The following is a 144,179-nucleotide window of genomic DNA, read 5'->3' on the forward strand; positions in this document are numbered from 1 at the left end:
CCTTATGTCCTGCTTGGTGTGGAGCTCTGGGAGAGGGTGCAAAGACAGAAATGTATTACCCTTGTGTTACTGATAGGGACCATGCACATACAGAAATGTGGCTTTTCCAGGATGAAAACTCCACAGCAAGATTGGGGGAGGAATTATATTTGTTTTATCTTCCATCCTTCCTTCCCCCAAATATGATTTTCTTTTTTATTTCACTTTATTGCTCTTTGTCACATCTGAAGTGGGATAGTGAGAACTATGCATTAAAAAATGAGCCCAGTCAATTTTCTTCACAATATGTTGATGTTGGAAGGAATCTTCTTGTATATATCTGTAAGAAATGGTCCTAGGATCCATGTGAAGACTAGGATCCCTGCATTTTAGATGGCAGAATTCCTATAGCTGTCCTTTATAATGTTCCCTATGTGGATTCTCATTGTTCATGTCATATTATGGAGCTGAGCCCCAAAACTTCCTCTTACAGAGAGACTGTTTAAGGCCTTTGCCTCTATCCAGCCACCATCTGTTGCCTTATGTTGCACAAGGCAACGGCGACCTGGTTCTATGGAGCAGCACGGTGATTCATTCTGCTCAGAATCACTCGGGCCAGAGACATACGCTGCATCAATATGATGGACGGTCAAAGGCGTTTATTGTCTTTTAACATGGGGTTATATAGGTTTGGGGACATGTATTACATCACCTAGGGGTCTCGTTTTACCTTTTATGGTTAGTAAGGAGTGGGACTTTGCCAGAGTTAGTGGAAAGTTACTGGAATGGGGAGGGTCGCATTCTTTGGCTTATCTCTTATCTTAGGGGGTTGGGGGGAGAGAGATTCCTGAGCTTTCCGTGACAATCGCGTGATCTTCCGACCGCCTTGCCCTGACTTGCCACACTTCCCCCCCTTTTTTCACAAATGAATGAGGTAGTTACATACATAGGTGTTGAAATGAGGTATAAGGTTATGATTTGACGAGGGAAGGGAAGGTAGGTTCTAGCATGCAAAGGATTAGGTTCGATTCCGGTCCGGCTGAGCAGTCTCTTCCGCGTGGCCGGTCGGGGTATCGGTGATCTTTGTGGGTAGGGTTTGGTTTTTTTGGGGTAGGTTGTGTTTCTCTCCTCGCACAGAAACACTGTTGATGTTTGGGTCTCGCCCGTGCCGATTTCTCCGATCTCTCGGGCGATGCTTGGCTGCTTGGTGGTCTGTCTCTCTCCTCCGGAACGGGGGTGTACCCGTTATGAGGTCGCCTCACAAGCGTCTCCTGTGAATAGAAACTCGCAATCCTCGTTAGTTTCATTGTGAAAGTCGGGCTCGATCGACCTAAATGGTCCCCTCCCCCCGCAGCTCCAACAGATCTCTCTCTGGGGTGCTTGGAGCGGGGGTGCATCTTGGGAGAACTGTGTTGGCTGAGGACAGCTTGCTGTGGTATGATCTGCTTCTCCACATTTTAAGCAAGCCATGGCACTGACCAGTGTGTGGACGGCTGCTTGAATGGGGGTCAGCTGTTCCTCTCTTACAACATGTTTAATCATGTCAGCTAAGCTGGCTCCGGGGGGTAAGGAGCGTAGGATATCTTTGGCTATCGAATTACAATGTTGCCGTAGGCAGTCAGCTACCACGGGTCCCTTCGCTTCTGTGGGCAGGGTGGAGGAGTCTACTGCTGCTTGCAAACGGTCTACAAATTGTGTAAACCCCTCACTCTCCCCCTGTTTTATGGTAGACCATGGTGACGGCTTGTTTACCGTCCTAGAAGCCGCGCGGATAGCTTCTCTGGCTGCCCGGGTGGTAGCTCGAACTTCCTCAGCTCGTAATTGTGCAGCTTGTTGCTGGGGGGTCGTTACTAAATCGTGTTTCCCCAGCAGCCTGGAAAGGGTCGAGCCGTGCAGCTGCTGCCCTTCCCCCGAAGCTTGGGCTAGAGCCGTTGTACAGTTATCTTTCCATTCCTGTTTAAATACAATCAAACCTGCACCATCAAAAAGCATGCGGCTTATTTGTGTGATATCAAAAGGAAGCAGGTCATCATTACTAAAAAGGCCATCTATAAGAGTAGAAACTATAGCTGAGTTGATCCCCTTTTCAGAAATGGCTTTGACAATTGTCTGTACCTCTTTGGGGTTTATAGGAGTGTATGTTCTCTGCTGGTTCCCCTGTGGTCCCGTAACTCTCACTGGGAATGCATGTATCGTTGCTGCCGGTGCATAATCCGCACATGCTATTTTTATTTTGCTCCAGTCAGTGAGCTTGTATTGCCCTTGTTTACTAACTTTATTTAGATCTTTGTTCGGTTTCGCTTGAAACCGCATAATTTCTGTTTTCTCTATGTCCGAGTCCCAGCCGGGATCGGTTAGCTCTTCGGAGCTATCTGAGCAGCTGTCGCTGTGTTCAGAGCCGGAAGAGGACTGATAGTACATTTCCGGGCTGCTGTGCCGTTTTGTGTGGCTTCGGCCCCGCCCCTCCCCTCGGGGGCGGTCCCGCTCCCGCCCCCTGGGCGTGCCCTGCCTCCCACGGGGAGTGGTTTCCCCCTTGTATGGTAGCAGGGTGTGACGTGGCTCCCGGTCGGGGGAACGCCCCCTGCTGCTCCCCTGAGCATGCGCGTTAGTAACTACTCCCGACTCCTTGCTCCCCCCATCGTGGTCCGGCCGGCCCCGCCCATCCCCCCCGTCTGCGGCGCCATGCTCCGGCATGTATGGCGGCGGGGGAAGGGGGACCGGCTTCTCCATGCCGGCTGCCTGCTCCGCGTCCCGTGCTTCCCGCGCCAGTCCCCCCCAAAAGGATTTCGCGCGCTCGCGCGGGTCCCGCGCCGGGCGACTGAGCGGCGGCGGCGAGACGGACAGGGAAACCGCGGGTTTTTCAGGCGGCCGCGCGGGGGAGGGGGGAGGAGGCGGCGGGCTCCGCGGGACGGGCGGGGGGCTCCCCGGGGGGTCTCCCGGGGGCCCCGGGGGTCCTGGGCCCTGGCTCGGAGAGGGGCAAAGGGCGCCCGGTCCCCGCGCGTCTCCCCCCTCGATCGGGTCGCTCTCCGGGAGGGTCCGCGCCGCGGCCCCCACCCCCAGCTGCGGCGTGGCCAACAAACAATTCCTGGCTGCTTGCCACGTTTCTTGCTCTTGCCTAGCTTTTTGCAGAGCCTGACAGACTCTGCCCCATGCCTTCAGGGCTTTCCCTGAGCCGGTAGACATGGTGTTTTCTGCTAAAACTGCCGTGCATTTAGCCCACATCTCCAAATGGAGTAAGTCCGCCGGGGCCTCTATCGCCCCGAGCTCTATCAACTTCGATAATACAAAGCATAAATCCTTAGGCTTACATTCTACACCCCACTGTGTGTGAATCTCACTTACGATCCTCGCGATAGCATTCATGGCTCTCGCTGATCCCAGGGACGTCTCCCCTCACTGTAGTCGGTCCGGCCGCTACAGCCGCTGGCTCCTTCTCCAGGCGAACACCCGTCACCCGAGCTCCTCTCTTTCTCGTTTTGTTCCCGGGTTTCGGCACCAAATATGTTGCCTTATGTTGCACAAGGCAACGGCGACCTGGTTCTATGGAGCAGCACGGTGATTCATTCTGCTCAGAATCACTCGGGCCAGAGACATACGCTGCATCAATATGATGGACGGTCAAAGGCGTTTATTGTCTTTTAACATGGGGTTATATAGGTTTGGGGACATGTATTACATCACCTAGGGGTCTCGTTTTACCTTTTATGGTTAGTAAGGAGTGGGACTTTGCCAGAGTTAGTGGAAAGTTACTGGAATGGGGAGGGTCGCATTCTTTGGCTTATCTCTTATCTTAGGGGGTTGGGGGGAGAGAGATTCCTGAGCTTTCCGTGACAATCGCGTGATCTTCCGACCGCCTTGCCCTGACTTGCCACAACCATCTTAATTATGAAATCTGTTGCATTTAGAAATATTAACCCTCTTTAATTTTAGTTGAAATTAACCAACTGAAGAAATTATTATAGGCATTATGAATGCATAAATCTTTCTTTGTTGCAAAACTGGGCAGAACCCCCTCATTATATGAATTGTCAGTGAAAGAATTTGGAGTTTGAGTACTAGGGTCTAATTTTATTATACAGGTCCCACAGAAATGAGAATTCTTCCTGAAACTCCCAGAGGTCACCTGCCTTCTACAAAATGTGACATTAACATAAGTGTTTCATGAGAGATAGGTAACTTTAATCCTTCTCTGAGAAAGACCCAAATATTTTGAATTTAATTTTAGTTGTATGGTATGATCTGCTTTCTGTTCTAGGAAATCAGCAACCAAGCTGATAATCACATATTTCTGTCCACATTTTACCCTTTTAAACTGAAAATATTTCATAGGAGGGAAGTACCAGGCTTACAGGTGTGTCCAGAGACAAGGCTGTGCATGGCACATTAGTCCCCAATGGAGATTCCTTTTGCTGTAGTTGTTGCTAACAGGCATTCTACCAGGTGAAGTGGAATAATTAAAATGGCAACTTCAGCCAGGTATTAAAAAGATATGAAAAGGCTGTGGAAGCCCTTTCCTGTAATGGTTTGCTATGGATGTCGCAGCACCTGAACAGCTCTTTGTTCAATAAAAATGTGTTACATCTTATTCTGCCAGCCTTTGCTTTGCAAGTTAAACATAAGACAGCCTCCTGGCAAGTAGGTTTGTGTGTTTTTACTGTGCCTTTCATATCCACAAAAGGTGTTGGTAAACTTTTCAGTGCAGTTTGTCAACACAACCTTTCTTTAGCAGTTAATCTCATCTACTTCAGCTGTGATCTGCTTAGTTACGTTTTTAAATGGCACACGGGAGCAAATTAGATTAGGCTTGTTTTCTTTGTTGAAAAATGGAAAGCACAAAATCCAAGACCTGTAATATCTTGAATTACCTCAGGACCTGTTTCTGTCACGCTTAAACAAATCTGCTACAAGGGCATGGCTGCATCAGTGGTGGCTCTCTAAAGCTGTGCTGGTTTAGAAATCAGAAATTGAAGTGCATTTAAACAGATTTGTTTTTTATTTTATGATCAAAACATTTGGGCTGGGAAACAATTTGTACTTTTTCTGAATACATGAAGAGTGGCATTTGCTAAATTCTACATTCTGGTTATTCTTTCTATCTTGAAGCTTTTTTATTAAGTTGTAACCACATAGGAAGCAGTACTTGTCACAGTATAATTGCATATTGGAGATTCGTGTAAGTTCCATAGCTTGAATCCACAAGTTGAAGTTGAAAGTGATGCTATAGTTCATCTTCCTTTAAAAAACAAAGAAGGGAATTACACAAAACCACCCCCAAAAGTACCCAAACCCAGTGATACCCAATTAGGCTCAAACATCTGATTTATGTTTTAAAGAGGAGAATTTGTCTGTTCTATGCAGTATGTAGTGTCAGTAGGTTTTTCCTGTGTTATTTCTTATCCCTGTCTTTGTGTGGGTTGATAACATGCCTGAATCTTCTTTCTTAGAGAAAGAAGAAGACAAGGAAAACAGATTTTGTGTTAATTGGTAAGTGAACTGCAGTATCTGTATCTAGCATGAAAGCAGCCATTGGAATTGCAGATTTGGCTATCCATTTTGTTTCTAGGAGCTGACGAATGTACAATTTGCAATCCTATGTAATTATGATCTGATTCCAGAGTGCTGTAATTTCTACCAGTATCTAGAAATATATAATTTGAGCATAAATTTTCAGTAGAGAATGTGCAGGGATTAGTGGCACAACCTTAATGAGAATTACACAGCTTAATTCCTTGGATATGATGCTGGTATTGTGTCCTTTATCTATTTTGAGAGGTCATGTTAAACTGAAAATCTGTAGCAGTACATAAAGAGCAAAGGATACTTGTGGCTTTGTGTGTCAGCTGTCCAGCAGTTTATAGAATATGGTAGCCCTTTTGCTTAGCCACTGGCACGTGGTGGAGGAAAAAATGGATGCTTAACTTAAGTAAAAACAGTTTAAAAAATAGTAGATTGAATAAATGCTGAAATCTTTCTGATCTAGTTCTTTTGGATATTTTGTTACAGTCACGAATGACAGCTGCTTGCCAGTTTAAGGAAAACAAATACTTAGAACTGTTGCAGCTTTTTAAATCTAATTATCTTATGTGTGCTTTATTTCAAAGACAAGGTTACTCTTTTTGCATGTAATATATTTGTGCAAATCTTAGGAGTTTTCAAAACAACAATAAAAAGCATCTTAGTGTCTTTTTTTTTTTTTTTTTTTTTTTATTCCTCCTTGGATACTGTTTGATGGCTCTGGTGAATATTTGACAAGCAGTTTAGAAAGCAAAGATAAAAACGAATGGTGGTTTTATCAGCCATTTATTCTGGTGTTTAACATTCTGTGTGCTATAAGCTTTTTTTGTGTGAATACTTAGCCATTTGAGCAGGTCTAGATGGCAATATTTATGTCCAGCATTAATACGTTATGTTAGTCAGTTCAGGATCAGAACCCTAAAAATTAGGTGGTGTGCATATATCAGACCCTATTTTCAGTCTGATTCAAATGAAGTGAAAATGATTTTCCAGAGTCTGAAATGCCTTGCCTGGGGGACTGACTTTGCTCTCAAGCAGTACTGTTCATGTGACAGCCTTTTAAAGCCCAGAACAATAATTTGAAAAAGGTAGTAGTTGCAGTTAGAAATATGAATTAGTTGGGTCATGATCATTAGCTCTTAATTTTTCAGTAATTTGGTAACTGTGTCAGCTATAAGCTGCAAACTGCAGAGGAGATTTTCAGCTGGAGATCCAAAGCTTTCTGGGGACACAGGTTGCATGTTCTCTGAAGCTGTGAGTCTGGGTGCTATCTAGACACCTCTGCCACAGCCTTTCTCATAAGTCTCATTTCTTACTGGCAGCACACATTTTTGTATGTTGTATACATCTCATAGAGCAGAACTGTGTGTCCTTAAAGGAATTGCTATATCAATTAACTGCCCAACACAAAGATTCCAGCATTTGAGTCATACCAGACAATGATGATAATTTTCCAGACTGTGTTAAAAAAAAAGTAGTAGTTTTCCAATTTTTCTTTTATATATATATCCACACATATATCTATGCATATATACTTAAATATGAGGAAATAATGTCTCGTCTGGTTCCTGTTGAGACATCAAGCTGGATAGAGCAGATAATGCATCACTTTTCTAAAGTTATCACACTTCTTAATAATGAAATGCTTTTAAAGTATTTTCCATTTATACATCACTGTAGCAAGGCATTTCACTTAGCTTTTTGTAGCACCACACAATGTACTATGAAGTGTTGAGAGAATAATTCAGAGTAATTATTAGACTAAGTGATAATTTCATTGGAGGCAGTTAAAGAGAACCAGATGAAGATAATTGTCAGATGTAACAAAAATTATCACAGAATAGTCAAAAAGAAGTATAGTTGGGATTTTGATAATTCATAATGAAAATGGAACTAAAAATACTGCAACAACATACACCTGACCTGTTTTAATTTATTTGAAATACTTAAAGCTGATGTGCTAAGCTAGGTGTATAAATTCAAATCAGTGGGCATAGTTAATGTTTATGAGAAACAAAGATGACTGAATTTTGTGCAATGTACATATCTTAGTAAGTACATTGTACTGTAAAAAGAGGTGTGTTGCATAAGAATACTGAGACTGTTACTTGATGTGACACTTCCAAGTACTCGTAAATGTAGTGAGTTCATTTTGCTATTAAAAGGGCTATTTTCTTCAATTTGAAACAGAAAAAGCATGCCAGCATATTTGGGGTTAAATAAAGCATAGCCAGAGTATGTAAATATGAGTTGAATGGGACAAGTTAGGCTTTTTCCCCAAATGTGTCAAAAAGTAAAAAGTTCCTTTTCCTATTACAACCTATGACATGTGATTCTATATAGGATCATTCCATGTTATGTTTCTCCCCTCCTGTTTATTTTCTCTCTGCAGTTATTTTTACTAGAGAAAGCAAGCTCCCTTGGCTGGGAGTTACACACAGATGTGGAGAAAAACATTTAATGTAACAAAAGGAAAAAAAAGCTGAAAAGTGTTCAGTAATGTTGGAAGGGACCTTTATAAAGGACACATTGGAAAACAGAGCTAGAAAATTGGCTTTCACTTACACAAACAAGGTGGGTTCACAGCTGCAGCAAACTCTGACTGTGTTGTAAAGTTTTTCTTGCTGCTTCTTAGGTCTTGAGAATAGATTCCATTTACCACACTTGGTTGCACACAGAAGCAAAGGAAAGGGATTAGCTTAGTTTTGAAATGGAGAACAATGCTCTTCAGATTGTTTACTCACAGGATCATCTTCACTCAAGGAACTGATGAATTGGAAGGTTAAATATATAACTTGTTTTGAAATTATCTTTGAATGACATTACCAGGATTGAATACTTATGTCTCACTAAAGGGGAGGAAAATCACCATCCCAGCCTTATTATTACTATGGTTTTCTAAGATTTATTAAAATCTGAGAAAGAGTCTCTTTCTGTGCAGACACTGTGTATGCACACTGTGAAAATAATCCTTTGTCTTTAGGAGTTTATAATTAAAAATCTCAGCCTGGAGGGATTTATACATATGCATCTTTTATGCAATGTGAAGTTAGCGGCAACATTCTCATGAGATTGAATTCATAGTTTTGGGGATTCAGGGCCCAGGAATGAAGATCAGGCTGTATGGAGTATCTGATCTGCATAGAGCGCTGTTAGAAGTAATGATTTCATTTTCATTGTAGCAAACAAAATAGAGGGCAAATGGTGTTTGCTACTTTTGACAGCCATCAACGTCTTGCCAGTCTTGAAATCCATATCCATGTACTTGGACACCAGGATCTGATAAACTCATTTTCCTCTGAAAATGCTCTCCAGGATTGTCAGTATTTGCTACTAGTGTAGACGGTAATACAGAGAAAGAACTCAAACCAAAATGAAAAATTTGCTTTCCTCAGTTCCAGCAAAAGAGTACTAGGTTGGATTATAAAGATAGTATGTGTGGGGGGGAAAAGTGACAAAATATTTTGTTTCACGGTTAGTATTTATCATGAAATGACATGTCTTCCCTTAGAAACTGTATTCCATAGAAACTGTAAAACCACCTGTAAAAAGGAAAAGGGAGCTTAGCTGTTTCAATTCACTAGCATCTATCAGAGTTACAATTCTTACTGTATTTTTGTTCAGTTTTGATTGTTAGAACAGCAAAGGTAAACTGGGTAATCTCTTTCACCTTCATGTGTTCAATAAATGCATAGCTTAATTTTACTGTTGCTTTAAAAACCCAGTAAATACAACTTCATCTTTTTCCTAAACACAAGCACAGGCAGTGGGATCCGTTAATACTTCGCTGCATTAGTGAATTACCTCAAATATAATCCATTTCAGCAGCACCATGTTTGATCTACATATTCATGCCTGTGTTTGCACGCCTGCTGCAGGGAGAAGTCTCACTGAACACCTGCAACAGTGACCCTATTGTTGGCATCAGTGTTTTGTTTGTTAAACACTTCACCATTAGGCTATTATTTTAAAGGCCAGCATTGTTTCTACTTAATTACTGTACTGTGAGGCTTCATTCTTGCTTCACAAAGGTGTTTCCAAGAGGAGTTAAGACTTCTTTGTTACTCTCATTTTACAGGTGTCTTGGAAGGTTGGACTGTTTGATGTACAATAGGCTCAGTAGCTGCCAACTGGACAGAGCCATGTTTCATAGAACAGGTATAGGACAGGGAGGGAAGGGAGCCAGAAGTTATCTTGTGCAGGTTTTCTCTTCATTACAGTGGCTCACAGTGTTTTCCACATCAAAAAAGCAGAGGTCTGTTCTGGATGACACCTTTTACCTGGTTAGCAGTAATGGAATGGGAGAATGATTGTGGTCCAGGCAGAGAGCTCTTGTTCTGCAATGTATGTATGTGTAACTGCAGTCTCCTTATCCAGACAATACTTTTCCCTAGTTTCTGCTTGTTTAATTTACTGTTTATTGTGGTTGGATGCTTTGTACATGAAGGGGTTTGGTTTATTTGTGCATATATTTTACTGTTTTAACAGCTGAGATTGGCTGGGTTTTGGTACTGAGAGAGAAACCTGGCTGCTCGGGCTGGATCTTTCCAGTGCTGGCAGCGATGTGTTTTCAATAAAGGCACTTCCTGAAAGTCATGTCATTTGTCATCTGGATCCATCTGCATTGCAGGTAGTGTATCTCCAGGTCACAGCGGGTTGGTTTTTTTCCTTCGCAATTTGCTCCTGTTCAGGTACTTCTCGTTGAACTACTTTAAATACAATTTTAGCATAGAACACCCAAAGGCTATTGTGTTTTACTGCTCCATCATTCATGTTTATTAAATTCACCTGTCTCTTTTGGGACATAGATTCCTTCTCTTACGTTTTGTTCGGAGTCTGTGTGTGTTGACGGAGGGTGAGAAATAACCCAGCTCTTCCAGTAGGTGATGTTTTCACTATCTGCATTTCACTGGCATATGCTGTCTTGTTCAGTTCTGTGTAATTGCAGAGAATGAGTCTGTACAAATATTAGTTCAACTGATCTTTCCAGGGCAGTAGTGGCAGCCCTGTAGTTCAGTTATTTAAAACATGCAATGTGCTGTAGGGAATAGTTTTGCTTTTCATCTCACTAGATCTTTTCCTGGCTGCTTATCATCCTCACTGAAAGCTGTCAGCCTAGGCACTTCAGATCCTAAACTGTAGTTTCTTTTTTTTCTGTGACTACAGTTTTGTTCTGATTTTACTCAAAACTGGACCTCATTACTTCAAAGCATATCTGAAGTATCTGCAGAGCTCCTGTTTTTCTCTTCAGACTGAAAGTCTCTCGGGTTATTTGCTCAAGAATGGGCAGTGTTTGTTTTGATATATCCTGTAATACATCTGCATCTAACAATTGTAATGCAATGCATCTAACAATGTATTTTACCTGACTCTGATGGGTTTTTCAAAAACTTAGTCTAAGTAGAACATTTAGAAGATTTGATTTCTACAATTGCTGTTAGTTTCATATACCCCTAAGGTTGTAACAATTGAAGATCTATTTTGATGAACTGTTCTAATTAAAACAGACCAAAATGCTGTTATGGAATTATAAAATGGTTTGGGTCAAAGATCATCTCATTCCAGCTTCCCTGCCATTGGTAGGGATACTTTACACTAGACCACGTTGCTCAAAGCTCCATCCAGCCTGGCCTTGAGCACGGCCAGGGATGAGGCATCCACAGCTTCTCTGGGCAATGTCTGCCAGTGCCCCACCACCCAAACAGTAAAAATGTTTTTCCTAATATCCAATCTATATTGACTCTCTCAGGTTGAAGCCATTCCCCCTTGTCCTGTACTACATGTCCTTGTAAAATGTGCCTCTCCATTGTTCTTATAGCTCCCTTCAGGCACTGGAATGACACAACAAGGTCTCCCCTGAACCTTCTCCAGGCTAAACAACTCCAACTCTCTCAGCCCTTCCTTACAGGAGGAGGGTGCTTCATTTCTCTGATCCTCTTTTTGGCCTTCATCTGGACTTGCTCCCATGGGTCCATATGCTTCTTGTGTTGTGGACCCCAGACCTGGACACAGGTGGGGTCTCAGGAGTGCTGAATAGAGTGGGAGAATCCCTTCCCTCCCCCTGCTGTCCACACTGCTTTTGATGCAGCCCAGGACATGTTTGGCTTTCTGGGATGAGAGCTCACATGGCTGGGTCCTGGCTCCAAATATCTGTTTCATGTTTCTGCCTTCCCATCAACTGTCACCCCCTATTCCTTCCCTCAGGGCTGGTCAATTCCTTCTCCTTCCAGCCTGTGCTTGTGCCCTGACCCAACTGCAGGACCTTGAACTTGGCCTTGTTTAACTTCATGAGGTTCACTTAGCCTCACCTCTCCAGCCTGTCAGGGTCCCTTGAGGTGGCATCCCTTCCCTCCAGTGTGTCACCACACCAAACAGGTTGGTGTTGTTGGCAGATTTACTGAGGGTGTCCTTGATCCCACTGTCCATGTCAGCATCAGCTGCACTGGTCCCAGTACTGACCCTGGGAATGCCACTCCAGGCTGGTCTCCACTTGGACACCAAACCATTGACAGTGACTGAGTGTGACCATCAAGCCAGTTCCTCATCCATGAGGGCTCCATCTGTTAAATCCATGCCACTGCAGTTTAGAGACAAGGATGTTGTGCAAGACCGTATCAAACGCTTTGCAAAAGCTCAGGTAGATGACATCTGCGTCTCTTCCCTCATCCACCAGTGCTGTAGCCCTGTCACAGCAGGCCACCAGATATTTCAGGCATGATCTGCCCTTACTGCTGCCATGTTTGCTGTCACCAACCATCTCCTCATTTTCCATATGCCTGAGTTCAATAGGAACTTCCCTGGACTGCCACATCTCCTTAAGTATGATGGGTGGTGGCTTAGCTACTCCTTCTGACAGTTCCCTCAGGATCTGCAGATGCAGCTCATCAGGTGCCATGGACTCCTGCACCTCCAGGTGCCTGAGATGGTCTCAAACCTGTCTTTCTCCTAGGGAGAGCATTTCTTCATTTTCCTGGTCCCTGCATTTCCCTTCTGCACTCAGGCTGTGTTCCTGGAGCACTTGCTAGTGAAGTCTGAGTCAAAGAAGTCACTGAGTACGCCAGCCCTCTCCATGTCCCTGGTAACCAGGTCACCCTTTTCCTTCTGGAGAGGGCACATGTTTTCCCTTGTCTTCCTTTACTCAGCAATGTACTTACAGAAGCTTGTGTTGCTTTCCTTGACATCTCTGTCCAGATTTAATTCTATCAGGGGTTTAGCTTTCCCAACCTGATCTCTGGCAATTGTGTGGCCATGCTGAGGATTTGGCTGGAGTTAAATCTTAACAATTATCTACATGGAATTAAGAAAAAAAAATGTTGCATTTGCTCTCAGTTTATCTGCAGAACTGTTGCCAGACCTAATGAGTGTCATAAATCTTAATGTACAAAGGACATTTAGATAAACCTTACTGGAGCAAATAGTACCAACAACCTTTCAGGAAGGTCTCATTAATTTGCTGATTTTTAAACTAGTTTGCCATCCAGGATTTGAGAAGAAAATAATGTGTTTGATTCTGTAATTATTTGTGCAACTGCAAATGCAGTCTGCTATCAACCATCTGCCCTGCAGGCATTACTTTCAGTGCCATTTGGATCATCGGCACAGTGTATGATCCTCTGCATCTTCTGTTGTGTGGCTGGCTTGGTGCTGATACTTCTCATATAAATATCTGTTTCATGTTTCTGCCTTTTTTCCTTATCCTTTTCTTTTACTATTTTCAGTCTTTTAAAGAGTCTTCTGCACAGGCAGAAGAGGCGATGCTGTACTCCTGGACTGGCATGATTTTATTTATTATGTGAGAATCACAGTGAAATACTTTATTCCTCTGAAGCTTTGCCTAAAGAAATGCAATTTCCATTTCTGCAGGAGTTCCTAGTGTCTGTACTTTCCTGGTCAGTTCAGTGGTGACTGAGAGGTGGCCTGTAAGGGTAGGTGGTTGCCCTCTCTGCCCTCTGAACATGGTATGGGAGAGATCCAAGTGCTGTTGTTGCTGATCTTTGCAGTAGAAGGGCAAAATAATATTCAATGTCCTTGTGTTGCTCCTCAATATCCAGACTTCTGCTGGCATAGGTGGCCCAGCAAAGCAGTCACTCATTTTACTGTAAAGAGAGGACTGCAGGCTTTACTCTAAATCAGATGACTGAGCTGCTGCTTTAGGGTCAGAAAGCCTTGATGATTTCTAGCATGAGGAGAGCTCTTTCAGAGTGCTTTATCTCATTTATAACTCTTTGATTAGCCTATGTGCCTGATACAATAATGTTCTCCCAAGTGGCTTCTGGTGTGCTCAGTTTATGGGGCAGCAGACCTTGTTTTATGTGGGGACTTGCAGGTGTTGGCATTTCTGCTGACTTCACTGCTTAGGAGTTGGTTGAATTTCACTTGTTTGAAGAACCTAAATGTGTGCCATTCGCCCCAGAGCATGACTTCAGCCTGCAGGTCCCTAACCCTGTTAATGGGCTTTTACAGTAGCATTTCATCAGTGCTGCTGGAAAGCTCATTCTTAAGGACTTAACAGTCACATTATTGAGAGCAGTTGGGCTTTATGGAACTGCAGAGACTTTATAGAGATTAAGAGAAGTGTAATTGGGTGAATATGACAGATGGTATCCAGTCAGCCAAGTGCTATCTCTTTACAGGAATTTTATTTCCTGTGTTTTTGGAGACTGTAATGTTCAAATGGCACATTACACCCATTCTTGTTCTTTTGAGTCTGTTGTGCTCTTAAGGATCCCATAACCTGTTTGTCTTGACACAGCAACGCAGCAGCTTTCTTCACAGCTCAAGTGCATGGAAAAGATCTGAGTGATCTTGAATATTAGTCTGGTCTGGTGGTTTTTGTTTTCTTTCTATCTGGTTTGATCATCCATTGCTTTTGAATTGAAGTTCACAATATGGCAGAAAAAACTCAGGATGAAAATACCCCCTCTAATTTTCCATTTGCTTCTGGTTCAGTGTTCTAAATGGGAGGAACAATTTCTTATCAAATTCTTCATCTTTTAGAATGTGAACTGTTTGTTTCAGGAATTTTCTCTGCCTATGTATATTCGTTTTGCTTGTGTGAAGGTCCCTGATTTCACACAGAGTTTTTGGGTAACGCTGTTAGTAATATATTACAAAGCAACAAAAATGGAAAATACAAGGGTGACGCTTCTTAAACAGTGTGTTAAAGTTTAGTGGTAGTATGAGTCTGCTTGTTTGACCAGCTGTATATTTTGGTGCTGGACTGCAGAGATGTGCTAGGTGAGATTTTGGATTTTTGTCCTGGTAAAAAAAGTTATTTTAATGGAAAATGTTCCTTAATAAAGCAGCGTCAGGAAGGAACAAAAGCATTGCCTTGTTCATGAGGCAGAAGCAATAGAACTGCTTTACTGTGGCAGACATTTTCTTTAAAAAAACCCTTGAATAAAATCAGTGGCTACATGCATCTTGGACATTCTAATTAGAAACATTTCTTCTTAATTGTTTTTTCTTGCAATGGCTGCATGACATACAAGCAGTTTGCATTTTCAAAGAGCAAAGGCGAAGTCCTTGCTGTGAAAAGTGTTATTTGAATTAAGTCTTCTCAGATTTTACTTTAACTGAAGCACCCCATGTGGAATTACAGTAAAAATGTAGCAAGACATTGACTTACAGAATCTTCTGCCTTCATCTCAGCAGTAAAGTGTGGAGCTTTCTGTAATCATGAAGTTTCATCCTTCAAACCCGATTGGTCTTGGGTTTCTCGCTAAATGTTTTTCAAGGAACAGAGATTATTAAAAGCTTAGAATGCTAAAATTCTTTCACATGTTTTCATCTTTGTTATGACATGCAGTACTTTAGTAAGCTTGGCTTACTATAAATTGAATTCAATGTTGAAACTGTTTCTGTAAAAATAGATTTTGTGTCTTAAAAGGGTAGTATGAAAAAACAATACTTTGACTAAAATGTGATTTTACTTTTAATGTTTTTCCCTTTAAAAAACTGGAGTTGAGATGTTTGATTCAAATGCCGTAATTGAAATTTGAAAATAATGCTATCTAAAGATAACACTTAAATCTCTCTGGGCCTTGGTCCAGGTAACTGATAGGAATCTTTACAATAGCTAGCTATAGGCTTGATGTCTTATACCCAGCACTAGTAACTTCTACATGGGTGGACTGTTCAAGTTCTGTATAGAAGGATGTTTTTTTCCTGTATCTGCTAGGAAATATATCCAAGCTCTGACCTGTCAGCTGAATTTGGACTAGACTATTACTGCAGAGCTGAAAGGCTGTTTACAATATTATCTATAGTGTAAAATTGCTTTTTGTTTTAAGTGGGTCAGAGCCATAGCTAAGATGCCAGCCAGATGCATGGTCCTTTATCTAATAGGAGTAAAAATTAATCTTACTGGATCTTCAGGATACTTCACTGTGCTGAGCAAATTGCTAATATGTATGCATGCTCTTCAATAATTCAATTTTCATGAATTATAAAGTTATATTTCTCTATTAAATCTGACTGAGTTTCACGCTGCTCCTGGGATTTTCTAGCATCACATCAAACGTGTAGGCAGAATTGTTCTAACAGCCTCTCTCTCTCTCTCTGAGATTATTTCCTGCCATCTTTCAGTCACAGTTTTTCTGCTGTACTGGGCCTTTAGTTTCTGACCATCCCAGTTATTTGGACCAGAGTGCAGTAAAAAGACTGGGCAGGACAGGCTGGGTCCTCCCCACGTGCACAACCCTTCCAGAGGGATGAGCAATTGATTCCTGCTCTTTTGAAAGACCAGGAAGGGCAAAGGCTGTGCTTCTGCTCACACACTTTTGTGTTTTCCAAAGAAATAAAAGGCAGAAATCCAGAGCTGGATTTCAGCTCTTGTACTGTGGAGCATCCGACAGAATGCCAAGTGCTGTGGCGAGATGATCTGCTAAATCTTTCTGCAAGGACTCACTGAAGTGTGAGAAAAAGGGTCAGTGGCATTTACACACTTCATCTCAGAGTCCTCTGCAGATGTTTTTCAAGGGACCAAGAGCGAGGGCCTGATGGAATCACTATGGAAACAGAGCTTATATTATTTATTTATTTATTTATTTACTTATTTATGCATGCATATATTTAAACCCTGACTTCCCTTAATGGCATATCTTGGAAGTCACCCAGTTTCAGGAGACATTGTTCATTGGAAATTGGGGAATGTGAAATGTTGGCTGCTGGTCAGCAACTCCAAGGTCCAGCAGTTCTGCAGAGAACACTGACAAAGTGCAGTCTGAAACTGGAGTGCTCTGCTGTTGTAGCAGAATATATAGGCTAAACTGAACCCCTTTTTAATTTGGAGTTGCATAAGTGTTATTAGACATCAAGAAAGGACAGGACTGCAGCTTTCCAGTGATACTGGTACTGAGTAACTGTTAAAATAGAGTTGGTGGTAATAATGCCTTTTTTAGCATTATCCTGTGAAGGATTCAGAAGAGTGGTGGGGGCAAGGCATTCTCATACCGGTCTAGCATCCTAGAGGGAGAGCGGGTTGTTGAACAAACCATATTCTACTCAATCTTGGTGTCGGTGACGAAAGCTGGAATTCAGTTTTATTTGTTGAATGTTAAATGCAAGGCTTGTCATTAATTCATGCCTAAAAAAGGTTGTGGAAAACTACTCAGAACTTTATGAAATATGAAGTAGGATAAGGAAGGAGCTGGAAGCTCCAGATGACATTGTCATCTGGTTTTCAAGGTATGCTGCTCTCGGTCTCAGCTTTGATTGCATGTTTTCAGAAGCTTAAAAAAAAAGTCTTGCAGTAAGAAGGGCATTGTGGAGAGGTGTTTTAGCATTGCAACATCCATAGTTTTTGGATGGAGTTTTATATTTTTTTGGCAGTCCTCTGCTGTATCTGATAGCTGCTTTGCATTCCTGGAATGCTGAATGCAAATCACACCATTCTCTGACTGGGGTTTGCAGTTTGGTGTTATTTAAACTACCATGTTTACCATGCTACAGCTGGGCATTAAGAGATGAGCTGTGCCTGAACCTGAATTTGCCTTTTTGTGGCTTCCCATGCAGGCACAGGACATATTCCTGCCCCTTTGTTCCATGCAGTGTGTCGTGCCAGGACATAGATGCTGGGATGGTGTATGCGTTGCTGCCTCTGCAGTTCGTGTAGTCTCTGTTAGCATCATTGCATGGTTTTGGCTTTTTTTCAGGCATTGTCTGAAATGAGGAGGATTTGTTCAGGCCATTGAGCCTGAAACCTTACACTTAGGCATCTTTTACTCAATTGTTTGGCTGAAAATCTCCATTAGGGTAGTTCTACTTTCTGGCAGTGCAGCTGATACTGCTGCAGCTGTAGTGAAACACTCTCCTTCAAACCTGATATTGTATACCATGGAGGAATGTGTGTCTTCCTTTTATAACTTCTGTAATTTATAAAATGAAGTATGCTTGGCGTAAAGCAGAACATTTTTATGACTGTGAGAGGCTTTAATCTTTGTTGTGGAGTTATGGGCAATGCATTACTTCTACAAGAGATGGTAATTTCATACCTGAGGTACTTGAATAGCACAGTTTCAATCTGTGGAACATCAGCCTTTTGTAACATATAACCTAAGAAAAATTGTAAAAGGCTGATTCCACCAGAAATGCTTAATTATAGGTCTTTGATAATGCTGGCATTGGAAAGGGGGCATTCTGCATGCCTTTATTAGCTGGGCTAACTCTAATACAGTGTTACTGTCTCCTAAAGACTGTGAATTAATACATGAAATTCACATTTTTAATGCAATTTCCATTGCAATGCTGTTGGTTTGTATGTAGGTCAGAATCCAGGTTGGTTTGTCCTGGATCTTTTTTTTGCTCTTTTTGATTGTTAAGAGCGATATAAGAGAAGGGGCTAACATTTTATAAAAGTGTATTGTAGGAGAAAATTAATTTTCCTTGTAAGAGGCTATTGTTTTTGTTCTATAACACTATTTTCCCTGTAGATGACCTATTACTGTTTAAAGGATTCAATTATCTATGTTCAATGTTTAACTATAGTGTTCATACAATAGAGGCCTTTGTTCTCCAGAAAAATAAAGCCTAGTCAGTAGTTTGCTAAAGTACTTTGCAAAAATAGCTTTTTGATTTCAATGCCAGTCTTTAATATCTAATTAATGAAAATTATTGAATGCACCGGAGCATTCAATGCTCCCAACAAGCAACAATTAGCAGAGAGAAATATGGCACTGAGCAACGCTGTTAATCTTGCCTACCTTTAAATGTTGAAGTGTGTGGCACTAAGTGTGACTTCTCAAGAATAAATATCCAGGAATATTCAGGAATACATTATGGTTTTCAGTGTGCAAAAGATTAGGTGGTTAATTTTTCTACCATAATTTTAAATACTGCTGAGTTGCTAAGCAGTTCACTTACGCTCCTCCCTTTTTGTAGGCTTTTTATGCAATTTCAGTGCTCTATGCATTGATGCTTTGCATTAGAAGAGAGTGGAAAACAAACCAAGCTGTAGACAGTAGATTTTGCATTTCTTTGTGAACTGCCTTCTTTATTGAAGTTTGTGTGAGCCAGAGTTTTGTAATTTTTTGTGGACTGCATTTAAATCCTCTGAAGCCAAGTTTTTTCAGTTAGGGCAGGCACACTTTTTTGTATGGATAACTCCTGTGAGAGTTTCCTCCACTGGGTGCTGTTAGGTGTTGTTTTGGGTGATAAATTTGTTCCAGTTATGTATCTTTGTCTTTGCAGTGTTCTGGATGATGAGGGGAGCAGCCTGCGTCAGCAGAAGCTTGACAGACAGGTAAGATTTTGGAGGAGGACCTTCTTGGTCCCTAAAGTCTGAATCCTGGAGTAATGAAAACACTGATAATTGATAGAAAATTGCATCCTCTGATTGGGGGATGCAGAAGAGAGATCTGAGGAGGCTGAAGTTAACTCACAAGTCTAATTTCCATTAAAATTTGTCTTCTGACTGTGGTTTGAGTAATTCCCACTGCCTTGGACTTGTTTTAAGCTGTTGCACAATGTATTTGTTACCCCACTGATGGAGCAGTCACACCAGCCAACAGAGGTTAACCACAAAGTTTTTATTCAGTGGACGTAGCTCTTGTGGCTGTAACCTAGTGGCACTGCGTGCTATGTTGTCTATTTTCTGACTGCATTTCTACATGACTTGCACAAGGGAGTCAGAACATGAAATCTGAGGGAATTGTGTCATCAGGCTTCAATGGGAGTTTAGGTTTCTGCTTTTACTTTTTCTGTGGTCCCCCTCTCAAAAAACATTGTCATTTTTATAGTTAAACCTCATGAGTTTAATTTTATCCTTTTCTTTTGCCACTATTTCATCAGCTTGCATGTCTAACAGCATCTCATTTTCAAATTCAAGTACTATTTATGCCATAATCCTGTGCTTAATTCTGATTATGGTGGAGTCATGTTGAGGTGTTAACACAACTTAGGGAGCTGAAAGAGTTCACTCTCCATTTTTATTCCTCAGTTTTATTGCATCTTCTTCCTAGAAGCTAAAATATCACTGTAGAAGCAAGGAAAAGGTAAGGTAATAGATAAGTAAAATTAACAGTTCAGTTCTCTAAGGTTGTGGAAGAGGGCCCAAATAAGGTCCTTATGGTGCCACTAGATGCCAAAGGTTTTGGTTTTCACCAGGTCTAGCTGAGAAATTTAGGTGTTTAATTAAAGTTAATCTATTATAGCTGTTAAATTAGGCTTGTGTCCAGTATTATCACTCGATTCTAGTTTGCAATTACCTGCTTTTAATTTACAGAAACTGAAATTGGCATCTCTGCCTTGTGCCCTTGCTTACCCTCCCATTGCTTCACAGCCAGTATTCTCACACTGTTGTTTTCCCAAGGGTTATTTCCAAGCAAGCTCTGACAGCTGGTGGGCTGCTCAGAAAGATGTATTTTAATTATTTGCTGTTTTCAGCAGAAGGTGTTTCAGCAGTGGGCTGGTTGTGGTTTTTTGGAAAGGTTTCCTGTAACCCGACGTCCCAGTCTCCCGCCTGCCAACTGCCGCTGCTGTAGAGCCGGGGAAGGGGTAAAGCTGACCATCGCTTTCTGTGGTAGGTTGCTGCTGTTTGGAGTGCAGTAACAGATGCTTTTCTGTGTCTTTTCTCCAGAGAGCACTGCTGGAACAGAAGCAGAAAAAGAAGCGCCAGGAGCCACTGATGGTTCAGTCCAACGTGGACAGCCGGGCAAGGACGCGTAGGACGAAGCATTCGGAGGAGCAGGCGCCGCTGGTTGAATCCTATCTCAACAGCAACAGCAGCACCATATATCATGGTACAGAATGCCACCTCCTGCAGCTGTATTTGCTGAGAGCCCTGGTGTGGTGCTCACTTTATGCTCAGGAGAACAAAAGCTCTTGTTTTGCGTGTTTTAGTAAATCATTGATATCCTTCACTTGGGATAAAACCATCAGAATTTGCAACTGTAGCCTAATGGAAGGGAGCAAGGTACCTAGCTGCCATTTCAGTGCTGAACTGGGAAAGAGACAGCTTGTCCCTTCTGCCATGGCTATTTAAGTGTCTTCAGCCTTGGTTCCTGCTAAGTAAAGCTGAAGGGTTCCACTCTGAATGTTCCTCTGCGTGTAATTTTGCTTAAACCTGACAGAGGTAATGATAAATGTGAAACCTATTAACTAAGTTCAGCTAGGACTGAATATAGTATTTTCAAAGATTCTGTATTTCTCCAAAGTCCTTTAAAACAGGTAGAGAAGAACATTTCAAACTTGTACAATTTCTACTTTTCTCATTAAAGATTACAGGATCCAGTAGGGATAGAGTCACTTAAGGCATCACACCCACAGGGGAAAAAATTATAATGCCATTTCTTTTCAAAGAACTTAATAATCAGAAATAAATCCTAAGGAAACCAGGCATTATTTAGTTCTGTCCTCATATTTCTCATGCTTTTTGGCCCCCTAAAGATGGTATGGCATACTTTTCCTCAGGATTTCCTAAGGGGTAGCTTGGGTAATCCTTGTCCAAAATTTGACTCTTGTAGATATCATTCCAGGTTGGTAACACCTCCAAGATCAATAAAGAGCAGTAATTTTCCAGTTTTCTTGTTTTGCAGATCATTAAGTTGAATGTCATTCATAAGGGGTTCATAAGCTTCAATAGCAAAAGGCTTCCTTCCCTGACTATTGATGAGTTTGTGGGACAGGAGCTGAATCAATACCTACTGATAGTGATTGGGAATGCAACTGGCAGCTTTCTGGTTGGGAATGGTGTTAGGTGGCAGAGTACTTAGGTTTTGGGGTTTACACATTAAATCTTAAGATGCCTTTGTGAATCTCACTCTGTTAAAAAAAACAAAAACAACCAGTATCCTACTCTTTTACAAACAAAAACTTAACACATCATTCAGTTCAAATTTCTGTCAGTTTTACTCCACATGCTGGACTTTTTGTCTTCCTGTTTTGTTTTCACTTGGTTGTCTTATTTTTCCAAAAGAACAAGGTAGGTATTTAGTATACAATAACAAACTCTGCTCTGAGAAGTGCAGGTTTCAGAGTTTTTCCTCCTGGTTAGCAATTGGTGGAAATTTTTTATCTGATTACAGCTATAGAATTTACTGTTGGAATCTGGAAATTGCATTGTTTAAATGTTGAGGTTTTGGTAATAATGGGCCTTTTTAATCTTGTTTCTGTAAGCAAATAGGATCCCATAAGTGGTCTCAGATGGAGAATTATTTTTTCAACTTAGCATTATTTTAATTTTTTTCTAAGAAATATATAAAAAAATTAGTGATATTTCTCTTTACTGCCTGTTTCTCAGGGTCTGGGATGTAATTTTCAAAGAATATACTGAATTGCTTTCCAGTCTAAACCAAAATATTTGATTTAGCTCAAGCATTTAATGTGTTTATTTTTTAATCAGACAAAATAGAAATTTTCTCTTTTTCCTCTTACACTCAAGAGTTTATCAAAGGTACAGAGCTATTCTGAGAAATAATATCTTAAAGCGGAGAGATAGTGCTGTTTACTAAACCCCTTATATTGCCAGTTGATCAAGGTTTTAATTTTCACAAATATGAGAAAAAGACATTATCATCACATAATTGGTAACAAATTTCATATATGTACTAACTGAGCTAAATTGTATGCCAATTTGCACCAGAGTGGATTTTCTCAGTGTAAGTGAGATTAACTGTGCTCTTGAGGTAAAAGTGACCCTTCCTGTCATATTATACCACACCATTCATTGGAATACTTGGGCTTTATTCTCCCTAAATCAGTTTGCTCTAAATTTGTCTCTCAAAACCTTTTAATGTTTCACAAGGTTTCAGAGAAGCAAAGAAATATAATGTTTCTCATATTCAACATGACATTTGTTAATCCCCTGGGACAGCTCTACTTGCAATAAACCATGCAGTTTGCAACAGCCAGCTTAGAAGAATTTAATTACCTAGCAGGGTGTTTTATTGCCTTGTAAAATCCTTTGTTAGGCACGTTGCTTTTGAAAATATTACAAGAACTCTCAAAGTGTCCTTTTTTGGTGTGGCCTTCTCTGGGAATGTGCTTAATGTCTTCAGTTCCCCAGTTTGCAGGGAACATTTTGGGGTTTTATGACCATTTTTAACTGTGGCATTGAGCTTCAGGGCTGGCAGTTTTTTTCCCCTTCAATGAAAACATTTGTATGTCACAGTGTCGGATGCATGAGACAGCTGGGCTGTTTCTAAAGAACTATTCTGCTCTTTTCCGTTCATTTGTGGCTGTTATGGGCATGCTGATTCCAAATTGAGAATGGCTCTTTGATGGGACTTGATGCTCTGCTGAATGAACTACACTGCTTGGATGAGCATGTTTGTGAAATCAATTCCTGTGCTAGCAAATGCTACAGAAAGAACACTTCTTTCCACCTATCATCCTGCTCTACTCTCTCTTTTAGCTTGTACTGGTTCTGTGTAGCACAAAAGTACTTGTTGATTTCAACAAATAATTGGATGCCTGTGTGGAGATATCTCTATGGTACTTTGAGCGAAGTAGGTCAGAGATAGCATCTCAGCAATTCTCAGATGCTGGGCTTTCTGTGCTCCTTCATACACTGCCACTGCTTATTCTGATGCCATTAACTGTGCTGGGAAATTCTCCTTCATGCACTGCCATTGCTTATTCTGATGCCATTAACTGTGCTGGGAAATTCTCCTTCATGCACTGCCATTGCTTATTCTGATGCCATTATCGGTGCTGCAATGGTTCCCTCATGGGCAACTCTACTCTGCAGTAAAAACTCATTTAATTCCAGAATAATTATCAGAGATTGGAGTAGAAAGTCAGTCATTCTTGTTCTGGAATAGAGCATCACCCTGGTGAGCTACTTGTGGGTAGACAGCGTAGAACACCGTATTTTGCTAGGTAAGCTAATTGTGTATTGCCAGAAATGCCATTTTTTTCTTAGATGACCTCAAGGCAGAGAAATGGCACATTGGTAGGAAAAAATGGTATTAATGTCCTCTGCCAAGGGTTGCTAGCAATTTCTCTGGGTACCATGAGACTTTTAAGGAGATGTGTGCTCTTCCAGTGAGGAAGTGGCTTGGCAGAATCCACCATACACAAGTCTCCACACAGAATATTTCTTCTCATTTGTCCCATATTTCACCTACAGATAAAATCTTCAGCTACTGTTCCTTGTAAATGATTTGCATATAGTGTATCTTTTTTAAACCCTTTTGTTGTTGACATAATGCCTAATTAACTAATAACAACAAAAGTTACCTGCAGGAATGGAGATGAATTAGGCTGAAAAGACCAAAATGAGATAAAAACTCCTTGGCACTCAGGTCTATAAGGGGTTAGTTTGAGCTGGAGTCCCAGTCAGTGGTAACACAGTCATCAGCATCTGCAGATCAGGTAGGTAGAGTTAGGCCCCACATTTATCTGCCTGCCATTTCAAGGAATAGGTATCCTTCCACTGACTTCCATGATGTTGTTCCATGGCTCTGTTTACAATAAAGCCTCTCTCTCTCTCTCTCAGTACCAAATGCATCTCAATTGTTGTTTTGTCATTATAAACAGCCACATAAGAATCAATAACAAATTTTTGAATTGCTATTAAATTTAAATTCTAAATAAAAGACAACATTCATATACCAGAAGAAATTTAATCCTTCTTTGTAGGAGAGATCACTTACATTGTCTTCTCCTCATGTGTTCCGGTTTATTTTCAATTCAGTGTCCTTCATAAGGACATATTGCTACATGTTTGTTTAAAGTTTTTTTAAAATTTTACTTGCTGTTCTGTAATATGTCACAGTTACATCTGCTTGCTTGTTCTCATGTATTTCTACTCAACTTCTTTTGTGAAGTTTGTTGAAAACCTGGACAAACATTTTAGCCTGATTTGACATTGCAAAATTCTGCTACAAATACAGTTCTTTTCAATCTGGATTGCAAATACTGAGCGTTCCTGGAGCCAAATAGCATGCAGAGATACACTAATTACTGCAACAATTTAATTACATTATTTAATTACATTTAATGCAAATGCTGAAAGCCCATTTTTACAGAGATTTTACTTCTGTGAAAATGGTGAATTTTCACTGGGGAGTGATTTTTCTTTTCACAGCTCTGAGGAAGGCAGAGATTTGAGTGAGTGCCAGATATGCTTTCATTAATATTGCCATACTTTGTTGCAGCTGTGGTGTTTTTATATAAGACTTGAAATTAAAAATGTTTTCAATTAGATACTCTCAGAGTAATTTCCATTGCAACTTCCAATTTAGTGATTTAGATTAACCATGTGTAAAAAGGCAGAATGACTTTTTTACTTTTCTCCTCTGACATTTGCCAGCAACTCTAGGTGTAATGGCTGTGTAGTGTGTTAAACAGGCCTCTGATGACAATTCATAGCTTTGGATTGTTAAATTTGACATGTCATTCTGCTATTTACCATGAATGATGAGAGAGAGTTTTCTGATGAGTATCCTTAGCTGTCAGCTTTAAAAGATGACATCAGTTAACTATTAATTCAAAAGTCATATATTTGCCTGTTCATTGGAAGAGTGGCTCCCCATCCCTGTTTTCCACTGACCTTGGAATGAGTAGGTATTAGTTTATTTTTTGAAGATAGCAAGGAATGTTCTTTGCAAAGGGCTGTTAATATTGAGAGATCAGGCAGCGCTCCAAACATCATGTGGGCAAAATACTTAAGTTCCAATAAGCAGATATTCTGAAATCTTTATTTCAGCTGCAGTCTCTTCACCTGAATCCTTAAAGCATCTGTTTGGTTTGTTAGCAGTCCTTACTGCACCAGTGCACTTCCAAAATAAACAAACTAACCCAGCAGCAAGGAGCAGAGGGCAGTGGGTAGCAAGTGTTCCACAGGTCTTTTTGTGGTTTTTGGTGTTGAACTACTTGAGAGGAAAGTTGAGAGGAAATGGCCTGAGAAACTCTCTTCTCTTTCCTTTAATGTTCCACTTGTAGTGTGTTTACTTTCAGTTACTACTTGATATTTAGCTGTTTTCTGTCCTGGGCAGTATCTCAGGAGCCAGGAGGGAGGATGCCCCCAGCACAGGAAATGCCCTGGCAGGCAGAATCCCATCCCAAAGGCTGCAGACAGGGCAGGCAGAGCTGCCAACAGCATTCCCTGCAGTCCCAGACATGGCAAGGGATAAGCCAGAGCCAGGGCCCTGCAGGGCACCAGTCAGGGTGGAAAAGAGATGCTGCAGTGCACATATCTCCGTTGGGCAGATGAGCTGCCTGCAGTGCCAGGATGCTCCCAGGAGACAGGCTGGGAAGCAGCACCTCCAGCACAGCCCGGGGCTCAGCTGGAGCAAAGCCCATGGGCAGGGTGTGGGTGGAACCCCCCAGGGAGGCTCTCAGGGCAATTGAAGCCTAGTCGTGCTCTCAAGGCTCCAGTATCACCAAGTAATTATGTAATTTATCACTGTCTTTCATCTTCCTGGCATAGGTTTTTCATCTTTCCTTATTAATTGTCTGCTTTCCCAAGGTGTAGTTCATTGCTATCAACTCTCCACATGCTGCCTTTGCCTTCCCCCTCCCCAGGATTAGGCAGCAGGTATGTGGGCGTTTAGAAGAATCTTTTATTTAATTCCTTCCCTTGTTCTCTCTGAGGAACTCTTAGACCAATGAGCTTTTAATAATGTCCTTAAGCAGCACCAAGTTCCCAACTACATTGGTTCCTTTTTTTGGAGCACTAAAAAACCCATCCCATTTCACTTCTGAGTATTTTCAGGTTTGCAACATTAGCCTGGTCGCTGTTGGAGGCATAAACTACAAGGAGCCTTACTGTCAGTAAGGTTTTGGGAATCTGGACTCTGACTGTAAGTTACTAGCTGAAGGAGTAATGCCTTTGATTTTGAGGCAGGATTCAAATCTTTGCATGTGATTAACCAGTAACTAACACACCAAAGTCCTTGTCCTTATTCGGATCTTTGTATTTAACTATTTGTGTGGTCTGTGTAAAACTAATAGAAATATTGACTTGCACTGTAAAATATTGTGGGTTTGCCCATCTTCAGACTATTTCTGATAGACTCCAGTGTCTTTTAAATGACTGTAGAAATACTAGACCAGTTCAGAATCTAAGTTGATTAAATAAACTAAGAATGAGCAACAGCCCAAATAAGCAGCTAGACTGACTAAGGCTGGAACTTCACAAAGAAAAGCAACAAGCCATTCTTACAGTGAAACACAAAAGCTTCTCAGGTAACAGCGAGAAAAGGACATCCAATTCACATTGAGTTGTTAAGGTACACCCTGACTGAACTGTAGTTGATCTCTCTTTGCATGGTACTCTTTCTGGGTTTCCCTTTTATTGTTGAGAGGATGTTGGTAAATAGAATGAATATTTGCCTTATACTTACCTCACATACCTCATTGTCTGGTTCAGCCTCTTTCTACTTAAAGTGTTTTCCAGACAGACTGCACAATTTTAGAATTGTTTTTTCTTTTTGTGATTTTTCATTTACTTCATTCTTTGCATAATGTACTGATCAAAAGCATCCTTTTTTTAGCACATGGCATTTTTATGTGATAGAGATTGGTAGGTTATGATTCATAGATTTTTTTTTCCTACTCCAAGATCATAAGAGTGTACAAGCACTCACATCAAGAAATATGGTCATACAAATGGCAAAAAGAAATCTGCGTTTTCATTCATGCTACTTTGAAACTTACTTCCTGTGTGAACTTCTCATCATGAAGGCCAGATGGAAAGACATGTTTTACATTTTCATCCACTCATATAAATGTATCTGTGTAATTTACAGAGTTGAAAAAGAACTTGGGTTGTCTGCATCATAGTTTACTCACATGTTTACAAACTGCATACTTTTATCTGGCTGTGCATTGTAGCTTTACCCCTGTAACCTGGAGTGCTGTCCATCACAGAACTGGTTCATGGAGAGGTTTCTTTTTTCCCCTTTTCTGAATTAGGCCATTGGAGGTGCAAGGCAAAGCTGGGACACTGCCCTTGTCCGCCTTGACAAAGCCCTTCCGTACTCACCTGCATTATGTTAACAGACTGTTTGCTGTTTGTTCCTCTTTCTTTCCATCTCAGATCCTGAATTAATATTGCAATCTGTGCTCCCTTCTGTCTCCCAAAAAATACTTTTTTTAATACTCTGTTGAGGTTAGTTGTCAGTACTTGATTTAATGAAAATGGATGAATAATACTGAAATTAAAGTCACACAGTTGTTTTATTTGTAAGCATGGCATTTATCTCAAAACCATTTCTTTACAATTTATTAAGTTCAAACTAGAGTGAAATACCAGGTCTGAGAGTCCAGTGGCTTTTTCTGTTTGGAATGCTGACTCACTACAGTACTTGCTCCTCCATTTTTTCCTTGTCTGAATGCAAGTTCTATTACAAACAATAATTCTTATGGAAAAGGAAAATCTCTGTGTTTTTTAAGTGAAGATCTCAATAATCTGGGGTGGGCATATGAAGTATCAGGATAGATTTTCAAATCTAGTCTCCTACTGTTTAAGATAACGTCAGTAGGGATTTTAAAGCTGCCTAAATGGGTAGCTGTACTGAAATTAATGCATTTTTGAGTGACAGTTTCTGAAATTTCATCCCCATATAGATGCATTTAAGGTTCTTAATTTGTTTATCCTCTGGTGCTGCCTATCACTGTTTTTAACTTTTTGATGTCCAGCAAAGGATGTAATCATATTGTTGTATCAATGAATATTATTTAGGGAGCCAGTTTATCTCATTTTCCTTAATCAGACTTTCTTGCAAGGAACTGTAAATTGTTTTATGAGCTATCTAGAATCTGTGGAGAACATAGGCTAGAGTTAACCTCAAGGTTTCCATCCTGCTGAGAAGGGAAATTCTTGTCAGTCTGTTAAATAATGATCCAAAGATGCAGCAAAGGGCAGAGGGGAAGACATTTGACCCCCTGACAACAAACACTGCCTCTCTGAATTGCTTCATCTCCACAAAGGCAGCCTGGGAGGAATGCTGGTTGGAGAAGTTCAAAGCTGCACATGCTAATGACCAGCTGCAGAGTGACTACACAGGCCTTAGAAATGGTCCTTCTTCCAACTCTCCAGGGCAGGAGAGAGCACTGGAAACAGAAAACAGGATTTTTCACTTTGCTCCACATCCAAGCCTGCTGGACCAAGTGAGCAGGGGAGGCTCACAGACCTGTCCCTTTGGGTTTGCAGGCTGCAAGGATCCAAATCCTGGCTGGCCTGTTGACAGGAGCTTGCCTAAATGCAAGGATATGCCCTGAACTGAATTTGTACAGAAAGCAAACTTTGGTATCTGCAGATAACACCAGGGAAAACATGAGTGAATGGGTGAGCCTTAGCTGAGGTCTGCTATTTGCCAAATAGCTAAAAGCTAGGAATGAGATGGTTTTGTGGTGGAGATGGCATGTTGGGATTAAATTTGGATTTATTATAGAGGTGGTACTTTAAATGTAATGGTAATGCTCAGAAATGTATCCTTTGGAAACAGGACATTCTGTGCCAATTCCTTTCATGAACCCAGGCACAGTATCATTACCTTTCTGATTTGAATCTTATTTTGCAGCCTCCATCACTTGTGTCTAAAAGGCACATTTACCACAGAGAGCAGCCAAGGTCTCAGAATGGCTACTGGGCTGAAATCCTGCTCTCTGCCTCACTGAGTAAAGCAATGGAAATATTCTCTTCTCTGTCCTTTGGAGCTCCCTCACTGAATTTACAATCAGATACCTCTTGCTTGAAGTTTTGAGGCAAAAGTAACTCAAAAAATATCAGGGCTTTACTGGTAAAATGAAAGAATGGCTGGCAAGATAGAAAAGATAAGTCTTGAACTTTGCAATTAATCATGTCAGAAAATTTCATCCTTTGCTGATTGATAATTGCTTTGGACCAAGTAAATGGTGCTTCTTTTGAGTGAACAAATACAGCCAGATTTAAAATGATTTAGAGAACTGCCTGGCCATTTAATATAGGTCATTTGTAAAGTACTGAATTTAATTATACCATGGATTACCATCTTCAAAACAATGAAAAGAACACAGCGTAGTTTTTAGAGAGACACTGAGGTACAATATAGCATAAATGCTGGGTTGGCAAATCACCCCTATTTAAAGATTGTGGAGAGTTGATTCTGGTTCCCTGCATAGTCTGAGCCTGCCATGCCTGTGGAGGTAGGACCCGGTGTACTGTCTTTTATGTGCCATTTTCCCTGTGCACTCACTCCTTTGATTTTGTCCTACTCATTTCCAGTGCTCCTTTCCACTCAGCAAAGGGATTGCAGTCCTGTGATTAGTGTTTGACAAAGGCAGACATGAAAAATTGGGTGGTGACAAGCTGTTTCTTTGGACTTCAAGTCTCTCCTCTAATATAATTTAATGTGTATTCTCTGTGGAAGGGAACCCTTCCTCTGCACAATGAGAAAAGGAGCGTGTGTTTGAGTGCTTCAGGTGCCTGCTGTGTTGTGAATGCAATGCTACTCATAACAGATTGCTGTGCTGGGGAGGGTAGCAGCGGGTTTGGGAGCTGCAGTCTACACAGACATGACTAAATCTGTTTCATCTTTCTCCTCTGAGAATCTCCCTGGCGTTTCTATTTCTATTCGTGCGCTTGAAGGATTTGCTGAAGAGGAAAGTTGCTTCACAGACCAGAAGCTTAGGGAGAATTTTCCCCTTCAGAGAGAGAAAAGTGTCAGTCCACACGTCATTGAGAATCATTTAGTCTTTTGGGAGTTTAAGAAGTTTGTCTGGATATTTTAAAAGTAATTTTAGGGGAACCAGTTCTTTCCCATAATGGCCTTAGTGGACTTTTTTTATCCTTTAAAAGAAAGTCCTTTAGTTTTGGGAAAAGGAAAGGGTGGGACGCCAGTGTGCCAGGGAGAGAAACCATGGCCACCACATAAAGCCAATGGGGCTTAGCACTTACCAGTGACCAGCAGCTAACCCCAAATTTCTTGGTGCCCACCTATAGTTTGGGGTGTGAAGTTTGACGGTTTCTTTATGCATTTCAGGAAGGCAATTGTGATATTTATCTTAACATGATATTGATCCAAACTTGATATTTATCTAACTTCGAGGTTTGGTCTAGCCAGAGAAAAGAGTTATGGTGTACGTTGCTTTCAGAGACTCAGATATTACCCTCAAAGTGTGTCGTGCTTTTAGGAAAATGATAAAGCCTCTTTTTACTTTGAAAACAAGGAACACTGTGTGAATTATGGTGACATTCACAATTTATGCCATGCATATTTTGTAGAGAGTCCTTCCAAGGAATTAATTCATCTGTGTATGCCACAAAGTAGGAAGAGTTTTTAAATTCAGCTTGGGTATAGTTTTGCCCTAAAATGCATGGCCAGTCTACTCATCACGCTGTGTTACACGACTGTGCAAGATGTGCTTTGAAAGTAACCTTAAGATGATTCCCTGTTTAGAGAGCTAGGATGTAGCTTTAAGCATGGATGCTACAAAGTCAAAATAAAATTTCTCTGCCTTCATGCTGCCACTGTTGATGATCATTCTGGCAGAGCTTTACTGTGAGGAAAAATGCTTCCTACAATAGCTCAGTAACACAACAATATTCGGATGTCACTTTTGGACTGGAAGTTAGGAGTTGATGTATTATTGTGAGGAAGAAAAATGTAAGGGAATATATCTCAGCTAACCTAACACTTTCAGATTTTTGCTGTAGCTTTGCAAATTCTGGTTTACTTGGCTCTCCTCACTGCATGAATTGTCTGAAATACCAAACTTTGCTATGTTTGCTTTCTCTTTTATGCCTTTGCAAAGTTCTCAATTCATTCTCTCCTCTCTCTCTCTCTCTGTTTCTCTCTTCTCTCTCTGTTTATTTTCTTTTTTGGTGGGGTACCCTGAATCTCTGAAGCAGTGCAGGAGGCTGAACAGGAAGATGTAAAGGTGGTAGTGGACGCCCAAGCTCCGAAACCAACTAAAAAAACCAAGGCAGCAGCTGCGAGCTGTCAGAGTAGCAGCACCAGAAAGGAGAAAAAAGGGAAGCACAAAGGTTAGCTGCATGCAGCTGCATGTCAGATGTTAAATTCATTATTTTGCTGTCAATTCTCTCTCTTGTTTTTTGTATAATTTATTTGAAAATCTGAAAATTGTCTAAAAGTAATTTCCTGAAATTTTTCTGAGGTTGGGAAGTGTATGTGACTTGGTCGTGTCTGGGCATGTACAGCCTTGGAGTCAAAAAGTTTGTAAATGGAGTCTTTTCCAGAGGAGAGTATTCAAATTGCAGAGGAAGAAGAAAGTTCTGAAGGAAAGACGGTGGTGTTTTCCTGCAGTGGTAAAAAAAGAGAAACACCTTACAAGAGTGCGCTTTTTTAGATTATCTGAAACGAATCTTGTTTGGAGAAGCATCCTTGAATTACAGCTGCTTCTGTCCAGACTCTGAGTGAGGTTTAAACTATACAAATTAGAGGTTGAGGGGACGTTTTGAAAATCAATTCAACAAAACTGAGATAACATCCTCAAAGGGGTTTTTCAAGTCATTACTTCAGCGTTACTTTGTCACACCTGGCTGACAAATGGGAGGTGTTTGTATAAAATTTTTTCTGCAATGACTTTGTGTATGATGAGGTAGACGAAAGAAATACACTATTGGTAATGACAAAAGGGTAGGTAGAAATGACTTTGCCATTCTTAGATTTACAATTTGAGCTAGGTGCAAGAAGTAATGAGCTACTTTATTGATATTTAAATATATCTATATGTATGTGTGTTTACACACACAGAAAAAGAGGCTGTTGTACCATATACAGTTACTTTTTAGGTGGTGCTGAATGACTAATGAAATTAAATAATTTTCCAATAAATTGCAGTTCTTGAATAAGGCCACTGTAACACTGTCCTGCCTGGGCTGTACTGTATTCCTGTCTTGTGCATGTCCAACAGTTTCTCCACTGTTGCTTCAGTGAGAAAGCAGTGTATATCCTTGACAAGTCTCTTTAAAGATAGCAATGACTAATAAGGTTAATTATTGAGGTCAATGTATTGGGGCTTATCTGTAGGGATTTTGCAGGACTTGAGCCTACCTCAGTCAAATCCTTTGCATATTGCAGCTTAATTCTTGAGATCTGAATCTACAACATTTCTCTGTAGTTCTTCTGGCTGCAAGGGAACCTCTAGGTTATACAGGCTTTGGAGCCTGGCCCTGAGCTGAAGGCTGTTCATATATTTGAGAAAAGATGGTGTGTGTCAAAGGTAAAATTAACTCAATGTAAAAATTGTTGGCAAAATAAATGAACAGAAAGTGAATGTTTCCCACTTTATTGTAAAAAGTAATGACATTCCAGCGTGGTAATACAAATGCCAAGTTTTATTTTGAGGTATGTCTTGCTGAAGAGTAAAAATTCTTTTGCTAGTTTAAAAGAAAACCTGAAAGGTAGCATTATGTGAGCTAATACTTAAATCATGGTTATGGCATAGCCTTGAGGCTCTGTTTTATCTCATATAATACCTCTTTTGAAATGCCTGTGTCTGTACTGTGTTCAGAATTGAAGATATTGTGCTGCACAGTTTTTTATTATCCTACAGCAGGTAACACCTAGTATTTTTCTCACATGCCAGTTATAATTTTACTCATCTTCTGAAAAGTTCCCCAAGCAGGCAAACGTTAGCCTATGTTAGTAAAAGCAAGTTGTGTCAGTGAAAGTGAAGTCACTTTGTGTAGACTGAGAACTTTGGCATGCTGACACTGCTCCATGTGTTGGGAACTAATATTTTTAGCCCAAGAAACCTCAGGCCCTGCTGCAATTTTTACTGCTCATCCTGTTCTGCTGTAGGAGCTTTTCCTTGGCCTTCAACATTTGCCCATCAGTTCCAAGTTTTCAGAGAGTGCAGGTGTTATTCATCAATTATATGTCAATTATAGCAGAGAAAATGCTGAGTATTTTCTCTCCTGAAGTTCACGTTGATGATTAGAAGCAAATAAAAGCCAGTCAAAGTACATTCAGAGCATCCACATAGCCTCTCATCCAGCTCAGCTCCTTTTTCTGTACACTGGGATTTAGCTGTTCATTCATGTATAGTTTTACCCTTGGAATAATATCTGGTTTACCTTTGACAGTGTTTTAAACTTGGGAGGATTATGACTGGATTTCCAGTCTTCCATCCTTATCAAAGGTGCAAAATTTTTTTTTTATTGGATGTAAAAGTAAAACCAAATGCATCCTTAAAATTCCAGAGGGATTTTGCTGATAAATCCACTAGACATAGCTAATTTTGAATTTAGGAATGAAGAAAATGCAAGTGGTAACAGAACCCTGTAGTGGAACTTGTAGTAATTTTCAGTTACTTTTAAAAATAGATATGAGTATTAAGGAAATATTTTTTATAATAGTATTGAATGGATTTGCTAATAACTTCATATCTAACTATAAAAATGGATGAAGGGGAAGTGGTTTTATGCCATGTTGTAGCACAGGAGATTTTGCTAGAAGGAGTTCATTGGTAATTAGAGCAAATCTTGGGAAATTTTAGGTTCTGCTTTTAGCTTTGCAATCACTTCAGGTTTGTCTCCACTCTGAGTGTAACCTTTGTATGTCCTGCAAATGAGCAGGATGAATGCTGGAGGGTAAGTGCACTTAACATGCTAAAATAGCATTTTAAAGGTTTTTGTTAGTATTTAGCTATAGTGGACCTTCCCTTTCTAAGCATAGCCCAGCTCTTTGTGTTTTAAGAAAAAAGAACACTTATGCCAGATCCTATGAATAAGAAGCTAATTCAGAGCAAAAATTGTTGAATTATACATGAGTAGCTGTTGAAGCTGTAGTGTAATGACTGCACTCTGGTTTTAGATGTGTAATGCTTTTTTAAGTGGCTTGAAGAGTGATGAAGCTGTGATCAGAACAATGTGCTGAAGACAAACGTGAGAGAAATATCAGGTTTAATGAGGTTACACTGGCAGAGGAAAAGAAATGTAGCTAACTGCTCATGTCAGTGCACTTTGTAATTCTCTGATGGGTAACATGGTATTCAGCAATTTTTTCTAAATCTGTGATTATTACTGGTATTTCTTAATGGCAGTATGCAGTGTGCACTGTGCCTATTTTTAAAAAGAGCCATAATTTTTGTGGGACAGAGCCTGGAACTGCAGTAAATTGATGACATTTTGTAGTAGCTTAGCTCATTAAACTGGTATTTCTTCAGTCTCACAGTTTATTGCTTAGCAAAATATTCAGTATTGGGAAAAAAAAAACCCAGATGTAACAAATGCATATGTAAAATGGTTGTTTTTCCAATGGAGATGGTGAATTAAATTCTGATTTGGTTTGTGGCAGATTGGGGTGATTCAGGATAACAGTGAACCCAGTGTACTGGGTGGTTCAACAGAAAAATCATAATATTACAAATATTATTACAAATAATTATTACAATTGTAATATTATTACAAATAATATTGCAAAACCAGAGCATGTTTAGCTATCAAAGGTCTTGATGAGTCTTTAAAAAAGGAGATTCATGAAAGTATTACAGGTACATAGTGGTGTGGTTACTTTGTTTGGAAAGGTTTACGAAGAAGATAATAAATATACAGGATAAAGTGAATTTTTTGGCTGTGTACAGTGAATGGGGCAAATCAGGAAGAAAAAAAAATGGAACTTTAAAAAACCCCAGAAAAGCATGAGAAGCCAGGAGTTAATACAAAGTGTAATCTGATATGCAAATTCAGAAATCATTCTGTGAAAAGTTATTAGTGGTTGGTTGGGCTTGGTTTTTCTTTCCAAAACTCTTGCACTTAGACTATGTAAGTACATTCTAGGAAAATTCTAGGAAATTCTGCTCTGAACTTCCATGGACAACATAAATGAAGATTTCTTTCTCATCAGAAATCAGGAACCTGGATGTGTTTAAAATATCAAAGTAAACAATAATATCACAGAAATTTTGCCTTAAATGTAAGTGGTACATTGTGTATTTCATGCTGACTTTCTGGGAGCCAGGAAGCCGAGGAGCAGCTCTGACATGCAGAGCTTTTCCTGCCAGGGTGGCTATTCCATGTTTTGATTTGGTTGGCTTCTTCCGTGTTTCTTCTCTCTCTTTCACGCCTGTCTGAGTGTTTTGATTTGTGCATCCTGTCCCCTTTTCGTATGTAACATTAACACTGGCTGGCTCAGAAAGCAGCAGCAGTTGTTGGGTAAGGAGCATCATTTCTCACTGTAGCACTTCCTTGTAAAGCAGATTTATCTTGGCTTCCCTGGGCACTAAATAAAAAGGGTAGGAGGAACAACAAGTGAATTTCCACCAAGAAAATTCCTGTAATTTCTAGATCTGACAAACCTTTCAGGCTGTGCTTTGGCAACACATGAACTTGATTGTGAAGAAGTAATTTTGACCTCCTAAGGGTAAAGATTTATGAATGTATAATTCCTATTTACTGTGTTAGATTTCATGAAAGTATAGAGCTTAGTGCTCAAGTACTTGCTTTTATTGTCCTGATTTGGTGCTAGTAATAGCCCAATGGAGGTTTGGAATAAATCACTTCCAGACATCTTTTCAAAGAAAATTCTCTATTTGCTCCCTTTCCCTCTGAACAAATCCCTTTGTAATTTTGCAGTTGCTTGAACCCCTATCAGTGGATGCACAGCCCCTATGAGAACAGGAACATAATGGGAAGTGGCTTAGAAAATATTGACAGCAGGGTTTGCTTTAAGCCAAGTTTTCTAAAGGATGGAAGCTACTGATTCTGGCGTCAGATCTCCCTGGGATTCCCTGGCCTTGACCTCAAAGCAGGGCATCCTTTGAAGGGCTGTGCTGCCATCCCCCAGTTGGAGGGAGAGCTGCCCTGCAGAAGTCTTGAATAGCCTTTGCACCCACATCATTGGGTGTTATCCACGTGGATATGACTCCTTTGTCAGAGCAGTAACTGAGCTCAGGAAATGTGTGTTCTCTTCCAGAGGCTTCCTGCCTGACCTTGGTCATCTCTCCAGGTCTGATCTGCAAAGGGCAGATCATATTATTAATCATATTCTTAATCTGTGAGCAGTGTGCCCAGCTTCATACATCAAATTTGTGCCTTAAACGCTCTATGAAATGAGAGCAAGAGCTTCCCTGTCCTGCAGCTCTGCATTTGTAAAGCAGGGACAGAATTACTTGTTTTCTCTGCTATGTTCCTTTCCAGATACATAATCTTGTTTGCCATTCAGTAGTTTAGATTACCAGCTTTTAACAGATTGGTGCTGCCTATTTATAAATATTGTCCAGAAGATTTAGGTCTAAGAGAATACAGGCATTGATGAATATTAGTTTGCAGGCTATAAATGCCAGCAATGCTCATTTAGTGATGCTTTTCTTTTTTCTCCAGTATTGCTTTGTTTTCATTTCTGGTACCTCTGGTTTTCATCTGAGACATGATTGTGCCAAAGTGTACCAAAAGGCTTTTTCTGAAGGGACTGGTATTCTGAGGGTTGTTCCAATCTTCTTCTTTCCTGTCTGCCCTCCTTCACATTTGCCTCTTAAAAATTCCCCTTTTTTCTTAGCAGGTATTCAAGTCTGTCTCTGTCAGACTTTCTCCACTTGATTTTTAGGAAGCACTGTAAAAAAATGCTGACCATAGCAATAAAAGCTCTTTTGGCACAACCCACTCTGCTTCTTTGCCTCTTTTGGCTATGTCCTTAAGCACAGAAACTATAGATGAGTGGTTTGTTTTATTACTCAGAGAACCAATCTTCTAGGGAGTGGATGAAAAGGAGTCAGTGAGGCAAAGAGGGGGAGAGATCCACCTTGAATTTCAGGGTTACACAAGCTTGGAAGTGTTTTCAGATGTTTTCAGACATTTGGTAAGTGGTGGCAAAGCTGCCTTTTGAGCTATGGCTTACAAAAATGCACTTATACCTCATGATATAGAAAAATGTGTATGTATGCCTGCATTTAATCCCATTTTACACATGCATGTGTAGCTACAAAGATTATGCATACACACAAGTATTGAGTAGCTAACGCTGCATTTGCACCTGCAGTGTTCTAATGCAGCAGAGGTTCTTTTCTTTCCTCTTTTTTTTTTTTAATCCTCTCTGTCTTGCTACATATTTCATTCCCTTAAATGTGCTCACCAGTGGAACCATTCCTAATGCTTAATAACACACTCTACCAGTGATGCGCTCTTCAGAACACTGAAATTGATTTTTCTTCTCTAAAACTGTGCCCTGCCAGTGTAGCCTTTGTCCTGACTCCTAATAATACACGATGTTCCTGACAGCATGGGATGTGAGTGCAGATGTTCTGCAGGCATTGGGAAAAAGCAGCCTCAGTGCAATCTCCAGTGCTGTTGAAGGCATTTCATTTGCTGCAGATCAATGTCTGCTTTGAAGAGGAATAATTAAGGTATTTTGTTCCTTCTCAAAAGCGCTCTCAAAATTAGGTTTGTGTCATCCAGTGCTTAATAAGAGACTAGGTATGATATGCATGAGGCATCTTGTTAAACTCATGGATGCTTAACACTTTTGAAATTCAGGGTACTGAGGTAAGAACCTATCTTTAGGCAGCAACTGTAATGATGATGGTTAATATTGTATAGCTGTTAAAAATACCTCAGAGGATCTGAGCAGCTACCTGTCTGTTCTAGAGCACCTTTTCAGTGGTACTTCTCCTTGGATAAATTTTAAGAAAAATGCAGTTCTTTCTCTGCCATATTATACCTGCAGCACACAAGATTATTCTGTATCATGCAGAGCTGCTTTTGAAATTGTCATCCTAGCAAGGTCACAGAGACATTTCCATGGACTTTATGTATCCCTTCAAGGCTGGATGGACAGATTATTTATTTGCTGTTAGTCGTTGTTGTTAGCTTTGCTGCAAGTAAATCAGAATTTGCAGGCTTGGTGCAGAAATTGCCAGGGTTCGTGTAATGCAGATGAAGCAATAACTCCTCGTGGTCTTGAACTCTGTGGGTTTAACACCTCTGCAGTGTCAGACTGCATCTCGTAGGGTGGTTGCACAACCAGTGCTGTTCCTGGGGATGTGAACCACTCTTCTTTCCACTTATGCTTCATATTGCAGTGGCAGTGACAGCAGATATTGCAAAGTACAGTTAAGCGTGCTAAGTGTATAATCCAGCTGTCTTTTAATGCAAGTTGACAGCTGCTGGCAAAGCAGGATGAAATGGTATTCTTGGAGACTTCTGCTACAGATCACAGTCCAAAAAATATCCCAGTCCCTGCAGCTCATTCTCATGGGGTTTATTCAGCTCTGTTTGGTGTGAGAAGCACCATATTCCTTTACTGAATTAGCTTTTTGTAGTGCTTACTAACTCTCCACAATGTTGCTTGCTTATTAACAAAAATTTCACAACAGCAGCAGTATACAGCTCATGTTATATATTATATCTATGAGATGAAAATATCTGTATCATGAAAATATTACCATTTTTATAGATACAGAAGAGTGCATTTTTATATAGCTGATTTAGTAACATATTCCAGCTCTGTGTCTTGACTAAGAGCTGAAGTACTTTTGCAGTCTGATGTTTTATCTCACTGTCCTGAAGAAACAAAATGAAGTTGGCTTGTGGCAAGAACACACAGCCCCCCCCCCCCCCCCCCCCCCCACCCCTCCAATTCCTTTTTCTCTCTTTGGAGGTGATTTACAGCCATAAGGAGGTAAATAATTTCTTTCTGGCTGTGGTCAGGAGTCACAGGATCACAGCATGGCTGAGGCCCCTGCTCTTAGCAGGTTGCTCAGGACCTGGTGCCTGGTTGGGATTTAAGCATCTCAAGAGGATGGAGGTTCCAGGGAATATGTAATATCTTCCTTATAGTTTTGCTCTGATGCATTAACTGTATGGCAATTTTGCTAACTCAAAAGGTGTATTTAGGCTTGTTAACGTGCTGCCCCTCTGTTGGATACACTGCCAGATCTACTTGTGAATTTTCCAGGTTTTTGAAGCTTTAAAGTATTTCATGACAGCAGTGGTGGTTATATGGGGATATGGCATAACCTGGGACTCAGGTTCATCTGTTTCTGGATCATTTGTGTGCTCTTATTAAAATTTTATCTCTTTGTCAGTTCTCTCCAGTGCGTTTCTTTTCTGCTTAGTTTTCAGTTTTTCTGGTGCATGGGGCATGTGCTTTGGGGTGAGGAGGGCACCAGTGAAATCCTGATCCTCTCCTGGAGATTCTCCAGTGCAGTATATGGGAAGTAAAGTGTTTGCCTTGGAGGCTAGCTTAGTCTTGTTTAAGTCTAGAAATATTATTGAATGTGAACATCCAACCTGTGACTCCTAGAAAAGCTGCTGGTTTTATGAGTGAGCAATTCTCTTTGCAGAAACTTCTTGACACAAAGACAACTAAGGCTTTTGCTGCTGTCTCACAGGGATTGATGGCCCAGCTGCTTTTCAAGATGATGTTCAGAAGATAGGAAGTCAAGTGCAGATTCTCACTGTTGGACAGTCTAGCCATGATGAAGATGATGGTGAGAAAGTGGCTACTGGCCAACAACAGCAAAGCAAGCAAGATCTTAGAACAGCAATGCAGAAGAAGGGTAAGTAGCTAAAGCTTCCTTCATGTTCTCACTGCTTGCTTGATGGACATTGACTTAATTTCCTATTCTCACTGTCAGCCCTAGCCTAAGCACAGTTTGTTAGTTTTGGGTGTGTTCTCCTCATAGCCTGTTAGGCTCTGTTCTATTTCCAAAAAAAACCAAAACCCCAAACCTAAAAAAATGTAAAGCAATGAAGTTCTCTCTTGTCCCAAGGAACAAGCGCTCTGCAGGCTCTCAGGGATAACTTCCCCATCTGCAGTGCAGTGCCATTGTTAAGGTACCAGGCAGATGCCAATGCTCACATCCATCTGTTCACATTTTTATAATGTACAACTCTGGAAATCACTTACTTGATGGTTGAAAACCAGCATGAAATAGCCACATTCAAACTAGAATATTAATTTTAGTGATGCAGTCAGTTTCACATTGTTCATGTTTTTGTAGTGTCTGTTCAGGGTTGCAGAGGTGAAAAGTACACCACATTCTGCAGCATTTCCCACGCAGAGTCCTCAAATGTTCTGGAATTTATTTTTCTTTTTCCAGAGGCATGCATGCTTTGGGAGATAGACTGTGTATGTACACATTCATGCATCTGCCTCTTCCTTCCTGCACTGTTATCTCCCCTTAGACACGAACCGTAGGAAGGAAAAAATAAAAATCCCCAAACCCTCACAAAGCCTTTTCTGAAGACATTTGCTGTGGGGTTGTTCTTCTTCAGTGTACAGCTTTTGAAGCAAAGATGGCTCAAGCCAAGAGTGCTCTGATGCTTTAAGAATAACCTCTTTGTGTATAAAGAGCAAAATGTAAGTGCAAACTTGACTCGTGTAGAATGGACTATTCATACCTAAATGCTGCCTCTTGTCTGCAGAGCAGTTCTCACTAGGATTCATTTTTTCTGGGACGTTACCCTGCAGATGTGAGCAGCTCCAACTGAAATGGGCAGATTTTCTCCAAGTGCACTATTTCCTGGGCATTTGAGTTGCAGGGATGTTGGGCATGACTAACAAGTTCTGATCTGTGTGGTGATTGTGTTGCCCTAGACCATGGCTCAGAATATTTAATCATCAGGCGCACTACTAAACTAAAGCTGATTGACTTAAAAAGTACTCACAGACTTTGCAAATTAGGTCACAGCACTCAGATTTTTACTCTGGGGGGCACTTCTGGTTTTGATGGTTTTTTTGCCAGGTTATCATAAATTTTTATTCTCCCCAAATTTGTGTTTATTTTTAATAGAAGCAGAGAGTGGATTTTTTTTTGTTTGCATTGCTTCTATATATTCTCAAATATATGATGCAATTTTTTTTACCAGGTCTGAGTATACTCCTGCTCAGAACAGACACTGCTAAGAGTGAACTACTAGTGTGTTTCAAGTTGAGGCGAGGGGGAAACTTCTATTTAAATGTGAATACTGGGGTTTAATCATTTATATTAACAGCAGAGCTATGCTGGGTGAGACACAAAGACAGGTATTAAAATAATGCCAGCAGCATCTCTGTAAATTATTTTTATTATGTGTGTACTGTTTTGCTGCTTGATACCAGCAGAGGATGCTTGTTTTGAGAAAGTTTTGAGTATCCCACCATTAATGTGGTACTTTATGCAGAGATAAAGCTCTTCATGCAGATTGCCACTGCCACTTCACTGCTTGTGGCATGTCCTTACTGGTATGTCACCTGAAAAGTGTTTAGAGTTGCTGTCTCCCATCAGGGCTTCTCTTGCTTGGAATAGGATCAGAAGGAGAAGTGCACAAAGATAAGGCACTGAAAAAAGGGACCTGGGGGCCCTTGTCCATGACAAGTTGAACAGGAGGGACAGCAGGCAGGAGGGACAGCTGTGTCCTGGGGGCATCAGGCACAGCATCACAGCTGGGCAAGGGAGGGGATTGTCCTGTTCTGCTCTGAACTAGGGCAGCCTCACCTCAAGTGCTGGGGACAGTTTTGGGTGCCACAGTATAGAAAAAACATTGAACTGTTAGAGAATGTCCAAAGGATGTTAGAGAGTGTCCATGAGGATGGTGAATGTCTGGAGGGGAAACCCTATGAGGAGTGGCTGAGGGCACGTGGTCTGTTCAGCCAGGAGAAGAGGACTCTGAGGAAAGACCTCATTGTGGGCTTCAACATCCTCATGAGAGGAAGAGGAGAGGCAGGCACTGATCTCTTATCTGTGGTGGCAGGGCCAGGACCCAAGGGAATGGCCTGAAGTTGTGTCAGAGGAGGTTTGGGTTGGATATTAGGAAAAGGTTCTTCATCCAGAGAGTGCTTGGGTACTGGAACAGCTCCCCAGGGCAGTGCTCACAGCACCAGCCTGACAGAGCTCCAGAAACGTTTGGACAGTTCTCTGGGACACATGGTGTGACTCTTGGGGTATCCTGTGCAGGGCCAGGAGTTGGACTCCATGATCCTGAAGATTCTTTTCCAACTCAGCTTATTCTATGAGTCTATGAAATGCTAACTGGTCTCTTGGCAAAAGCTGAATCCCATTGGATTTGCATAGCCCTAGTTCGTGCCTGTTCTGCTCTTTGGCACTAACCTGCTGGAGAGAAACTTCTCTAAGCACGTGTCTCTCCTTCCCCATGAGTCAAGATCTGTAACAAGACAAGAGGTTATAGGCTACCGAGTGTGAAAAGAATATGCCACTTGCAAGAAAATGCCAAATGTTTTATTTGATTTCTCCATCTGTTGGAAATTGCCATCCTAGAATAATTTTCCTCCTGTAGGAAATATTCATCTTTTTAATTTCCAAAGTGTTAATCTGTAGAGTTCCTCCCTGGCAAATGAGTCACTAGGACAGAGTCAGACTTCCATAAGTTTTAACACTGAATAACTAACTTGTATTCCTCACACTTATCAGTTTCCAATATGTCTCTGTAAAGGGCATGGAATGAGCAATTGGGTCTTAGTTCTTCTTTGCCACCTGAAGTTTTGAGATTTAGGGAGGGGATCAATTTCATTTCTGGATTCCAGAACAGGAGCTCCCTGAAGCATTTTCCCCGCATGTTGTGAGCGCAGATGTTTCTAAGGGCTGGCACAGAATTTTTACCACTAAAGTATTGGTGGTGAAATAGTGAGCACAGGTGTGGAAATAAACCAGTTCTGTCTGTGGATATGAATTATGGCTTTATTGTGCAGCTGCCAGCTGAGGAGATGGACTGTGTCCATTACCCATGCACAGAGCCTAGAACATGATTATCCTTATTAAGAAATAATGCTTGTGATTAATGAGTGTGTGATTAATAATGAATGAATTCTACAGGCTTTGAAAATAGCTGTTGACCTGTGAACTCAGGCCTCCCTTGCATAACCAGGTCCTATTGAAAGGTTTTGCTGTCGTGCTCTATGGTGTATGTCAGCACTGGGGGAGCTGAAGAAGTGGATAATGAGACCTTCACAGAGCAGCTGAATGCAATGCAAGCATTGCTTATCCTCCTGGGTTACTTTTATACCCTCACTCTCACTGTGGTGGTGTTTCACTCTCCAGTGTGTATCTGGATATTCTTAAAGGATAAGTTACTGGAAGCAGCAATAAGAGCAAAAAGCATTTTAATGCCTTTTTTGCTGTCTTTTTCTTCATCTGTTACAAAATTTGAACTGAAGAAAACCATTACTGATTCTATATCTGCTGTTTATATTTCTGTACATCAGTTTTGTTTCCTGTCTGCTTGTTACAGACCAAGTCCATATTCCAGAAGACTAAACTACAAAAAAATCTTTATGCATATCCCTGGAGCTCCCAGAAAAACAGTTTAGAGAGCCTGATTTCATCCTTTGATGATGAGGTTGCAGTAGGCACAGGGACTGAAGTAGAATTTAGGCCATCTGAATCTGAATACTTCTTTCAGTATTACTGACTCAATATTGTGTAGAATTTGTGTGTATCACTTATGTCAGTCAGGTTTGAGGGTTTTTATTTTGTTAGAGTTCCAAAGTAGTTCCAAACCCCACCATGCAGCGCACATCGTGCACAGAAGCGTTGGTGGCACAACTGCTCAGCGTGAATGATGTTTGCTGAAGCCTCAGCTCTGTGATCCAGGGCCTTTTCACTTTATTCAAGGTACTGAAAGTGAAGATCACAGCAGGTATAAGCAGGTAGAAGGTGAATTTGATGGTGCAGTGCAGAAATTGTGAATTCAAGCAGCAGCATTGTGGCCCCATCCCAGAAGCCTTTAGCCCTGTGTGGGGTCTTCTTGCCAGGTTACGCTTGTTCACTCAATGAAGGGTTTGCAGAATCAAACCCTTGGATTTTTTCCTTTCCCAGATCCCCATGCAAATACATCCTGGTCCTCTTCCACCTCCCAATCCAGTCTTGTCGCCCTGGATCATGTTCCCGGTGAGTACAGAAGGAAAAAGTTAATTATGTCCATGCTGCTTGGCTCTGGAAATCTGCATTTCATTTATCCTTCTACACTGGACTTACCCATAATGGGACTTCTGGACCAAGTGATGTTTTTTGGTTTTTATTAAAGGATAGAATATAGCTTGTAATATATGGAATTTAGAGAGCTTGAACTTGAATATGGGGTGGTTTCATCTGCATGATACTCTTTGAAAAACTGGGCCTGGCAAGTGTCCCACCACTGATGCTTTTTGCTGCTAAGATCTATTTGATGTTCAAAGTTGTGTTTCCCTTTGAAATGTCTGAGGTTTTGAATTCCCATAAAGTCAAATTTTCAAGTGCTGTAAGCAGTTCCTTTGCCTGGGCTGATACCATTCTTTACATGAAATAAGATGCAGGAGAACATTTCCTTGATGTGAATGCTTCTTCTCGGTCTAGGATGTGCTCTTCAGCAGATCACACAGCTAAAAGTGTGCTGTACAAGGGCTTGTATTTTAATTGTGAGGGTTTCCAAGTGGCTGTGCTAGGTTGTCCTCTCAGCTCCAATTTCAGCTTTATGATTTTGTGTTGTGTTTGAAGTACTAGATTGGATGAAGATGATCTGAATTTAGTTCTTGACCTGATATTTGCTCCTGTATCACTGGGTAACTTGATCCTCTGTGTGGAATGGAAACCATGATGTTTCCTGTCTCTTTTACTTGAATGTTTAGGCTTCTCAGGAGAGCTGCTGTCTGACCCATGTGCTCATGCTCTGCCTCACACAATGAACCACTCTCACACCCCTGACTCACCTATGAGCCTCAGGGTGCAGCAGTCTGATAAGTGGTGTTTTACAGCAGGTATGGGCAGCTTTAATCTGTCACCATTTCATGTGTGCTGTTTTCTCCTCAGGCATTTCAAGTAGCATGAACTTTGATGAGGAAGAAGATGAGGAGGATGAAGACAGCTCCAGCTCTTCACAGTTAAACAGTAACACCCGGCCTGGTTCTGCCACGAGCAAGAAATCCAATAAGGTAAGGGGAGAGTGCTGAGGAAGGGGTGTGCAAGCTGCTATGAACTGCACGATTTCAGGGTGCACTCAGGACAGTCCTGGCTTACTTGTTCTGTGTTTAATATGCACTAGGGTCTCTCCAAGGTGATTTACTGTGATACCTCTCAGGCTTCCCAAGAGCAAGCAGTGAAAATAATGCCTTGGAGAATGGCAAAGAATGGCAAATATTGCCTGAACTTGAATGAAGAGAAAGGGAAACAGTAAATATTTACCTTTCTACCTCCTGCAGGTGCTCAGAAGGATCTTGTGTTTCCATTGGCTTTTTCTGGGCATTTTCTCACCCTGTTCTCTCTGCTACTATCTGAAAATAAAATAAGACTTCAGCTGGTTCAAATATTCTAAATCACAAGCTCTTGCTAAACCAGTTGATGATGCCCTGCTCTTTTATATACTGCACTGACTTCCCATCTTTCTTAGATCTCTCTGGAGCTTAAACTCTTGCTCCCTTTCCCATTCCTTCCTTCATTCCATCAAAGGTCACCCCTATCCTTGAGCATGGCCTTTCTGACAGAAGGAGTGTGTTGGGATGGGAGGGTGTGAGCCAGTGTTTGCTTTGTAAGCCCTGTACAGCACTCTGTCTGTGCAGCCACCCTGTTCTGCTCTAGTAGGTGGGTCTGCACACAGAGCACCAGCAAGACAATATGGCCCTTGGTTTCATTTTTTTAAAGTGCAACTTCTATCAAATGTCATTCCTTTGTGCTTATAACCTTGTTGTAAATGGAAATTAAAAAGCCCTGAATTTTGCTTGTTGTTTTAGGAAGCGGCCTCAGCCCCCAGTCCTTCCACAAATGAGCCTCTCATAGATGTGGATGACTTGGAGGAGTTTGCTGTCAGACCTGCCCCACAGGGGGTCACCGTCAAGTGCAGGATCACGAGAGACAAGAAGGGAATGGACCGAGGGATGTACCCTACTTATTACCTCCACTTGGAAAGGGAGCATGGTAAAAAGGTCATAACATAACTTGAATGGCATACCAGTTGCATCTGAATATTAAACACCAAAATTAATAAAAATCTGAAGGAGTCTTACAAAGAAAATGTAATCTTATATTTTGAATACATTTTTGCTTACGCTAGATTGATCCTACGGGTTTCCCAAAGCCAAACAACACTACCACTTTCTTCCACTGCCTTTCTTCATATGTCTAATTATTGGCCTTAAATAATCCATGTGTGGCACCTTTATGTGACTGCCAGCAGTTGGGGCTCTCTGCATTCTGTGGCCTGAAAAGCATCTACTTTCAATTCAGCTGAAAGAGCCAGAGAAGGCTAGAATGAAACATTTAATAAAATAGATCAGATTTAATTATTTAAACCATAAATAATGGAATGAGTGGTTGAGAAGTCATTTTCCCTTACCAGAATTTTTTTCCTGGTTTTGCTAAATCCCAGGAGATGATCTGCTACTTTGCTTGTGATGCTTGAAGACACAAAAATTGCTTCTATCAAAGCAGGATGTGGTGTGTGCTAACCCCTTTAGCATTCTAGAATGTGTTTTTTTGCATCACTTAGGTGTTTCTGTTGGCTGGAAGGAAACGAAAGAAGAGTAAAACCTCTAATTACCTCATCTCTATAGACCCAACTGACCTGTCTCGGGGTGGAGAGAGTTTTATTGGAAAACTGAGGTAAACAGTGATACGTCTAGGATATAAAAATAAAGAGAATTTCTTTATCTAATGCAAAGTTCATTCGATATTAAGAAGCCTGCAACTCACTATGTCTTCTTAGTTAGAGGCTTGACTAGATCATGTGATCATGGTCTTAAAGATCACCAGCATCCAAGGCATGTTTTCAAAAATGTCTCAAGTACTTACAGGATCACATTTTATTAAAAGTCAGCAGCACTGGAGCTCTTAAGTGCTCAAAGGCCAAATTCTCAAGGGTGTACCGGTACAACTTATCTTAATGGGATTTTCAGAAGTGCATGAGTACATTGTGTCTAGCCTCTATTGATATAAATACTTTGGAATGCACTGTTACACAGTCTGAAAATCCCTTTGGTTTTGCCTGTCCCTCAAGATCCAAATTAGTTATTTACAGGTAGTGGAATTATTTCAGAACCACGTGTTCCTTTTCTGTCTGTCCCCACGTTGTACAGCCAGTGTGCTGTTGATCCCTTTGTGGAGCCTCTGGGTGTGTGTTTAGATCATCTGTGCCTGCACTGTATTTTGCACTCCATTCCATTGCAATAGGAAAGATTTGATCTCACTAATGGCTTTATAAAAGTCACTCCCTATATTCTAACACAGTTTAGTAGTCAGGTAAGAAAGCAGATGGTTTTGGAGCAAGTAAGTGTATTTTAAAACCAAGCAGACACACAAAATAACCCCACCCAAGTGTTTCCTTACAGCTTTCTTGTATTTCCTAGTTTGCAAGATGTTATCAGAAATCTCCAGCATGATAATAAGGCACCTTTAGTATACACTTCTGTACTGTATCTTTACATTTTTGTCATTTTGGCCATTAATCCAGGAATTGCCATGTAGTTGGGATTAGAAATGACAACTCTGTACCCAATATTTGCCTTTCCTTTGAGGCCACAGTGCAGTAAAGGATATATGTCTCGGGCAGCATTGCTGAAAAATGGTGATTGGATTTTCCTTTTTTTTTTTTGGTAGATCAAATCTTATGGGAACTAAGTTTACAGTTTATGACAATGGAGTAAATCCAATGAAAACAACATCCAGCCTGGAGGCGAGTACCCTGCGTCAGGAGCTAGCTGCTATTTGTTATGTAAGTACTGCTCACAGGCACAGCGTGCAGGAGGGGCAGCTCACTTTTTGAAACAGCACACTGAATTTCCTTCTCACTTATGATTATGTAAATAAGCATTCAGACTTTGATGTAGCCAGGCAGCTGATCTCCACCAGAGAAACCAGGAGGCTCAGTGCAAAGTAGAGGTGAAAAACGTTGTGCACTGAACAGGGTTGCCCAGTTCTCACCTTTGGAGAGAAGGGGGTGTTGGAGCTCTTACATAACCCTCTGGAAAGGGTAGGATCACAGCCTGCAGGCACCACCTGAGGGAACCTCCTGAACTGGGAAGAGTTGTGCACATGGCATTACTGCTCTAAAGATTGTTTGTTATGGTGTTTTGGAGGAGGCCTCTCTGATCCAAACCATTGGTAGCTGACAGCTAGGTCTGCATCAGCTGAGATTGAGGTAAAAACTTAAAAACTCCTTTTTACCAGGAAAAAAAACCCAAGTAAATTCCAAAATTTGATTAAATGAGAGAAACCAGGCTCTTACAGGAGAATAAGTAGCATTTGTCAGGAGCAATGCAGACAATCAAGACTTGAAACACTGTTGCTGTTGTTTCATGATTGCTGGATAAATAACCTTTTTGGTGAGGGTGTTCTTCCTGTCCAGAAATATTTGGGCCCAATAAACCCTTCCAGTGAAAACTGGCATGTACACTGCTACAGAAAGTTGTCTGGTTTCACAAATCAACAGCTTTGATAAATATATCCAAGAATGACTTTCTGAAGAGTTCCTGCCCAGATTTAATCAAGGTTGCCTGGAAATCTGTCAGGCTCAGGTCCACCACATACCCCATTTACGCACAGAATGTGTTCCCAGAGGGTGAGCTTTGGGCTGTGGGGAGCAATGCATCTGGAAGATTTGCATGAACAAGGAAGCTGAGAGCCATCCCTTCCTTGCAAAGTGCTGGAAGTTCTGAAGGAGGGCAGTATTAGCTGCCAGCATGTTCTCTTCCTGCTGCTTAGGATGCAGTTTTAATGTGGCAGATGAGCAGATGTATATCCCTCCCTTCCTGTTGGATTTGAAATTCTGAGAATTTCCAAAAACTCAGCTTGCAGGATTTAAAACAAGACTCCAGGTTTTGAGGTCACTTTTACTGAAGTCTCAGCAGAAGCCTAGCAGAACATACATGTTTATTAAAGGTAGTTTTACTGGTTTATATAGGATGGCATTCCCTGGAGCCAGGCAACTAATCTGGTGGGAACTGGAAATGCAAAAAGAAAACCAAAGCAAATTAAAAAAAAGTTAAATATTGAGAAATTTAGGCATTGCTTAACTCAACAACAAACAATACTTGAATGATGAACAATACCAAATAAAAGGCTGTTGTGGTCAGCAGAGGTAATTAGAAGTATAGGTGTTGGAAAGAGCCAAACCATAGCCACTGTTTGGAAAATGGGGCTGAGATAAGCTGCTTTTATATGTCTGTAATCAGCAGTTTGAAATGGGTACATTTGTATAAGAAAATTACTTGTTCCATTGATATTTTGGTACTAATGGAGAAAGGCAGCAGGCTTGCAGGTGTCCTGTGGCCAGAGGACAAAAGGAAATTGGAATTGTATTTCATTTCAAACTAGCCAGGTTTGCTAAAGTGAGATTATTGTTCCTGGCTACAGCAGAACCAGAGCAGAGAGTGCCAGGAAGAGCAGAGCTGAAACACCCTTGTCCTAAGGCAGTCTTTTAATTCCTGCCCTGAGATTTCCCCTGCAGCAAAAGCTATAAAAACAATACTTTGAAAGCACCACTATGCCTCTCACTGTCCCTCAGCTCATCTGAGCAAGTACCCATGTGGAGATCAAGCTGTACCCAACTTACTGAGCATGACCTGCTTAATCATCTCAGCAGGTGTAATTTATAAAGGCAGAAACTGGTGCTGCATCTGTGGCTGACTGTGGGATAAATGTGGTGAGGGCTCTCTTTGGGAGCTCACCTTGAGATGTGTTTCAAGCAACAGGATCAGAGCTAGGCAAGGTCAGAGTTTCCTCAGGTGCTGTTGACCACTTTTACTGTCCTTGTGTTGGTGGCCCAGCATATTAATAAACCTGCAGCAGCACCTAATGGCTGATTGCAGAATCGTTGGCAAAATTTATCCAGCAGCAGTGAGGAGCAACTGTGCCACTGGCAGCAGGGTTTTCTGTGAGGATTTTCAGGATTTTCTGATCCATAGGATCTCTCAGTTCAATTTGTGTCCGATTCCAGGCAGTGAGCTCAGCTGATAGATGCTCTGAGGTGTTGCTCAGGTTTCAGTACAGTACAGTAGACTCTGTGTTCCTACTCAGGCCGCAATCACTTGGATTGTGCTCCTCCAGTGTTATGGGTTCTGTGAGCTGGGCCTTCCTTGGAATGGTAATTTCTACGGTAAATATTAAGGACAAGGCACAGCTGTGTGAAACAATCCCAGGAGGGGAAGTGGCTGCAAGAAAATGGGGGTGATAAAATCATAAAATGGTGAATCTCCTGGGAGCTGCTGGGATATTCACCTTGCTGCTTTCATCATAGCAGCTATTGCCACTAAAACAACGTGCTTACATAATTATTTGAAAGTATGCAATATTCTAAAGGCAGGCCTGGGGAGAGGCTCTTGCAGCCCAGTTTATTGTGAGGCTGACTGGATGGGCTAAGGCAGAGATTGCAGCAATCCTGGGCTAAGTCCTGAGCTGATAAAAATCATTGGTGTCCTGGTTGAGTCAGTAGGGCTCTGCCAGTGAACAATATTTGTGTTCCTTTGTAAACCAAGACTGTCAGTGGCATTAAAATGATGTGAAATCAGAATTTGGTTTATGTTCCCCTAATAATACCCTTTGTAGTCTTAAATTTCCACACACAAAAGAGTGGAGGAGGGAAATAAAAGAGAAGCAGGGAATGAAGCAGGAGGTGAGGCAATTTTAATCATTTTCCTCACATATTCCATGTTTATATAATTTCAGTTTGGCACTGTAAGTTTAGCAAAAGGGTAGCATTTGCCCGCTCAGTGTGTGCTAATTGGTAATGATGGTAATGTGCAACTAGTTACCATTCTCTTATCATGTGCCAGAGGTACCAATTTCAGTGTTTCTGAGTAAACCCAAAGAATATAGTCCTGTTTTTTTCCTCTGCTTGTTGGGAGGGAAGTGATTCAGCACTATTATTTAATTTTACCTTCAACAATGTCTTCAACCAGTCAGCATCTAAATTAATTATGTATAGCAGAACTGCAGCTTGAGGAGAAGAAAAGCTTGTAAGGCATAGCAGAGAAGCCCAAAATTGTCAGTACTTACTGGAAAATAAGCACAAGCATGAATCTTTTCTTAGAACTTGTCCTCTGCTGAGCTGAGTCTCTCCTACTTATAAAATCTGCTGGCAGTCATATCAGTTTTCATCTTGCCATGATGCAGAACCAACTGAACTGATAACACGTTTTACTCTGCCAAAGGAGGGGACATAAATGATTCAGAAAAGAGGCAGAATCTTCCCATTAATGTGTAGAGTTAGGAAGATATATGAATATGCCTGGATTGCTTCAGGAGCATGCAGTAAAATAATCCAGTAGAATTTCTCTTGTATGCATGCAAATCTTTAATGAGTTGTGGAAAATCTCCAGATGATTTGCTGGAACAGGCAAAGTTATTTCAGAGGTCGTATGATGGCAAAGCTGCAGGTATTTTGGGTGGGTATTTTCAGATGTCTCCAGTGGGTTGAGATGCATGGACTTTTGCTTGCAAAAGTAGAGGTGTTTTAATAAGTTTAGTGTTCCATGAAATCAGGACATTTCAATTAAAAATGTAAAAGCAGAGACTGCTGAATTTGTCACTTTTAAGTATCCCTGTGGTAAAACCACAGCAGCTGGAGCCTAGGGGTATCTGGTTCTTGGCATCTTGTGGTATGTTGCTGGGAACAATGGGAATGTTCTTCCTGAGATTCCTTAGTGCATCTCCAAAGCCCTTCATTTAAGTTTGGCAGATAGGGAAAAAAATACATGTGACTGAAAAAAGCGATCACAAAACATGAGAAGTTGGACTTCAAGGTGTCACTGCTTCATCCACTGGGTTAATGCTAAAATTGGGTTTTACTGGAAAATATTGCTCTTTACTTTTTCTGGTTTTCTTGTGAAAAGCTGGTCAGGAAAGCATCAGATCACTTTTAATGGAAGAATTTTTATTTTCCATTGATTTATTTTTGCTGCCCATGTGGTTTCTTTACTTTCCCCATCTTCACAGCTAGAAAATTTGCCATTATGCTAATGTGTTTGGTTTTTTTTTACCGTGGTCATCTCTAAGCAAACTTTAAAAACCACAGCACAGCTATCAGATGTTCTGACTAGCATTTTGTTTGCTTTTGTGCTGGCCCTGGAATAAATGGAGCTGATCCCATATATTTAGTTTTGTCTCGCATCAAAATGTGTGACTGCATTTTATGATTTTTAAATTGCAACTACTTTATTTTGGGATATAGCAGTAGCCAAGCAATCTGGTTAATTCATATCCTTTCTTAACAAAAGGATTTTAAAAAAATTATATTAAGGTTGCTGGCAGCCAGTGTTAGGAGTGTTTTTGGAAACTTCTCTATTTCCATTTTTCCTGTTGTCGGAGCTTCTAAGACAAAGCTAGAATGTTTGGCAGTGCCAATGAAGGTGGGAGTTTCAAGATGTTTTTTGAGTTGACTAACAAACAAATTCTGCGCTGCCACAGTGTCTCACTGCTGAAAAAATTAACTTTAAAAATAAAGAGCATGATGAAATCTTTTCTAAACATTTTTAGGAAACAAATGTCCTGGGATTTAAAGGACCTCGTAAAATGAGCGTGATCATACCAGGAATGAATATGGATCATGAAAGAGTTTCCATCAGACCACGAAATGTAAGTCTTACCAGCAGCCAGCACTAAAAATTACTTGAATTCTTTTTCAGGTAGAGTTGGGGTTTTTTATTTGCATTTCTGAAGGTCTAGAAGTTAATAAAATGGTATTCAAACAATTGCAGAATAATGGGATGTGAGTCTACTTCTGTGACTCACAAAAGCTCTACAAATAAAGTATTTTGATAACAAAAAGTACAACTAATATTTATCAAACTGTGGAAATGACTCAGATGCAGATTTCAGTTTCATTCATTGAAGTTGTTTTGAGGGTTTATTCTTTGGGCCAGGATTGATGAATTTTTTCTTCCCTGTTAATGTATTTTTTGTCACGTGAGCGTGTTAACCTGAAGCGTGTATCTGTGGTGTGTGCAGGAACACGAGACACTTCTTGCAAGGTGGCAGAACAAAAACACAGAGAGTGTCATTGAGCTGCACAATAAAACCCCAGTCTGGAATGATGACACCCAGTCCTATGTTCTGAACTTCCACGGTCGAGTCACCCAGGCCTCGGTGAAGAACTTCCAAATTATCCATGATAATGATCGTAAGTAGAGCTCTCTGCCTGTAAGTGTAGGAACAGCACTGTGTGCACAGGCTGGGAGGGATTCTGCCCTCACAGTTGTCATCTGAGCAGCTTTAATTGAGATCTGTATAAGAGGCTTCAACAGTCTATACAGAAGCCATCGTCTCCCTGTTCTTGCAAAAAGCACTTTTTATATGTGTCTTTTTTTTTGACACTAACAAGTCTTGCAACCCTTTATCACTCAAGCTGTCCCTGCTTCTCGCTCTGCTATCAGCACACCCACTTGCATGAATAAGTGCTGTGAAGTTTGATGAGTGAGCATGTTTGGGTGGTATTTCCTTGCTCTGGGACAGAGGGTAGGGTAGGATGCCTACTAATTTAGTGAGGGCTGCAAACAACAGTAAAGCTTTTTGCCTTTCCTGACCTTTCTGGCAGCTGACTACATCGTGATGCAGTTTGGCCGCGTGGCTGAGGACGTGTTCACCATGGACTACAACTACCCAATGTGTGCACTACAAGCCTTTTCCATTGCCCTTTCCAGTTTTGACAGCAAGCTGGCTTGTGAGTAAAGGGGCGTGGGTGAGCATCCTCTCAAAGGAAGCAGTTTGCCATATGATTCCCAATTCCTGCTGGTGTCGCTTATGGTCCATACTAAAAAGGTCAGGGAAAAATACAGTTGTGAAGGACCACTCTTGTTGCTGAAGAGAAAGTAAAAGGAATCTTCTAAAAATTCAGGACATTCAGGAAATTATATTTTCCTTTTTTTTTCTGTCATATCTTTCTGGAAGTGACATCAAGTTTTTGTAAATAGGAGTTGTCTCTCATGTCCCTGGTTATGTTATGGATGTGTGCCATGATGTACTGTACCGTGGCTCCAGTAGCACCATGACAGTGGTGTCTTTTTTAAAAATCCAGAAAGGGCGTGAGCGCTCCAAAAGTTTCTTTTTACATTTAAGAATCATTCCGAGGCTGCAATCGTACTTCAAGGTTGCATTCCTGCATCAACTAATCAGAGCTTCACATCATTCAACATAAGAGAAAGATGAGGAAAAAAAGATGCACTTTTTTTTTTTTTTTTTTTTTTGGATTGTGCAAGGATCTCATGTAGTATAAAGCCAAGTCTGAAGGTTGAAAACCTCTACTGGACTGAACTTGATGCATTGCTATTGTACATGTAGTAGGGCGTGATGAATTTTAATTGCAGTAGGAGGAAATGGAGAAGTGGAAAGCACAAAATAATGTTGCACAAGTCACTTGAATTCTAAGCTGTCATTATGTTTTAACATCTACATGCTTTTTAATTTGTTTCAAATGGAAATGTATTTGCAGTACAGAAAGGGAAAAGGAAAACATCTCGATGCCAAGAAAGCATAACTTATGTTGGATTTGGCATTTCATGGGCTGGGAATTTATATCCTTGTATTGCTGTGGTAATTCTAACACATATTTTGTATGAAGTGATATAAACAATTGGATAAAGGCACTCTGCAGAGAGTCTTATTATTTTGAACAGGCTGTGTAAAGCTGAGGAAGGTAAATGGAAATATTTTATTAAATTTGTCTGGCCTTTTGAGCTTTTACAATTTGTTGATCACATTTTTTGAACTTTGAGCAACAACCACTTTTCATATTTATTTCCCCTTGTAAGAATGCTTGAAATCGATTGAAACTGTGTATGTTGTTCTCTGATGTAAACGTGCCAGCTACTGAGCTAAATCCTTCTAGGCAAATCTAGTGTATGCTGCATACAAATGAGACACTGGCAGGACACAGAATAGCTTAAAATAGTGCAGATTTAGCGTCTCCATTTTTCTGATCTATCTGGAATATACAAACAAATACCATTTCAAAACAAAACACAAGCAAAGAACAAGCCATGGTTATCTTCTCTCCTGAACATTTCAAAAGCCAGGAGCTGCAACTCTCGAAAGCACATTGTAAAAATAATGGTCACACATCTTTAAAGATAATGGTCTTGCTGCCATTTTCTGTGCAATGTTGTCCAGAATGGCACACAGAGTAATAGAATTTATATGTTCACCAGAAGGGTGTGGAAATGTGAGTGAAATAGTAGCTGTGTTTTATACTACATGTATTCAGGCCCTCCTTTTTGTTCCTTGTAAACTCTTGCACTGCACAACCAGAGATTATGTAATGTAAAAATGAGATAAAATCTGACTGTCTCATAGTTGACAGGCCCTTTCTGACTGTAGGGGACAGGCCATAAAGCTCACCTTAAGGTTGTGCCATTTGGACTGAATTATTTCAACTAATAAAAGAAATACGCTCTCTTCACCTTTGCCTTCAGCTCTCCTTCCCAGTATACAGACAAAGGAAGTTCAGATAAGAGATGAAAATAAATAATTACCAGGATTTTTTCTAAACTTTTAAACAATTTATGGGAAGAAAGTCTGCTGGCTTTAAAAAGTATTTTGTTGATAGACTCAGCACGTCAAATATTCTCTTTAATTAACAGGAAGCTCTGTCTTTTTTTCCCCCCCTCATCTTTTTGCAAGGAGCTTTTCCATGCAGTGGAATAAAATGGAAAGCCACCTTTTGTTTGAGAGAAACGAGCATCAGTTCCCTCCATGAATGATTGAAGTGCTGAGTCATGAGCTGCAGGGTGATACTTTGCCTTTGCTCATGGGCGCTTTGTTTTTCTCTGTAGCTAGTGGTTTCCCACAATTTCACATCCCCATCTGTGATCTCACTTTGGATTTAACAGAGAAGGCCCTTAGGCCTTTGCTTACCTCATCTCAGCCTTTGAAAACTAGCTCCAGTGATCACCAGAATTTTGTGTTTGGACTACTGCAAAACCAGTCAGGAATTCCCAGTGCTGTTATTTAGGTGTGATGTGGATTTGAAGAGCTCTGCAGCATGGGAATGGCTGAATCTGCATGGCTTGAATTCTGTGCCTTGCCAGTTACACTCTAGAGCCTGAGAAAGTGGCACCTGACACAGTTTTCTGCCTCTGTCCCTGCACAAGACTGTGTCAAAGGAACTCAGTGTCTCGTGGTGCAAATACACAATCTGCTGGCTTCAGTGGTGGAGCAGCTTTAGGAAGGGTTATTTTTAACCCAGATCATAACAATGGTCCGACTCACATCATGACCCCCCAGGGAACTGGCACAAAAGGAAACTCATGTGCAGTGAACTCCTGCTCAAGGGTGAGAATGAGGAGCTGGGGAAAGGCTGCAAGTTCAGCTTCTTGGGACAATTCTTCTGCCAGCACATTGTGTAACTTCACTCTCACTGCATGTTCTTCCCAGCCAGGTATTTTTTTTTAACCTGTAACCATGCCAGGAGGAAAGTGGTGACTCAAATTCCCATCATCTTAACAGAGTCTGACAGGGCCATCAGCCAACGAGCTGCTGAGGGAAAAACTCCCCACAATAAATGGAGGTCACTAGAGGGGGATGTTAACCTGGGACTAGGAACAAGGAACTCTCATTAAATCTGGTTCTGTTAGAACAGGATTTGCTCCCTTTGCCAAAACCCTAATTCCTCACTATTGCTGAGCATGGTACTGCGTTTGATTCACTCAGCCTTCACCGTCTGCTCCGGAAGCAGTTTCAACCATTCATTTTGCATATAGAGAATTTCTGATGGATAATTTTTGCTGGATATTTTCTGGTAAAGGTCACATGCAAAGTGATGCCACAAGCTTTCCAGCACATCTCTAAATTTTGTCCTCCTAACTTGGAAAAGTCAAACCAAGTTCTGTCATACCTGAAATTACATTTTCCTCACGAAGTCACTAATAAAATTTTGGTCCTAGTAAGTATTTTCAGAGACACATGCACACTGAAGTAACCAAGGAGTAATTAGTGGTACACTCCTTTTAGTAACTTCTGCTGGGCCTGCATTCAGTGTGCAGCAGGGCATAACCTTGTTATTCAGTGTGATAAAGAATAGAATGGCCCCAAGCTGTGTATTTCCTTCACACAGTCTTAGTGGATGTTTGGATATGGTAGATTTAATGTTATTTAAAATCCCAATATTGATGATTTTTTGCATCTGCTGTTGATTTTGGCAGAGTTGTAAACAAACTCCTTGCCTGAATTGCTTATGGGCAAATGCTGCATGCTTTAATGAGAGTTCTTAATCTAACTTGTCACTCTGTTTACATCAAACAGTTTCTTCCTGGCCCTTTATCTAATTTTCTTCATCTCTGATGTTCTGTTCCTTCTCATTCTCTTTACAATTCCTTTATCTGCTCTTCAAGGATGTGCAGCTCAAAAGTGTTTGACAATATTGCTGAGTGATCTCTCCACATATGAATAATGCCTTTGGTGCACATTCAGTGATGCTCCTACAATAGAAGCCTTATCAGAGGGGCGAATTTGGCCCTTTGGCTTTTCAGTAGAGTAAATTAACACATTAAAAGGTAGCAGATAAAAAAGCTTGCCTAAAATATAATCAGAATTTTTCTCAGTAAACATTCAGTTTCCAAAGCATAGGTTGCAAATCAATGAGCAGAGCTATCCACAAGCCTAGAGGCAGGCTGTTAGATTCCCTTTGTAGTGCTGCTTTATTTTTCCTTTTTTTTTTCCAAAACGTTGGAAGTGATTTTGTGAGCTGAATTGTGTTGGTGCCCTAAAATAGTTTATTTTTTAGAAGCTAGGCATCACTCTGTTCCTTTTGTAGGATAATATATGGCACATAAATCAGTAATGTCATAGGCTCTTGTTATAAATTCTGCAGTTAAGAAATCAGTGAGAATGGTTTTGTAATAATTACTGGGCAAATCTCTTGCTATTCAAGTTGCCTTACAATAGTGCTGGAGTTCCCAGCTGGCTGTCCTCATGAGGTCCTAGCACTGAAGGAGCTGGAGTGAAAAGGGCTCTGTAATGAAATCTGGTGGCTGCACAATTGAAAAATATTATTGTGGAGTCAAATGACACCACAGAGTTTTATCAGTCATGGGGAACCAATGCCATCAATTCAAACTTTCTGAGGTTTTGCTCCCTTGTGGTGAACAAAGGAGGGGCTTTAAACAAGCAGAGACACCAGTGAGCTCTCTAAAAGTATTGGGCATTAGACCTACTTTTCTGCTGTTAAAATCTTACCCCTACCTGGGTGATGCCCTTTAAAAAAATCAGAAAATCAATCCAGCCCTTACTATGGAAAATCACTCTCAGTTCTTGTGTCATAGCTTTTTACAAATTTTTATTATTAATTAATTTTTGATTTCACATAAGGTTAAAACAAGGATGGGGAAAGAAGATTTTTTGCCCTGAAGGGATGGTGAATCTAGACCAATATCAGATTATTTTGTCTTTGTTTATTGTACTAGGACAAGAGAGGGGGTTGCCTGGTGTTCTGGGCAGAGAAGGTTTCTCCTAATGTATTGCAGGTGTCTGAGGGAAGATTTTGGGTTTGATCCTGTGACATTCTAACTACTTGCCCCATACTATCCCATTGCTCTCCTAAAACATAATTTGTGAGATTTTTTTCCTGCTTTTACAGAAGCCTGTGCTCACCAATCAGGTATCTTTGCTCGGCAATTAAGGACAGCACAGCGGTCACCTTTATTAGAATTATGGGCTGATGACTCAGATTTCTCAAAAGGCCTCATTTTGATTACTAGAATGAAGTAGTTTTAAACATATAAATCTTGCAGTAGAGTTAATCTAACTGTAGGTGCAGGCTTCTCTTGTATGTGCTACTTAATGAAATCAGGTTCCTGTTGTTCCTCATGTACAAAACGTACCTTCCAGGGTTCTGCTCTGTAAGTGTTTGAAATTAATTATGTAGTTATTCTTCAGTTCTTTTTGTTGTTCGCCAAGGAACTAAGAAAAGAATTTGCACAACTATTTCAATGCTTTGGTGTTTTGCTATGAACTATAGCTCAGTAGCTGATACTCACAAATGCCTGTATATTGGATGAAAATGCATTAAAACTTATTTTGTATGTTGTATTTTATTTAACTGCCTATACATTTTCGATTCCCCTTTTTCAGTAAGGGTATGTTTATCTATTCCTTTTCTGAGAGATTTGAATTGAGTGGCTTTCCCAAAACTCTTTAATGGAACCAGTACTCTGGTTTGAGGACACTGTTCAGAAAAATTATGTGTACATTTTTGAGAGAAAACCTTCCCCATTCACATCATAATTGGATTATACAATAACACTGGAAGCTTATCATGGTTTTATTGAAGTCTGCAGTGGCAGTTTGAAAATAACTCTGACAAAAGCTTGTTAAGCACATGGACTGTAACAAAATCCTGCTTGAGAGTCAGAACCTCACAAGTACCTGGAATACTTATGATCTATTCTGTGCTTGGGTACAGGCAAAAAAAAAGTCCTGAAGAGTCAAAATCTGTGTTAAAGTCAACACAGTCTTCTGTGCTGACTCAACACAGGCCTGGGGATGGGGTCACCTGGGATTTAACCCCAACAGAGTGTCTGACTTTGTGCAAATCTTGGAACCTCTTTGTGCCTCAGTTCCAATGAGTTGAATGGAACTCCTGGGTTTTGGCCTGGCTGTGTCCATCTCTGTTCCGCTGAGAGGATTTCCAGGAGTGCTTTCAGGCTGGTGGATGACAGGTGGTCTTGCTGTGCTCAGAACTCAATTTAATGCTCCCTGAACCAAAATATGAAGTTTTCTGCTGCCTATATAGAAACCACATAACTAATCAATCTCTTAGGATCAAATCTTGATGCTGTTGAATTCTTGTCAATAATTTAAGTGAGGCTTCAAATTTTTACCTTGTGTTATTTTTGGTTACTAAAAGTGCAGAAAAAAACAGTAAGGACAAACCATCTGTTACACTATTCCTTCTGACAGTGTGTGTTGTTGGTTGTGTTTTACTTCCCAGCATCTGTTGTTTTAAAACTATAATTCCTGAACACATTACAGAGGTTCACCTAATGCAATCACCGATTTATGCTTTTATGTAGCAAACTGGGACACTTGGCAGTTGTGCTGCAAATTGCCTTTTTGTATTTTTGTTTGCTTTTTTCCTTTCACTTGGATGTGACTCTGTTGTTCAGAACTATTGTTACTGCCCACTTTGACTCTGTCATGCACATCTGATTTAAAAACAATGAGCCTCATGAGTTCTGACTACCTTTATACTCAGCTGGGATGTTTACAGTGTTTCTCACATTTTACCCTGCATCTGTGGCTTCTTACCGAGGCTGTCCCAGTTGGTACAATGCCATTAGAAGTGTCAGTAATTTATGAAGTGTAAGAGCAATTCTCAAAGTAACAGAATGTAATTTATAAACATTTTTATAAATTTTAACATTAAAATTTAGCTAGGTTTAATGCCTACCGTTTGGATGAAATTGCAAGGAGATTATTTGTTCAAAATTTTCTTTCCTTAAGCTTGGTTTGAACCTTGAGCTTGCATTTAGGAGATATAGGAAGCTTTAGTAAACTTCTGATCCTGCAGCTCCATGCAGATTGCCAGACTGTGACTGCAGCAAGCTGTCAGTGTGATGAGGACACACTAGGTGATGAGAATTCCAAAGTCCTGGCAAGAGTGCACTTCTTAATTCTCTTAAGCACACTTGGACATCGCGTAGAAAATCATGTACCTTTCCTATATTGACTTACCAAATAACAGCAGGAATATTTTCACTCCCTCTGAATTTCAAATTCTTTTTTTTTTTTTTTTTTTAAGGCCTACTATCTAGGTAAGTGTAATCTTAACATTTAGTCTTGATGTGCTGGAAAATTACATCATGTGATCACTTATTTTTATTTTGCCAGTGCAGAAAATCTCATCAGCACATGAAATCAGAGTGTGTTGGGTGGGCTTTGGACACTGCTCATAGAATCAGAAAGGTTGGAAAAGATCTCCAAGATCATCCAGTCCAGCCTTTGATGTTCAGTGTTCAAAAAAGTTTATGAGCCCTGGCACCTCACAGCAAGAGGTCTTCATTCCAGTCTGGGTCAGCAGAAGATAACCCAGTTATTACCATCCTGTTCTCTTCCCTAGGGAGAATATCCCAGCCTTCTAGAAGTAGAACTTTGTTGATCCTGATGTGTCTTTAAATATTACAGCATTTTTTAGCTATTTTAAAAACGTTTTCCAAGATGTGGTTTAAGCTCAAATAAAATAGTCTTTCAAGTAGTTAGAGGTGTACCAAGTAGGCTTGGTTGAGAGGCAGCTGTTTTTTCCAGCAATTTCCTCAGCTGTTGTATGAGCAGAGCATGATAGTCCTGCTGGAAAAAACATAACATAGCTATTATATTATATCTATCTATCTGTCTATCTCAGCATATTATATAATAATATGCTTTCCTTGGGTTTTGCCTAATGATGCTGCTGGTTTGTGCACCACAACTTTTCTTTCTGAAGGGTAGAATCTCCAGTACTAAAAACAAATAGAGCCCTGTTTTCTAGTAAAGGCTCTGCCTCATTTCCTGCTGCCTTACATGTGGTTTGGTATTTGTTACTAAAAATATAAACTTTCATCCAAGAAAAAACCAGGATTTCTAGACAAAATCACTGATACTTAGTGCTGTATGCCTGGATTGGCAGAAGGCTTTTTTTGCCAACCAGAATTGTTATTATCCCTTACTGTTCCAGCTGTTGCCATGGGTGAGCACAAGGAGTCAGAGGGTCTCAATTTTGAACTTCATCCTGAAGAGTAAACTGTTTCACATTAGAATACTGGAAAACCAAACCATGTAACTAGAGAGTTTTCATCAGGCAATTAAGTTGCACTGAAATTGAATTTTATGCTAATTAATTTATGAGAATGACCACAAACAAACATGGGAACGCTGAGAAAATGTCAGGAACTGAAAAGTTGCAAAATATTTAAATCAAGCCCACTGAGTTTTCCTAAGTAAAAAAGAAAAACAAAAACAAAAAACCCAACAAAAACTAATGAGGCTGTATTTCATTCCTAATTGTATTTAGTTAGGGATTCAGTGTTTTATAATGTAGGCTGAAAAGAAATTCTGTGTACTGTTAATTCTAACTTCTGTTTTAAAGTAGGGCTGCAGCAGTGATGTGTACTCTTACAAGATTTCTAACAGTGTCACCTCAAAAAGCTGATTGTGGAATATAGCTCTAACTGAGCAATTCTCAAGAGTTACTGAGTCCAGTGATACTATGACAAGGTTTTTACTGGTTTTCTTTTCCTTCCAAAAAAAACCCCTAACCTGTTTTCAAAAGCACCATTTATTCTGTTTTTTTGGACTACATTGCACAAGTCCATGAGGTTGAATTCCTGTTTGGTTTCACTTTAAACACTTTCTTGCAGGTGGTAGATGCTTTTCAGCTTCTTGGTAATCTGTGTTACTGGAATTCCTTCTTTTTCTTTAAGTTCCCTGATTTATTTTTTTTCCACCCCATCTATAACCTTCTCTTCTTTCAAACATGTGCAGGTTTTTCCATATGGGGACACTCCAGAGCACTAAGTCAGTGAAAGCTCTATAAAGTCAATATCTGTGAATTAAAGTGTGTTAAATCCCTGTGTATATGTTCTCATTTTGAAGTAGGGTGGCCTTCAGTTCTGGTTACATAATCTTCCACCTGGGTATTCATCAAGTTGGGCAGTTCAAGGTCGTTGGGGAATTTTAAAGTGCTGACCAGGTTTCAGACCAAGCCGTGGTGAACATGGAAAGGGATTCACCCCTCTGCACTCTCAAGGTGGCACTTAGGACTTACTGTATCACATATTTGGGCCTCTTGAACTGTACCTCAAAGCTCAGCACCTGCACAGTAGAGGCCACATTTCCCAACTCCTGTTTTCCTAGTGCAGTAGTTTTTAGCACTCTCTGATTTATTGCCACCTGGATGATGAATTTAAGCTTCCTGACAACAGTGTGCTTTCAGCTTGGGATGTTGTGGCTGCCAGGATGCTTTACTAGTGTAGCAGAGCTTGACTCTGGGAGTGTGATGTAAATGATGCCCGTAGAACTAGGTTTATTTACAGTGCCCATCAGAGGGTATGCTTGTTTCTCAGAAAATAATCTTCCTTTCTCTTTTTCTTCTTCATTTCTGTCTGCCTGGATCTGGAGGATGAGAGCCCCTCTTAGCATTCATGCAAGCCATGTCAGAAAGCACACAGAGCGGGTTTCTCGCGGAGCCATGCAGCTCTCACACGCTCGCTGTCACCCTGCTCTGTCACAGTGCATGTTTGTCCCCGTGTGCTGTCCCCTACCCCGTGTGTCTGTCACCAGTCAGAGGACACGGCTGCAGAGACCTGCATGGAGGCTTAGCAGAGAAAAAGCTGAACCGAAGCCATTAAATCACAGCTCTCCCAATCCTGAAGAAAGAGCTCCTCCTGAAGGCAAAAACCGGACCTGAGGCTCTTTCAGTAACCTGAACTTCCCTTGTGCTCACACTGCATTTCAGAAGAGAACACCTTTTTGTTACACTTGCACTATTTTGAGCCCTAAGCCCAGAAAAAGGCAGCACAGAATCCAAGGAGTGCAGTTGCAGAGAAGCAAACCACAGTGCAAACAAGCTCCATTTGCAGATGTGGAGGGAGTCCAGCATGCAGGCTGGGCTGTGGGATGTGCTGGGAATGGCAGGGGGCGATTTCCTGCCAGAGGATGAATGGGCACGCTGCTTGGCACTGCTTGGAGGGAGTCATGGGTTTCAGTGTTCAGTGACAGACTGATGGTCACTGCTTATGTTGTGTTATATTGGTAAGAACTCTGTCCATGCTATTTGTTTCTCATCTAAACTGCTTGATTTCTGTACAGATTTCTTCATGATGTCATTTTCACCCATTTATTTCCATGTCAGGCCTAATCCCAAGCCTGCTGGTGTAACTTGTTTCTTTCTGACTTCTGTTGTGTCTCCATAATGCCCCACTTGTGTGTCTCTGCCAGACTCCTCATGTCTTCTTGTCTTTGTTTAAATGTGTGCTTAACTGGATCACAAAAATTGGGCATTACTGGCATGAACACTTCAGGAAATTGGATTTGGAAAGGAGGCTAAAGTTTGCTCTTACATACATCCCATGAAGACTTGTTGACACTCAGAGGGGGGATCTAGAACATCTGATGGTGAAAATGTTCACCTTTTCCATTAAATGCGCTGCCAAATTCAGTGATGTCAAATGCTGGACAGAGCATTTAGAAAAACAAAACCTTGCCCATGGTTTAAGGGATAAAATAGTGTGGAACTGAACCTGCACAAGAACTAGCAAATCACAGGGAGTTTACCTAAGAAACAAGGTCTGCAAGGAACAAACCTCTTACAGTGGCTTACTGAAAAACATGTATGAAAAAGACAAGTATTGGAGCTTTAATAATTTTTTACTATCTTAAGAGTGTGAACATATTTTCTGATGATTGAAACTAACTTTATTTCAAATTAAAATCCTGTGCTCAGTGACAGGAGAATCAGGTCCTCTGACAGTTGTATGCAAAGTATAAAGGGAATGTACATACATGCCCAGCAGGATTGTCAGTTTCAATTGTGGGATGGGTTTAGTTTATGACATTCCCAACATTTTCTAGGTTTAGATGTGCAAACCCTTGTGCATACACACATAAATATGGATACAGTCTTAAGAAAACTCCTTTGGTGGTATCTTCTTTGCCCTCTGTTCACAGTGACAGCACAAACCATGTTATTAATTTGCCTTGGGGTTAATAATTGCAAAATATCTCTAAAAGAGTCAGTTACTTGAAACCTCTTTTAAAATAATTTTGAACAAGTGATTTTTTTTTCTGCTGAAAAGATTACAAAAAGTTGTTCTCTCTCCTGCTTTCCGTGTGAGTATTTATTACAGAGAGCCATCTGCTTTTCCTTTGAGCAGACTTTTCAGCAGGATTCATCCACACAATGAGCCAATCTCTACCCCGTAATCACAAGACTGGGGCTTTTGTTTCTCCTTTTTGAACAAATTCTAACACTCAAGAGTAGGGAAACAAAACAAAAAATGTCTGTGGAGGATTTTTTGTAATTTGTTGCACCTCTAGAAGTATCTCAGAAAGTACTCTAGAGGTGGTTAATTCTGAGAGTTCCTAGTAGCCACTGAGCTGGTTTGGTATTTTCCAACTCCAACTAATGACAGTCTGAAAGATCCAGTGTTTGGGAGCAGCTGTAGAAATACTCATTTTAGAATATGTTGAGACTGTATCTGCCTGTAAAGAAAAATAACCTTTGTTTCTGACTTGTTTACTTAAACTTCAAGAAGTAGAAAATGTGCTACATGAATGTTTCTGTCCCTAGAAAATGAAGAAGCAGATTAATTATTTTTATTTTAATTTTTTTTTTAATTCCCACAGTAAACATTTTCTGATTCATCTCTTTGCCTTTCTTAAATAAACCGATATTATACAGTAGAATTTGAATATGTTATGGTCTATATTTTCTTTATATTATATGGGGTTTTAAAGAATGGCATATATCAAATTTGACAAAAAATGACCTAATCATGACAACTAATATTTAACCAGACATGTTTTTTCACCATAGCTGTAACCTGTCAGGCTTGTTTGCACACAAGACTGTCTTGGCCTGTTTTGAGTAGCCAGGCATCTCCCTATTTTTCAGACTTTAGAGCATTTTAGATAAACCTGCAAGAATGTGCTTTTGCAAGTTAAATTTTTTTTAAAGAAACTCTTTGGTATTCAGTAGTAAATGTATTTATTTACCACTATGTAAATGAATGATTTTAGTGTTTGTGAATACAGAACACTGTGCAGAAATATTAAACTTACTTTCTTTGAAACAACAATGTCTTTCCCTACCCAATGTCGGAAGCACCTCAATAAATTACTTCCACTGGATATGGAGTTATTTAACATAAGGAGTTTCCAGTGCCATTTAAACTGTAATTTTGCAATTTCCTCTGTCAGGAACAATATGGTTTGGGAAATCTTGCACTTGGGCTGGTGTTTGATCCCAGCAGAGAGGAGGAGTGGTCTGTGAGCACTATCTAAGCCATCCCAGGAAGATCACTGAGAAAAAGGAGAGGTGTCTATTTGCTCTTTAGGAATCTGTGCCCCCCCAAAAAATGATGAAGTTCCAAAGCTGAGAAGAATCACTTGACCAGACCAACCTTTCCAGTTTTGTTTGGGATGCTCAGTCTGTCTGATCTGGTGTTAACATTCATTTGCTTTGAAATACATGGTCATTATAAAACCATTAATATATAGATGATTTTCTAACTCTTACCTGGTTTTTCTTCCCCAGTGTTTGTGATACATGAGGTTAGAAACATAGGATTTTATTTCTTTTTTATTAGAATTTTCAAGTAAATATTATTTAAATAGAAGATTAGTGCACTAGATTGTTCTGTGTTCTCAAAGGCAAATTTAGTTTTCTTATTCTTAGCTGGAAAATTAAAAATCCAAGATATGGACATTAATTGCTAATGAAAAGAGTTAGGTCATAAACTTCTAAGATATTTATCTGTTTTCCAAATACTATTTGATAACTAATCCTCTTTAGAGTATTTTTGGAGCCATCAGGGATCTTACTTTTTGCTTTATCCTGATCCCATGGATTGCCTGAAACAGTACGTAACGATTCTCAGATATGCAGGGAGAACTAAGCCCATTTGTGGGTTTTAAAATCTAGTTTTATCATAATATTTCCTTTTAACAACACATGTGCTATTTCTTTTAGCTTAAACAAAAAGTACAGCCATTTCGTTTGCCAGGTGGGAAACATCACAAGTAAAGGAACATGTGCTTTTAAACTGCTTCCAGTGGGCATCCACCTGAGCCTCTGTGACTTTTTCTCAAATTCCCAGCTTTGCTGATGTTCTGACCTATGATTTTGATTTACTTACTTCATCAAAGTTCTCTGAGAATCTTGATTTTGATCAGCTAAGCTCTCCTTCAAATTATGAGAGTTCTCTAGTAGAAGTGAGCAATTAATAGTTTAGAAAGCTGGAGACACACATTTGATGGTCCTTTTCTAAAATGCTCCTCTAAACAGACATTTCTGTTTCAGAGGGGGGAAAGCTGAGGCAAAGGGTGAAAAGGAAATATTATTCAAACAGCAGGAATCCCAGTTTGAAGGCTGCTGGTGAGCTGCTACAGGAGGCAAGGCTGGCTACGTTCAGAGAGCACTTACTGGTCCCTGGCTGCCAAGGCCATTGACACCTCAGGGATGAGCTCTCTGACACCACACCTTGCTGCAAAGGAACAGGAAGCCTTTAGCACTTCACAGGTGTTAAAGTAGCCCTAACAGCTCCTGAACTGTAAGGGATTAGAGCCCTTCAAGGCACATGTAAAAGGGGAGTTCTACTCCTTTTTTATTTTTTTTCCCATGTAAAATGGGGGTTCACATCCTTCTTAGTGCTTGAAATGATGGGAAATAGACCTGGCATTGAAAAGGGGACCCCTTCGCTGAGGTTCTGCAAACCTGGGAGAAAATGTCTGGTACAGCATAATTATTCTAGGAGCACACAATAACGCTGTGCCAAGAGGTTGGGCAAGTCCCATCTGGAGAATGATGGCCATCACGAGGAGCTCCTGACCTACACAAATCCACTTTCCCATGGTGATGGGATTCCCTGGTGGATTCCCAGATGATATGGATTACAGGTACGTTTGGAACAATTGCACCTGGCAGCTGTGGTGGTGAGGGCAGTTGGTGGGCCAGACCCATAATTCAGGGATACAGACACTCTGGGGGCTGGGCTGGTGGGGTTGACATGGAACAGGGCTGGGTGGTGGCTCTGTGGGGCACAGGCCCTTGCCATGGGTTGCCCCAGCTGTGGTGGGTGGCATGGCATGGGCACTCCCCCCACATCCCATCCCAGCACTGATGTGAGCAGTTCTCTGGGGGTAGCCCCAGTCTGGCACCCCACCTGGACTGGCGCCCAGCATCTGGCTTGGAGCTGGTGCACACCAGGGGAATCTAATTTATTTTATTAGGCAGAGTGTCCCAGGGGCCCATGGTGGGTGTGTAGATGCAGTGGGAGGCCTGCTCTTTGCTCCTGTCTGCCTCAGAATGTCACAGTTCTGGTGACACCCAGGGAGCACTCGCCAGTCTGACAATCCCGGGAAAGGGTGTCAGCCTCAGGCTGGGCTGTGCCTGTATCCACAGCAGAGCTCCAGCACATCCCCTACAGTTTCCTTGGAAGTACTGGGGGATGATGTAAGGGCTTGGCTGAACACTGAGGTGAGGCTGACACTAGACCAGATTGGTGGAAGCCCCAGCCAACCTGACCTAGAACTGTTGACAAGGATGGGGCACCCACACTTTCACTGGGCACCTGCTCCACCACCGCCCCACCGGCCTCGTGACTAGAGGCAGCTCCTTCAGCCTGCCCTTGTGTGCATGGGCCCAGCTCCTCACCATCTCCTCACCATCTGGGCTGGGTTATACCCCACACATCAGCACCTTTCCAGGGCTGTGGAGACCAAGAGGGGACAGATTAATCCACAGGCACTCACCAAATCTCAAAAAAAGAGAGGAAGAAAGAAATTTTGCGGTTATGTTTTTGGTTTATTGGTTTGGTTTTTTAAAATTTATTTCCCAACATTGAAAAGAACTTCCTATGAAGCAGCTAGAAGGGACCTCCATGTAAAGGCCAGCACTTCTTCCTGCCATCTGTTGCTTCTCCAAAGAAACAGCTGTCTACGTTCTTGGCTTGGTCTGCTAATATTCTTTATGCAAGGCTGACCTCACTCATCCATCAGGGATTGTTGTTGCCCTCGGACTGAAGCAATCCCATCTCCAGACCCCAGGAACCTCGGTGGCCCTCTCGGGGATAACTCCTGTCACCTCAGCACAGTAGCCTGGTGAAAGCCAAGTCAATTCATGTCTTTCCCTGAGGAGCTCCAGGAAGGGAAGGGTAGGGGATGAGAAGGAAGGGCTCATATAATGTATAGCAATCAACAAATGATTGTTGATGCCAGGAAATGGAATAGGTGAGCTGTAGGACAGGCCCTGTGTGGAGGCTGGGACTCTGCAATATTCCCTCCCGCGTTTGCAAAGAAGAAATTCCTAGGGCTCCATGCTTTCATTATGATAACTTTACTCAGTTTAAAAAAACTAGTCTCAAACTGTTGATGTCATAGCCTAAAAAACACCAGGATGTAAGGTGGCACCAGCAAAGCAGGATGTGGAAAGTTTCTAAAGTTTCTGAAAAACACCTCCGGTTTAAGGGGTTGTGGGAACATAGGTGCTGTCACCAAAGCACCAAATAAGGAGGATGGACAGGATTTTCATCCTTGTCTTGTTGCTTATTTTTCAGTCAGACAGGTGCGGATTTTGAGCCGCCAGAATTCCTGGAGGCAGGCGCTGCATGTTGGTCTTCGCATGTTGGCAATGGCTCTCATGGCGCAAGGGCTGATGCTCCTCCTTCTTCTCCTTCCCCTCCTCCTCCTACACCGTCGATTGTTGCCATTTTTCAGGTCCAGGCAAAGTGACTCCCCCTTTGGCCGCTGCCAGGCATGTCTCTGTGCTGTCCCACGCAGAGGTGTGTGGACACCCAGCTCACTGCTCCGGCGGTTTCCCGGCAGGCTGGTGTCCCGGGGCTGCACACCGTCCCCTCCTGGGCACAGAGCCAAGCTCTGCATGGCCACGACCAGGGAACTGAGGGCGGGGGCACTCATGGCAGAGGGGGGATTTTGTTCCTCCTCTTCCTCCTCTTCCACAGCCTCCTCCTGGGACATGCCTTCCTCTTCGGTCATCATTGGAAGGGGCCCTGCTGCCATCCCTTACAAAGGTGGTCTGCCACCCACCTCACTGCTCTGGCTTTTCATTCTTCCAGATGTTCAGCAAGGGCCCCTCAGAGCTGGGTGGATGGGGGGTAGCTGCAGAGGGCCCGGCTTCTGTGGTGCCAGAGCGCTCGGGGGACTGGTGACATCACAAAGAGCCATTGTGACTGGGCCATGAGTGTGGCCCAATACGTCGGGTTATGGTGGGCCTGAAACGTGCCCAGGTATGGGAGAAGCAGGAGGGTCACGAGGGCTGAGGGAACTTTCCTGGAGCCCATCCCACCTGCCATGCTGCTTGTACAAAAAAAGCTGTCCCTTGGGCACAGGGGCCACCTGCCCCCTCTACTCAGGAGCCCTTGGCTCCAGCACCCTCCTCATCGCATTCTTGGAGCAGCCTCAACTTGACCCTGGCAACAGCATTCCAAGAGCATAAAAAACCCACAGGTTTCTAGGAAGAAGGAAAAGCCTACCTGCTACCTTCAGTGTGAGGGTCCCCCTCGTGCTGTTCTCTCCTTTACAAACCAACCTTAACACTGCTTTTTTGGTTTTAATCTCTAGGGATAATTCTAGTGCTCTCACACATTGTGGTCCACTTCCTGCAATCATCTGGGAATTTCATCACAGCTAAGGCAAAGTTAAAGCACAACTGAGCTTCAGTCTTGCTCACACAAGTAACACAAGAAGGATTAGGCTACTGTTCCAACAACATGGAATAAAAGAGAAAGGTGCTGTGGAGTAGCAGAGGAGCTTTGTGGACAGCAGTTTCTCAAGAGTAGAGAGCAATGACAGAGTTGAGAGAGTGATGGGTGTGACTAGGATCTGCTCTGCTGACCAGTTAACACTGAGCTAAGAGAAAGAAGACATATTTTGTCCTTCAGCATCCCAGTAAACTCATGTATATATATATAAGGATTTGATTAACTCTCCTAACTAGCAGCACACAGATGTTTTTGAAAAAGTCAGAAGAGATATTTGGTTAACTCTGGGATGACAAAGGGCAAAACCAAGGACGGCTCCTTCAGAATTGAAAAAGAACGAGTCACAAATATCTGCTCCAAAATACAAGGCTTCAAAAATCAAGGACAAAGCACTGTTGGCAGCATCATGGTAACCCATGACGAGTGCATGAGAGAGGGCATTGGCATCCAGTCCAGGCAGATGATGTGACTGGTACCATGAGAATGCAAAAGGAGATGAACACAGACAAGACCTCAGTGGGAACAAAACCCACATGGATGACAGTTTATATTCTCTACCTTTACCATCCAGATGGCTGTCCCTATCAATCAAGTACTTTGGTGTTGCGCTTTCTCAGTGTGCCTGTCTGCTCTGAATCACTGGTCTTTTGCTTTTCCAGTGCAGCATTTTCATTTTCTGACTCCACGGACAGGTCCTCTTGGCTTGTCTCTTCTACTTCACTGCAGCTCTCAGAGTGGAATCCAGCATTCTCTGCTATGACAGCAGGATCATCATCACAGCAACAGCAGCACTCCCCAGTGCTCTGGCTGGGAGGAAGGTCACTCTTCTCTTCCTCATCGAGAGTTACATCATCCTTTTTCTGCATTAAATCCTGACCACCCATTCCTGTGGTGAGATCACTTAGCAGGGTTTCATCATAAGGATACTCCTCATCTTCCATGCCCTCCATTCTTTCTGCCAGCTCTTCTGGAGAGGGCTGGCTCAGGTCAGGGTAATCTACAAGGATTGTGTCCTGCTTGCGCTTGAAGCAATCGGAATTATCGTAGACAGGATAGGTCTCTTCTGGATAACCTTAGGAATAAAGGGATATGAAGCTTGGAGTATTACCAGCATTTAAAAGGAGTCCTGACCTCAGTGGTGGATGCAAAGTTGGCCAGGACAGTTGTTTTTCCTACTGCCAGTGCACGTGTCAGCTCTTTATTGCCATGTGCACATCACAGTATGAAATCCATGGCAAGAGTGTGCAAGGCGTGTTTTCTTGGAAGATGATGAAAAAAAATTCACTTACTTTCAGGGAGCCGGGATATCAACCCTGACTTTCAGGAGTGAAACCTCAGCTTTGCTGGAAGCTGTGGGGGCTAACAGGCAAAAATGGTGTGTCTTAGATCTTTAAATGAATTCTTCTTTTTTTTCTGCCTACAGATTGACTGATCCATGGTTTGAACACTTGCTATAAACAGCATTATTGAGAAAGTTGATAAAACAGATATATCAATGACTTTGTGCATTTCACTTTAGGAATAATATCATAAACTTGACTTTGTGAGCAGAGCTCAAGGCCACTGTTTATGCTTTATGTTTTGGATAATTTTTGAAGCTTTTTAAAAAGCAAGAATTTAGGTCTGTATTTAAAATTATAATACAGGGCAGCTCAACAAGATTTCTTGAAAAGACATTTATGTAGCAGGTAAACACCAAGGAATAGAAAGGACATTAAAATAAATAGTTCTTAAAAGACTTTCTGGAGTGGACTTTTACAACATCGGAGCTAACAAAGAGCGATTAATCAAAAGTAAAAACTGAAAGTGATCTAAAACATACAGATCTGATTTCCAAGGGTTTTATGATTGTCATGAAATCCAGCCCAGCACAGAAAGGGAAAGATATAAACACAGAGAAGCCAAGCCCCAGCAGCAGATGGAACATATATGCATATTCACATGCCGCTTTGGGCAGCAGATAGTGCAGTGTTTACACTAAAAGAAATGTTGGATACCTCAAAATCTATTTTTTTCTGTTATGGTTGGGGACAGAAAAGCCAACCAAACTCTTGCAAAGTTTTGAACACTGGCTTCTGGAAAAGGAAGGATAAAGTTAACCAAAACTTGTAAAGGGTCTGGAACTGTGAGTAATCTTTATCCAATTTTTTTTTTTGTAAGGGTAATGGCAAGAAAGACTCTTGCTCACCTTCCCAATCCGCCATGTAAGGAGCTTCTTCAGCTTCCTTCTCAGGAGAGATGTCATCTATGAATTTTCCTTCTTTCATAACTCTAGTAATTTCTCTGAGTTGTTGAAGTAACATTTTTTCCTGGTCTGTTGTAACATTTTGAGTCCTGCTAGAAAACATTAGACACCAGAATTTAGACCACTGTTATTGCAAGTTATGAGAAGAGGTTGAACCCAACTGTTTGGTCCATGCCAGCAGCACAGTCTGGAGAGACCTACTGAGGAGTGTGATCCTTCCTCAACATCTGCGTGTGCTCTGCACTTCAGCTGGGTACAGTTTATCCCTTTATCCAAAAAGACTGCAATTTAAACAGATAAAGGAAGGCAGGTAAAGCCAATGTGAGAGCAAGATGAAAGTGACACACAAGAAAGAGTTATGGCACAAAAGACATTACAGAAATTTCTTGCCTTTAAAAGTGTGTTAGGTAAGAATTAGGGTGCAGTGGCTTGTATGAAGTATTGTTAGGAAATGAAATTCTGAATCTGTGCTACATGTGTAGCTTGTGAGGCAGATCAAAATTTCTCACAGTTGTTAGTCTCAAGACTCTCAAATCTTTCATAATGATCATTTAATATGCAAGTTGGACAGATCATCATGTCATTATAGACAGTCAACAATGCAGCCTGATGGGGAAGTGGGGGGCAGAAACAGGAAGGAAGGTTTAAGAATGGAAAGAAGGTGCTACATTTAACTGTCACTTGCCCTTTAGAATTACAGGAAGAGGACTAAGGATTTTTATCAGATGGAAAACAAACTTTTGACTGGTTCTACACTGCTGGATCTAGTAATTATTACTGCTTAGGTAGTACAACTACTGCTGTAAGAAAATACTTCCAACAGAGAAGATCATGTAGTCATTACATGTTATTTTCTCTGCAAAGAAACAAGGCTTTTAAAAATCTTATGGACAAAAAGGTGGTATTTGGAGGAGGGTGCTCTGCAGTCTGCCAAGTCAGTAGGCCAGAATGAGAAAGGCACTGGCTGCTACCAGGGGTGAAAATGGTTCTGACCATTGGTGCTTATTTCATCTTGAGTTTAAAATTATGATATCTTGAGGTTTAAGTCATTGTTGAGCAGTAATGCCATTTCAAGCCACTCCTCTGGAGCTCTTTTGGATCTGTGTGTGAATCAGGAGCTGTTGCCTCCAGTTACTTGAAAGGGTGGCCCTTGGCATGCACAGAATGCTGAACTGTAGGTGGTATGTGAGGTCAGACAGATGATCTCTGGTGATCCCTGGTCTGGAGAGCAGACAGACAGATAATCACCAAGAGCAGATTCACCAAGTAGGTTGCTTAGGGAAGCATAGGGAAGAAATGGGAAGAGAGGAGCTGGAGGCATATTTTGGCTTTAGGTCATGTAAACCTCATTTTAATTATCAAAATTCTAATAAACTTGCAATGTCCTTCTTCAGGTTTTCATCTTACCAGCTGCTGGGAGTGGAGCAGCACTCCAAGAGGTACTTTGTGCTACTCTGCCTAAATGGGAATGATGGTGACACGATGGCTACTCCACTAAGGCAGCAAAGTCACACTGGTTTAAAGTAAGATTAGCATCCTACTGCTGGTTGTGTGATGGTGGAGGAAGTGCTGATCCTGGGCTGGATTTTGTGCACAGCTGCAGGCACAGGTGTCTGTAACTGAACCTAGCTCAGGAGCTGGTTTGATTAGCACCTACCTAGATTAAACTGCTTCCCTGAGATCACAAGGCAAAACATCACTTTTCTGCATGGCCACCAAGGAGCACTTTGCCCCACAGTTTGAAAAGTTGGTACCCCAACACTATACGGAGGTTGCACTGATTTCCCCCAGGCTGTGGTGTCAATCTGTTCCACAAACAACTGAGTGTGTGAGACAGCATCTTCCAAAAGCCTGGCTTATGCAGATGTGGAATCTGAGATGTGAATTAAGAGGCCCACAAAAAGGAATGGTTTCATCAGCCTTTGACCAAAGCTGTGACAGAATTGCTGAACTAATCCTCCTTTAACAGACAAAACTGTACCCAATTTGAATATATATCACTTGGCTGAAGACAGGGAGGCCTATCTCTTTAGCACATTGGGCAGATAAGCTGGCTCAGATAACAGGATCAGTCAATGCAGCTGCATCACTGAGGCATTTCATACAGGGAAATTCCCAATATGTGGGATAGCCTCATTAGAAAACACTACTGTCTTATTGCAACACAAGGGCTCTATTTCAGAGTATTCCTCCTCCAAATACCTTGCTTAAAAGGCAGATTTCCCTGAAGAGAGGAAGAAACTAAAGCCCATGTGTTATTTTGACTTCATTTAAGGCCTCTGGGAAGACTAACTGTAGGTTGCTGGCAGTGTGTAAGACATCTAGCTGCCTGCACATGGGAGATTTACCAGCCTATAATGCACTTAGGAATACTCTGAGGATAACAGATGCAGAAGGTTTACAGTGCAAGAAAAGGTCATTCTTTTTGCTGTCTGTATTTGTAGCTCCAACACAAGTATTATTTTTCATAATGGCAATACTTACACTTTGTAGAGTCCCAAAGAGCTCACTAACAGGTAAAGTAAAGGTTTCTTATTCTTACTGTGAGATTAAAACATTTCCTATAGAGCTATAATGATTGCAGGGAAAATAATCTAAAGAATCTAAAATGGCATCTCAGACATGTTAACTGGTATTTTTTTTAGATTCATGATCTTAAAGTAATCACTATCAAAATGCAGCTACGTCCCCAAAAATGGCACCCCACAGAGCTTCTCACTCTTTCATACCACCTTTTCTCAGTTTATCATAACAAAGGAAGTTTTTCCAGTAGACAGCCTGGTAAACAAGACTTTAAAAACAGGTAGGTTATCTGCATTATTTGTTACCTAACTATCAGAAATAGAAATTTTTGGTTACATTGTTGAGGACACAGCCAGGCAGTTCTTCTTTCCTCTTGCTTTCTTTACCTTGCTTCTCATTTTTCTTACAACATGCTAGGCCTCATTAAAAATACCTGTACTCGTACTTTTTGATAGTTTTGCATTTCTGGAAAGTTGTTTCTCTGCTTAACAGCGTAGCAATTCCAGCTGGTATTCTGGTTTGGAAGGAAGTCCCCTCAGTTGGTTTGAGGATGGCCTTCAACTCATTTAAAAATAAAAGCAAATCCAAGTTTCTGGTTGCTGCTTTCTACAATACAGGCTGGTTGCTGCTTTGCCATACCTGGTGTAAAGGGCCATGGCCTCCCCTGGGGTCTTTCAGCATTAGTTGAAACTTTATACCAGTTATTTCTGTCTCTGACTTTTCTGTGTAAGGGTTTCTGTTTAACTGCAGATGAATAGATAAAGCTAAAGTCATTTTTACTCTCTTATTTGTTCCTTTTTATTTAAATCCATCAATATCCAGATTGAAAAGCCTAGCTCAGTACTCTAACTATACTTTCTAACCATAGGTTTTATTTTAATAGATTTATCCAGTATTAGTGTCATTAATGAGTAGATTAAGAGAGCTTCAGTGTTTGAAAACAGCTATTTGCTCCATCAAGAGGTGCCTTTCCCCTCCTCTTCAAAGAGGCAACATACACAATTCTTCATTAGATTCAGATTCTCATTTCCCCTGAGACCTTTAGACCTATCTATATAAATAGTCTGGTTGAACAAAGAAGGGAAGTTCTGCTAAATAGAGGCTTTGGGCCAATAACACAGAGTAGAACAAATACTGGATCAGACCCTAAACCGATTTTCTCAGTAAAAAAAATATTCCATCCTGAGAATCAGCACAATATCTGGGCAGTTCCTAAGCCTATTTCTGTCAGCTTAGAGGAACGTGTAGAGCATTGTGTCAGCTCTCCAGCACAGGGATGAGCAGCAGTCAAAGCAGGATCCTTGTTCCACAGGGCAGTTTAGGGGCTCTCCCACTGGGACCTGGCTGAACATGGGCAGGTTGGGCACCTTGTCTGCCCGAGACTCTACAGGGCACAGCCCAAAGTGGGCAAAACTGCGCTCAAAGAGAAGTGGTTTGAGCCATAAATGAACAGAAGGTTCATGTTCAGCACAGAATTCCTACAGGATGGGTTAAAACATCTTGGCTGATCCAGACAAAGTTAACATGATTTACAACCAGAACAGCTCTCATTTTTTGCAAACCTCACCTTCATATTTATGGTATTTCAGTTTTCACACTGCAGTTAAGCAGTGTCCTATTGATCTATTCTTTTTACTCCTCATGAAAAACATAAACTTGTTTCCAGTGTTTCTTTGTAACATAGACTGGTGATATCAGATTTGTAGGAAACATTATTAAACATAATAAAATTTGGAATGCTGATTTTACAACCCTTTGTCTTTTATATTTAGAAGCAAATGCATGAATTTAGAGTAGAACTAAGTTATGCAATCAGATTATTATACAATTCTGCCTTAAAGAAAAATGTTATGGTTATTCTAACAGGAATTTACGTAGATTATAACAGCATTTCAATTTAGGAGAATAATCCATAGAACTGGAAAAGAATAATTCAGGATATTATTTTGGTCACATAAAACAGGCTGTTTTATGTACTTTAAATGTAGATGCCTTATCTTCTTTTTACATATTTTCTGTAATTTTCTTCCAAATAACACACTGTACAAGAGGGGGAGATAGGGATAATTGCTATTCTAGTTAAGGAAATGAAGTCAGAAAAAATTATTTTTTTTAAAATATAGATACTGAAAAGAGAAAAACTGCAGAACAAGAATTGGGATGTGTAAAATCAAACTTCTATAATTTGAAGTAGCAATAAAAATACTGTTTTAATATAGATAATGCAAGAAAGCTGAATTTCCATTCAGAGTGGAACCTTTCCTTAAAATACTCTAATTTGAAACACACCTGTCATACATAGGTCCTACTCTGTTAATTAATTTTTCCATTGCTTCTTCTGTCTCTCTCAGTCTTTCCTGGAGTTGAGTGAGCTCATAGTCAGCTGTAAAACAAAACAAAAAAAAATCCCAAGATCTGTCAGTAGGAGCCTTGAAAATGTATCCCTATCCCATTTTCACAGGTAGCAAATGCTGTATCAAACCAAACTGCCTTTGAGGAAACTAAAACATTCAGCTTACAGAGTTCTACCTGCTTCTTCCTGGCCTGAGAAAGTGAAGAATATTACCAATATTACACCCATTTGAGCAGCACAAAGGCAGAATGGAACTTCAACATAGCAGGAATGGAGAAATCCGTCAACAAACATCCTGCTTTTACAAAGACCTCTGTCCTGCACAGATTGCCATGACTTAATGCAACACTGATGTAATTATTTTGCATGTCTGAGACATTAAAAGAAGAGGAAGGGGAATTGGCAAAGAGAAAGGAAGTTACTTCCTCCAAGTCACTATGTAAGTGGTGACTCAGTCTTCAGGTTCCTAATCCAGTGACCTGTCCCCTGCTCTGCTACAGCTTGCCATGAACGCTTTAGGAATATAAATTAAGAGCTCTAGAAAAAAGGCAGAATAATTTTCACTGTTAGTTCTTTGGGATATAATGATGGCAAAGTTAACTTACTGCAAAGTTACTTCCTCTCACCAAGCACCAGAGAAAAAAATATAATTTCCATTTGCTAATATATTGCCCAAAATTGCCAGGCACAACACAGCACGAGTGCACTGGAGACACAACCTACAGCATTGAGCACATTAGGTATTCCTAATATGTGCATTAAATGCATAATGTCAAGAAAATTACAGCTATGTTAAGAGAATTACCTTCCTGCTACCACTTTCCATAATGCCCTAAGTACTTTTCTTTCCTATTACAGTTTAGCCAGCTAAACACAACACGTTTAAATGTTGTAATGATAACTACTCTTCCAATCCTCAGTAGTAAACTTATTAATTTATCTAATAAGTGCCTACAAATATGTGAATCTATCTCACCAATGTTTAGGTAAAATCAAATTAACATTTCATCATACTATTTGCTCTCTTTATTGCATGCATGAATAAAAAGGGACAAATTGCAAAAAAGGGACCAATTAGGGAAGTGCCTGATGATGGCTAAGAATTCACCAATTCAAAAAAATCAAACTAGCTTTCATGGTATCTTTCTATGCTCTTACTAGACTGTTAGGGATTATGCAATAATTATAGCTGGACATCCTATTATCCATTTTTAATCATTAGTGACACAGCTATTCAGCAAATCCATGCAGTTAATTCAGCAACCTGATGAAAAGCCATTTCTTCCAGAGGGGCTTGGGATCAGGCTGCTATCACAGCCCCATGGGCTGAATGAGATTAGAAAGTGACAGTGCAGTCATTCTTTTGAACTCTTACTCATTCCAACATAGAATATCCTGGCTTGGTTTTTGGTTTGTTTTTTTTTTTTTTTTTTTTTTTTGTTTTTTTTTTTTTTGGGGTGGGAGAGAACATCAGCTTTACAGTGCACCCAGAACTCAAAGAACCCTGCTGGACCATTACAGAGGAAAAGCTACACAGCTACAACTCAGAGACATACTCACTGATTTTCCTCTTCATGTTCCCAGGTGTAGCAGGGGGACATTTCCGCTCTGCAGGAGTAGTTCTTCCCTTGGAAGCCAGCTGATGAGGACAAGAACATGGCCCTTCTATGAGTTACAACAATAGTAATAGATAAGCCCCAGAGGCAATGGAAAAAAATACAGAAAGCTGAAATAGGCCAGAAGGCAGCCATGGAAAAGCACACCCACCAGCAAAACCATGAAATATGCCTGGAAGATTTTGCTAGCTGAAAATTCCTATCAGACTCTTGGAACAAATGACAACATGTGACATAAAAAGAACATATAACATGTAGCCACATACAACAGGGAAAATACTACGTGTATATTCAAAATTAATCTAACATTACTCTAGATGTGCACATTTTCCAGGAGGAAAAAAAAATCCTTACGAAATTTTAAGAGGTGAGAAGCCTATGCAGGATCAGAGAAATCCTTCCCTGCATTCTTAGCTAGTCTTTGCAATAGCAAAACCAACAGGATACTCCAATCTTTTCACCACCAGGCAAAGGTGGTCCAGCATAAGCATTTTTTTGAGAACAGCTGAAATGGAACAAGGTACTGAAATGAGAGTTTACATTTTTTTTGCCAAGTTTTTTATTTCCCCAACTTTTCAATTTATGTTGGTCTTACCTTAAATAAAATGTACAGAATATATAAGAAGATGCCAAATCCATATATAGGGATAATCTGTCCCACAAGGCCTCTTCCACTTCCACCAGTGCTTCCACTACCACCTCCACCTGCCTTGGCCTTGGCAACTGCTTCAGTAAGGTGAGACCTTGGAAAATGAGGGACAGCTCGGCCGTCGGGAGTGGCATGGGAATGCATCCTCGGTGGAAAGCGACTGAGCTTCCCTGCAAAAAACCACACAATGATCATTTCCCTCCTCTTGCTTTCCACCCTTTTACACGTAGCATGTAACCTGCATGTAAACCTGCAGCAGGTGCAAGTGACCTGTTTTCTCTGCTTGTAAATTCACCAGCACAGATGAATAAGTAACTTGATGGACTAAGTCTGTAAACTCCACCCTCAGTCTCTTGTCATGTGCAGTGCTGGGAGTTCGGTTTTACTTAAAGCCATTTACTCCTAGCAACTTTACTCCTACACAATTAGGAGTAGAATCACACAATTAAAATCTGATTTTAAGCAGAGAAAGAGATGGCAGGGCAATTAACAAAATAGGGATTTTAATAGGTATATTCTTGTCCAAGTACCCAACAGATCAGCATCTCCAGCAGGATAAAATGCCGGATTCCTGCTTCTTTGTCTCTTCAAGACCCCCCAACAACATACCAGTTTTCCACTGTGAGCCTGATCTTTCAATACTGCCCAAAGGCATTTAATGTATAAATGTATTAATGTCCAAACCATTATCCACCTAACACCATGACACATGACTGCAGTGTTTGCCCAGCATAGATTTTTGGTTATTGCCATAAGAAATAGTATTTTACCTGATTTTACCAAGCGAGTAATGAAAGATTAAGAAAAGTGGTTTTACCTCAAGCTGTTCTCCTTAAAAAGGTCTGAGGTAAAGCAGTGTGCGAAAGGAGATTGAATATAGCCTGGGACGTATTATCTTTGGCATTTTAGAGGTTTCTAACCTTTCTAGGCAGAGCTAATTTAACACAAGACAGGAGAGCAAGCATAAATGGATATACAGATGCCAGAGTATGACTGCAGAGAGCCTGAAATGGTGCTGCAAATGATTTCACACAACTGAAGGGCGCAAGAACCTCAATAAATTTAAGCTAATGCATTATTCTATTTTCTTGCTGCCATCAATTCAACAGTTTTGCTGTGAAATTGACTGGTTTACTCCTCTGTGTAGTTGATATCCTGCTTTCCAGCTTTCCAATGCAGAATGTGCACCTGCACTCCCTTCCACCGACTGGTGTTGAGCTGAGTTACTCAGCTACTCTGCCATGGAAACTGGTGGTGGGAGGTACTGGATGGGGATTGCCAGGCTGGGCAGCTCACTCCCTGATCCCAGCTGGAAAACTCCCCCTCCCTAGCACACACGGCCTGGACACTGCTGCCTGGTGTGGGGACAGGCTGCCTGTGCTTGCAGAAAGAAAATGAAAGGCAGGTTTGAAGTGGTGCTGCTAATAACTGACTTCACTTCTGTGAGTATGCAGCTGCAAGTGCTTTTATGAGACACAAGAGAAAAATTTAATTAACATTTGGTCTTGCTAGGAAACACCATCATAGGCAGCTAAATTCCTGAGCACAGAAAATTGCAATAAACACTTACTAGGAAGTGATATCAATAATTCATTAAGTTCCACTATTAAAAACACATTTTTCTTGGAGATGATAGCACACATTCCATGAGTTCTCTAGTGTAACTGCCAGGGTACACTACCACTGACCAAAGCCACTCTCAAATTAGCTTGAAGAAGCTGTTATCATGCACTTAAATTTTAGTGAATTATTCAAAGTGTGTGATGGAAAGCATAGCATCTTATTTACAAGAAAATCCCCTTGCTCCAGCAACAATGCCCTGCAGCAGTAGGTCACCGTGGAAACGAGTGCGATGTCGTGCAGAGAACAGCATCACTAAGGTGGGCATGAAGCAGCAGGGTAGGTAAACACTTACAAAACATCTTACACTTATGCAAATATTATTTATTTTTAAAAAAGAGAGATATTAAGAAAGCAGAAAATAATTGACAAAGGTGAAACTGTATTTAAAGCGACTAAGTTTTCTAATTTATCCACAAGGCCTCATTTGTGCTTTAAAAGATACAATTCAATTAAATATAATCAGGCCAAGAGGACAAACACTAGACATTTCATTATCAAGATAATTTTAAAAGGGAATTTCATGACTCCAATTTCTAAACCTACCCTATTGATTTTACACTTCTAGAATTATTTCCTTAATAAACAAATACTATATTCCATAGTTTTTTACTGTGAAGAACCCATGCAAATTACACAGGAAATTGAGGGAACAAGCAACTTGAAAGCTGCATCTGCACAAGGTTCTTGAATGCACAGTATATAAATGGAAAAGGTAACAATTTGGGTGCCACTGTGACCTGAACAGGATTCCACACTTCCAGGGCTGAAACAAACCACTTTCAAATGGAGACAATAGCATACAGGGACAATAACATCAAGAAAATTAAGTGACACCTGATGAGCACAGAAGGGCATGTTTTGGGTCCTTGTTTGCTGCCCTACACAGCTGCTAGTGGGGATGGTGTGTAGTTCAACAGGACATTTTTCCTGTTCTGGGAATGCTGTGGGAAGAGCACTAACTCTGGTTAGCTTTGAAGGGTGCCAAAATGCTGCTCTGCTTTTGAAACATTTCTCAACTCCTCTGTGACAGCCCGAGCACTGTGTGTGGTAACTCCCACCAACCACACCCTACCTGGCTTTGCAATCTTTTTACCTAGGATTTATCCTACACAATTAATAATGTCAGTTTTAATGCTTCAAATCAACTTTGCAAACCAGCTACAGGGCAAGCAGAGCAGGTTTCGTTTAACCCAGTCCCTTCAAGAGCTGGAAGTCCAAAAATGAAATTATGCCCCAGAAACATTTGTGTTGTTTAAAAGGCTGTAGTTTCTGAATGTAGATGAAGTCCTTAATGGCATTTTCACATGAGAATGACTGTGGGGTTTTTAATCTTGTAACAATATTAACAGCTGAAAAGAAACAACTGTCTTAAAAACTGTATTTACAGCACAATGAATACAGCAACAAACCAGATGATGATAGTCAGATCACTCAAGCATCTTTTTTCCTTGAAATCACTTATGTGTTTTACTTAAAGGGTTTTAAGAATTGCTACTGAGCCCAACTCAACTATTTATAAATTTCTTTAGACTTATGTTACTGTACTATTGAGCAACTTTTAGTCTAGGTAATATTTCTGTCTGCCACATCATTTTCTTCAGGCAGGCAACTGATGTGTGCATTGCACAAATTCAAGTTGAGCAGAGGGGTTACCTGAACTGTCATACATTGTTTTTGTAAAGCTGATGCCACTTGGTTGTTTGTAAGAAAGCAGAGTCTGCTGCTGTCATGGAGTTGTAAGGTTTATTTGAAACTACCAACTTAGAGAATGGCTTTACAAAATGTGTAGTATTTATTTATGAACACTAGACTTAAAATGTCTTCTAAAACTGCTAGTAGGTCCACCTTTTGCTCCTCTTTAACAAAAGATAAACATTCTAATGCCTGCCTATGAAGTCAGCTAGGAATGTGATTCAAACACAGTAAGTCCTTTAAGTAAGCTTTGTCATATAAGTGAAATTACTACTGTGAAAAAGAACAACATTCCTGTCTGGAAGATGATATTAACTTTTATAGTCCAATGCTCACCATTTTCCTAAAAAAGACCTCTGAAAATGACTTTATTAGAGAAAGTTCCAGTCCCATGCCTAAAGCCTGTTTTGATAAAAAGCCTTCTGGTAACATTGAGTTCTAACAAACGGTACTAAGTTTTAAGCATGTTTTATTCAGAGACATTTTGCCCCCAGGACTACCATAAGCACTTTATTAACTTCAAGAATGACATGATTACCTCAAGCCCCTGAAACTCCTGCCAGGTAACTGCAGTTATCAGTGCACTGAGGAGGACAGCTAATGACAGAGATATGAATTAAGTGGTTCAATCAAGATTTATTCTTCCAATAAAAAAATAACTTCAGGTGAAATACAATTTGGTCTACAGAGCAGGTGTAATGAAATCCTTGCTATCAAGTTGAAAACATGGGCTATAAACTCTCATCTGAAACCGACCAGCTGAGGTGAGTTATTACATCCTCAGCCAAAGGCAGGTGCTGGGGTACAACAGGGGAGCAACGCTGGGCACCTGTGCTGCATCAGGCACACACAAACCTGTCCTGTCCTGTGATCTCTGCAGGAATGAAGGGAGGTTTTTACAATATTGAGGATGTAGAGAGTATTTAGGTTACCTGATTTAAGCATTTAACTGCAGCTGCAGGTGATTAAGCCACCCCATCACATCACTGCTCAGGAACAGCTGGGCTAGAATGGGTAGGAACATCATTCATTCAACACATGGCACTGAAAATCATTGGGGGGGCACTGAAAATCATTGGAGGACGTTTGTTGTTGGGATTTTGAAAGCTATTTTCTGTCAGATCAGTCTGCAGCCAAAGGAAGGAGCACCACAACATTAACTGACAATTGCTTAAGACTGCATTGCTGCAGGAAAATGGTGTGTCCAATTCCATCATCTGATACCACTGTGGGATCAGTCGGGAGCTGTGCAGGGGCAGAAGTTAATGGGGAGCCAGGTACCACCTCCCAGAGCATCTGCTCCCATCCCTGCTTCGGGCAGGTGACTCCACAGTCCTCACCTGCGCTGGCTGCTGGGCCTACATGGGTTTTTCCATCCTGCAACGGAGCCACACACCTGCAGATCTACAGTGCTGACCAACACTGTCAAGTTCTCAAAAATCAAAAATACACATGCTAACCATGAAAGGGCTGTTGTGGCATGGAAATCCTGTATTTGGCTTCAAGGTGACACTGTTTTAGCAGTAACTTCAGCCCCAAGGTCCTCAGAAAACCTTGAAATGGAATACTAAATGAAATCCATGTTACTGAAAAATGCATGGAAGACATGGAAGAACCAGGCTGTTGGAAGGATGCAGAAGACAGTCAGTGAACAAGAGTCCCTGTGGGACAGCACCCTGAAGAACTGTAAATTCTCTGTGCTCCCACCAGCCTCACCTCTGGCTTGCAGGCAGCCCTGGGCAAAACTCCTTCTCTGCCAAGACTAGAAGTTATGGTACCAGCTTCTCTTGTGAAGTGCCTTGGGCACTCTACAGTACAAGGCAATGGGCATAAAAAGGAAGGGAGATGCTTGTATGAACCCTTTCCTTGAGAACTTAAAGAGAGGACATGCAGAGTGGGAGGGCAGGCACGGAGGACACAGCCTGGGGGGCCACATGGACAGGACATGAGCCTAAAATAATGCATCACACGGCCACAGCATTATGAGAATCTGGTGCACAAAAACAAAAGTTTAAAACGCTGGCGTAGGAAATTGAACAATGAAGAGGATTCAAATGATTTTTTATTTCATATGCAACAACACAAGCATTCCATACACAAAATAACAAAGGGATGTATTGCAACGAAAAAAAAAAAACAAACAAACTAAAAAGGTGGAATGAGTATGTCACTCTTCGGGAAGCTTTAATACCCCGCACATAAATAAAACGATATTTAGAAGTTTCCAAACTACTAAAAAAAAGAAGAAAGTAGATCACAGCGGCAACCACGAATGAATCCTCCGGCACTGCGCGCGTCGCTAAGGGATGAGCACGGGGAGAGACGCGCCAAGAGGGAACTACGCCACGTTTCCATACCGGGCGGCGGAGCTCTCTGCGGGCAGCCCCGGCCCCTCACGGAGCCCCCACAGCCCGCCCGCCCCGGGCTCACCCCGAGCGGCACCGCGGCGTCCCGGGCGGGGGGGACAAGGAGGGGCGGCGGCGAGGAGCGGCCTCTTACCCTCGGGCGGCGCGGCGCCGGGCTCCTGCCTGCCGCCGGCCCGGGGCAGGAAGGTGCGCGGCAGGAGCAGGGAGACGCAGAGCACCAGGCAGGACACGGCGGCCACCCGGCAGCACGTCCAGGCCGCCATGGCGGGGCGCGGCGCAGGCGCGCGCAGGCGCCGCGCGGGACCCGGGGGGAGCGCGGGGGGGCCGCAGGAGAGGGCCCGGGAAACGTGTGGGGATGGCTGGGAATGGGCCGGGCTGCGGCCCTGGAAACGTGTGGGGATGGCAGGGAATGGGCTGGGCTGGAAACGTGTGGGGATGGCTGGGAATGGGCCGGGCTGGAAACGTGTGGGGATGGCAGGGAATGGGCCGGGCTGGAAACGTGTGGGGATGGCAGGGAATGGGCTGCGGCCCTGGAAACGCGTGGGGATGGCAGGGAATGGGCTGGGCTGCGGCCCTGGAAACGCGTGGGGATGGCAGGGAATGGGCCGGGCTGCGGCCCTGGAAACGTGTGAGGATGGCAGGGAATGGGCCGGGCTGCGGCCCTGGAAACGCGTGAGGATGGCAGGGAATGGGCCGGGCTGCGGCCCTGGAAACGCGTGGGGATGGCAGGGAATGGGCTGGGCTGCGGCCTCGAGGGACAACCCTGGACACGGGGCTGCCTTCTCCTTGCGGTGCCTGAAGGGAGCCTGCAGGAAGGATGGAGAGGGGTCTTTTACGTGTAGTGACAGGATCCAGCGGGAATGGCTTCAAACTGAAAGAGAGTAGGCGTAGATTAGATATGAAAAACATCTGCCGGTGTCTTTAAAAACAATTTGATGGGTGAAGGTGTGGGTGTTAATGTCTTTGAAACTGGTGTTAATGTCTCTACTGACTTTGGCAGTGGGTTTGTTGCAGGGTGCAGACCCGACGTACGCAAGGGAAGGCACAAGCCTCAGCTTCAAAACTTTGGGGTAAAACAGTACGGCCCCGGTGGGATATGTGATAGACGGTTCGGGAAGGCTGTGCCTTCCTAGTATCTCAGCCAGTGGGAAAAGTAACAGGGGAACATGCAGCCAGGAATTAGAATAAAAGGAGGATCCTTCCAAAATGGAGAGGAACAAAACTCTACGGGTGTGCCCCAGTGGATTGTCTCCCTTTGTTAGAATAAAGCTGAAGGACTCCTCAGTCTCTGTGAAGAATGCGTATTTTATGATTGGTTTTTCGCAAATATTAAAATGAATATTCTATGTGTTGTGTTAGAAAGTAATGCTGTATTAATTCTCTTAAGTAGTGTGTTAAATACAGTTTTGGGTTATAACAAAATGTTAAAATAGAAACTATGCTATGTAGGATACTTTTTTTAAAGAAAGGACTTGCAGTGAGCTAGCAGCCACAGGACACCTAAATCTTTCAGAGAAAAAGAATTTATTGCCCTCTTATCAGAAGAAACGAACTTCCTGCCTCAAAGGCACTGTTAGGATTAGAAGGAAGAAGGTGATGATGACCAGACCAAATCCTTTATTTGAATGGAATTTATGCATCATGTATGAAGTGTATTAATATGCAACAGGCTGTTGTTTTTAAGGGTTAATCCTTTGTTAACGGGTGTCCTTTTTTGGGCTTGTGCTGCCCAGAAAAAGGTACCCGGACGTCCATAACTCTTTGTTTTTGTTGTCTCATATTGTCCTAATTCAAATTGTCCACATTATTATTACTCTAACTGTATTGCTATTTTTTATTACCATTTTATTACTATTAAACCTTTAAAAAATTAAAAACAAGTGATTGGTGTTTTTCAGTCTCCTATTTTAGGACAAAAACCTCTGGTGTTTGTGCATTTTCCTGAAAACAAATGCTCTCAAGTAACCCCAGCAGGGACGCAAATGACCTCAAGAAACCCCAACTGACCTCAAGAAACCCCGGATTCCGGCCAGGGTCCGGACTGGAGTTGGCAAATTGGAAAACGTGGACCGGATTCCAGCCGGGGTCCAAATTGGAGTCAGCATGTTTGAAAACCCGGACTGGATTATAGCCAGATTCTGGAATGAAGTTAGCAAATTGGAAAACGTGGACTGGATTCTGGCCAGGGTCCAGAACGCGGTCAGCAAATTGGAAAATGCAGACCGGAACCCGGCCGGATTCCAGAACTAAGACGGCAAACTGGAAAATGCAGACCAGATTCCAGCCGGGGTCCAAAATGGAGTTGGCAAATTGGAAAACTTGGACCGGATTCTGGCTGGATTCCGGAATGAAGTTGGTAAATCTGAAAACCCGGACCGGATTCTGGCCGGATTCTGGAACAGAGTTGGCAAACTGGAAAACGCAGACCAGATTCCGGCTGGGGTCCAGAACAGAGTCAGCAAATTGGAAAACCCGGACCAGATTCTGGCTGGATTCTGGAATGGAGTCGGCAAATTGGAAAACCCATTCCGGACTCTGGCTGGGGTCCAGAATGGAGTCAGCGACAGTTTTGTTGTGTTGTGGGCTTTTTTTTTTTCCCCAGGGTGTTTATAGCATCATGGTCTTCAAGATCTCTTCCAATGGAGACCACTCTGTGATTGTTCCTTACCCCCATAACCATTTCCCAGGCTCTGGTCCTTGCTTGGTTGTAGCACTTGGAATTTCTGGGGGGAAAAAAATCTCCCCTAAGCCCTGTTTTTCACTGCTCTGCAGTGTCTCAGCTGGTCTCTGCTGGAGGCAATGATGGGGTAGGTGGGCACAGGAGCATCCAGGGAGTGTGGTTGGGGCTTGGAGCATCCATGGGAGTGTGGTTCCCATTCTCCCTGGTCTGAGAAGGGGCCAGGACCTTTCCTGTGGCAGGACTGCTGGAGTTAGGGCAGCCAGGCTGCAAGGGCAAGAAGGCAGTTTGGGTAAAAGCACTGCTTGAGGCCATGGCTAACCTGGATTCTCCTTGTTCATTTGTTTCCTTTCTTTGTGCATATGGGATGGATGTAGAAAAGTTCAGACCATATTTAAGCTTAAATCAATTTACTTCAACTGTCTTAAACAACAAAAATTAAAAATGTGCATATATGTTCAAAAGAGGGTGTGAAGTATACCTCTTGTCAGTGCATTTGTTTAGGGTGCTGCTGTGCAAAGTCATCCTGAAACCAACTCTCTATTGCACTAACAATAAAAGATCAAAGAGGGAAGTTCAGTGTTTGTACTTGTTCATTTTCACCGACTTAAGCAAAAAACTGTCAGTCATGTCAAATTAAATTATATGGTTTTGTATTTCCATTATATTTATATTACACTGTATTACTGCAGTTGAATTAGACTATTTTCCATGGGGTCTGGGCTGTGACTACTGAATTTAACTCACTTTACGCAAGAGCTACCCTTAATTAGACTTGAGCTGAGAGCAGAATTGCTTTGACTAACACTGCAGACCACTATGGCAGCAGAATACCACAGGCTCCTAAATTACTTCAAAAGAGATATTCACTGTCTGAACAGCTGGAACAGGATGGACAATTCCAGAAATCCTTCTTAGTGAGCACCATCACCCTGGGAAGACAGCAGTCCTTGGTCAGACTCCGCCAGCCCTTACAAACCAGCCTGGCTGGACTGTCTCCTTCCACAGCTCCTTCACCCATCCCTCATTCACCAGGTTTCAGGCTTCTCACAGTAGGAGTTCTGGGAGTCCCTGCACTGTTCCTGGAAATGAGAATTGTGGGAGCTGTTGTTTTGGTGTCTGTGACTTTCCTAAACTTGCCAGCAACTCTTGATGCCTCCAGAGGCCAAATTAACAATTGAGGGCATCAAAAGGAGTGTTGCCTTGATCAGAAATGTGTCATCAGTTCACTAACAACAAACAATTCCCTCATTCCATCATGAAAAATATATTGCTGTTCTCTAGCAGTTTATAATATTCAGAAACAATTTTATGAAGCAAAATACCCTTCAGCTAGTAATAGATATTTAGCAGGTATCAATAGAAATTTCCAAAAAAATATTTTGAACTTCTGGACAGGAATGTTAGAAAGTAATTTAATTTTATCCCTATTTATTTAACCCTCCTGTTTTCTCACCTACCTGTCTCTCTGCTATGACATGCTTACTGACTTTTCCAGTTTCTCCTTATTATGGGACAAAGCTTTAGAGGCAATTTAGCCAGTATGAATCAGAGGTGAGGTTTTTTCCCTTGTTTTTATGCTTTTTCCTTAAGGATGTTCTTGGGCTATTTTATTTTGCAAGACAGCAGAAAACCCAGCAAATGAGAGTGGGAGTTGTGGAAATTGTAAACGTTCATGCTGCTATCCTCGCTGGCAAAACCAGCAATACAGCAACCATCCCTTTGCACAAGTATTTGTAACTTATTTTAAATTTTACCTTTTGTAGAGGAAGGGTCATCTTCAGAAGGCAGAACATTTTCCACATGTGTAGGTAAGGATCTACATGAGCCACAGGAATACCAAGCTTCAGATTATGTAAAGCAATATTCAACTGTTCTGAAAAACAGGAAAGGCATGAATGCTTGAGAATGATTGCTGATAATTCAGTGAAGCGAAAATTAATGTGAAAGAACTTGAATGAATCATTTAAAACCTGTCTTTTTATCTTTTTTTTTGTCTGCTCATTCTTGACTGGCCACGTATAAATTGCTATAAAAATGAACAATCTCTGCTATAAATGTAAATCAGGAAGAAATTTCTTAACTTAATCAAACTAACAAATGACACAATGTCTTCCTCATTTGTCTAGGTTTTGTCAAAAGCTGTGCTACCACAGCTCCTCACCTAAATTAGGGAGGTGCCTGTGTGTATGCTGCAAGCATTTTCACTGCAGACTATCTTAGTAGTCAAGAGTCAAACGCTGCAGTGGTAGGCAAGTGCTAACACCAGTTAGAAGCTCGAGAGCTTGTTTTGTGAGGAAGAATGTAATTCCTTGGCAATTCCCAAAGCTGTTGATTAGCTGCAGAGCAGGCAAGAACCGCTGGCTGGGCTGTAGAGGCAGAGCTCTCTGGGAAGGTCTCAGTGGTCTGCAGCAGGAACTTTGTGCGCAGCAGAAGAGCTGGCACAGCAGCAAAAATGGGTCACATCCTCCGTGCCTTCTGGGGGCAGCCTGCAACAAGGATGTGGTTTCTTGTCTTCTGTGCGTGAGCAAACCTATTTGGCGCCTCTTCAAGTCCTCCTCTTGCTGAGAGAGCTGGAGGATTTGCCCCTAAATGAGCAGTGTTGACTGGCGGCTCCGTGGTGAGTTGTTCAGGTAGCTTCCCGCAGCAGATGGGATTGCTGGCACAGCCTGGTCAGGAGCACAGAAAAGGGCACGGTTTAGCCCAGGGACAAGGGGATGCCTTGCAGAGGGGAACATCCTTTCCTGGCACCTTTCTCGGTGTTATTGATCAGCAGAAAGAAAGCTCTGATGAATTCTGTGGCCGTTCTGTCACCAAAAAAAAAAAAAAAAAAAGGGGGGGGGGAGTAGTATTCTGCTGCAATTAATTAAACAAACTGATATGAATTCCGCGCTTAAATTGCACTTTGCATATCCATAATCTCTGCACTACATTTTATGTATACTTTACCCTTGGGTAAAAATTTGTGAGCATATAAATGCTTTCTCATATAATCTTGCTAAAGCACGCTCTTCCCTATAAATATTCATACCACTGCCAAAACATTTGCAAGCTTTCCCCAAAGGTGAAATATGTGTAATGTACTTTGCCTTCTGGGTATAAATATTATCCAATACATTTTGGTTAATATGAATACACTAATTATTCTTGTAACCCTTTTTAAAAGGGTCATCCTCATGATGTGAATTTTTTAAAAATGTAATTACAGTAATTGGATACTTAATCTAATTAAAATTGGCTTTATCTTTAATGGGAATTTTTCTAAAGAGGCAGAATGACAATTGACTTTCTGATAATCACTGTTTTCTTTCAGCTAGAAGATGCATTTAGTTCAGTAGGAACCAGAGAACATGGCCTTTTTACCACATGCCAGCCACCTTTAGGGCCAGTTAAAGTACAATTTTATCCATTACCAGGCAAAACTTCCACTTTACTTAGAAATAAAAGTTGCTGAATTGATTTCATTGTGGCTCAGGTGGAGATAATTTAGGGAGTGTTTATGGTGCTGATTATGATGCGAGGCGTGCCTTAGAGATGATGTTGCACAGGGGAAGGTGCCAGCTTCCCAAAGCCTGGCTTTGTCCAAGTATGTGGGCACAGTCATGTACAATGAGCTCCTCTGTCTTTGGGAGGTACACCTGGATGGACCCCAGCATGCTTGGGGTGCATGTAAATTCTCACTGACATCAGCAGAACTCCAGACAATTTGGATTATCTCCTGGGTTTATAATGCAGATCAACATTCCTAATGTGCTCTCTCTTGCACTTTCCTTGCAGAGTGACAGGCAGGACTGCCACTGTTCAAAGGGGGAAAATTATTTTGAGTCCACACTGCATCTTTTACTGTGGGAAGCCAAGGAGAACAAGTTAGGAGTTGTATAGGAAAGAGTGGAGAAGTGGGTTCATGTTGCTGCCTTCAGATACCTGTGACATAAACATTTATGTCTGCTGTAAAGCTGCTGCACCTTTCAGGGCCTCTGCTTTACTGGAAGCCAGGCAAGAGAGAAAGGCCTTCAAGGAAAATCTATCAACTGTTTTGTAGGCTCAGCTTGCCAATGGTGTGTTCATATAACTAAAGAAAAACATACATTTCACAGAGGAATAAATCATTGTTTTCTAAGAAGGATAATCATCCACATCTACAAAGTATTTTCTAAAGAAAGATTAGGAAAAAAAAGATTACATAGAATGGGCCAAATCATGACCTAGTGCAAGGAGACACCACTGATTCTGATCTACCTGTATTTGACTGTCCTCAGTGTCAGCTGGGGTAACGATCTGATTGCCAGAAGAGCCTTTTGGGTTTTGTCCCTGCAGCCTGGTCTGTGCCAAAGTGAGCCCAGACGCCCTGCAGGATGGCTGTGGCAGTTCTGATAGGAAATCTGTGCCAGTGTCTCTGTAAATGCTCTCTGTGCCTCTCCCCTGGGCCCGGCTGCTGTGCCTGGGGAGTCCCCTGGAGCTGACAGACCAGGAGCACCAGCGCCACATTTCCACAGGCAGCGGTTCTGTGTGTCCAGAGAGCTCCTGCTGAGCTCTTGCAGCCCCCTCGGGCAGGCAATCAGCTAATGAGTGAAGAGTACTTTGTGATACTCTGCTACTTTTTGGGTCAGGGTGAATAAATATGTGTCTACTTCTGCTGAGCATGTGAGGTAGCAGTGACTGCAGAGCTGGGGAAGGAAAAGAGTGTGGAGGTGATGCTATGATTGAAACACTGTGTTTCAGCAACAACCTGTACATGGAACACATGATAGCAAGGAGACTTCTAAGAGAACCACTTATGTGATGTGAAAGAATTATAATTTTGGAGTGAAATTAGTGCTTATTAAAAGAAGCATTTCAATTAAAAAACAGGTACCAGGAAAAGTTGATCATAAAATGAGTGCATAAGTTCAAAACAGCATCAGAAGTACCAAGAAAGCCTCAAGTTTTATTGAAGAACTGCAGGTGCGCTCAAACTTTAGATTTCAGCTTATGAGAAATATTTGCCATATGAAAATATGTTGATGCTGAAAATATTAAAAAGCATGTCATTTCCCATCAGTTTGTTTTATCAGTGATGTCTTTGTGCAAGCTGGACATTGGATAAAGAAATAAGGATATTATCTGCTAGCTTTCACTAAGCTTGAAGATTCCAGGTTGAGATGGAACATGGAGGCAGTATTGAACTTTCCAGTGCACCTTTAGGACAAAATCCCAGTGCCCGGGCAGGTAAGTGGTCCTGTTCCTAGACACACAGGCATGGCAGTGCAGGGAGGTTCTGCTGCTATTACAGAAAGAGCATTTTTAGGCCTGGCAGTACTGCAGAAATGATGTGGGAGCAGAGGAAAGGGAGCATTGTGGCGGCCAGCAGTGTGAATTGCCATTTTTCCAGACCTGAAGAACCTTCCGGTTGGTGTTTTTGTTTTGAGGCCATTATTAGCTGCTGAATACAAAAGAGGTGAGAGCACAACAACTCACTAGAAAAATCTGAGTTCTTCAGAAATAAATTTTTGGAGTGCCATAGGAATTCCTGTCCCTATTTACAAGGCCAGTTCAAGCTACACTTGCAGTAGCTTGTGACTGAGGAATGTTGGCAGATGCCCATCTGAATACTTGGAAAAACAGAAGTGATGTGGATTCACAGTCCATCTTGGGTAAAATCTCTGCACTGCTGATGTGGTCTCCAGATAGGCTTATTGTGAAACTAATATCAAACATTGCTCTAAGCATGAGAGAAAATTATTGCTGGCTGAAAGGAGTAGATGTGTCCAGGGAAGGAAAAGACTCTGTTGCCTCTCTTCTCTTTGCAGACATGCAAATGTACCTCATCTCTCAGTGGTGTAATTGCAGGAAGGGACTGCCAAGTAACTGACTTGACATCCATTTATCCTACAAAACCACAGGAAAAGTTTTCTTGCTTAAAAGAAAACTGCTCTTGTCTAAGCAAAAGGTCTATGACAAAGTGTGATGCAAAAATCTTGCAGAGGAGATCAGCTGTTTCCAATAAAAGGAAGGCCAGACATGACTTTTGCTTTGACCATAGTCAAAAAAGTGGTTGCCACTTTCCGAAATCCTGCTATCCACAGGATTATTTCAGAGAGCAATTCAACACTGTGCTCAGTGGGAAATGGGCAGGCTTGGCAATTGAGTGCTAGTGACTTCCTTTGCAGCAGCTTTGATATCCTACGTGCATCACAGGCAGAAAAAAACGTATCAGAACCCACAGGATTAGTGAAAGGCTGTTCAATTTTTGGATGTCTCTGAGGTCAGCATCCCTGCAGCATATGGAGTGTGGTGGGAGCAGGAGTTGTGCAGCTGGAGCTGTGTGTGGCTGGCTGACAGAGCAGCCTGTGTTCCTGTGTTCCAGCAGTGTGGAGATGGGAATGGGCCCAGCTGGGTGTGGGTAATAAAACATGATTAGTTCACACATAGCTTCTGCCCAGCAATTGGAAGTGAAATTTGAGTAAAAATACCACTTGGTTTTGATTGAAAATATGAAATTATCCTGAAAACAAGGCATGGAAAACCATAAAATTTGAATAAGAAAACTCACCCAGCACCCAGAAACACGGGAAGCATGCTTGGAGGTGGAAGAAATCTTCCAGCACAGCAGAACCCTGCTTAATAAGTTGGTAGGATGTTCAATGGTAATTATCACAGGGTGGCTCAGAAAAGGCCAAGAAAGCAGACAAAAATCTACAATGCCATATCCTTTCAGATGAAAGCTGCAATAGAAACCTCTTTACTGCGAAAATCCTGTGGTCAGAAAGCAGCTGTTCCTGGGTAACTGAATGCTGAGGGCATTAGGTAAAGGATCCTGCAAATTCCTTGGTGGGCAACCCATTTTGTGTTTAAGGTTATGCTTTATAAAGAAACACCAAACTGCTGGAACACTTGGTCATTCCCACCATCTCCTTTTGACAGGAGTAGCCCAAAACACTCCACACACCACATCTATTCTTGTTCCTCAGCAAAGTTCTCTGGTAACAAAGCCATGCACCAAAACCAGGCATCCCAGCAACACCTAAAGCCTCAAATTTAAGAGCTTGTTGGCTTTTGTACTTAACCTCTCTCTTGCTCTTGAAAAGTTTCTTTCAAGGTGAAAAATTTGGGAGAACAGTTTCAGTTTTTCCAGGAGATGGCAGTGCCACTACAGAAAATAGCTGAGTGGTTGAGCTGCTAAGGTGACTGTTCTGTAATTTGCCAGTTTAAAACTCATATATAACAAGTTTTGATTTTTTTTTTTAAATAGATGATCAGATAATTATACCTCAATGACTGTCAAAAGCAATAATGATAGCACTCATTACAAGTTTAAAGTGTGTCTGAATTCCCAAGGGCTCACAACAAGCATTAATTCATCTGAATGGAAACAGGAGACATAATTGGGCAGTAACTCATTTCTATCACATATAGTATATGCTATAATTAATTTTCACCTCACGTTTTCACACTGGATGTTGAACTGGCCTCCTTACACCCATCTCCTCTGGCTGGGGCAAGTGCAGGTGTTGCAGGAGTTGCAGCATCAGGCACGTAGGCAGCAAACTCTTGATTCAATCTGAGGAAATGCGATAGCACATCTGGCAGCACCCGGCGAATCTGAAGTATAAAGCAGGTGAATAAATGTATTGAAAATTAATAAGGAACAGAGCACTGCACCAGATGCAGTGGTATGCTAAGTACATTGCTAAATAGATTGCAATATGCTAAGGAAACTGTCTAAAATATATTCTTGTTTTCATGAACTCTGTGAGCTGATGCCTTTAATTTTCAGGTTGAGCTTGATTTCTGATTATTTTTGTCACATAATATTTCAAGGATTTTGTATTATGATTACCTGTGATTTACTAAAAATAACAGATCAATGAAAAGATGCAGAACTTACTGTGCTTCTCTTTCCATTCACTTATTATATTTTTCCTAAGTCTTTCATTACAAAAAAAAAGGCCTCTATTCACACTAGAAAGGCTACCTACCAGTTCAGTGAGAAGAAGGCAAGCAAAGAGTTATTCTACACCCTGCTAACATATTCATATAAAACTCATCCAATTTTGTTAAGACCTTTTGTGGAGAATCAAAAGTTAGCTAAGATTGTATTGTAATTCCTCTTTCCTGACCTGAAAGTCACACAGCTGGATTCAAGTAGGCCAGAAATATGTGCTTTATAGAAGCACCTTGTGGTTGGGGCCTTTTTTGAAGCTCTGAAAGTTTATGCTGCTGACCCTGCCCCCCGTACCAACGACCGAGTCTCCAGTAGGACCTCACGGCAGAAGACAATTTGTCACAACTGTCAGATAGCTGGCAGAAGGAAAGATCCTCCTTGTTTCATCCATGTCAGCCCCTACGTTTCCCTTGTAGCAGGGCAAGAGTTGCACACCGCTCATTAGACCCGAGAGATTCCGGTTCTGTGGGACACATCAAAATTTAAATACCCTGAAGGAAAATAATTTGCTGCTTGATCCAACAGCACCTTTTGAAGTCAGTGTAAAAATGTTCATTAGCATCAATGAGATTCAGATTAGATCCCTGTTTCATAGTCAGCAGTAATATAACATAATTGGCTGCTCAACATCATATTTTGCAAATCACAGGAATTCGTGGAAAGCCATGTCAACAGCGGTCTCATTTGTTAGAGCAGCAGCAGCAGCAGCACGTCCAAGCTTTTTGCAGCCTGACAGGCACAAATGTTCTATCATTTGCATCCCTCCTGGGTGGTGCTGAACTAGGTCCCGACCTGTGTGGGAGCACCACTTCACTGGTGGGTGCTGGTAGGAAGGACTGGTAATTTGTGATAATGGACATAACTAAGATACAAGAAAGAAATTAAGGCATGGCATAGTAACATTGTGTACATTTTAGATCTCATTGTTAATGATGATGGTGAAGTAATGATGGCAGTGGTACTTTGCATTACATACATGACAAAAACATCAGGAAATTAATGTACATGGCAGCTAATCTCTCCATTATTTATCCCTTTTAATTTACTCCTTAGTCTTAAAAAAAAAAACCCACATAAATAAGGGATTTAAATGATGATTTTTCAACTATAACATTCCACTTATTAAACTCTGCATCGGATGAGTAGGACAGGGTGACACTAAGAGCTAATCAAACAGGAGCTCAGGTCCTATGGCTGGTAACTCTCATGTTAGGGAAAAGGAAATTATCACTCATCCTGATTTCTGACTAACCAGCTTCATGAAGATCATGGCATGACTCTGCACTGGTGGGCAAAAGGATGGCTGGGCAGGGCTCGAAAACTGCATTTCAGTAGAGCCACCTTGATTTATATCCGCTCAGGATTTAATTCAGCTCTTTCAATTCAGCATTTAGCACAAGCAATGCCAACACAGGTGTCACAGACCGTGTTATTCAGAGGTGTTACTCTGTACATGTGAACAACAAGGAGCAACAAACAGGCCAGGTCATTGTGGAGTGTGGGGCACCAAAACCAGCAGAAGGAGCACAGCAGGTTGCTGTCATGTATGAGAAACAGCCAAGTGTGTCAGGGGTAGAACATTTCTCATGCACACCCCTGATAGCATGCAAATGTCTGTAAAACTCCAACCAGACCCTGGAATAACACACCAACCCAAAAAGCCTGATGGAGCTGGAAGCAAACTAGATGAATAAGACTGAGAGCATGTTCATGGTCATCTGTTGTCACCAAGGTAATTTTCAGAAGTAAAACCCTGTGCCTTTGAAGGCATGTGCACCTCCCGCACAAACTTAAGTGCAACTTATTCTGGGGTGTGATTCAATGCCATCCTTCTCATGCAAGAAATACATGTGCAGCCCAAGTCCAAGCAGCACACCCATCCCTCTGCAGCCCCAAGTAGGGTTAGTCACCAAAGGACAGGCAGATCAAAGAGCAGAACATTTACCAGGGTCTCAGGGGACTTCTTTCTGGGATGGTTATTCTCCATGTGTCTTTACTGAAGTCATTCAACCTCTCTTGTCTTTAATTTCTGCTTGGTTGGAATCTTTGGTTGGAATTGCTACCAGGACTTCAGCTGCAGTCCCCATTTATATGTTTAAAGCTCAGTTGAAGCCTCTGGGCACACCACTATTGCTACAGCTGACAGATGGTTCCCACAAGTGGGGAAAAGAAGAATGCCACGAGTGTGTCTTGTTTTAGAAAGTCCATTCTCAGAAACTGAAGAAACACCCTCAAAGAGAGACACTGGGGCTACAAACACACCGGGATGAAGGAAGGTTTAAGGGCTTGGCAAAGAGGGTAGAAGTGATAGGTTGTGATTTTTCAGGATTGGCTGAGAAAACATTCAAGTTTAAATAATCTCTGGATGCGCAGCTGTAGGGACAGCTAATACAGAGTTCCCATTAAAAATCTCTCAAGAGATCTTACAAGATTAAATAAAATTAGCCCAAAGGCCCAAATTCTGTCTGCAAATCAGGCATCATCCACTGAAATGAAAGAGCCCCTGAAGTACACAAGGCCAGCCCAGCCACGTGGGCTGGCACTCACCCCAGGTGTGTCTCCCTGCCTGGCTCCCCACCAGCACCTCTTGCCTGTCCTCCCTGCTCCCTCCAGCTCTGCTCCCAGCCACTCTCACAGCCCACTCTGAAGCCCATGGCTCTGCTGACACACACAGTTACACATTGAAAAGTGCCTGGAGAAAGGGCAGTTGGTTGATCCCACAAGGACCAAGGCTGGATGTGCCTGATACTACTGCCACTGAAAACCTGGAGGGCTGGGCACCCTCCTCTGGGGTAGGGATGGCTGTGAGGGGCTGTTTGGCTGGTACTGCTGGCTCACACAGCAGTGACAAATGATGACAGCATGAAAAAATATAGGGAAAATAAATCAAAGAAAGTGAAAAAACCCCAGAGTTATTAATGGGTATGAGCTGATGGTGCAGGTTTGCCTTACTTTTCCCCATTACGTCCTTAGGCTGTGCAGCAGACTATCACATTGTGCCACAGCCTGTGATACAACTCTGGCAACAAGGCTCTTCTCCTGATGGCAGACAGATCTCTGGTGGAACTGCTACTGAGCTGGGGGCAGAACTGCGAGCCACAGCTTTGAAGTATGCCCAGCTCATCTAACACACTGGCCAAAATTTTTATGCCAGTCATTACTGCTTGCATTTGGCAAACCCCAGCATTTGCCAAGTACCTGCACCTGCAAATAATTCCCTGGGAATCGCTGGCTGCTGGTACAGCTTGGAGCTCAGCAGCCTCTCTGCTGGTCCATTAACTCCAGGAAATGTTTATTATGAAGCAAGAACTTATTCAACCAAATCTCACAACAAATAGAAAGCATAAGAAAAATATTAGGTCAGCACTTGCTGTTTACCAGGGTAGGTCTCAGTGCTGTTTAAGAGGTTGCAGGAGGAGACTGACTGCACAGCTACAAAGCACTGCTTTAAGCAGAGTTTTCCTCTCTGATCCTCAAGAATATTTCTGTGGGAGTTGCTCACCTGTGCTTCAGTCACTGGAAATGCAAAGCTAGGTCTCTTAAACCTTACCAAAACCCAGAGGGATTCAGGCTAAGGAGTCCTGCGTGTTTGAGGACATTCAGGCGCCTCAGTCTGTCTGTCTGTCTGGGGCGTGGGATGCAGTGCCAGGCACAGATCCATCCTGCTGCACTGGCACACAGTCCAAGATGTGGTGCAGCTTCTCCAGGAGTGCATCCATACACATCCATCTTCAGTAAGGGACAGTTTATAGATCGAAACGGAGGATAATGGGAGGACGGTAATTTAAGTCAGAGTAGTTAATTGCACGTAAGGATTCCCACCATCCTCTTAGTTCCCTAATTGCTAATATACTTAACACTGATTTTATCAATAGTCCATGATATATAAAATTGCTTCATATCAGCTCATTAGTTAATTAATTATAGGAAGGACACACACATCAAAGCCAAATGTAGACTGAGGACCCAAACTTCTCCTTGAGCACAAGGAACAGCTCTAGTGCAGTGGTGCCAATTCCCTCTGGTTTGCATGTGTTCTCCAGATACTTATTCACAGCAATGCAATTTTGCAAAGGACAGGTAAGGAGAAGATATGGCCATCACACCAGGACCAGCTTGTCATTTCAGCTTTTTGAGACTTTACCTTTAGGAACAAAGAAGTTCCAAGGTAAACCAGAGCTCAGAGCTGCAGCCAGCAGATCAATGGCTACGAGAAAGCACAGAAGTAAAATATATAAATATATATATATGTGTATGAATATGTGTGTACTATTTTTTGAACCTCCTCCAAATAGCTGAATGAGTATGCTAAGAAATGGGCTATAAAGTTAATTTTTCTATTAGAGTATCTCACTAAACTAACTGAGAAAAATATTAGTTATAATTAGACAAACACTCTAAACTGTGTCCAATGACTGCCTTCTCTGTGGCTGGTTTTGGTGAGACTGAAATACCGTACATTTTTCCTACATTGCACAAGAATTGGGTGAACTGAAAGTTTCTGATTACCCAACCCAACAAACAAAGCCATTTCAAGCTACCACATTCTGCTTCTAAAATAAGTCTAGAAAGGGACAGGCAGCCATTAAACTGATGTGCAACAATGCTGTAAGTGATGGTCTGTCCACAACCTGGAAGTCATCCCACTCATGTATGAGTAAGCATAGATAGGATTGTTCAGTAATTTGGGGGGTTTTGCCTTTTCTTTCCTGGTCAAAGTGGAGCAGGAAATGGAGGAAGGCTCCTGCTCCAATAAAGAGTTTTTATCACACAGCAATCTTCTCTTTTATTGTCCAGTAAGTAAAAATTTGATTAATTCTCTATATTAAACATCAGAGCAAAATGATCATACTTTCTTCCCAACACTGGCAAATGACTGGTTTCTATTTCCTCATCTAGGATCTCTCCCTTTTATGGGGCTGGAGACCCCTCTGCCCAACCTACTCTCACTCTTCTTCCCTTCAGCTTCTGCATGTTATATATATATGTACATAAAGAAAGTATGAACAGCCAACTGAAGTGAACAATATGAATTTTAGATTTGCAGCCTTTCAATTTATTATTTACAGAGAAACCAGCTCCAGTCTTAGCTTCATGCTGATTATCCTTCTGGGGATTAAAAAAAAAAAAAAGTTGATTTTTCTTTTACCCTAATTTCCACATTGCTTCTGTGCACACAGTCTGTATACCCCCTTACATGATTTTTTTCCTCCTGTTGAAGACCAAATTGAGGACTTTTTGCTTTTTGCAGCCATGGGCTCTTTACGAGTGCCTCGTTTGTCCCATTTCTCACCCCAGCCTGCAGTTACCCCTCTGGTTTCATGTGCCGATTTATTGCTAAAGACTGTATTTTCCATTAGGGGAGAAGAAGGGAGGGAGTACCAAACAAACTCCAGTGGCTGCATTCAAAGTGTAATGCTTCTTATCACAAATAATTTAAAAAATGCAAGAACCCCAATTTGCAGCTAGGAGGCCCACTTGAGGGATCAGTTAAAATTTACTCCTTTATACGCATGCCAACTTTGACTTCAAAAAGACTTTATTCCCAAGGATAAACAACCCAATATTTGTGTAATATAATTAAGTGAAGGCATCTTTAAATGTCATACCAGCTTGTGCCATGCTTTAAATTGTTATGCATCAACAGAATTTAACGAGATGGCCAAGGATCCTGCTTCCTGCGTGAATGCGATAAGCCACAAATACTGTATAGCTCTTTAATAGATTGCCAAAATAAAGCATTTTGTATGCAAATTATTCATGGAGTGGCAAAGCTAATATAGTGCCAAAATTACGCCCACTGGTCCCCTGCAATTAGTAGTTAAGTTGAAGTATCTTCAAACTGCAGAATTTCTTTCAGTGTCTCCCAATACTTGAAACATCTTTTCATTTATGAAAATAGGAAATAACAGCTTTTATTTTCTCTTTAAGGTTTAGGGTATGTGTGCTATAGCAGAGAAGTGGCAAGAGGGATCTAATCAGAATAACTGCACATAGGCTACCCAGGAAATAAATATGAAAGTCCAGTGACTTGCAAGAAAGTTGAAGGAGAAAGGAAAAAATTGATTTCCCCCTCCCCAGCCCATGCCCCTGAAAAAAAGTCTGTGAGCATTGTGAAGTGGGTCTCAAAAAGCTAAATGGAAAAACCAGAGCAGGACTGAAGAGAAATTACAAGCATTTACCAATAGCTGGGAGTGGATTTTGGTGTGCCCCCAGGTACAGCACCTTCCTATCTCCTCCCAGAATCTCCCTGTTCAAAAAACACCTGCATTCTCCTGGAAGAGAAAACTTCCTTGGGGTGCACCAGGCATAAGAGCTGCCACCATGAGGCCCATATCTGTAAAGCATTTAAGCTATAGCTTCACGGGGAAGAAATCACCTGAAATGTTCTTTTCCGGTAGGTTCAGGGATAAGCCATCCACAACCAGGAGTTTCTATTTTCTGGTTAAGTACACAAATAACCAACTGCCACATCACCTGGGAAATACTTGCAACACTCTCATTTTTTTCTGTGAAGTAATAATGTTCTGCCTTGAATATTGGTTACAGGAATCCTTTGTCAGAAACTGAAAGAAAGGAAGAAACAGGATTTCCCAGTCTCCACATTTCCAGTGAAAAATCTCTTTCCCTCTTTTTCTGCTCTCTAAGACAAATGTAGGGCTGGTGGGGGACCCATGGCAAGGGGAGAAAGCAGCATTGCTGCTTGATGGACAAGTTTTTTGAGAAACCTTAAACTGCAAAGTGTCCAGGCTACATTTACCCTCTTTGGTCACTTGCGTGGAAATGCAGCTTGGTGAAGAAGTGGAGGGGCAGGTAGGTCCTGTAGATCAAGCCCCCATTCTGCAGAGGGAACTCCAGCTGTATTTTCCATTTACAACCTAATCATCAGAGTAGTGTGGTACATGCCAGGGGGCTGAGATGGTGATTTAAGGACCCTGTGTCAAACTGCTTGGACCTAGATGGCCTTTCCATGCTAACCTGGAGGATTTACTGCCAGCTAAACAACAAATGTAATTTCACTCGCAAACTGTTCCATGAAATGTTGTGGAATACCATAAACAACCTTATTCAGTCCAGTGAACTCCAAAAGCTGTAATCTACAGCACTCTCATAACCTGGGGGGCAGTGGGGACACCCAAAGCCGCCGGACCCACTTCCATATTTTGATATTAAGAGAGGGAAAGGACAGCAGGCCTTAGAGCAGAAAACTGCAGTCCCTTGGAAAAATAAATAAAAGCAGCCACCACCACCACTCCTAACATACATCTTGCGTTTTGTCGTTTTTTATAGCCAGGCAGGTTTAAATGTGTCCTTTTTTATGGCGATGCGGTTTTGATGTCCACCCCGCCGAGGGGAGCGCTCCCACGGCGTCTCTGCCGGACAGGATTTGGCAGAAGGCACGGGGAGCACACTGCCCCAGCACTCCCACATGTGCCTGGCCAGCAGCACCCCCCGTGCCATGGGGAGCACTTGCCAGATGCTATTGGTCAGGGTCCCACACTGACAACTTGTCATCGATTCCGCTGGAAAAAAAAAAAATTAAAAAATGGCAACCAATGAAAATCAATCTTCTGATGCTCCGCTGCCTTAAATACCACTAGAGCAAACAAACAGCCCTAAACAATACAGCAGAACCCATATATCAATTACCCTAAATGCTCAAGCATTTTTACTTCACAGCCTGCAACATCCGACTGTGGTACCCGCGCCCGCTGCGCCGGGATGATAATGGTGCCGCATTGTTCCCGGGCGTCTGGCGGCCTGATAAGGGCTGCCTGTGCTTAGATGATAATGAAAGTGGGCAGGCTTAACATTGTGATTGGAAAATTTCTTGGGTCTCAGAAAAAGGTTCTATTAAGCCCACTGACCCCAATTGAATATTAATTAGCTAATTAACAGATTTATTGTTCCACGCAATTTCTGGAGAGGCGATTTTTTTTCAAGTGCCATTATTTTTTTAAATTATTTTTTGCATTGTGTATAATTGAATCTTTGCAGCTGCCAGCATCTTCTGCATGATTTGGCAAAAAAAAGAAAGAAAAAGCACTTATAGCTTTCCCTTTTTTTTGAGACCCAAATGTTTCCAATCGCTTTAGCGAGTGTTTGGGGGTGGGGGAGGGAGGGAGGGGGAAAGACACAGCTGATTTATGTTACATTCTACAGATTTATTTATTCTTAAAAGCTTAACTTAAAAATGTCCACACTTTTTTTTTTTTTAATTATTATTATTATGATTCACTGGTCTGTCTTTAGCCTTAGGTTACCACACAGTGCACTGTTATTCCCAAGGAAGACACTGAGGTCTATACCCTGCCTCTCATACACATCCTTTGAGGCATCAAGCATCTTTCCTCTGCTCTTACCTGTTTGCTCCTGCTCTTTTCTGCCATGCAGATACTTTCTGCCCAGCTGGGGAGGGCAGAGGACTAGAGCCAGCCTGGCTCTGCCCTTTCTACAGGAGGGCCCCTTCCATGGACCACATGGTTCCACTTTTTCTGCACAGTATTTTCCTAAATACTAAATTATTGGTGAAGAGAGGAAAGGTGATATTTTACCATGTGGATGATTTCTGACCGATTACAAAGAAGTTTATTTGGCACAGACTGCTCCAAGAGCTTCACGTGGAAGTGAGCAGGGGCCCAGAATTATCTGTCACATGAAGCTGTTTGTTGGGGTGGGGGGGGTGTTGCAAATTTCTTACACATCATTTACTGCATCAAAGCTTTTTCTAAAGGAAAAAGATGTCTTTAAAATAAAACCATGGTATTTTTGCTGTTCAAAGACACTAACATAAGCACTTTTTAAAGTTTTAGCATTAAAAATCCAGATATTCTTATAATGTTACAAGCTGTAGTAGAAAATGTCAACAGAGAATAGCATTATCCTGTTAAAAGTAGAAAAGACAGGAATAATCTTGCATTACAGAACAGAGAACTCAATTTATATGGTGCATGAGGGTGTACAGATCTCTGCAGTCCACACGCCTGGACTTTGGGCTACTTCTGATGTCCAAACACAGCATTTGCATAATCTGCTGTAGCAAATGTGGTTCAAAACCTGGACCTGGATCTTCTGACAGTGTCTTCTTTAGGGCCTCCTATGACCATTGTGTAAGACCACCAGGACAACTATATGTTGTGGTTAAAAACTGTGAGAAGTGACACCCTGATGGGACATGTAAAAGACTCAGGCACTTACAAAATTAAACTACATTTGCCTCATGTGCCACAGAGAGAAGACAATAGAAGAGAGACAAGTTGTACCTGCCACAGCTACAGGGGGATGCAAGGATGGTGAAAGCTCACAGATAGAAACCAAAGAGGAACTTTCTCAGACTGATGATTTTTTTTCTTTTAAATAAAACTGCCAGTGTTCAATGAAATAATTGATTCGTAGCTTTTAAGCAGTTCATGTTTCTACAGTTCACAGTCATGTTTGGAAACCTGTGAAACAAGTCCTTGATAACTCAAGGCACTTTTTGTATCCACAGAAATGCTGCCAGATTAGGTGAGTTAAAATACACCCAGTATATTCACTGCTGCAGGTGACACCAGTGCAGATTATGGACTGTATTTGCACAGCAGCATAAAACCCAGCTTGTTGTTTCTGAGGGGGGTACTGACACTTTCACTCAATGTCCAGAACTAAGCTGTATAACCCAGAAGACAACAAGCCAGCAGAGGCAGCTCTGGGCCCTGCCTGAATTTGGATCCAGCCAGTTCACCGAGTCACGGGGAGAAGGGCAGGTGTTGGGATGCTCTTGTCCATTGCTGAGATAACTGAACTGAAATATCAAATCACAGAATTGTTAGGGTTGGAAGGGACCCTCGGAGATTGTCCAGTCCAAACCCCCTGCCAAGGCAGGGTGGCAGGAGCAGTGGCACAGGAACACATTCAGGTGGGTTTGAATGTCTACAGAGAGGAAGACTCTGTAATCTCCCTGGGCAGCCCTTCCAGGGCTCTGGCACCCTCAGTGTAAAGAAGTTGTTCCTCATGTTGAGGTGGAGCTTCCTGTGTTTCAGTTTACGGCCATTGCTCCTCATCCTGTCCCTGGGCTATGGAAAGTGTCTGGCACCATGCTCTTAGCCCCACTCTGAGATATTTTATGCACTTGGGAGATCCCCTCTCAGCCTTCTCTCCTCCAAACTAAACAGTCTGACACCCTCCTCGCTCAACAGATGCTCCAGACCCCTCACCATCTTTGTGGCCTCTGCTGGACCCTCTCCAGCTCCTTGTCTCTCTCGTGCAGAAGAGCTCCCAACAGGACATAGCACTCCAGTGGTCTCCGTGGGGCTGACCCTGTTGAACCTCATCAAGCTTCCCTCTGGCCTAGGTGAATGATGACATTTTCATGAAGTGCACTTGACATAAACTTCTTTTTATTCAGATTTCTCCGCCTTTTTTACAGCTATACCCAGTCCTGAAGCATGCTAGTGAGGGAGGTGGTGTTTAAAGCACACAATCATTGACTTAAAAATGTTAGACGAAATACTACTGGGGCTCCAAATAAAAATGCCACAAAATGGGATTTCTAGTTAAGCATAAGAACACAAGGAATAGAGAAAGAGAAACATAAAGCTTCCACAAGGCTTATGGAGATGTGTGAACTGTGCCAGCAAAGAGCCTGGACAAGACTCATCAAAAGGTTGGTTGATACTATTTCATATTGACTTTGACCTTCTACTCTAATGTAATTACTAGGAACAATTTAAATAACTTTCCTTTTTTTTTGTTCCCAGAGGAAAAAAAAAAAATTTCCATTGCTTAAAACTGGAAAACAAAATGTTTGATTGAGGTCATCTTGACATCCATTAGTGTGATAAATGAAGTGGAATTCAAGGCTGCTCCATTATCAAGGTTCATTTTCGTTGTTCAGATCTGGTTTCCCCCTCCCCTCTCCCTTCTTTTTTTTTTTTTTTTTTAAACAACATGGCCTCAGACTCAAGGCTGATTACAATAATTACATTTTCTCCCCATAATAGTACAAATGATTCAAGGAGTTATTCAGAATGTTTCAATGTCAGCACTTAGATAAATGCTCCTTCTTTCCCAGGGATTGCATTTTTTATGCAGAATGTTAGTTAGCAGCAGCAGTAACGGTGCAGTTGTCAGAAAACCGTGAATTTACGTGCCCAGTAACTATATTCACAATTGTTTGGTACTCGGCCTGGCAACGAGGCTGAATGGGACACCAGATAATTTATAACTGCTCCCCAACACAAGAAGAACAATTATATTGTGTGCAGTATAAAATGGCCATTATTTAGCTCAATTTTTAAAAATTATTTGAACAAAATGCCTATCCTTTGCAGGGCTATTTTCTTCTTGGATCTAATTAGATACCCGAGGAATACAGGATATATAAATTTTAGCCAGCAAATATATTTATGGAATTTTAATTCGCTTCTTGTATACCTCTGCCATAAACTTTGTAAGCCTTCCTTGGGAGGTTTTTAATCTTAAAAAAAAAAGGCAGAAAAACCCAAGAGCTGTACAAAAGGTAGCTGCTGTTTTTCTGATGAGCAGTGAGACGCTGGCTGTACATTTCTCCTCTCGCGCCATAAAATTACTGCTGTTTTATGAGAACAAGTTTGTTTCTACAGGCTTGACAGATTGCCACTCCTGGTAGGGAGGAGCTGGGCAGAGATTTGGAGGAGCCTCAAGCAGGTTGGGATCCATGGGATTTCCTAGCACTTGAGCTGAAGTTTCCATCCGCAGCCTTCATCCCCTGCCCGGAGCCTCCCCTTGGCTCTCGTAATGAGCGGGTCAGACTGCCGTGGAAGGAACCTCTCAGGCAAAACTCTCCACATAGCTGTTCTGACATCTCACACAAGAGGAAACAACCTCTAAAACAGTTCATAAGCTCCTGACTGCAAAGATCAAAGCTCCCTTTTTCACATGGAAAAGACGTGGTAATGGCTACAAGTTACTCCTGGGGATATTCCAGATAGACACAAGAGGAAATTTTTTCCCAATGAGCACAATCAGCCTTTGGAATAATCTCCACAGGGAAATGATAGACTCTCAGACACTTCTAAGATTCAGCTGGGCTTTTTTTTCCCAGGTCATGCTTTTGCCAAGAAAGATTGGACCAGATGATCCTTGAGGTCCCCTATTCTGTGATCCTATGAGTGTGTGACTGCCCACCTTCCCTGAAGGTGGCAGGGGCAGGGAGGCTCCACAGCACTCAAAACACCTGGCTCTGCTACCTGCTGTGCTCTTTCTTTGCAAAACATGGAAATGTTGGTCTTTATGGTAAAATTGATTTCCATTCACAAGGATGGCGCTTTTCCTTACTTTGCTCCAAAGTATTTCGGGGATGAACAAAATGCATGACGAGTAGGGACTGGTGGAAAGTCAAGTTTAGCCAGTGCCTGTATAATTTGTACCTAAACAGGAATTCAGGTAGAGAAGGGACAGACAGATGTCAGAAAGCTCAGGTTTATTAATAACTGGGCCCAGTTTAAGACATCATCGAAACTTAAATTTTACCAGTTTTGAAAGGAAGTTATCCATGCTATTACCATGACAGTCATTCAATCAAAGTCTAAAATTAGGCTTTCTCCTGAATGAAACCTTAAAATATCTGACTGATATTAATCTAATCCAGCTGTCTGGGAGTTGATGTCACCCTTCGCTGTAGAGCCAGGTCACAAAACATTGCATTAACCCCTGCCTTGGGAAGGAGATCTTTCATGGAATTGCATCTGCATCCATCTAACTAAAGCAAATCCAGTCATATGTCTGGATTGGAAAAAAATAGTCAAGGGAAACCAGGAAGGCAGCAGGCAGAGGAAGGGCTGCAGTGGTGCCCTGCCATATTTCAGCTGCACAGCTCCCACCTGCCCTTCCCTTCACGGAGTCCAAGGGTACGGATGCAGGAGAGGGCTGGGATGAGAGGCTGTGCTGAGTGCAATTAATTTATATCTCCATTTAAATAAAACCCTCTCACAGACACAGCTTGGGAGGAGGCAGCGCCACTTGGCAAACAAAATTGTATGAAGTGCACTCCACTAGAAATGTTTATACTTTGTCCCTGAGAAATGTTTATGCTGGAGTACAGTATTTAACTTATCAATTTGAAAGTGAATGACGAGGAGAGGAGCACAGAGGTTTTCTTCTTTCAGAAGCATTTGTTAAGTGCCTTTCATTCGTGGCAGCTCCAAAGTCAGGGTAAATCATCCTTGCCTGGAGGAGTCTGCAGTGACCAGAGCCATGCTGAGTGTGCCTGTGGGGGCACTCCAGCAAATGCACACACAAAAAAATGAATGAAGGTTTGGGGAAACCTTCCTTTCTGATCAGAAAAGAATCTTCCTTTCTGATTAAATTCCTTTCATCTCACCCCCTCCTGGTGCTGACTTGCCTCAAGAGCCCAAAATTATGTTGGAGCAACTGGACCAGGGGTTCAAAGAGAAGACTGTACCCATAAGTATGAATTTCTCCCCACTGAGCAAACCAGTGTCTCCAAGTTTTGATCAGGGGCCAGCAGGCAGCTGATTCCATCACCAGAGAGGCTGCAATACTCTGCCTTTTTCTAGAAAACCTGCCTCTTAACACCTGGGTGCATGAGTAGTGTGCACACAAGGAAGTGCTTGAGTCCACACTCCTCTTTGCTGCTGCCTTAGGTTCCTCACTGGAGAGCCTGTAGGCTTCCTGACGTGAATGTTTTTCAGAGTCCTAAAGGCATTCTGAAAAGGCAATGCAGTGCTGCAGAAGATACAGTTTTCTCTAGGAAAAAATTCCCAATTAAACGTTGTGTTCTGCAGAGGGACAGTGCAGAAGTTTTGAGTGTTGGGCATCCTCAGGAGTCTCAAAACCAGGATTATCTTGTCTTCCCCCAGAAGCAGCTGGCAGCTGCCTCTCCCACCACACCCCAAAAACACTACAAAAGACTGCTGCTGGCCCCAGTTGCTTTTGCTTGGTGCAATGTGGGAAAGATCAACTAGAGTGAGGGGGAAAAAATGGAAAAAAAAAAAAGGAGCAGGAGGGGAAGGAAGATTGCTGACTCTACCCATCATCCATAACGCCGTATTTGATCTTTCCATGAGGCTCCCAGGGAGGCAAAGAGGCGGTGGAGGTCTGAATCCAGGAATAACAATGTGCACTTAACAGTTCTCACGGCATGATGGAGTGTATGATGCTGACATGTTACCAATGCATCCTCAGAGGTTAACGAGGGAAAACCTGCCCAGAGCCCACAGCCCAGGACCTGCCAAATGGGAACAGGTTCCTTCTGTGAGGAGACCCAAAAGAAGGAAACCAGAGGCCCAGAACAAACCCCCTTGTGCAACTACATGATGTTTCAGTGGCCAACAATAAAGAGCAAAGGGAGGGGAACCTGGTGCCACAGGAGAGGGAGTGAGGGGCGTTCAGCAGCTCATGGAGAAGGAGTAGGAAGAGAAGAAGAGCCACAAGTCCTCATGGCAGTCTCAGCATTGAGCATAGCATCAAATAGGCTCTTCATTGTGTCCCTAATATATCTGTCCCTGACATTTTTTCCCTCCTCCAAAGATTTGCTCTGGGTGCCTGAATCAGCTCAGAATCAGCAGCATTGTGATTCTAATAACACTAATTTCAAAAAAAGCATTCATGCAGAGTGGGAGAAGTAAGCATGACCTCTGAGAAACCCAGAGAACTGCATCTCTTGGGTATGAGCATTAAATGAGTTTTAAAAGCTTGCTGTCCTCTCCAGCCCGTGTGTCAAGACCAGATGTGGTGGAAGATTGAAGGAGAATAATTTTCAAGGGAGGGGTATAGTTTATTAAATTCTGGGAAACTCATCACTTTGCTTTGGATGGGAACTAGTGGCAAAAATAGTGATAAACAGGTTTTAAGAAGCACCTGCTCCAAAAGTGCTTTGTATTATGCAGAAACAGAAAATAATTATAATTTTAAACTTATTTTGCCTTCCCCATGGTTCATTTGGTTTCCTCTCACCAAATGACTGAGATAAACAAAAAAGAAAAGCTCTCTGAGAAAAGCAACATGTGTCCCTACTGAGGAGGACAGAGCTGCTGCCTTTGGGACATCTTGGTCCAAAGGTTGCACTTTTTTCCCCTCTGCTTATTTTAGGAAAGCTACACTTCATTGCAAAGAATAGCATTCTTCATCAACAGTTAGAAGCAGACATGGGTAGCCTTGAACTACAGGAAAAGTCATCTCCTGCTAAAGGCACATGTTCTCAGGGATGAGAAATCAGGATCAAGAGATCATGTGCTGAATCCTGCTACTATCTCTGACTGTGGCACGCAGTGAGCCATGGATGTGGCATAAAATCTCATGTCAGTGCATTGGAGGAGCTTTGCTGGCAGCCCTCAGGGCATTCCAGGGCAGTGAATCCCCCACACACCTCAAGATCCATCCTGTTCCCAGCCATGGCTGCTTGTGGCATGATCTGACCCAGCCTGGTCCAGCCTCATTGCTTGTTTGGGGCTTTGTCCAACACAAGACCAGGACACCAAGTGCCCAAAGCAGGTGGCATGTGGCCGGGGTCAGGGTGCCTGGGGCCCTCCTCTAGGTGGTTCCCAGCCATTTGTGGCTTCTCCCCAATGGTTCCCACGTGGCAACTGGCTTCATATCAGCCACCCCGTGGCTGAACAAAGCCAGCACCCTACACACAAAAAGCCCCAGACCCCAAGCACAGGGCTCTCTCTCAGGGACCAGCACATCTCCTAAATATGGGGTGGGACGTGCGGCTGGGCAACAGGCACTGCTCTGTGTCCTCAGCATTCCTGGGAAGCATCAGTGCCACTGCTCCCCCAGAGCAGCAGAGAAGTCAGGAGAACATGGAGCACTGCCCAGCCTGCCCCAAGGAGAGGAAGCTGCTCCTTTGCAAACCCTGCCTGCTCTGGAGCTGGGTCCTCCCTGTTACCCAGAGCCGAGATTTATATGGCAGGAGCGGGGGGAGCGCAAGCACATGGGCTGGAGCAACTGGATACCCTCAGATTTATACTCCATTTGGGATGATAATGAGGTGGTTAATACAGAAATACAAGACAGCAATAAACCACTGACTTTTATAGATCTCAGTGTGAATCTGAATCATCATTTGGTGGGCAGGAGATGGGTGATATACAGCAGCCTGTCCCGCCTCGCTCCTCGCAGCTCCCTGGGAAAGCAGCAGCACAAGGGAGCACCGAGGCTGATAAATCCTGCCTGCCTGTGCAGGAACGCTGTCCATGGGATGGGATTTGCTAATGGAATATGGACCTACTAATCTCAATTAAAAGCATGTTCTTGTTGCACAGAGATCCCTTTTCCTCTACTCAAGTTGTGCTCATTTTTAAACCCTTACATTTCATTGGAAGCGCACACTGGCAGCTGAAGGCAGATTGTGTTGCTTCCTTTAATCAAGGGACTAAAAATTACTTGGTTTCTGATGGGCAAGGAACATTAACTACCACTAAATGATCTACTTTCAGTCCACATAAAGTCATCTAAACTTGCATCAGCCTGTTTATAACTTTGAAAAGAAAATCACAAAACTCTGGAACATGTGTTGTAAATGCCTCAAAGTTCACAGGAGCTAAAAAATTTCCATAATATAAACAGCAACTTGACAAACTAATGGCTTGAAAGGCCCCTTTACCTTACAATATGACACCTCCTTACAGCTGCCCCCAAAGCACAGACACTGGAGGCTGGACAAATGTTGTGGGCAATGCACAGCCCTGGGTGTTCAGAGGTGCTGCTGCAGGGCTCCTCTTGCAACTGCGCCCTTGGCTGCTCCTGCTGACCCTGCTTTTTGGTTGGGTTTCTCTTGTGTCTCGGACCAGGAAAGACAAAGAAACCTTATAGAAATATCTCCCAAAGTAAAACAGGGACTTTAGGGTATCTGGCTTTAACAGCCTGCCTGCTGAGAGCAGACACTGTCAGCAGCTCCCAGCAGCAGGGCCATAAAAACACGAGCAGCTTCCCAAAGTATTTCTCTTGGTGCATGCGTGCACTTTTCTGTGAGAGAGACTTAGAAGCTGAAGTGATATTTCATTAAGGGAGCTGGAGCTAATCCTTCCCATCCCTATTCTTCTCAGAGACAGCACAGGCAGGGCTGGGCAGCAAGGTTTCTGCTACCTCCACACCCCACACCCATCAGGAATGGAATATGGGAGGATTTTATTTATAGATATGGTAGGAAAAAAAAAAGATAAAATGTTAGAGGAAATGGTCCAGAAATGCTGCAATATAAATGAAGGACTGAAGTAATCTATCCCTACTTTATGTAGTGGCATAGATACAAAAAAACACTGGGCTTTATTATTATTATTATTTTTATTGAGAATCCTTTTTCTTCCCGAGAAAATTGTTTATGTAGAGTGTCCCAAGAAGCTTCAATTTTTGTTTATATATCCATATATATGAGTGGTGGTAATTTGAAGCCCTCCAAACAATCACTTGTAAATTACAGCCTTTCTAAGCAGCAATATATATCCACAAATCAGTCCCAGGACACTGAAGCTATATATGAAAAGGTCAATTTATGTTACTCCAGGCAGAGAAAAAAAAAAAAAAGGCTTGGTTTCATATAAAAAGAAAATTTCTTATTAACATGTACAGTTAATTGGATAATAAAAAAAAGAAGACCTGGGCAGACGAGAAAGTTGATCTAGTGAACTCCTGAGCAGTGTAATTTACCAGGGCAGTGATCCCACTGCAGGTACAGCTTTACCTGCTGCACAGCCCCAGGGGTGGCTCCTGTGCCCCACACACACACTGGGAATGCTCCTGTGGCACTGGAGGTGGTCTGCACCACAGCAGTGGTGTGCTCTGCAAGAAATCCCTGAACAACTCAGGGCAGAGCCAACAATGTGAGAAGAGCTGGAGCAGAACACTGTAGGACCAGATCCCAATCCCAGCTCCCTCCTCTCACATCTGCAGCAGGCAGGCAGCCCTGGAGCCTCCTCCTGTGTCAGACCATCTCCAGCCACAGGGAAGGGGTACTGGTGTGAGCCTTTGCTACTGGAGATAAAACCTGAGCTCAGTTTATTTCTGTGGGGTAGCCAGCCATAGCCAAGCACGTGCTGCCCATCACACCTTGCTGCTGAGAAAGCCCCTGCCAAGTCACCCCCTTGGGACCCTGATCTGGGACATGGATGGGCAGGGTTAACTTCGGCCAGATGAGCCCTGCCAGTGGTCTGTGTGCAAGGAAAGACCACAGAGGTTCAAAGCATGGTGTGTTTGTACCTGAAACCTTCTCACAGCTTTATCTCCTGCTGTAAATGCAATGTCTGGGGGCAGCTGAAGGAGGAAGGTTTCACAGTGCTGCTTGATCCTGTTATCAGCCACAAGTTGAGTTTCCAGGACCCAGAGCCTCACCACTTGTAACAGCAGAGTCCAGATCATACACCTTCATTTTAAAATAAGCTTTTCCTCAAAGCAAGGCTTTAGGAGAAGCTGCTCACAAAGCCAGCAAATGACATCAACCAAAGGTTCCATTCATCAAGTGGCTCCTTAAGTGGCAGGACTACTTTATAGAGGCCAAAGCATCTATTTGCTGCACCTTTTCCTTCCATAAATTATACTCTTGGCTTCCTCAGCAGACCACCACTGGAAACATGAAAGAAAACTAACAGTTGTATTGGGTCAAACATAAGAAATAAAAATTTACTAGAAGAAAAATGCATCCAGGGCATTTTCTCAAACACTCAGGTGAGTTTAAACATGAGCAGCCCTGCTTAGAGGGCTTTTGTCTTCACCTTCCATCAGTGCACAAGCTTTGCCTACAGAGCCTTTTTTGTTAGGTGAATATTAATCCTGTCCACACCAGGATTAATATGGCTTTTGCCATAATTTCAGGGAATTAGGACATTTCTAGGGAATTTGTCCTGGCTGTTCAGAGGGAGAGTGCTGGGCTACTCTGGCAGTACCAGAGAGGCCATTGGTGTGAGCCACTGCAGCTGGCCAGCACAGCCTGAGCACGGACAGAACGCACTCACACACCCCAAACCAAAAGGGAAAAACCCCTAAAGCCCATGAATTCTGAGTACCATCAGTTTCAGGAAGAACACAGCCCCTTTGCAGATATTAAAAACAGGAGTTGTGCAAGTTATTTGCTCTACTGATAAACTGCTTTCCCTCCAGGTGCTTGTAGGAGTGAGAGCCTCCTTGCTCTGCAAAGTCACCAGAATCACCCCAAATTCCCAGCAGCACTGGGACAGGAAGGCATCATCCACACAGAGGGAAAAAAGCAACTGGATCTTTGTGGGAGAGAGGCCCCTCTGCCAGAGCCAGGGCTTGGCACCAGGGGCTGTCACAGCCCAGGGACGCTGTCCTGGAGCAGCGCCGGAGCCACCTGGTGCCGCAGTCTGTCTGCAGCAGAGCAGGGAACCGGCGGGAGCCTGTGCTGGGACACACGGACACGGGAGCGGGGCAGCAGCCCTTGGAGCAGGTGGGGATGCACAGAAATAACCACAATTCCATTGCCTGCGGCACCCCCAGGCCAGGATGGGCTACAGGGCACCTGTCCCTGCAAGGGACACTGTCCCAGGAGGCCTGTGAGAGGCGGCACACAGACAGGTCACGCACTCCCTGTGCTGTTCTCCCCAAAGTTGTCCAGTGGCGACCTGCACAAGCTTCAGGCTTGAGTCTGCAACCCCTCTCCTGCACTGCTGGCCAAAATCAGAGCAGAGCTGAAGTGTTCTGGTCTTGGGGAATCCACACACCCCCATAAAAGGGGCTCTCCCTGCTGTAGAATCGGGACATAAAATGCCATCAGGGTTGAAAGGCTTCAATAATTCAAAGGTTTTTGATCCTGGAATTAGCCCTTTGCCTAGTGCCACTTGGAGCAGGCTTTGATTAAAGGATATTTTGTTAATTGATGTTTAAAAGAAGGGAGGGTTTTTTGCGTAGTTTTTGCATTTTTAAGAGGGGTTTAGTGCTTGTGCTACTCTCAAGCTGCCAGAGCACTGTGAGGCTGCTGGGCATCACCGCAGCCTGGCAAGAGCCGAGCTCCTGGCCATTAATTGCTGCATGGCTCCATGTCCTCCAGCTCCTTTCCCCATTCCAGCTCCAGACATTGATGAATTTTAAGCTAAAAGACCAACTGAATTTATTATCTTCCATTAGTCTAATACAATACAATTTATTTTTAAACAGCTTCGCTCATGCGAAAGCATCCCAAAATGATTCACAGCAGATGACAGGCTCTGCATGCAAATCCAGGCAGTTTATACCCTCCTGCATGAGTTGTCCCACTGGCTGGACCACGACCAGGAGGATTTAATTACCCACAAAATGGCAGCATTGTGCTTTGTCCCGCAGAATGTGCGATCAAAACAAGGTAAATATGGGAAACAACACATATAGGCAGGGCCAGGGGAGAGACAAAAGTAGATTAAAATATGAAAGAAAGGCTGAGAAAAATCACACTGTGAAAAAGATGCTGAAGAAGTTGGGAGGAGAGGGAGAAGCAGAGGGAGCAGACAAGGGGACTGTTTGGAAACTTGAGGCACAGAAAGTGGAAGCTACTACAGAAGAGCAGGGAGCTGACCCAGGACTCAGAGGATGAGAGAAATACAGTAACTTGACAGGCAGCTAATTTATTTGCATCAGTTCAGGATCTAGCCCAGTGATATTTCTACAAACAAAGAAAGAAACAAACAAACAGCAGCTTCCAAAAAACACCTATCAAACTTTTTTTGACCAAGCCTCTCCTCTAAGTTATGGTCAGGACAGATTTACTTAAATGACAGAGGGGGAAAAACTCTCACCACAACAGCCTGACTCAGTCTCCCTCCCAAAACCCAGCAGGAGGGGGTGGGAGCTTTGTGACCAAGCAGGGGAATCATTCCCTCCCACACCAGACCTGTCCTCCAGCCAGGGGGACGTGACCTAACCAGGGATTTGGCATTCCTTTCCTTACATACGATTGCAGCTCTTAGCAAGATGCCAGTACAACACAGCACCAGCACATACCACACATCCACTACTCTCGAGGGTCACATCCTGCACTTTCTCCAGCCCAAACAAAAGCTCAGGAAAAGCCCACTGAGCTGTTCCAAGCAGAGACTCAGAGCATCTCACCCCAAAGCAGCCTCCACCACTGCCTGCAGAAGGTGTAGCCCAGATCACCTTGCTGCAAACCACCTGCAGCTGTTCCAGCATAACCCCCGGGGAAAATTAAAGAGACGGAGGAAGGACACAGTAGCGTGCCAGAAACCTGCAGGATGTGCCTCAGCCTTCCTGGCTGAGCCGGGAGAAGCAGGGTGTTCCAGATTGCAAGGCAAGATGTATTCTATTGCCATCTGTATGGCAGTTGTCTGATGTCAAGTGGGCAATGCTCCTTATCTCTCTTCCTGAGTGATCATAATCAACAGGGGACATCTGCTGATAAGGGGCTATTGAATGTCACCCCATGACTGATAAGAACTATAGCATCCCATTGTGAGATGCTCCGCCCAGAGGGAGGAGCCAAACATTCCTAGCCAGATATAACCTGGAGATTCTGACACACACACGGCTCTTCTTCACTGCACTCCCCAGAGGAACAGCAGCTGCTGCTACTTCCACGGATCCGTGGAGGAAGAAGACACCCCTTTCCTACAGGACTCCCTTGCTACAACAGAACCACGCCTGACACTCCAGGAGGACTGCAGCCCCTTTTCCAACTGGACTGCTACCAACACCCTGACCCACAGGGTGTCAGGTTGTGTTCTGACTTTGACAGTGTTGTTCTAGTGTATTGCATTGTTGTATTTTATCATTTTATATTTTTCCCCTTCCCTATTAAAGAACTGTTATTTCCTGCTCCCATGTTTTTGCCTGAGAGCCCCTTATTCATAGCAATTCGGAGGGGTGGGGAGGGTTTGCATTCTCCATTTCAGGGGAGGCTCCTGTCTGCTTTAGCAGGCACCTGTCTTTCCAAACCAAGACACAGGGCCTGCAGGATGCACGTGTGCAAGTCAGCCACAGAGGAGGCAGGAATCACTGCCTGTGCTCAGTGTGTAACAACTGCAGCAGCAGCACAGCCCTCGGGGGGCCTGGACAGCCCCGCAGGTCGGGGTGAAGTGACACACACACGCTAAAGTGACACAGCCACAGCCAAAACAACGCCCTGCCCACGGCAGGTCCCCTTCCCTGAGCCACCACCCGTGCCACCAGCCCCAGTCCACAGCCCATCACTAAACTGGGACTAGCTCTGGGGACATCACCTGGCACGCACTCACAGATTCTATGTTTGCTCTGGAAAACAGCTCTCTGGGGATGATTTCAAGTCAGACGCCCCAAAAATCAAAACAGATTAATCCCACATGATTAATTGCATCCCACATGATTAATAGCATAAAAGCTGTCTCAAATGCCTCGATTCTTTTTTTTTTCTGCCCATGAAGAAACAGACACTAATGCCATGTGCGAAATAAATTTTTCCTTCTGATTTTCTCCTTGTCTGTAGAACATTTATAAAGTGGAAAAGCCAGCGGCAAAGCATGTCAGAATTGTCTTTTAAGGGGTTAACATTTGTAAGATGAATGCTGCGAGAACTCTTTTTTTTTTTTAATTAAAAAATATATTTCTGGAGCAAAAACACAAGCAATAAAGAGTGTTTGCCTGTTGGGAGACTTGTTTTGTAATGCGGTATGAATAACCAGCTGACAATCCATTTTTTTGTTTTCTGTTCGTATGGCCAATGGCCACGAGCCAGCCAACTTTATTGTCCTTGAAATGTCACGATTTTGAGTATGCACAGAATTCTTAACTGCCCAATTTACTGCATAACATCCCTTTTTATTATATGGCAACAATGTGATCCTGGGCTCAAAGACTTACTAGTTAAGAAGATTATGTGTTTTCCTTTTTCTGTTTTGTTAAAGTGCCAAGTCTTGCATTTTTGGCATCTTCTAAAGAATAAAATGTCTTCTGAAATATTCTTTCCAAGCACAGAAGTTACCTCAGAGGAGCTCGGCATGGCAGGGCTTTTCAGTACTTTCTCGGTCTCTCAGAAGTTCAGAGGCATTTCTTTTCCTCAAAAGCTTCCAATTTTTGTCTCTTTGTGTGTATTGACAGCAAAAAAAATTGTCCTTCATAAGTTTGTGTTTCTTTACTTTACTGATAATTCATTTCTCTCTCTTTTTATTTTTTTCCCCCTTTCCCAAATGTGGAACGTTCGTGCTAGTGAGCGGGAGTGGGCAGGAGACAGGCAGGAGGAGGGGGGACTGCCTGCCTGCCCCTTTGGCCACATCCCTGCATCCACAGCATCCTTGTCCTCCAAAGTTTTGGCCACCCCATCACCCCTGCTGGGAGTGCACACCCCAAACTGGCAGAGTTTTAGCCAAATTCAGCTCTGGCACCAAGGTGAAACCCTCCCTTTGTGGGAGATGGATGTGCTAAGAGTGTGACAGCGCTGGCTCCCCCAGGTCTGGCGCCCAGGGAGCAGGAATATGTTGCAGCTGGAGAGTGTAGGGGTCCATCACTGCTGCCCTGGGTTTCAGTGTGGCAAAAGCCAGAGTGAGTTTGCATCCAATCTCCTCCAGCTGCCTGTGCTTCCCCTGGAATGGAGCCTTTTAGATATGTTTTCATCAGCTGACATTTAAGTATGAATAAACAACTATTATGCATGCACTAAATATTCATGTTTTACAACATTGCCATTGCACTGAGGAATTATTTATGAGGCTGCTGCTCCCTGGTGGGGTGAGGGGACCTGGTTCAGGGCAGCCAGGAGCAGCCCCTGGGCTGTCACTGTGGCCACAACCGATCCCCAGTGTTGATGTTTGTACCTTGCCAAAGGATGGCATTTCCTAGAGCTTCCTCTGAGGTGCAAAGGCAAGGCATCCTGCTCTGGAAGATGTTGTGTCCTGAACCTCTGCATTCCAGCTGAGACTTTGGGGCACCTTTCCTCCTCCTCCTCCTCCTCCTCCTCCTCCTCCTCCTCCTCCTCCTCCTCGTCTGGCAGAGGTCATTGCCTCAGCCCCCCAGGGCTGCTGTGACTACACTGTGTGTACTGCCAAGGCAAGATGCTTCACTGCATCTCTGGGCTCTGTTCAGCAAGAATTTTAAGAAATAATAACTAAAAAACCCTAAATTATGACAAAGATACTCTCTTCTCAGAAAGCCAAACTGCAAACAGAAGTTCCTCCTTCTGAACGCAAGCACTGGCCATTAAAGGGGTTACTCAGGTTAAATAACAAACTTTCTGAAAAGACATTCTTGAGGACTGGGGCCCTTCCTAAAGCTGCTGCTGGAGGATGGGGACAGGGACACCTTGGGCAGTGTTCTGAACGTCCACTGCCCTTGAGGCACCAACTGGAGGGCACGGCAGAGGAGTCACCACTGTGATGGGACCAGAAGCCAAGGGAAGAAGAGCAATCCAGCATCTTCCAGGGTGGCTGTCACCAGGGTTTGTCCTTGGAGGGTGGCAACTCATTTCTGAGCAGCACTGATGGCCACTCTATTACCACTAAAAGACTTACATGTAACTCCACTGGGATAGACACGGATGGCAAGGTGCATAGGGAAGCATTTGGGGGTGAAAAATCCCCATGTGAGCTGCAGAGGGAGAGGCAGACCAGAGGAAATCGATGCTTTTCCACTGCTGGGAGGCACATGGGCCTGAAGGGTAAGCTCCATCGTGAAATAGGTTTTGAACAACAATATTTTCATTAAATAAAATCACAATTTTCTAGTTTCTGCAGGGATGTTAAGACCTTTAAGAAAATGCCTGATTCTATTCAATAACAATAAAGCTATTCTCAAGGTAATTTTCTAAGTAAGATCACCCATAAAAGCCCAGGTTGCATTAGCAACATTTCTTTCCAGCAGTGTTATTATCAAGGACTAAAACAGGCAGCTGGCCCCTCTGCTCCCCTTCAGGCAGACAGCAGGCAGCACCTTCTTCCTCTCCTCGAATAATTTAAGTTAGCAGTGAAACATTCCTTCCAGGAAGCTCCTGCGGCTTCAGGCTCATGTGGCCAGTCAGCAGGAGAGGCTGGATGTGCATTTGTATTTACACTTCCACTGTTTACATCACTTATGAGGGGCTTGATAGAGCTTCTGTGGCAAAACTGCTCTCTGTTTTGGGCACTTGCCCTCCAGTTGCTCACAAAAATCACCCAATATTTGGCGCTTTCATCTACAGCCGATCCTCTACTTAATTCCACCTTTCTGTTTCCTGCTGTTTCTCTGGGTTTGGTCCTCCCAGCACTGCTTTCTCTCAGACCTTCACAAAAAACCTTCAGCACCACAAAAGTCCCCTGCCAGATGTCTCAGCCTGGCCAGAGCTGTCATTGGCATCCTTCAGCATTTTGCTGTTAAAACCAGAGCAAGACACACAGATGGGGTCATTCCCTTTCTTTAAGCAGTGGAAGGCAGCAGCTGCTGGAGGAGGTGGGAGGCCAGGGCTCCATAAACAGGGACAGGGTTTAGCAATGGGACACAGAGTGACCTAATGAACAATTTAACTGGAAAGCCATTTCCACCTCCAACAACTCCACATTCCCTGACCTGGCTGGGACAGCCCTAGGTACCGGATCATTGACGTCACCCCATGGGGCATCCCCAGCTCCATGCCCCTGCCCATCCAGCACACCTGCTCCATGGGGCTGCTGGATCATTTGGGAAAGTGGCTTTGAGTGATTGCTTGCAGGACTTTGCTCTTGGCACCCTCACCCCAGCGATTTGGAAATGAGGTGCAGGGCCCTCACCATGCTGGTGGACAGACAGAGCCGGGTGAGTCCCTGGGGCGTGGAGGGGCTGGTGAGGGAGCACTCCCTGAAAGCCTGAGGGAGCTGCTGGTGTTGCAGATGTCTGCCCCCGTGCCCATGGGCCTGCTGATTTCCATACTAAAGACATTTCCTGTATATGTTTGCCGCCAGGGAAAGCCGCTGTCTACGACTCAGCTCTATTACTGGAAGAGCAGCAGCGGCATTTGTGCTACTCCCAATATTGCATTTCCAGGACCTGCTCTGTGGCTTTGGAAATCCTCCTCCCAGCTCCCCACATCCCCCCTGGCCAATTAGAGAAGATGCCTGGTGGGGGTGATGGCCCCCTCCCCTGTGTGGCAGTGCCACGCCGAGGGACCGAGCCATCCCTTCTTGGCCTTGGGAAGCGCGGTTCACAAGCCAGTGACAGAGGGATGAAATGCAAATATAGCATTTCTTGTAAAGTAAATTAAGCTAACAACGAGGTAACAAACCGCTGTTAATATTAGATTAACTTGTTTGGCAAGATATGAAATGGGGTGAGCTGGATTGCCGGTGGCGGAGTGCTCAATAGCGCTAATGCTGCTCAGGGAAGTATAACATCCCTCTGACAGACAGGGGCATGCTCCAAAAATAAAATAAATTAAGTCTGCAGGAAGAGCCAGAATCTGTGCAGCAATTACACCAGCATTAAAGATGAATGGAGACGAAGCCTAAGATTTTGATTGCCTTTAAACACTGGCTTGTTTTTTAATCTCAAAATCAGACTGTGCTGTGATCAGCCATTAGCCCCGACCACAAAAAGAGAAAGAGACAGAAGATCCTAGATTTTACCATCCGTAGTATGAACTTAAAATTCCTCTTTGATCTAAGATAAGGAGGCAAATGGCAGATAATGCAGAAGTTAAAGCCAGTTGAGCGTAGTTGGCAGCTGGGGCAGACACTGGGAACGACAGAGGCTTGGGCAGAGGGGTCACCAGCAGCTGTGTCCTCAACACAGGGACTGAGGCACAGGCTTAAATGTCATACTATATGCCAGTGGTCACTAAACTGATTAAGCAGTGGTTATCTTTAGCAGTAAAAAGGCTATCTGCTAATGCTAAATTATTAGCAGCTAAAATGCCATTTACTCTGCTCTGATTCCTTGAATGAATATTTATGCCAAGTGATGACTATAACACCATCAAAAGGTTTCCGTGCTCTGCTCCGTAGAGTGGAAGCGATTATTCAAGAGCAGGTCTGCGCTCCAGCCCTTGTTTCTATTAAGCAAATTTGCAGCATTCAGACAAGAATTCATGATTGCATTGTCCTCCTGGGATTTTTATTTTTAAAGGTGTCCCACCTCCTACGCTCTTTGGGACACGGGCTGTTGCAGGTAGGACTTGTCTGCTGTGCAGACACAGAAAAGAGGGACACAGATGCTGCACAGTTTCTCCCTTGTATTTTTTCATTTTAAAATATAAGACAATTGGATATTTGCCCCACCCTATCCAGCACTGAGAAGTTGTGTCCTTCCCCAGGCTTTCCTCCCACCCATCCAGTCTCCAGCTGGGGCTTTTGCACGAGCCAACATCATGAAATTCCTTCTTAGGTATCAGGAATCAGATCTACAGCAATGGTGACAAATCAAGAGGGCTGCCCATCAGAAATGAAGCCCCTGCACCCCAGCAGGGGAGCAGTGCCTGCATTTCACAGCAAGGGCAAGTGCAGGGATGCAATGGGAAGCCACTGCTCCTGAGTCATGGCCCACAGTGTAACTAAGGTACCTTTCTCTGAAGAACTCAATTTCTAAACTGGTACCAAAACCCTCCTTAGGAATCTGAACTGAAACTGAACAGCCCCTCCAGCTCGTTTGGTGAGTGGTTTTGGTTTGGTTTTACTGCTCCCCTCCTCACCACAGGACAGCAGCCTTGCCCTGCCATTGTGTGCTGAATTGCAGCAAATCCCATGGGCAGGCAGCAGGCAGGGATCCATCAATCCAGAGCACAGGCAGGGGCAGGGGCTGTCTGGCAGCCCATTTCACAGCAAGGAATGGAAACACTTGGGCAACAAGCTGCTCCTTCCGGAGCCCCAGGGTGGCTGCCGCCAATAGGCTCTACAAAAAGAGCATCAACTCTACAGTTTCTCAAAACACAACCCCCCCCACCCCAAAAAGCACTAAAATGGAACCGCAGTTTAAACACCACATACCCATAGGCAGCTCTAAGCGGCTCTTTAATTGCTATTCCATGTTTATGGGAATAAAAAGGGATGAGGCCGCACATTTTATACTGGGTCTCCCAACCCAAAACAACTGTTTGTGAAGAAAAATCACTGAATCAATCCACGTGTCTGAGGTAGCTCTAGATGACAGGCGATATTTTGAAGCATGCTAAGTGTCTGGTGGTGTTTTGCTTCTGCTTAGCCATTATTCAGCACAGGTGTACATAAAAGCATTTCATGCAACAGGCAGAGCAGCACCAAGCTGCACTGCATCTGGCATTTGCAATTCAGAGAACACACACAAGCGACCCAGGACCAGCAACCAATTAAGCCACATCAGAAAAAAAGTACTCGGTGTCTATTTATTAAAGGAAAGGGGGGTAAATCTAAGAAAAAGCAAGAAGACAGAATAAATAGAATTGCAGCCATCCTTTACAGCTACTGGTGCACTATATTAAAGTGACACTCACTATACAAAGAAATGTGTTTGATACAGTCCAGTGGGTTGCACATGAATTGCATAACCTTGAAAATCATTGCACAAAGCATCGCAGCAGGAACACAGTTCAGAATTTTTTCTCCGGGAGATGCTTCAAATCTGATCGCTTTTATTTTGTGGGAGGTCAAAGCACCTGGCACGGAGTAAGCAAAAAGGGCTGGGAGCAGGGATCTGCTGCATCAGCGCCCGGCCACGTCCCAGCCCTGACATCAGCTCTCGCAGCAGCTCTGACCCGGACAAGTGATGCCCCATGGGAAAATCCCACTGCCTAGCAAAGCCTTGAAATTAATATTCTGATCAATGCCCAGGCACCTGTTGGCAGGGCTGCAGGGAGCCTGTTCCTCACAGCCCAGACTGGAGACACGGGATCAGGCAGCCAGCAGGAATTCCATGGCAATGCTCTGTGCGAATCCACAAGGAGCCTCTCAGCCAGCAGCCCAGCTCGGCACAGCAGCCCCGCCAGCCATGCCGATGGTTCCCAGCCACCACCTGCCCCCAGCTCGTTCCCCCCCATTATACAGGGAAGCAGGTGGTTGGATGGAAGGCTCCACAGCCCTGCAGCAGCATTTCCCCCAGTTATTACGAGAGAACCTGCCTCTGCTGTGATCCATGCAGTTTCCAGGGAGCTATATACACGTTTCCAACAGTCTGCTCAGCTAAAAGCACAGGAAATACAGGCTTTTGCCACACGGGGAAGAAACCACGGCAAAGATGACCAGGAAACATTCATAATTTTTAATTCACACCAGTAATAAAATTGCATTACATTTTTCATAAAATAAATGTTCCAGTTTATATACAGAAAACAGACTGTACAGAGCCCTCCCCCAGACCCCAAAAACTCACAAACATACAGGCAATGCAGTGCTCAGCTAAGCAGGCACAACTGTACATCTAAAATTGTAACTGCTTTGTGTTGGGGGGGAAAAGTACTACAATGTATATATAGTCCTCTCTGGACCAAGAATTAAAAAAATATTGCAGGCAAGCTGACAGACGCCCTCGCTGCTCATGCGGCCAAGCGCCCATCCCACAGTGCTCCAGCCAAGCAGGGGCTGTTATTGAACCTGGGACTCGAAGCTCCCGTTCAGCTGCCCTTCCTCATAGTCCATCTGACACAAGATCATGTTGTTCTTCAGGAAAAATTTGTCTCCCACGCAGAATCTGGAAGATAGAAAAAAGGGTTGGTGGGTGTGAGCATGAACAGACGTGAGAACGGGGAGAATGTGAGGCAGTTTGGGTCTGAAGGCGACTCTGGTGAGCAGAGTTTGATTTCCAGCTCTGCCAGTGCTTCCCCCTTGCCATCCCAGGGTTTTGCTGTCCCTTTCCCTGGCACACCCATGCTTGGCTCCAGGGAGCAGCCTGGGGAGCATGTCCCACACTCTGCAGGGTCCCGTGCCAGCTGCAGGAGGAGGTTGGGAGCAGTTAAGGGATTTGTCCCTGCAGACAGGAGATGGGGGCTCTCCAACCAGGAAGTCAAGCGGGCGATATTACACTGAGCCTATTTGAAGTTTTTGCTGGTATCCACATTTCCACAACTCCCTCGGGTGAAGCAGTATTTACACTAATTTCCAGACAAGGACTGGCTATTAAGTCCTCCCTTACCCCCTTGTGTACAGTGCTGAACAATAAATAGAAATTTCTCGGTGGCTGGACTCCTAACCTTTATCTTCATTGAGCGAAGGGCACTGCTCTCTATATACCATGTAAATTGTTCTGTTTGTCTTGAAGTTGACAGAGAAGCTTGTGATATTTAACAATTTTATTTGACCATTAAGGTCAAAAAAGTTCCACATATAAGATCGGAGAGGTGTGAATTGACAGCCAATAGCTTTTTCCCCCTGCCTGCTTGCTCAGGAATCAGAAGCTAATCTTTACTTCTTAAGATAACAAATAATGTTCTTTGCACCCAATTCAGGGGCTGGTTTTGGTCCATAACGCTGGCAGGGCAATGACAGACCAGAGCACAGGCTGCCCCTAGAGCTGAGTCTGAAATCAGCCTCAGGTCCCTGAAGCAGAGAGACACCCTGGGTCAGGCACTGTGCCTCAAGGCAGCTCTGCACTGAGAGGAAGGGGTAGGTACCAGCCTCTGGCAAGGCCAAATATCTACAGGAAGATCATTGGAGGTGACCCCATCCCCAGGAGACTTAGCAGACCTCAAATGCCCATTTTCCCTGCTCCCAGGCAGAGCTTTGGCACTGCCTACTCCTTGTCTAAAGTGCTTTCATCATCTGTAACTCAGGCACCTTCAGGCAGAGCATCTCCACAAAAGTGAGTATTTTCTGCTAAAAGAACAGGACTGATAATTTAGAGCTTCTTTATAGGCCCAGCACAGGCACAAGTTTTCTCCAACTGGACACCTGCATATAAGCTGATTAATTTGCCAAGTTGGTACAGAGAGAACTGGGCATTGGTTCACACTTTACAGGATTTCACTGAAGACCTTCCATCTTCCCTCTGTGGCACATGCTCTAGTAGTTCTGAAATTCAACCTTTTCTGCGTATTAAAAAGATAAAGATTACTCCCAATTTCAACTAACATCTTTTATGGCAAAAACTGTACAGCACAACATATTCTTAACACCACCTTCCCCAGGAGCAGGTTTACTCACAGCAAGTAACAGACACAGCTGCTTGCTTTTCACTACTGATTCCCACCTTAAGTGCCATATAATTCTCTAGGAAGAGAAATGCAAAAATTCCTCTTGCCACCAGTACCATCAACAGCTGACTCTTGCCAAACCTGGTTTTGGGTATAGAGGAGCCAAAGGAGGAGCTGGAGAGTTGGAAGTTGGAGGTGTGGGGGTGTGTACAAGCACATGGGAAGTGAAATGCTCTACTGGTGACATGAAGCTTTGGGAGAAAGGTTTGATCCACTGGAAAGGCAACTCTTTCTACCTGCCAGTCCTGCAAACCCACCAGTAAACTGGGATGTCTTCAACTGATGCATCACAACTGGAAACCTCAGACCCAGCTTCACACTGCCAGCCCCCAAGCTCAGAGGATGGATGCTGCAGAGTCTGTCTGGACAACCAAATTCCAGCCAGCAGCAGTGAAAAATAGGTGCTGAACCTACTCTGCCATTTTTAAGAGTGATTTTCTTCCCAGCAAACCCTCACTTCAGATAATGGCAAGAGAAGGAGCTGGATTTCCTGCAACCCTTGTAACACTGACCCATCAGCCAGTCACAGCAGTGACCAGCTTTTATCCAGTACTACGATGACCATGACAACTTTAGAACAGTTTAAAGCATGGCAGGATGAGTGGTAGTGCAGGACTTGATGCAAAACTGATATTTTAGGGAATGAAAGTGATGAAAACATTGCACACTTGGTAAAAATATTAGAGATTTTGCTGGGATGGATTTAGCAGCCCATACAGAGCCCAGCTATAGAAGGGCAAGTAAGCTGGAAGAGAACTGAGGAAAGGTCTTCATCATCAAATCTTTTCAGAGCTGAAGAACAAGACGGGGTTTCCAGTGAGGTTTCCAATTCAGAACCAGAACTAGCATCCACCTCTGCAATTCTGACTTTAGGGTTACTTAATCTCATGTTCTCAGTTCAGCATCCAGTGCTGTCTGTTACAGGATCACTTCCATTCTGCCCTTTCAAGCCCAGATCTCCACAGAGTAAGTCATAAAAATTGGCAGCCCTCTGACCTCAGCTAAAATCAAGAATCTACACATAGCCCATCTTCCAGAACAACTCAGCCCCTCACAAACTGAGCAAATCCCTTGTGCATCACAGCACAGCTCTGCCAGAATGGGGGATTACCTGCCTGCTCCTGCTGGGCAGTGACAGCCCTGGAGGTTGTCTGAAGGACAGAGTGGGACCACGCTGGCAATTGAAGAGGGAAGGGAGGAAGAGAGGTGCTTTGGAGCCTTTGAAATAGAGGGTGAAGTTTAAAAGAAATTACTGAAAATGAAAACTAGACAGCACTAGGATTTTTTGGGAGAGAAGAAGGGTGAAGTAGGGGTTTGATGAGAGACACTCAGCCTGCAGGCTCCAAGGCCAAGCAGCACTCCTGACTGTGCAGCCCAGAGCCTCTGCCTGACAGGACATTTACAGCCCCAGGTTTGACGTGGAGTTTGGGAGCAACTTCTCCTGCCCAGGAGGCTGAAAAGAGCTGATCCTGAGGGCTGAGCCTGGCAGCACCCGCCACACTCCCGAGTCCGGAGACAAATCCCCGAACCGCCTGGTGATCCTAGCAGCGTGGGGTGAGCATCTCGGGGGATGAGGTGGCATCATCTCTGTTCAAGAGTCACAGAACAAGAGTGAGCAGCCGGCAGATCCGCTGGCTCCCGCAGCGAGCCCAAGGCCGGGAGCCACTAGATGTCACTGCCGCCCCGGCACTGCCACCGCGCCCGTGCGGGGCCAGCGCCGACGGGACTCCCGCACCTGGAACAAACACCGCCCGCCTGCAGCGAGCACGGCCGCCCCATCGCCTCCGCCGCGCCCGGGCACCACCCAGCCGGCACCACATTCACCTCCGGGATGAGCCACTGGCGCGGCTGCGGGAGCGCAGTCGGGCAGGATCTCCCCAGTTCGGGGGAAGTGGCAGGGGCTTGCATTCACACATGTGTATGGCTGCTTCAGGAGAGACCCCTCTGAGACTCTTTTCCAGGCTGAGCAAGGAATGTTTAAGTCAGGATTTTATAGCTTGACTTTCACAGAATGGGGTTCTCCATCTTCCCACAAGTTTTGTCATCTCTCTCACACTTTCCCGTGGGATTAGGTATTGCATCCTAGTTTCATCTTTGGGAAATACAGCCACAGATCCAGAACAGGAACACCAGCACAGCCCTTCACCCTCAGCAGTCACTACAGCCTAAGCAAGCAGTAAAAACTGCAAGCAATTCCAGGTCTGTCTTAGACAAGGATGGACAGCTGGGTGCATCAGAAGGTGACAACGTATCACATCTGGTTCTGTGGTCTTCAATTCTGCTTTCGATGATCAACAAACATGGTGCTCGGAAGGGTTTTCACAGCCCTCCCAAACTCAACTGGCTGCAGGTACTTCAAGTGAAAACACTGTGCATGGTCTTTATTATACTCCCTGATGTCCATCTTCCACCCAGCAGAAATAAATAAGCCCCACTCAAAATTATACCACCAAGATCCCCTATTAATTACACAACAACTAAATGGATTTGTTCCTAGTGTTGGAAAGGACTGAGCCAGAGTATTTTTCTCCTTCCTGTCCCTTCCTTTTATACTTCTTCTTTTCCACCCCCAGTTTTGAGTGTGTCAGAAACATGATTTAAGTGAGATAATGTCAGTTTGCTAGAGGAGGTCCATTCTCCATCATCTGCCTTCTGTAAAGAGGGCAGCTCCTGAAAGGACGCTGGAGCAGTTTGTCTTATTCAGCAGCAGCTGGACAGTCTGTGTCTGTGTCCTCCCCCTCGCCCCTCCAATTCCCACCAGCTCCAAGGGGATTTGCAGTAAAAGGGCTACAGGTACTCACATGGACCCCCAGGTCAGCCAGGCAGCCCAGCCCCAGCCCTGCCCCCAGGCTGTGAGCCCCAGACGGGCAGCGTGCATCAAACTTTCCCCTGTTTCACGGGCAAAGGTATAAATTAGTTTGTGTGTACAATAACTGTGTCCTCACCGCTGGTTGCAGAGCTGACAGGCAAAGCAGTCCAAATGGTAAACATTATCTCTGGCCCTCATCACCATCTCAAAGGCAGGGATCAGTTTACTGCAGGCAGCACAATTCCCGGTGGTACCAAAGAGCCTGCCAAAGAAGCACAATCATTAGAAGCCATTTTAATTAAATGGTGGAAGGACTAATTAAGTGTAATTAGCAGTATCAAATACTGTATTGCACCAATAAATAGAAGTTGCAGTCTCCATTTCACTGACCAACCAGCGTGTGGGAACTTGGGATAAAAATGCCTGGTGAGCAGGCTCCGATCATCGAGATGAAACTTCATTTGGTTTGTGAGCCTAGGGCTAATTTGCTGTCTAATGGAGAAAAGCATTAAACACTTAGAGCACTATTTTGGGGCTCACAAAATTTCAGTCAAAAACTATCTGCCTCTCTGCAGCAGTGGGGTAGGTGCCGGGAGCTGCCCGTCCTGCTCCGCAAGGGCTTGCTGCGCTTGGCCGCAGCCTGGCAGAGGGACAGGCTGGCAGCAGGACACACAAGTCCTGCAAACTTTGCCAATCCTGGCAGGCAGCGCTGTAACAGAGCTCAGGAAGAACCTCACTTACCTGCTGCTTAGAAAGAAAAAGCACGACTTCTCTTGCAATGACTGCACAATGAGTGCATTTCGCCAGGCATCTCAGAGAGCAAGCCCTCCTCCCTGGCTGTGCCTCCCCGGCCCTCCCGGGAGCCAGCTAAGCCCTTCCACGGCGGCCTGAGCAGCATGCTCAGCCGTTCCACTTCAGCTCCCCGCCCTCCAGGACAGCCCTTCAGCACTGGAAGCTTTGCCATTTTCATCTTGGCTTTCACTATCTGTCTCCCCAGATTCCTGCCCGGGGACTCGAGCACGACTGCGGCATCCTTCCCGAGCCCCCTTGCCCGAGGTGTCCCTGCAGACCCCATGTGTGCCAGGGGCACGGGGGCACAGCCGCGCCAGGGCCGGGGGCACTGAGCCACGGGCTGACAGAACCGAGGTTCACCCTGCCTCTGGTCACATGTGGTTAGTCACTCGGCCTAGGGGACGACAGAAATGGTGTTTTGGGGGCGATGAGCCTCAAGACGTGCAATCCCTGCTGGCCATTAGCTCTGTGCCCGCAACGCGCCGCTGCCCGCGGACAGAGCTGGGCTCGCGGTTTGTTTCAAGCCATCGGTTCTGGCTGATTCCACAACACACAGATGAGAAGCATCAGGAAAATCTATAACCAATTTCTAAACCTGCAATTTGCCAGGCAAATCAATACTAATTATTACTGGCCAGTAATTGTGAATTAAAACACCCAGCAGTGTTATAGAAACCTCCACACAACTCTCCCATCCTCCTACAGAGCTTTGCTCCTGAAGTCAGCTCGCTCTCCAGATGTAAGAAAGCCCACCCTTATTTTTCTTTAGAAGTGGTATCAGGGGTCTTTCATTAGCCTGGCTGGAAAACTCCAGCCCTTCCTATGAAGAAACAGCGCTACATTTTCCCTCAGAGCTAAATCACACAAACCAAAACAGAAACACTCATGCAGGACGGAAAATCCGCAAAGGGCGTACCAAAATTTCTTCCCCCATGATTCCATCATCTGAAGGCTGAAAGCAGAGTGAAATCCCAGCTGTATAATTTGCACCAGCAAAAGGCAGTCCCTTTCTCCCTGCAAGCTGACCCCTCTTGCTCCTGCCCCCAACAGGCAGGCAAGGCAGCTGGGCACGGGCCTCGGCTGCCTAACGCCAGCAGACCAGACTGGAAAAATGCGGCACTGAAAAGCGTCCAGGTCTCCACCCTGGAACACCCTGGCTCTCATTCAGCACCCACTCACACATCAAGCCATTACTCCAGACATCCCTCCCCTCCTCAGCCAAGCTCCCCCTTTCCACTTGGGCACAGCAATGCCTGACAGCTTTTGCCAGGATTTTCCCATTTCCCATAATACCAGGCATCCGTTTTTAGAGTACCCAAGTCACAGCAAACTCAAAAAAATGAGTCAAATGCATTAGGCAGGGAAACTGGGAGGTTAATCCTAGATTTGCTCTGTGCCCAGCACTGCTACATGCACAAGTATAAAATATCCATTATTCATTAGCATCACAGTTGTGTGGAGCTCAATCTAGATTAAACAAAATAAAGGGGCCCCAGACAGCACCATTTGCATTGTTAAGCAGGTGCTTTTCTTCAGCTTTCAAATAGGAGACTTTTCTAAATGGAAATGATGGGGAAATTTGGACAGATGTTCACTTAACTATTTAAACAGTTAGCTTAAGAAACATGAAAAATGTATTTGGCATCGTATTCACCTGTCTCCTTTCAGGGGTTTTAGGGGTAAACCAATTGTTAAACAGCTTTGACTGTTTGCATAAGATCTGAGGCTTATGTTCTGTCCAGCTGAAATTGTGTTGCCTTCTAATGTCTACATAACGTGGCTTCCAGCAAGTCAGAGTGCTAATGTTTGTCTCTTCTATCAAGTTTCACAGTCCTCCATACCGTTCCTTTCCCAACAGATGAACATTTCACACTTATTCTAGCACCTCCTAATTTTAATCTGCTTTTCAGGGACATGAAAAAAGATGTCCCATGATTTAGAGCCCCATGTATTCACCGTGCTTCTAAAAATACGCCATAACTTGTAGCTCAGTGAACATGACTTTTTTTTAATCTGTTGGAAGAAAATGCAAAATGAACAGGGTCTTTTGCCTTTTTTTTTTTTTTGTTTGCTTGTAGAAAACCGCCACCTCTGATATCTCCTGATCCAGAAGCTACTTGAGCTGAAACTTCCTAAAGTGGGGAGTTTAATGTTATTGGAAGGAGGGAGAGAAGATAAGGAGCAGGAGGAAAAACCTTCCGCCCCAAGCCCCATCTGTGGTTAAATTTAAAATAATCCCACATGAACAAACTGATCTGCATTCTGTCCCTCAGACACCTTTGTGACAGATGCAACACTCTCTCACACATTCACACACACGAAGTTGAAGTGCATTAGAAAAATCTATCAGAAGATGTTTAGCCTCTACTTACCAGCTCGGAGCCATTGGCATAAAAGAAGCTGGAAATACAGAAAGTTTTCAGTTTGGGGTTGTTTTGCTTCTTCTAAAAAAACCCTATTTATTCACTTCCCTTTGAAGTTAAAAGGCAACAATTTTTAAGTACAGATTTATTCCCCTTTATGTAACAGGAAGATCCAGCCAGCTTGTAAATAAGCATAGACTATGCAGATTTAAAATTTAGCACAATTAAACTTTTACCCTGTGGTAGTAATTATGTTTAATGGCTCTTAGCCTGAACTTAACCATGTCTATTGTTGTCAGCCAGTCTAAAAGCAGGAGTTTGTCCAAGGACAATTTTCTGTAGTTTATGGGCACACTAAAAACCCTGCTATGCCCTGTTCTCATTGGCCATTGATGTCAGTGTGTATAGTAAAAATTAAAGCTAATTGGCATACAGGAGCAGCCCTGAATGCAAATGAATTTATGGGAAAAGAAGGGAGCGCTCCTGGAAGCAGTAGGCAACTGTCAAAGGATGGGTTTTATGTGGTCTCGTCTGGGCTAAAGATCAGTTTTGTGCTTGGTGATCCAGACCTCAGCAACCCTGTGAGTACACCTCAAATTAACTCAAACCATGGTAATGACACAGCATCCTGCAGGTTTTGTTTTTTGTTGTTTTTTTTTTTTTTTTTTGAGGGGAAGAAGAATGTTAAAGGGTTCTTAAGGTAGGGAAAACAGTAAGAAACTTCTCATACAAAAACATTAAGTTTAGCACCTTTTAACAGATTTTTCATTTAACCAAGATGTTCAGGGGGCCTAAACTGAGAACTTGTTTGCCTATTTCTGTCTCCACTAGGAACAACAATCTGGTTTAGTCATTGCCTAGAAGGAGAGAGTCCCCATTTCTTCTCGCCCCCTCTAGCCTGGTGTCTGACTAGATAGCAGCTTGCAATCAAAAAAGAAGGAGAAAATCTCCCCTCTGCAGAAAAAGTTTTGGAGCTGTTGACTTCATAGGAGACAAAAAAAAAGGAAGCAGGAGAAGCACATAAAAATAATGAATGGTACAGAAAGGAAAGGTTGGCAGTGTCAACTGGATTATTTTAAACACAAGAATAAAATAAGTTCAAAATTCAAACAGCTGAGTAGAGACTGATAATTCCCCCCCCCCCCCCCAAAAGTTTTTGTCAACACTGAAAGATAAGAATTATGAACGGAAGGAGGACTAAACACTAGCCTACAGGTAAATATCTATATTTGTAGATATTATGTACAACTGCATATTTTTCTACATATTTATATATCCAGATTATCTGGATATACAATTTTTAGAAGAGCTATGGAACTCCATGCTCATATCCTCCCCAGCCAGAATGTAAAATAGGTTTTTCCATACATCTCTCCTATTTGCTTGCTGCTGTTTATTTCTTAGTTTTATCAGGGCCTGCTGTAGAAAAAGACTTGCTTTATGTAACTGAAATCCATCCTCATGAAAAGAAACAGTTTTGCCCCTACCTTTTGAAACAAACCACAACTGATTTTTCAGTGAGGGTGGCTCTTAAATACTGCTATCAGTATCTTTCTAATATCTGTGGAGATTAGAAATATGCTGAGCTACAAGTGTGATTTGACTGGAGTATTGAATATACCAATAAATGCAGAGAAAGCCTGAACATCTAAAAAGAATAAGCTTAAAAGCAACTTCAGACAACTTTGTTGTAATTAGCCTTTGTGTAATATTAGAGAAAGCCTCGGTGATAGGAGATTCTTCAGCATGGTAAATAAGTATTAGCTGGTGCACCCTCCTATCCAGGACACCGCTGTCAGTGCTGCAGTGGGAAGTCATGTCAGCTGAAGGAAAGGAAATGCATTTTGATATTAATGAAGTTGGTCAAGCTGTCCTCTCATGAAGCCTTCAAGTCCAATCCCAAAGAATTTACATCTCACATGCCAAAGGGTTTGGCATTCAAGGACAGCACAGCAGGGGGAGTTGAACCAGTACCACAGGCCCTGGCCAAGTGACCGCACTGCTTCAGAGACTGCCGGGACTGAACTTGAAGGTTGCTCAAGGGAGTCTGTTTTCACTTGAAGGACACATCTGAATGCTCACCTAATTTCACTCCTTTGGCCTCTCCCTCCATATTTTCAGTGGGCATTTACAGAGGGGTTGGGACCATGAGCAGGTAGGTGAAGTCTAAGACCTCCTGCCCTGGCCCAGCCTTTCCCATGGTGTAACTGAAACTGCTGACCTTAAACCCATCCCTGCTCTGGCACTGCTCAACATAAGTGCAACAACATCCTCTTAGGAGAATTTAAACACAGCAGCCAGAAAACTGCAAAGCTGAAAGTGCTAGCTAGAGGCATGCTAGTGTACCACAGCCAGGCAGAATTACTCCCCATTAGCTTTCCTCCTCAGTGAGAGGTTGTGGAGGTGAAAAAATAAAAAGGGCAACAAACAAACAAACAAACCAAGTACGGGCACAGGCGGTGAGAAAGTCCTGGAACAACTACTGCAGGGTGAAAAAAAAAAAAGTATTTTAACATCACAAAGCACAGCAGTGTTGCCAAGACACATTGTATTTTGAGCCTAATTAATCCTCCTTAATCTGTACAGACACCAAGTGTAGAAGTGAGGGTGTCCTATGCAGCATGCAAGATGCTCCCTATTGCGAGGCAAAAGCAGCACTTCAGCTTAGTGACATTTTTAGGCTCAGAGCAGACACCATTTGTTCAGCCACACTGCATTTATACCTCTCCTTCCCACACTAAACATGTCCCTTGAAAATCCAGCAGGACATGCTCTCGGTGCATACACGCACACTGTGCTTCTCCAGAGGGAAAAAATATCCCAAATTCTCTCCTTCCTGCTTCAAAGGTGCTGCAGCTTCTGCAGGTTAAAGCCACATTCTGAGCATCAGTGATGTCTTGGGGAGATTAACTTGAATTCTGCCTATTGGGGCACACACATCTCAGTTCCCAAAGGCTTGCTCTCACACAGCCAGCCATGGCTTCGTGGTTTGGCTCAGGGCTGTTGTCAATGATTTGGGGAAGGCCACCAGAAGGAGGGAATTTGTCCACATCCTCCTGTGCCAACAGAGCAGGGCACCCACATTTGTGCTCTTATCACACAAGAAAATTCAACCTTGCATATTTGCCAGGTACAGAACACTTCACCTAAAGGGCTCCTAAAGTGATTCACTGACAGAATTAACGCCCTGGGACATCTGGAGTAGGGCAAAAACCCCAGGACTTGGCATCTGAGTCCCTGGAAGTAGGAACTGCCGATGGTGGAGTTCAGGCCTCTGTGATACAGACAGTGCTGAGGGGTGACAGGGGATGGCAATCCTGCCAGGAGGTCCCTGTCCCTCAGGTGGGATGCAGAGGGCTGCTCTGCTCCCTGGAGGCACCAACACCATGAGCAGAGTGATGCCATGCTGAGTTTGCAGCCCTGATCCAAACATGTGGGAAAGTGGGTGAAAAGAACTGCCATGAAACCCCCTGAGAACAGCATCAGGATTTCCCAGAAAGCCCTTCTCTTTTACTGATTCACCATCATTTTTAAATGCAGGTTTTGAGCTTTCTTTGGAGTCTAATTAAGGCCCCAATCAGTTTACATGATGAAAAACTTTCCCAACACCAGCATATCAAACACGCAGAAGCAACAGTTCTGCTCCTCTCAAAGAGAGCCCGACTCGCCTTTGCTCGTGTGAGGGCACCATGCTGAGTAAAAAGGAAAAATCACGTTCTTCATCAGCACTTCACAGTGAAATTTAAGTTGTCAGCTCCTCACGGGAAATCCTGATGCAACACCCAGCCCGTCCCTGTGAAGCGGAGCTTGGTGAATGTTTAATTATGCCTCGGAACAAACACACATCGCTGCGTGGGGGCTGCGAGGAGCCATCTGAGCCTGCATGCTAAGCTGCTCTGTCCCAGAAGCAGCTCCTTCAATAGCATTTGCTTATCAAAAATAATTAGAGGTAGGAATGCTGGAACTGCGATTATGAAACAAATGGTAAATCCATTTGCTGAGATGAAATGTATTGAAAGATACATCGAGACACAGCTGGAGACTGAGGTGATACCACAAGGATAACAACTCGAGATCCAATTTCATCTTTCATGATTAAAAAATGAGCAAGAAAGTGTTTTATGAAAAGTGAAGGTTAACAAATGTTCCTTCACAAGCAATGACGACAGTTTATCTTTTGAAACAAATGATCGGGCTGTGGTGTGCTCGCAGCTCCTGGAACACGCTGGAAAGATTTCTGCTGAAAACCCACTGGGGATCAGCACACAGGGCTGGCAGCCCACCGTGCTCCCAGGGCCTGGGACAAAGCCAGCTCCAAAGGGACGCTGCCACAGCAGGGAAGAAGCTGGCACTGCTCCTGTCCTGACCCTCTGCCACAAGTCCACCCCTAGCCCCAGTCCCTGCCGTGGCTGTGGCTCATCGACAGCTGCCCTCTGGAGGGTCCCAGAGCTGCAAATTGACAACAAAATATTCCAGGAGCCCTCTGACTGAATTCCTGTCACCTTTCTCCAGGTAAAGTGCCCCCTTAATGGCACAACCACAGTGTGAAGTATGAAAAGTTATTTTTGTGCTAAAATTTGACTAGGAGACTAAACACTGGGAGCTGTTTAACAAGGAGGAAAAAATGTGGGTAGAGACTCTAAAAACTACTAATGTAAAGGAGTTATATAATGATGGGAATGGTTAATTCTCTAAGAAGAAAAATTCAAATTACCAGGAGGGAACAGACAGTAGAGAAGATTGTGATGGCAACTTCAGCTCCTTCTATTAATAGAACTAATAGTTAAAATGGAGAAAGAAAGAAATATTATGTGTAGAAGCTAATACAAGATGTTTTAAAGTTAAAAAATTGCTTTATACTTCTATAAATATGGGACTGTGTAGCAATGCCCTTATTCCTATCCTGGAAGCCTGAAAGGGTTCCTTACCATCAGGGAAATGGACCCCAGGAGTTCAGCAGAATCCCTCAAAAAACCCCAGTATAAACTAAATTTACTTATTTGTAAGAATACAAGCCATGATAGCTGTAAAGCTGCCTAAACAGCTGAAGGCTAATTAACAGTGCTGTTACAGAATTAATGTTATTCCTTCCTAGCTGAGTCTTCGACAAATTCCCCAGGATATGACAATTCTACTGTTCTTCCCAACAAAAAACAGTCAAAGCTCCAACACCCTAAACTCAGATAAAGGGAAAATTCTTAATGTAAAAGCCACATAAGTCTTCACAGTTTGACCATGAGGAACAAATAGCAACAGACTTCCCCCTTGTCAGGCCAGGAACTATTCCAGCCCTAAAAAGGGAGACAAAGGTGTTTGTTACAAGGCACCTTCCAGGCACAGAAGTTTGTTCCAGAGCCCATGTTTAACTGGTTCTGTGACAGAATCTGCATGGCCATGGTTAAACACGAGTCCCAAGTGCTGCCTTCCATGGTTCATGTCATGAACTGCCCTCTCTTCACAAAGATGGGACATGGGCCACTTCTTGGAGTCTGCAATGCCTGGCTTCTTTTCCATCTCCAGCACAGGCTTCTGGTGCCCCAGAAAATTCACATCATCTAGGGGCCAGTGGGAAAATTACAGGTTAAGCTTTTCCACCTCAAAGCAGCATTCTTGGGTAAACCAAGGAAAGAAAGAAAGAAAGTGCTCTACAACTCCAGTGGTAAAAAGGTCCTTCTAAAGCTAACAGCATCAATACTGCTGTCCTTTGGCACTTTAACATGTCTGATTTGATGCCACACATTATTTTTGTTATGAAACTAGAATAAACCAAAATCAATACGGTGCTTATTAAATGGACAAAACATGGGGTAGCTCATAGGTCTCAAAAAGCAAATGTAAATTGGAAATACTGTGCAGCTCAGTATTTCTGGCAGGGTTCTGCAACATAGAGAATAAAGCCGAATATCTATCTTCAGGGTCAAATTTAAAAAACAAAAACAACAACAACAAAAAAATCACAAACACACCACTTTTTCAGGACCAGAAATGACAAAGGCAAGTGATAAATAATGAAGTGGAGGATGACAGATGGAGAGACCTAGATCACTTGGCAAGCTGGGTGCAAACAAGATAAAGAAAAGATAATGCATGGAAGATAATGTACAAACAAATACTTCTGAAAATAATGCAGCTGTTCTTCCTGGGAAAAAAACTATTCCTGGAAGTAGCTCTCCTGAGAGATTTTGGGGGTCCCTGTGATAGTATCTAGCATGACCCAATTGTGATACTGTGATGAAAGGCTTCCTCAAAAAGGGAAGATCAAGAACTGAAATCATCTTCACTGCCACATCAGAATTATGTCCACAACACAGAAAGAGTATAGCTGAGCTGAAGAAGAAGAATGAAAGAATAAGAATGAAGAAGAAGAAACCAAAATGCTAATTTGGGGGTGGAAATCTCTGTATTGAATTTGAACTTTCTGGAGCTCTTTTTTTTTTAAGCTTAGCACAGACAGGGTTAAGGATGCTTTCAGAGCAAGTGACTTGTGACATTAGTAAATACTCAGCTTTCAGGAAGGTACAAAAATAATTTCATTATAGTGAAGACAGTTTTCACATCCTTTCCATTTTTCCAAAGGCTGCTTATTTTGTCTTTTCCACCTCAATGTGCTCACCTTTACCCAAACTCCTCCTTCCTCACTTAGATTTGGGGACATACTCCACCTAACCAGATGTGGAGCTGCAAGTGCTACCTGTGTGGCAGAATTTCAGCTGAGATATTTCATGTGTGCCCAAAGACTTTCAGCTCTAAAACCCTCCTGTGGGCAGGATGTTCTTGTGCACTGCTGGGCTGAAGGGCAAGGTGACAGCTCCCACATGGCAGCTGATAGACTCAGTCCTTCTGTTTGGCTCAGCACTTAATCTCTCATCTTTAGAAGGAGAAACTTGTTTGTTCAAGTTTACTAAGGAAATATTTACTGAAGATTTTCAGAAATACCTTTTACATTGAAACACATGAAGCATCTGAGCACTGACACTAATCTGGGCAGCCCCTGAACACTGCAAGGTTAGAAAGCATTTCACCTCCCTATCTTACAACAGTGTGTTGGGCTTGTTTTGCTTCAGATGTTTTACTGGTTGAGCTTGCCTGGGAAATGCTATCAGTGCTTGAGGAAAAATAAAAGAAAACATACACATTAGCTGGAGATCAAGTACATTTTTCCAAAGGAAAAACAAAGCAAAAGTCTGAGTGTTTTGCAGTGTGACCCTCATAATAATGTTTGCATTAGGCCTGCTGTCTTATTAATATTCATTTATGTTTGCATAAAGTATTTTGCACAAAACCCCCATACACATCAGGCAGAAAATCCCATGTGTTGTTATGTATTGCAGACACACACTGACAGAATGGTTCTAACTCCAAGCTAGTGATGGTCTCTGCTGATTTCCTCAGAAAAAACATTTTTTGAAGTTGATCTGTAATTTTTGAGCTTTGCTCTGTTTAGTTAGGAAAGAGACAAGAGCCTCTTGGGAGCAACTTTACTCAAGACTAGAAGTCTGTCTAAAAGCTATGACTAAAAAGGAAAAGATAAAAGTTTGGTCAGGTCTCAGTCAATATGCAGGAGTAGAGCATCAGAGATATGCAAGGAGAATAAAGAGTTTTTCCTAACTTACTCAGCAAGCAGAGTTTGTTCTTGTTGGTTAATAATAATAGTAATAATAATAATAATAATAATAATAATAATAATAATAATAATAATAGTAACAACTCATGGCCTCCGCCTTGTACCGGAAAGCAGGATTTCACTTCCCAGACTACAAAATACGCTAAGTGCAAATAAAAAACCCTGCCTAGACAGTGGAAGGAGCTCCAGTCTCTTCTGGGCAGGGCTGGCCATGCACAAGCACACACTGTCACATTTTTAGGAAGCCAGGCAGCCGAGAGGCTTCGTGAAGAGCCCGCAGTACGTCCCTCTATTTACCTCAGGTAATCTCTGCGGCAGAGAATGAGATTTGCTTTTGTGTAAAGAGTTGATCCAACCTCTCCAAGACGACAGTCACAGCAGGCACACTTTAGACAGTCTTCATGCCAATACTTATCCAGAGCCTTCAGCAGGTACCGGTCCTTGATCTTTCGGTTGCAACCGGCGCAGCCCTTCTGCTTCCCCTTGGGCTGTACGGAGAGCATCGGCACGCCTGCAAGGCAAACACAGCACCTCCTTCAGAGCACAGTCTGGGGGCAAACACCGTGGCTGCAGCCATTACAAGGAGCTCACAGTCAAAGGAATCCCAGCTTCATTTGCTGTCGTAGGCTAACAGCGAGTGCGACACTTGCAGCCCTTTTTTCCCCAAGGGCAGGACTGACACAACGCACCGGACTCTTTCTAACCAACATCTTGCAGCAGAATAAACTGGCTGGAATTTCAACATTTATTTTTTCCCCTCATTACCCACACCCTGGTGTTGTTAATTACCTGCCACAGGCAATTAAAAAGAGCAGAAGGGCCATCATGGTATGCACCCCCCTGGTTCAGCATCTGAGCTGAGTTTGATGGGGAGGGGAGAGGAGGGGGTATAAAAAGATGTGGTATGCCGCTGTTTTTCCTCTCTTGTGAATCCTGGAGGTGACAGAGGCCTAACTGAAAGCCAGAGCAGGCCAGGGGCTGCTCCAAAATAAATGTGATTCAAAAGCCCTTGAGAACTACTGAGAATAACCCCACCAGCACCCCTCTGCCACATTCCTTAAGCAAAGCAGAGCTTTCCTCCTCCTCTTGTATCACTGGAGAAGGTGGCAAAAAGCCAGGAGTTTCATCCTTCCTGGAAACCCCTGCTGGAACTGCAAAACAGCCATGAGATAGCTGGGTATAAGGTGGGGACAGCACACTCAGCTCAAGAGGCGTGGGGGGACTTGCTGTGGTCGCCTTCCCCTCAATGCTGTGTCCAGCTTTTTCCTTTCCTCCAAGCAGCCAGTGCCTGCCATGGTGAACACTGTGATGCCCATCAGCCTTCTCAGTTTAAGAGCCAGGCAGGAAAGGACTTTATGGAATCAATAGGCAAGGTGGAAAAATAAACAAGGATTGTACTGTGGGTGAGGGACAGGACAGGAAATGATGAAAGAAGAAATTAACTCACTGAGACACCAGAATTCATTATGATTTTTATTTTTACCAGCGTCAGTCACTAAAAATGACAATGCTGGGCCTGTAACAAGCACACTGTGGGCTTAACCAATGCAGAGACGATGAGAAGGGACACTGGCTCAGCAGCAGGTGTCACTGGTTATATACTCTTACACAAAGTTAATCCACCCTTTCTGCAGGAAGCAGTGGATGTCCCAGAAAGCAGCAGCTTGATAATAGAATTATTAACAGTCCCTTAACCAGAGAGGACCCAGCCAGTGCCACTGCAGTAAGTGACATTTGCTGCTCTCCTTAAAAGCCAGGGTGACCTGAGAGTGGCTAATGGTCAGCACATGTAAACCCACCACTCCCACAGTAATAATTGCTTTGTCAGAGCCCGAGCAGATGACAATAGCACTTCAGACACCTCCACACAAACAGCGAGGTATTGATCCATCTGTAATCAAAGTGGTCTCAGCAGCACAGAGACAGGCCAAGTAGCATTCAAAAACCCATAAAGAGCCCTCCTGCCCTCTGCTGCAGCACAGTCAAAACCCAAGTCTCTACAAGCAAACTTTTGACACCAGTGACAAATCTGCAATAATTAAGTGAAAAACTGTATCTGTATTAGACTGGCCACACATGCAACCTGTAACGCTCCTGAGAGAAATTCTACAAAGCTCCAGAGAAACACACCCACATTTGGAAAGAGGGACAAGACAGGGAAGCATCAGAAGTGGATTATGCTGCAGGTCAGACTGCAGAAGTCCCATGTGCCTGGTGAGAGTTTCTTATGAGAATGAGGGAAGTGGTCCCGTGGTTCTAGGCACACCTCTGTTTGTTTGGGTTTTTTAAATCCAAAGAACTTCTCAATAGCAAAAAGAAGCTTCCATTTTCAAGTAATTTTCATGCTCTCCCCGACTCCACTCCAGGAAAACTGCACATTGTGAGAAGAGTCTGCCTTGTTGTGAGGCAGAGAAGGGTGAGCATGTGAATTTGCATTTGCAAGCTGTGTAAGATCAGTACCAGTGATGAAAGAAAATAGTTCGCACCTATGAAAACTAGGACCTAGATGTGAGAATTATGTTTTTAGATAGGAGCCCCAGACACCAGCAAGTCATTATTCACCCCCCAAACAGGCTCTCTAAATGTGTACCCTTAGAGGCAGAGGAGGATTTCTTACAAGAAGGGGGGTCATCATACAATCCTTTTGCAAGATTTGTGTAGAGAAGACAAGGATCCTGCATCTGGAAAGACACAGATTCCACATAACCAGCACACCTTAAACACAAGAGAGCTGCTGCATGCG

General features: G+C 42.8%; 3 protein-coding genes across 4 annotated transcripts in view; 1 reads left to right on the forward strand and 2 right to left on the reverse strand.

The window, feature by feature from the left end:
* Positions 1–5,397: 5,397 nt before the first annotated feature.
* On the forward strand, positions 5,398–59,817 carry TUB (TUB bipartite transcription factor). The gene is made up of 12 exons (XM_084207928.1): positions 5,398–5,463; positions 19,183–19,234; positions 20,570–20,732; positions 40,213–40,380; positions 44,638–44,709; positions 45,607–45,728; positions 46,524–46,715; positions 47,279–47,391; positions 48,385–48,499; positions 53,260–53,358; positions 53,731–53,902; positions 54,317–59,817. The coding sequence occupies exons 1-12, from the start codon at positions 5,402–5,404 to the stop codon at positions 54,448–54,450; spliced, it is 1,464 nt and encodes a 487-aa protein (XP_084064054.1). The 5' UTR covers positions 5,398–5,401; the 3' UTR covers positions 54,451–59,817.
* Positions 59,818–69,468: 9,651 nt separating this feature from the next.
* Positions 69,469–86,516, reverse strand: RIC3 (RIC3 acetylcholine receptor chaperone; the record flags this gene model as incomplete). Of its 2 annotated transcripts, none has more annotated exons than XM_084207564.1 (6): positions 69,469–72,258; positions 73,375–73,520; positions 78,244–78,337; positions 79,868–79,946; positions 80,519–80,742; positions 86,387–86,516. In XM_084207564.1, 6 exons carry the CDS (start codon positions 86,514–86,516, stop codon positions 71,771–71,773), a joined length of 1,161 nt encoding a protein of 386 aa, XP_084063690.1. In that variant the 3' UTR covers positions 69,469–71,770. The 2 variants fall into 2 exon arrangements, with proteins under 2 accessions (XP_084063690.1, XP_084063689.1); XM_084207563.1 differs by having other exon boundaries at positions 73,375–73,523.
* A 39,598-nt stretch (positions 86,517–126,114) lies between these two features.
* LMO1 (LIM domain only 1) overlaps positions 126,115–144,179 on the reverse strand; it is a 59,560-nt gene continuing 41,495 nt past the window's right edge. Inside the window, exons 2-4 of the mRNA XM_084207801.1 lie at positions 141,734–141,947; positions 130,794–130,919; positions 126,115–126,350 (exon numbers count right to left, since the gene is read on the reverse strand). Coding sequence (XP_084063927.1) covers positions 126,245–126,350; positions 130,794–130,919; positions 141,734–141,947 — 446 coding nt within the window. The 3' untranslated portion in view covers positions 126,115–126,244. The remainder of the gene's footprint in view (positions 126,351–130,793; positions 130,920–141,733; positions 141,948–144,179) is intronic.

This window comes from Fringilla coelebs (assembly GCF_963513975.1).
Source record: "Fringilla coelebs genome assembly, chromosome: 6".
Classification (NCBI taxonomy): domain Eukaryota; kingdom Metazoa; phylum Chordata; class Aves; order Passeriformes; family Fringillidae; genus Fringilla; species Fringilla coelebs.

Coding starts and splice junctions, on each gene's coding strand:
- TUB (XM_084207928.1), top strand. CDS start 5,402: ATGCCTGAATCTTCTTTCTTAGAGAAAGAAGAAGACAAGGAAAACAGA. Junction 5,464..19,182: donor AACAGATTTTGTGTTAATTG/GTAAGTGAACTG, acceptor TTGTCTTTGCAG/TGTTCTGGATGATGAGGGGA. Junction 20,733..40,212: donor CAGCAGCACCATATATCATG/GTACAGAATGCC, acceptor GCTGTCTCACAG/GGATTGATGGCCCAGCTGCT.